The following is a 140857-nucleotide window of genomic DNA, read 5'->3' on the forward strand; positions in this document are numbered from 1 at the left end:
GAGGCACAGTTACAGACAGAGAGAGGGAGAGGCAGAGAGAGAGAGGTCTTCATCTGCTGGTTCATTCCCTCAATGGCCACAATGGCTAGAGATGGGCCCATCTGAAGCCAGGAGCCAGGAGCTTCTTCCAGGTCTCCCACATGGGTGCAGGGGCCCAAGCACTTGGGCCATCTTCCACTGCTTTCCCAGGCCACAGCAGAGAGCTGGATGGGAAGAGGAGCAGCTGGGACACAAACTGGTGCCCACATGGGATGCTGGCGCTCAGACAGAGGTTTAGCCTACTATGCCATTGCACCAGCAATAATTACCAACTATGCTGTTATTCTTGTGAGTCTAAATAATTTGGTGTTTTGATCATGATTTGTATGGCATTGCTTTGCCAGCACTAACTGTATCTTGTAACAGGAGCTGCAGCTGAGCCCCGTTGCTGGCTGGTAACAGGGAGGCCGGCCACCTGACTGTGGCTGGCTGATGGCCACATTGAGAACTGTGTGTCCACATGCAGAAGGGGCAGTTTGGGTCAGGACTTCTCTCTTCAAAGTGATCTGGAAGCCAAGGCAATGCACCCCGTGGGGCAGGAAGTAGTAGTGCCTCCAGACGACTCCCATCGCGACTCCTCTCACCTCCACCTCCTGCCAGAATCCACCCAGAGAAGGGGACAGCCAGCCGAGGCCTCCTGCGGTGAAAATACCTTTGTTTCACTTCTGAAGCTTGGCAGCGTCCGTCCGGAACCCTTGGGAATCGCCTCCAGGGGCAATTCTCCTGGACCATTTGGAGAATTTCCTCCCTGGACACACAGCGTCTGCTCTGTTCCCAGCACTCGATGCTTGAGAGCTTGCCTTATTTTCATCTACTTTTTCTTGCGTTCCTTTTGCATATTTTTGCCTATTCCGCTTTTGTGCGCATTGCAATAATCCCGTTAATTCAGGAGCTATCTTTGCCTCACTTGGTTTGTTATTTGATTAAAGGATAAAAGGACCTGGCCCCCTTGCAGGTGAAATTATTCCCAAGTCCTGAGAAAATGGTCCCCCCGGCTGGTCCAGTGGACAGGACCTGCCTGGTCATTGCCCCAGGGAGGTGCCGGCATGGTCTCACATTCTCACGCCAGCCACCTTCTCCGGGACGGAGTCTCCCTGTTGGTGCTGTCCTGCTGCTTTGGGTCCAGTGATACGGACAAGGGTGAATTTTTTTCCATTTAAAGTAGATGGAGAAAAAAGCAAAAACCAACCAACTAACCAAACAGAAAAACCCTTTGTGTGTCGCAGGGAGACATGGACAAGTGTCCTCACAGAAACAACCCAGGTGCCCATCAGTGGCACTACAATGCGTACATTATGGGATAACTGCACCACAGAACATGAAACAGGACCAAACACGTAAGAAACAGAGCAACAGTGGAGCTGATAGCCAGTGTGGCTGATCTTTGAAACCTAGCGGTGTTAGGCCAAAAAAAGTTATAGAAAAATACACACTGAGTGATTCCATTTACCTAGTGTTTAAAAAGCATACAGGGGCCGGTGTTGTAATACAGCGTGTTGAGCCACCACCTAAAATGTGGCATCCACATAAGGACAGTAAGAGTCCCAGCTGCTCTGCTTCCAGTCCAGCTCCCTGCCAATGTGCCTGGGGAAAGCAGTGGAGGATGACTCGAGTGCATAAGCCCCTGTCACACATGTGAGAGACCCAGATGCCGTTCTGGGACCCTGGATCTGGCCTGGCCCAGCCCTGGTGGCGGTGGCCCTTTGGGGAGTGAACCAGTAGATGGAAGCTTGCTCTCTCTGTCTGTCTGCCTTTCTCTCTCTAATTATTCCTGTCTAATAAAATAAATCTTTGCTAAAAAGAAGCATGTAAAGCAATGCATTTTGGAGACATACGTGTACCCAGCAAAGCTATAAAGAAAAGTTAAAGGAGCACTAAGCGTGAGTTCAGGGGAGTGACAGATTCGGGGGAGGAGGTGGGGGGGAGATTGGGAAGGAGCTGCTGCTCTTTTGTGCTTAGACCTTAGATGCAAACTGTAAGTCGTATATTTTCATTATATCAAATATTTCATAATATTTTAACAAGCCCATTTCACATCCTCATTTTTCTGATTTTTCAATGGACTGTTGGAAGTGTCTTCTGGTCTTTGAGCCAGCATGTGTAGCCTGTGCCCCGGCTCAGCATGGTGGTGCAGGATCACAAGCCCCCTCCTGGCCTTGGCCCCGCATTTCAGTCCTGTTTACACGGGTCATTTGTCCTGCTCGTCTTGAGAGTCTGCGTGGACCTGTTGCCCTGGCCCAGTTACAGTGCAGTCAGAAGGGGCCTGGTTTGAAAGACAGATTGCAGGAGTTCGGCTGATGTGCGTGCGACCCCTTCATGCTCAGGAGTGCAGAGTGCCCGAAGAACTCACAGACCCCCTCCGTTACAGACTGCGGGAACACGCTCAGGAAGACCAGGGACTGAACTGCTCCTGCGGCTGGGATCAGGGTGTGCTGGACCCTCTGAGGGCTCTGCTGCCGGGCTGCCTCGGCCTTAACCGAGTGTGGGAGTGCACCAGAAAGTGCTGATCCCACAGGCAGGAGAGCTTGATTAGCACCATCGATTGCCGTGTCTGCAGGAAGATTTAGGGAGATGGTGTTTGAGAGTGCACGGCAGGTTGCGAGGAAGCTGGCAGCACTTCAACAAGACAAGCGTGGCCGGGTTTTGATTTGTGACATCCCTGGGCTATAATTCATAGAATGATGTCTGTGGCCTATGAACCATATGCAAGAAATATCACCTGCCATGGCGAGCTAAATAAAAAACCCACCAAAGTGCAGTAAATGGGCCTTTGACCACCTCCCTCAATATTCCATCCCTGGCAGCCATCCCAGACACGGAGGGACCCTTGTCCTGCACATCACAGGAAGGGAGATGAGGGTGGAAGGGGCGATGGTCCCGATCCCGTTAGAGACCAGTAATGCGCTACTGCAGGGCCCGGCGTCCTAACAGTTTCAGACTGCATGTAGATGTTTCTCTTGGTGAACTGTCAGCTGTTTAACACACAGCAATTCCTTTGTTTGTCCAAAGAGTCACCTGGTAGGACTTTCATTTATCTCTTCATTTTGCGATGTTGCTGGAATACAGTTGATTGATGATAAACTGCATACACTGAACGTGCAGTCTGTTGGGTTTTGACATCAGCACAGTTCGGAAAGTGAACTTACACATCACTCTAAAAAGTTTCAGTGCCCGCTCCGGACCCAACCCTGTGCCCAAGCGGCCTGCGCTCAGCTTCCCGTCACTGCTTACGGTTGCCTTCTCTAGACTTCAACGCAGATGGAAGCGTACAGTATATTTGCCTCTCTGGGTGTAGCTTCTGGGACTCAGCCTAAGTAGTTGGAGATCCAACACGTTGCGGCCATCAGTGGTTCATTCCTACTGGTTTCTGAGTAGTGTTCGCTTTGTAGATAGACACCATTTTTTCATTCACCTGTTGATGAGCCTTAGGGTTGTTGTTAGTCTTTGGCTACAACAGCTGGAGCTGCTAAGAACATTCATGTACAAATCTATGCACAGGGAGGCTTTGATTTTTCCAGCATAAAAACTCAGGAGTGGAATGTCTGGGTCACGTGATAGATGTATGTTTAAAGTTTTTAGGGAATGGCCAGATTTTCCCAAGTGGTTAAACTCTTCTCATCAGCACTGTGAGAGATTTCAGCTTTCCCGTATTCTCCCTGACACCTCACTTGGTCAGTCTTTCTTATTGTCACCTTGCAGGTGTTGTGCAGAAGTATCGCACTACAATTTGAAATTGTGTCTTCCTGGGGCTGGCGCTGTGGCACAGCAGAGTAAAGCCCTGGCCTGAAGTGCCAGCATCCCATATGGGCACCGGTTCTAGTCCCGGCTGCTCCTCTTCCGATCCAGCTCTCTGCTGTGGCCTGGGAAAGCAGTAGAAGACGGACCAAGTCCTTGGACCCCATCACCCATGTGGGAGACCTGGAAGAAGCTCCTGGCTCCTGGCTTCGGATCGGCGCAGTTCCGGCCATTGCAGCCATCTGGGGAGTGAACCAGCAGACGGAAGACCTCTCTGTCTCTACCTCTACCTCTCTGTAACTCTGTCTTTCAAATAAATAAAATAAATCTTAAAAAAAAAATCAGAAATTGTGTCTTCCTAGTGACTAATGATGCTGATAATAACTTCTTATTTTTCAAATTTATTTATTTGAAAGGGAGAGAGAGAGAAATGTCTGCCATCTTCTGGTTCACTCCCCAAACGCTCACAACAGCCAGAACTGAGCCAGAATACGGCCAAGACTAGGAACTCGGTCTGAGTCTCCCACAGGAGCGGCAGGGACCCAGCGCCTGAGCCACCACGGCTGCCTCCCACGGTGCGCGTCAACAGGAAGCTGCAACGGGAGTGGAGCTGGAAGGGAAACCCAGCAGTCCGGTGTGCGCTGTGGTGCCCCGGGCAGCAGCTTAACCCCTGCACCTGGCCTCCCCTTGATCATCTTTCCCTGCGCTGTTTTCTTTTGTATATTTTTTGTGTGCAAAATGTCCATTTTCAAACTGGATGCTTGACTTTTTGTTACTGAGTTTTAAGAGTTTTATAATATATGTTTTCCCGATTGGTATCTTACCGTTTTCATTTGAATAGCAGTATCTTAAGAGATCAAATTTAATTTTGCGAAAATCCACTTTCTTGTTTTTTTCTTTAACAGTTTTTATTTGTATCATCCAAAGTTACTAAAAATTTCTCCCAAGTTTTCTTCCGAAGACTGTATGGTTTTACTTTTTACATTTTAAGTCTTTGATTCATTCTGGATTAATTTTTGTATGTGGTGTGAAGTAAGAGTCAAGGTTCTTAGTTTAATTGTCCAGCTCTTCCAGCATCATTTGTTGAAAAGAGTATCCTTTCTCCACCAAAATACTTGCGTATTTGTTGAAAATCAACTGACTTTACATGCATAAATTATTCTCTTCCATTGATCCTATGTGTGGTATACCAGTATCCTAATTCTTTACTTTTAATTTTGTTTAATTACTTTGTAATATTTTAGAATCATTTCCTCGAAATATTTGTGTATGAGGCCTATCAAATTCCTTTAGAGCTTTACAAACTTTGGTCAAAACCCCATCTACCTGTTTCTCTATCGGATGAGAATTTTAATTTTTTTATTTTTAAATATTAATTTATTTATTTGAAAGACAGAGTTGCAGAAGAGGTAGAGACAGAGAGAGAGGTCTTCCATCCGTTGGTTCACTCCTCAGATGGCCGCAATGGCCAGAGCTGCACAGATCCAAAGCCAGGAGCCAGGAGCCAGTTCTAGGTCTCCCACGTGGGTGCAGGGGCCCAAGGACTTGGGCCATCTTCTACTGCTTTCCCAGGCCATAGCAGAGAGCTGGATCGGAAGTAGAGCAGCCGGGACTAGAACTGGCACCCATATGGGGTGCCAACACTTCAGGCCAGGGCTTTAACCCACTGTGCCACAGCACTGGCCCCGAAAATTTCAATTTTTATGTATTATCTCCATATCCAGAAAGTTGATGATAAGTGGCTCTCTATTCCATTTCTTCTACTCCTGGTGTACCTTCTTTGAATGCAAAATATCTACGCATCTATATATGTAAAGCACAATAGTGTGGGGAGCAACTGAGACTAGACTAAGTTACTGGAATTTAGACTTATTCTATGCATGTGCTCTCCCACAATATGGCGCTGGGGAGGAGTAAACAACTATGCAGCTGCCTCATCAGTTTGACTGATAAGCTGCAGGAGCTGATCCTGCTCCTGATTGGAGGAGAGCAGCGTACTCGGCGTGTGGGTAGCAGAGTTGGGATTGGTGGAAGAGGACTATAAAGGAGGAGAGAGACAACATGCACAGGGAACATCTAAGGGGAACATCCGGAGAACATCTGAGCAGCCCCCGAGAGAGCCGGCCGGCGGTGTGCCGCTCCTCCGCGGAAGCGGGGAAAGCGGCCGGGGGTGCTGCCCCTCCACGGAGGTGGAGGGGCCGGCAGGTAACCCGGGACGGCGTCATTCCTCCGCGAGTGAGGGACCAGCAGCTAACCCGGGAAGGGCTGGGCAGAAAGAACAGCTCAGGGTCCAGTGTCGTTCCTCCGCGAATGGGGGAGAAACACAATAGTTGGCACATGAGTAGGCATAATAAAGAACAGATTCTCTTTCTCTCTGTTGTTATATTCTTTTTTTTTTATCTTTTATTTAATGAATATAAATTTCCAAAGTACGACTCATGGGTTACAATGGCTTCCCCCCCCATACCGTCCCTCCCACCCACAGCCCTCCCCTTTCCCACTCCCTCTCCCCTTCCATTCACATCAGGATTCATTTTCGATTATCTTAATATACAGAAGATCAGCTTAGTATACCTTAAGTAAGTATTTCAACAGTTTGCTCCCACACAGAAACATAAAGTGAAAAATAATAGATGATTTTTTTTAAATGATGATGAAATCAGATCAAACCTATTGTCATGTTTGATCCCAGTGAGAGTCAAGTTGGGAATTGAAAATTTCTTTCTTTTTGTTGTTATATTCTTTTTATCATTATCACTCATGCAAATACACTTTGGTTTCCAGATTCTTCCAAAATACACAGTAACCCACCCTAGTTCAGGCCCCAGCAATTGACCCGGATACATTTCTTCAAAATAACTTAAGGTGACTCCCGAGTTTCATAATAGCTGTTCTAGCAGGTAGGTGCATTGAAGTATTGCATTGCGATTTTTTAAAAGAATTATTTTATTTATTTGAAAGAGTTACAGAGAGAGGTAGAGACAGAGAGAGAGGTCTTCTATCTGCTGGTTCAGTCCTCAAATGACTGCAATGGCCAGAGCTTAGCTGATCGAAAGCCAGGAGCTTCTTCCAGGTCTCCCACGCAGGTACAGGGGTCCAAGGAGTTGAGCCATCTTCCACTGCTATCCCAGGCCATAGCAGAGAGCTGGATTGGAAGTGGAGCAGCTGGGACTCGAACCAGCACCCATATGGGATGCCAGTGCTACAGGCTGGGGCTTTAACAGCGCCACAGCGCTGGCCCCACATTTAGATTTTAATTTACACTTTAATTTATATTTCCATAATAATTAATTCTGTTGATCTCAGTGGAGATGCCTGGACCGCTTCCTTTCCCTTTGTTTTCTGTCTAAAACTAATCCTGAGCCAGGATCCTTAAAAATGCAAGTCTGAAAAGTGGTGTGCGTGTGCGTGTGTGTGTGCGTGTGCGTGTGTGTGTGAGAGAGAGAGAGTCAAAGGCTTGGGAACACGCAAATCACCAACTCTGCAACACCAGGCTTGCAGCGCTGCCTCCTGTGCCCGATGAGGCCAGTCACACTTTGGCTCAAGATTCGGCAGAATCCCGCTCTCAGCACTGTCGCGACTTTCGGTGGGGGAACCTCCTTCAGCTCTCGCGGCATTCTGGAGGCAAAGGCGGGGAGGCTGACAGGCAGAGCTGTTAAATGTGAGCCCCAAAGCTGAAAAGTCAGCTAATGCAAAGTGACTCAGACTCCTAGTGGGAGGCTCCGAGGGCCTTCTGGGAAAGAAGGGGGAATGGCAAGCCAGAGCCGCGGAGGGGAAAGTCGCGCCGAGCGGGAGGGGCCTCTCTTCCAAGCTGCCCTGTTTTAAATTAGGGTGAGGAAGATAGATGGGCGCGGGTCCGGGAGCAGGCGAGTGCTGGCTGAGCGAGCCCGTGGGGGCATAGTGGGGGGGGGGTCCCACCTCATGCTAAGGATCTGAGAACGGGGCGAGAAGCTGCCTGCAGCGGGAATATGAATTAAGAAGGGAGACCTTACAGAAATCAAAAAGATTGGGGGCTGGCATGGTGGTGTAGCGGGTAAAGCCACAGCCCGTAGTGCCAGCATCCCTTGTAGATGCCAGTTCAAGTCCTGGCTGCTCCATTTCTGATCCAGCTCTCTGCCGTGGCCTGGGAAAGCAGTGGAAGATGGCCTAGATGCTTGGGCCCCTGTGCCCACGTGGGAGACCTGGAAGAAGCTCCTGGCTTCAGATCTGCCCAGTTCTGGCCATGCCACTGCAGCCGTATGGGGAGTGAACCAGTGGATGGAAGACTCTCTGTCTCTCTCTTTCTCTCTAACTCCACCTTATAAATGAATGGATGAATGAAATAGAAAAGATGACCTCTCTGATATCTAAAGATAAATGGTGAGGATACCAATTACTCAGAAAATAAAGATCGCTGCAGATTGGGGTCTGAAAAGACCGGGCTCATGGCTGACGGCACTCATTGTGGCTGGGCCAGCAGCCGAGGCGGATGCACCGTGGTCTCCCGCACAGTGCAACGCGCTTTCTGGAACACAAGGTGCCCCCGCCTCAGAGAGGATGTTCACCCCAGAACAGCCCTTCGACCGCGTGACTTCACTCGGCACCCTCAGCCTAACAGTCGTGAGACTGTTTTCCGTGTTATTTCTAATTCTTTTAAAAGAATATTATGTTGTATTTGATGCTTCAGAGTTCTGTGCATGTTAATCTAAAAGAGTAAACTGAATGTTTGCCACTCAAGTTCAGTGCTGTTCACCAGAGGCAGGGGGAGGCAGGGGGAGGCAGGGCGAGGCAGGGCGAGGCAGGGGGAGGCAGGGGGAGGCAGGGGAGGCAGGGGGAGGCAGGGGGAGGCAGGGGGAGGCAGGGGAGGCAGGGGGAGGCAGGGCGAGGCAGGGGGAGGCAGGGCGAGGCAGGGGGAGGCAGGGTGAGGCAGCCACAGTCTTTTCCCCACCACCTCTTCCCCTGTCTGGGCGCAACGCAGCCTCCCGCGAGAGTTGTCAGCTGCTCTTCTTGCTGCCCGCCTGGCCCTTCGCCCAGCCCTCTCTCGGCACCAGCCGTCAGAGTGACCTTTCTGAAATGCCATTCCCGTCACTCACTCCACTGTGCTGCGCTCTCTACGCCACACCTCACTGACCACAGCAAAGCGCAAGACCCCTTGCGCTCTCATTCCTCTCCCAGCACCAGCCACGCCTGCCCTCGTGGGCCTGTCCTTGGGAGCTGTGCCAACAGATTCCTTCTGCCCCCACGTCCTTCTCCCCTTCCTCCTTCTCCCTGCGACTGAGGACTCTCCGCTGGCCTGGCACTCCCAGTGCCGGCCAGCAGCCCCTCCATGAGGGCTCACTCCTTCCCCCCCTTCATCCTGACTCCCGCACTGCTTTGTTGCTTGTATTTGTATTCAGATCTATGATAGAGAGGCGGCGGTTTTCAAACTTTAATGCGCTTGGGGTGATCTAGACCCATCCAGGGAGTTTTGTTAAGAAAGCAGGATCCAGTGGCTGCATCTCCCATTGCGGAGCCCAGAGAACACACACCTGCCCGAGGCACTGGTTTGCCAAGGCCAAGGGCAGAGGGCGGGGTGGTCCCAGGGTTTCTCCCCAGTTGCTGACTCACAAGGACATCAGTTTATGAAGTCTCTCCACCCCTTGCCTCCCCTCCCACTCTTCTGGGGTGAAATATGCGAACCTCATTTATATTCCTGCAAGTAGGTGAGAACAACATTCCAGGCCATCACCCATCACCGCTCAATAATGGGAGCTGTGTGCACGGTAGTGACAGGTGAGAGGAATGATTTCGTTTTTCACTTTGACAATCGGGTGAAGCCAGCTCCTGGCAGTTCTGCCAAGGTCTGTGCCCACACAGTTACCCAGGGGACCTGCTTAGCAACCAAGAGAGGCTGCACGGGGAGGAAGAGGCAGCCGCTGCTCTCAGAGGCGTCTTGGTGCGAGATGCTGAGTACCGGCAGGAGGGTGGGCAGCGCCCAGGTGGACGTCTGGCCAGCTCTCTGGGCTCCAACAGGCTGGGCTGTGTCGGGGGTCCCTCCCCCACCCCGGGAGCCCCCCACACCCGAGCATGGTTCCCCCGCAGGGCTGGGCTGTCTTCACGGCATGGCGTCTCTGTGCCACTGTTGCTTTGTGACCACAAGGTACAGCCCGTGTGCTGAAGGAGGCTACTCACAGCCTCTTCCAGGCCTGGGTTTGTTCTGAGAAGGAAGAAGCAGGGTAGGGAGCTGGCGAATCCCTGATGCCTGCCCCTGGGGAAGCTGAGTCTGCTGGAGGCAGCTTACATCTGCAGGCCTGGGGGGGGGGTCCTCATTTTGAACCCCAGAACTGAACCTGACCCCTCTAAACAACAAGTCTCCCCTCCTCCCACAGGACAGGGCCCTTAGCTGTAATCCTGCCAGGTGCTAGGTCAGCCAGGAGGCCTTGCTCTGGCCGTGGGCTGATTCGCTGGCAGAAGGGGAACGGCAGGGGCTGGACAGTCCCGGGTCCCTTCTAAACCCTTCTCCGGTTCCAGGAGTGCCCTGACACGCACCCTGCGTGTGGTCTCAACCTCCCTATCTTCCTGGTCCAGCACAGTCCAGAGTGTCCTGGGGGATAAGCAGCAAGCGCAGGGCGATACAGTACACCTGCCTGCTGCTCAGTGCTGCAGACCCTGGCCACCACGCACTCCAAACCCCTGTGGGTCAGGCTGCTCTCTGTGGACAGGAGTCTCACCCTGGTGAGGGGTCAGCCTGCATGGCCTGCATCCAAAACCAGCGAAGCAGCAGCCACAACCTCCCTCTACCTCATCTGGAGGGAGCCCTGCTTAGCAGGTGGTGGGCAGCCTGTTGGCCTGGATGCCCAGTGCGTGTGGGGGCTGCTTCCTGACTGCACCTGCTCTTTTACTGCCCCAGGGTTCAGGACGGGAGGCCAAGGGTCCTTGCTGGTGTGGGAGCCGTACTACGTCTCAGTCTCCCTCAAGCCCACCCAGAGGCACAGGGGAGCATGTAGGCCTGAGGCCAAGGGAGGCCGCACACCACATTTGATCGGCTCTGGTGGCAGGAAGGGCAGGGTTCATTGCTGTAGGGAAGACGGGACCCTGGCTCTGTGGATTCCATCCCCTGCTGAGCCTGCCCACTCCTCGGGTACAGCCAGGGGCCTTTTGCGTCACAGAGCCACAGGCAGAAGCAGCCAGGACTGTGGCAAACGCAAACTGGATGTGTTTCCTGGAAAAGAAAAGCTTTTCCCAGCTCTTGGCTCCTGGAGAATAATTTCCTTAAGCAACATGCCCGAAGACTCTCCCAGCAGCGTGGCTCCCACCCAGGTGAGAGAGAACTCGGGGGACTAAGGATGCCTGTCGTGCACCTGCTTCTCCCTGGGGTACAGACTCCCACCTGAGACGTCTCACCTCATCTGTGGCCTGGGCCCCTCAAGCCACGGCTGTTTGTGCTGGATCGTGACTCTGTTTCTGGAATGGAGCTGGGACGCTGTACTCGGGCAGAGCTCCCACCTGGACCTCACCGGGACGGAGAATTTGCGCAGCTTGAATGGCCAGACTCTTGGTCAGGAAGGTCAGAGGAAGGGACCCTTCCCAGGTCAGGCAGGCATGCTGAGAGCTGGGTGGTGCGACAGAGGGGTGGAAGCCCCAGGCCCCTCCTGGGGAAGGCAGCCGCCTGTGGGGCTTCCCCACGAGGGCTCAGAGGAGGCTGGGAGAGAAGTCACCCGCAGGGAGCACCAGGGCAGGTAGTCAGCACTTGGCTCGCCCCAGAGGCCGTCCTGTTCTCCGGTGGCAGGGTGGGGAAGGGCGGCCGCGTTAAGTGAGACACAGTCCCACAGCGCCAACAGGCTCAGTGCACAGAGACACAGAGGGAGGCTGGGGGCTCCGCCTGTCCCAGGAGGCTCACTGCTGCGGGAGCACAGGGGGCTCCACCCAGGCTCCCTCCAGGAAGCCGGGAGAGTGTGTTTGTCCAACAGCTCTTCTCTGGGTCGGGGGACCCCACAGGGCAGCTGGCGGGAAGGGGACCTTCAGCCTGTCCAGACGGGGCCATTCCCAGCATGCGAAAGAGGAGTAATGCAAAACAAAGAACTGGAAGGCAATAAAGACAATAGTGAAGACTGCTGAAAAATTACCATGGGCTTACAGGCAAATATTTTAAGCCAGAAGAGACATTTAGAAATAAGCTCAGATGAAGCAATGAACCCAGCTTTATCAGGGTGCCTGGGAGTCCTGCTGCCCGGCGGCCGATATGGCTCCTTGCTAATGTGCCTGGGCAGCAGTGGATGCTGGTGAGTGCTGGGACTCCGTCTCGCATCACAGTGCCTGGTCCATTCCTGACCCTGGCTCCGAACTCCAGCTCCCTGCTGATGGACACCCTGGGAGGTAGCAGCACTGGCTTGAGTCACTGAATCTCCACCACAGGAGTTCTTGTCTCCTGGCTTCATCCTGGCCCAGTTCTGATCACTGGAGGTATTTGGGGAGTGAACCAGTGAATAGGAGCTCTCTCTCTCATTCAGATAAATAACATAATTCTTAGAAAGCTTAAAAATAAGTAACTTCATTTAAAATTTCAATATAAATAAAGGAAGAAAAAATAACTAAATGAACATCTTTTCAAATGAAGGAAATAAAAGGCCTTAAATTTAAAAAACAAAATCGAAGAAATTTTATATCTACAAAGGTGAAAGAAAAGTCACAGTTCCAATAAGAGTGTTGTTGTTACTTTAAAGACAAGATGCAACTGGAGGAGCTTAAAATGAGTGAGAGGCTGAACTCCAGGGGAGGTCGAAGCCCCAGGAATGCAGCTGCAGGTACTTAAAACCAAGGCAGGGCGCCAGGGGTGGGTGCGAAGGACAAGGCAATGACACAGGAACCAGACACGCTGTAAGACAGAGGAGGGGGCTGGCCTTGTGGTGCAGTAGGTGAAACAGGTGGCAGCTGTGCCAGCATCCTGTATCAGAGAGCCGGTTCAGGTCCCGGCTGCTCCACTTCTGATCCAGCTCCCTGTCCCGGCTGCTCCACTTCTGATCCAGCTCCCTGCTAATGCACCTGGAAAGCAGTGGACGATGGCTCAAGTGCTTGGGCCGCCGGCACTCTCATGGGAGACCTGGATGGAATTCTGGGCTCCTGGTTTTGGCCATTGCAGCCATCTAGGGAGTGAATCAGCAGAGGGAAGAGTCAAGTACACAATCTTAAACAGAGAAGACATGGAGCACAAAATGAAAGTGGGGAGTTGAGATGAGACAGGTGAAGGCAGAGGCTGGGAGCAGACCCGGCAGCATCAGTCCCTGTGGCGTCAACTCTGCAGGCAGTGGCCTCTGGCTCAAGGGGCACCACTTATTTTTAGGGGGGACCTTCCTTGTTGGAGCCCGCACCCCCACTGGCTCACAGCATGGTCTGACCCTGACTTCTCCCTCCTCTTGGCCCCCAAGGCTCTGTGGAGAGGGGTTGTGCAGAGCCCTTGCACCCTCAGGCAGGGCAGGCAGCCCTGGGTCCTGGCATCTGAGCCGCCCTGCAGAGGAGGAAGAAGACGTGGAAATGGTGGAGAGAGTCAGATGTGGATTGAGGGTGAAGTTTCTGGAACTGTGAACCGTTCATGAACACCTCCTTTTTGCGTCTTCTGCATGGGAACATAAATACCAGTGGCAGGAAGCTCATCGTCTTAAGTCGCTAAAACTTACCCCGTATGTAATTATATCTTCTCACTGTATTGGCGCAAAATTGTGCAGAATAAAGTGTAACCTAAAGAGGAACCGAAAATAGTTCCTTGGTTTGCTTTGCCAAATTTTCTTGAAAAATGTGAATGCCTGAGAATTCGAAATTCCGTCTCAGCTGGCAAGACCTTGCTGAGCATCCTGTACCAGGAGCCTGGCCATCCCGCTGGGACCCATGAGGACAGACTTCCTGGCTGCAGCCGGGCCTGGGAGTCCCACAGATGTGCCAGGCTGGCATTTATCATGGGCCCTACTCTTCACCAGGTTGAAATCCAGACCACCAATTCAGGAGTCGCTTGCTCCTCCAGGACCTCACATGTCGCTCTCTGCTCGTGGAGACAGTGGGCTGAGTCCTTCCCGGAGCTCTTCTCCATAAAGACGTGGATGAAGAACCATGGGCTTAGCTCCCAGGCAGTGTGATGTGGATACTATGTTCCCCTCTCCCCTCACAGATCATCTCCTAGCAGACCCTTCTGCCTCCCCGATCAAATGCCATCCCTGATGCTGGATCCTACCTTAGCCTCAACCTGAGATTCCTGCTCCAAGCAGAAACTGAATCCCAAGATTGTGAGCAAGTGACATGTCCGTAATAATTATCCCATGATCTCCTGTCTGGCCCCGAACCACGACAAGCCAGAAGTGGAGGTCTTTGAAGTCTTTTGGCTCAAAGGGGCAAACTGTGGGCAGGATGGTTTGCTTTGCCCTAATTTAATCTCTTGGAAGATCAAACTTTCTATGAATTACTTACATATTTTAGTAGTATCTCTCCAAGAGACTTGTAGATGTCATAGGTACTGGAGGTGAAGTGTGGTAGGCAGGCATTTGTGGGGGGGAAGAGAGAAAAAAACAAAAACAAAAAGTCTGGGCCCAGCAGCACCTGCCTAGAGTAGATCTGGTAAGTCATGTTTTAAATGAGCTCAGTAGTTTGTGAGACAAAGCTACAGGATTGGCCAAGGGACTGGCAAAGACAAAACTAGAGCTACTCTTCTATGCCTGCAGCCATGGCAGACATTACTAGTGGATTGTGGCACACTTCCTATCTGAGCTGAAAACTGACCTCCCCTGGTTTACAGGGTGATAAAGGAGCTGGATGGGAGATAGTTTCCTAGACAAAGCTCATGTGTTTATGCTGAGAGACTTGAAGGTTATCGTTGGGCCAGGAGAGCCCAGCAAGAGCAGTACCGAGAAGCTGTAAAGAACCCTCCGGGGCCACCGGCTGGAGCGTCCTGCTGCATGCACTGTTCAGGCAACGGGTGGTGGTTTGCAGAAATCCATGGACCAAGAGGGGCCAAGAGAGGAGTGGGAGGGGGTCAGAGCTGCCTCTCTGTTGCATCCTAGTTCTGCTTACTCACCCTGAAGACTCCCCCAACACACACGTGTGCACACAGTTAACCCTTAAGCTGTCACATACTCAAATACTTGGCAGTTTCGGTTTAGATAAATTGAAATGAGATATGCTGTAAAACTGAGTTCCGCAGTTGCCCCATTCCCTTTCCCTGTGGTGGGGGCTGGTGTGGAGGATGGCATAGGTTGGGTGGACCTTCCTCACGATCTGCACAACAGCCTGGCGTGCAGGCTCTGCCCCTTCAGAGGGTTTGAGGCCCACAGACCTGTTACTGGAACTCACTTCTAACTCACTGCCTCAGAGAAGCAGACTGGGATGCGGCTGGGGGAAAGAAAAGGAGAAAACACATGGTTTCAAAAATCAAATGATTTTTCTTCAGTGCAGAAGTTACAGGAAGAACAGATGGCACTTTTTAAAAAATGGGAAACTGGGGTTAAAGAAGAGGAAAGAGCCAAGAATGAGCCTCAGGCTGCTGTGGCTCTTTCCTGACCACCCAGTGAACTCTGCACAGTGACACACACACACGTGTTCTTCGTGTGAAGGTTTGGGCACACAGAGTGCTCCCACGTTCACATTCAGCCAGAGAGCAGGTGCGCGATTTGGCCCCACCTCTTGTTCTTGGGTTCCCTCCTGCTGCTGTCTGGTACAGAGGCAGAACAGACAGCTCTGACCCTGGGGCAGCTCCCGGGGTTTCGGTGACAGCTTCTCAGCAGGAAGCTCTTTGCTCATTTGTTTCTAGACTTTTCTATTTCAAGAGAAAAGTGTGGCCGATTTGACCCGGGGAGAAGACAGATTAGGCGGAACCTGCCTCTGGGGCACTCACTCCACCTTCCCTGAACTGGCCCCAGCAGGGCGCTGGCAGCGGCAGAGCAGGCCAGGCCGGGGGCATGAAGAGAGGTCTCGTTTTGGAGCAGGGGCCTGCTGAGGACCAAGAAAGTCAGCAGCGGCCGAGCCGAGTGCTCCCAGTGTGTGCCCGGGCCTGGCAGGGGCCAGTCCTCCAGCAGCCGGGTTAAGGATGGGTCCTGTCCCTGACTGGCTCAGAGAAGGAGGGGGTTCCACATGCAACAAAGCAGAAGGAATTCCAGTATCATCCTCCCGGGTCCCTCCCTGAGCAGCAGAAGGCCAGGAATGACCCATGGTCCTGTGACACACAGCCCTGGGAGCCCCGCATGATCACCCACGCTAAAGAGCGCCTCCAGTGACCCAACCTCAGGGAAGTCAGGGGCGCACTTAGCTAGCCAGTGGCTTCCGAGACGGACCGCAAAGCCCTCGATGGTTCTTCAAGGCTACAGAAGTGGTGGAGAAAAAAAACAGGGGAAGGCCCAAGTGTACAACGTGCAGTCCCGCACCCCTGCTTTGCCTGATAACAGGGTGTGGCAGCAGATGCCTGCTGAGCCCCCTTGCTAAGCGCAGTCCCTGGGCACCTCCCTAGTCAGTGCGGTAGCTCCCTGGAGGTGCCCCCTACTTCACACACGAGGAGAGCGAGACCCAGAGGAGAAGCAGCTTGTCTGCAGTCGCACGGCTGCTCGGTGGCACAGCTGGCTTCACTAACCTTGAAGATGTCTGATGCTCTTAGGTATCTGTAGTATTAAATCCACAAAAGCGTGAAAACACATCTCTGTCTCTGCATTTTATACAAGAATCGAAGGCCCAGAGATGAAATAGCTTGTGACCACCAAGTCACGAAAGGAGCACAAATGTCAGGATCTGGCCCAGGTGAGGTCATTGCCTCCCTCAAGAGAGGCTAACTGGGCTGTGACCCGAGACAGCAGTGTGTGCCGGGCCACGTGTCGGTGACACCCCGCCCGCAGGCTGAAGGCCCCTTCCTGGTTTCCTAGGGCTGGCAGACGCCGTCTCTGAGGGTGTGGCCCCTGCTGAGGGCTGGACCTGGGACCAGGGATGCTGAGCCAAAGGAGGAAGCAAAGGTCACTGTGCACGGTGAGTGAGTTCTTCCCTCCCCTCGTGGAGGAGCGGGAGGCTGTGACTCGTTTGTCATCTCGCCCTGGGCCCCTTGACAGCAACCTGACCCTGCCACAGCCCTGCTAGAATTCTCATCTGCGTGGCCCGGCCTTGTTGGAAGGGTGGAACGTTTTCTTCCAGAGGTGGCTACGTTTCAGGTGCTGGTGCCACGTCTTTCTTCTCTGGGACCGGCTCATCAATCACTCGGAGGTGTTTTGCAACCGAAGGGCAAATGCATTTCTCAGAGGTGCGGCCTCCGCCCTGGGCTCCCGGGCCAAGGCCAGGCCAGGAAAGGGCTTAGGGAGCAGCCAGCCTGTCTTCCAGCAGTGGCTGTCCTGGAAGTGAACGTGTTCGCCCTCTGCCCCACGGGAGATGCAGGCACTGCGCCACGCCTGTGAGGCCTGCTGCTGGAGCAGGTGGGCTCCTGTCGGCCTGCTGGCCCTCCGAGGGGAGAAGCAGAGTTTTCAGTGAGTGTCCAGCCCCAGTGTTGTCCAGGCCACTGTTGCAGCTGTCTTTCCGTGCTGAGAAATCGATTATCTTGAGCTGTCTGAGTGGATTCATGCATGCGTGTTAGAGAGAGGCCTTCGCCCTGTTCTTCTTGGCTGATGTGCCTCTGGACACAGATCTCTCTCGGGTGAGCAGCTGGGGGCTTACTTTAGATGGGGGCACCTTTCTTGACTCCTTATATGGGATCCTGGTCCTTTAGGTTTCCAAAGATTGATTGATTTGAAAGGCAGAGTGATGGGGGGGGGGTGCGCTCTCACTCCCTGGTTTGCGCCGTAGATGGCTGCAGCAGCAGGGACTGGACCAGGCTGAAGCCAGGAGCCAGAAACTTTGTCCAGGCCTCCCATGCCGGTGGCAGCGATCAAAGCACTTGGACCATCTTCTACTGCTTTTCCCAGGCCATCAGCAGGCAGCTGGATGGGCAGTGGCACAGAAGTGACACAGTGCCCACGGGGCATTGTCCTAGGTGGGGGCTTCACTTGGTGCAGCACAAAGCCGTCCACAACCACCTCTCATAGGAGCTACATCGCCGGTGTGTCCCAGCACGAAGTCCCACGGTGAACACACCTGACCCAGGAAGTCCAAACCTGACAGACAGAGACGGACGAGCCAGTAACACAAGGGAGGTGGCCATGACTCCTCCCTCACCCGCCGTGACTCCTCCCTCAGCCGCCGCGACTCCTCCCTCAGCCCTGTGACTCCTCCCTCAGCCGCCGCGACTCCTCCCTCAGCCCCGTGACTCCTCCCTCAGCCGCCGCGACTCCTCCCTCAGCCCCGTGACTCCTCCCTCAGCCGCCGCGACACCTCCCTCACCCCTCGTGATTCCTCCCTCAGCCACCCTGTCCCCTCCCTCACCCGATGCATTTCCTCCCTCGGCCGCTGTGACTCCTCCCTTACCCACTCTGACTCCTCCCTCACCCACTCTGACTCCTCCCTCCCCCGCCGTGACTCCTCCCCTTACCCTCACACTCCTCCTCCCGCGGGGAGCCCCTGATGGGCCTGCTCCGTCCACCGCGGTCTGGAGCTCCAGTGCAGGTGTCTCAGTGCCAGCCTGGCTGGAGAGCTGGGTGAGGCGAGGAGAGGGGCAGGGGGGAGGTGAGGGAGCTAGGGTGCAGCTGCTCAGGGCGGGGTGCAGGGACCCAGGCGGGAGGGCCTGGTCCAGGGGCTGGGCATGAGACGCGCTGCGGGGTGGAGTCCCCAGTTAGCCGTCCACACCCTCGGTTCAGAAGAGCTCCCGGCAGTGTCGGGTCCCACCCTGAGTCTCACCAGTGGGCAGTGGCATCTTACTGCCTCTCCGAGCACACCCGCGACACAGACAGCCGGGTGCAGCCGGGCGGGCGCATGGCTGGAGAGCGTCCCGGCGCCCTCCCTCGTGCCCCTGCGGCCTCGGCTGCCCTGCATGCAGAGGTTAGGCTGAAGCTGGAGTGGGGCACAGATGTCCATCTGTCGCCCGATCTAGTCCTGCCGAGGTCCGCACGCCTACGGGGCAGCTCTGGAGGGCAGCTTCGGGTTCCCAAGCTCCCCTTTAGGGCCGTCTCTGGACAGCTGGGGAAGGGCCTCCCATAGGAGGTGGTGTCCCCAGAGGCTGCGTCTTCGTCGTCTCACACAGCTCTTGAGTTCGGGCAGCCCCCGGCCTCGCCGGGTTTCCTGGCCTCAGAGACTCCTGCCCGGGCACTCTGCTGGACGCTGCGGCTGCTGAGCTGGGGGCAACAGATGCCTGTGGAGCTGCACCCGATAGGGACACACGGGGCGGTCACTTCCAGTGCTCTGCTCCGCATCGGCGTGGCAGGCAGGGCGAAGCGATGGGCACTCGGGCGGTTTTTCTCAGCTCCACAGAGTGGTCTGTGTGAACGGGGCGTCCTGAGTTTCTCTGATTGGCTGGGCCCATGATTTCTCTAGCACTAAGCTTAGGCGAAATTTCAAGTGACGCCTGATGAACAAATTAAGGATTTTTATTTTACTCATTCTGTATTTTTAAATATTTATTTACTCAAAAGGCAAAGAGAGAGACAGTCAGATAACTGCCATGTGTATTATCTGGTGCCTGTGGGCTACCTTGGGACAGCCTGGCACTACAGCAGGTGGGGTGGGGCCTCTGAAAGCCCCCCGGGACCTCACTCTTCCTTCCCACTCACCTGGCAGCCGACCTTCTAGAACTCATTTCCCAGGATAGAGGCCCTCAACTGGGGAGAAGGGGCTCTGGGCTCTACGCCAAGCAGCTGCACAGAGAAGCCAAGGCGACGTCCACAGACAGCGAGCCACACCTGACGTGGACTGTTGTTCCATGGGCAGCCCCCCATGTGGACGTTAGTTCCAGGGCCCGCCATGCCGTGGACCACTGCTCCCTGCTGCTTTTCTCTGGCCCAGCTCCTTCCTCGCCGATGTTTTCCCCGAGAGCCACCTCGAGGCCAGGGTGGTCTGTGCTGGTGGATTTGAGAACTCAGTGGGATTCTGAGCTGGTTTTGTGGCATCACCTACAGTTGTCAGGGAGGGAAACCTTCCAGCAAAAGGCGCAGTGCGCTTGACTTTTTCTGTTTTGCGATCTGTTCTGTGTGATTGGAGTTGGAAGGCTAACGGAGGAGCACAGTGGGTGGAAATCCCTAAAGCAGACTAGCAACAGCGGGGAAGGCACGGCCGTGCGAAGCCCTGGAGGAGCCCTGCAGCCCCGCGAGGGCGTCTTTCCATGGGAGCTCGGACTTGCCCGTGATCACACTGACGGCGGAGCTGAAGGGAGCGTGCTGGCGGTGGTGATGTTGCTTAAAGGCTTGGCCAAGCGCCGTGCACGTGTGGAGGAGGCCACTGACACCCTGGCACTGCGAGTGTCCAACAGGTTCACAGGGGTTGGCATCTTGGATTGGGAGCAGCCGTTTAGCTGCGTGGAAGATTCCGGAACTGCATCAGCCGGGGGTAGCAGACATGGCCAAGGAAGGAGGCATGGAGCCAGGACCTCTGGTGCTTACCATCCATGCATGTACCGTCCACGCAGCTTACAAGATCTGCCGCGTCTCCCCTCTCTGCCTGAGGAGCTGCCACCTCAGCGGCTGTGTCTGGGCTGGCTTCTTTCAGAGCACAATGCAGTCTGTCCCCTCCCTGTGCTGCTCTCCTGTCATCACGAGGCACCCTGCCTTCACGGACCGTGTTTCTCTAACACGCCCAGAGGGCTACTACAGAGACCTTTCTTAGGGTCCCCGTATGTTCCTGCGCCCACCTTCCTCCCTGCTTCCTGTGGGTGCACGGTGAGTTTTCCAGTGACAGGACTGATGTCATGATGATCGCCAGTGGGTTGCCAGAGACGACACCTACTTCCTGAGTAACATCCGTGAGAACCTAGCCCAGGACCACAGCTGAGTCGCTCTCCCTGCGGACCTGAGTTGCAGATGTCGGGATGCAGGCCCAGCATGGCTTCCTTTGGAAACGCATCTATCAGACGGCTGCTGCCAGCCAGCGCGATGAGTGGCAGGATGACCTTACGGGGAAAGGAAGCGCCTCCTATGGACTGGTGAGACTCCTGCTGGCGTGGGCGCGGGCCAGCCTGCCCAGTGGGAGCTCAGAGAATCAGCACTCTGTATTTCTTCCAAGGAAATATTTGAAATCACAGAGCACCCCATTAAAAGGCGTTAGAATGTGCATCTGTCATCACACTATAGTCACAAATACTGCCTTTATGCTCACCCTAACTCAAGGATGTGAAGGGCTATGAAGACGCTACCCCCACCTTGCGATCGACACGAGGAAGGAGGGTGGTGACGTCATGCCTCCCCCACGCCTGACCCATGAATGGTTGAGGCAGGACGCAGGCCTCTGGTGATTCCTCCAGACAGACTTGTCCCGCCTCCTCCTGCTTTGCCGACTGGAGACGGCCTCCACAGTTAGGCAGCAATGCATTTATTGTTCTTTCAGAGACAAATGCATCTTTAAAAGAAAGAGAATGAAAAATTGTATCACATAAACATGAAAAAATACAGCATTTTAATTCTATTTTATCATGCATTGAAAGATATTTTAAGGTAGAAAAACTAAGGCATGGGCAAGTAGAGACCAAAAGGAATGGAAAAAAGATACATCCGGAGGGCCGCACGTGTCTCAGATTTGCATAGAATAATAGCCCCAAACTGGGACTGTTTACAACATAAAAGTGCTTGTGTTACAACTGTAAGCAAAAAGGTGGCAGAACTTCCCTAGGACCTGGTGACTTTTTTTTTTCTTTGAAGATTTACTTGTTTATTTTAAAAGGCAGAGTGAGAGAGGAATGCAGAGATAAAAAGAGCTGCTTCACTCCCCCGATGTCAGCAACAGCCTGAGCGAGGAGCTTCATCTAGATCTCTCACAAAACCGGGGCCATCTTCCGCTGCCTTCCTAGGTGCATTGACAGGGAGCTGGGCCGGAAGGGGAGAGGCCAGGGCTCAAACCAGGCATTCTGATCGGGGATGCTGGCGTTGTAAGAGACTTAACCTGCTGCTTCACAGCACTGGGGCCCTGGTGACTTTGAGGATAAAATGTGAGTCAGGAACTGAAGTCCCTTAGCATGGACCGAAAACGGGGAGAAATCCTGGTGAGGCTGTGCTGTTGGACTTCCCGGCTCCCGCTCTTTGAGAGCAGTAATGATTGGTGAGCCACTGAAGCTGATGAATAGAGGAAGCGCGATGAGAGGGAAGCCGGGGCACGTCGCTGCCTTGTCCAGCAGGTCCCAGATGTGCCCATGTCAGCTTTAAACACTGGGCCACCCCCAACCCAGGGGGACAAACCCAGAGGGCGGGACCCAGACGTGAGTGTGCAAAGCTCCCAGGATGGCTCCGATGGGCAGCTGGGTTAGAAGTCCTGGCGTGCCGGCGCCACGGCTCACTAGGCTAATCCTCCGCCTTGCGGCACCGGCACACCGGGTTCTAGTCCCGGTTGGGGCGCCGGATTCTGTCCCGGTTGCCCCTCTTCCAGGCCAGCTCTCTGCTGTGGCCCAGGAGTGCAGTGGAGGATGGCCCAGGTGCTTGGGCCCTGCACCCCATGGGAGACCAGGAGAAGCACCTGGCTCCTGCCATCGGATCAGCACAGTGTGCAGGCCGCAGCGCGCCGGCCGCGGCGGCCATTGGAGGGTGAACCAACGGCAAAGGAAGACCTTTCTCTCTGTCTCTCTCTCTCTCTCACTGTCCACTCTGCCTGTCAAAAAAAAAAAAAAAAAAGTCTTGGCGTGAGATATGTGTGCAGAAGGACTGACGGAAGAAAGGGAGATGTGTTAAACAAGCGAGGGCTGAGGGGAAACTGAGGAAGGGTCAAGAAATGCCTGCCTGGAACAGGGAGGAGACCAAAGCCTGGGAGGGTGTGGGAGCCAGGATGCAGGACACATGCAGCCTGAAGGTGGCCTCTTTCTGTTTGAACTTTGGGCCAAGACACAAAGGAGAACCAAGGGACTACCATGGGCACAGCTGGTGGAAGTACCTGCCCGTGTCTTTGACTAATCTTTATGCACAAGGAGAGGGCTTAGGCAAGAGTGTGAAATCTCCCCAGTTGATTCAGGTCTTGGCCTCTAGACATGCGCTTACTTAAGGCCTCTAGACATGTGCTGGGGGAGGGCTCCTGGCTTTAATTATTGGTCCAGCGCCAGCTGTTGCAGGCATTTAGGGAGTAAGCTAGTGGATGGCGTTCTCTCTGCCTCTGCCCATTGAATGAATAAAACTTAAAAACCATAGCCTTTGGACCCAGGAAGGCAGAGGGCAGAAGGGATGGCAGGGTCTGGTCTCACACTTGAGCCAGGGCAACACATCATGGAGGCAATGCAGAGACCACTGCCCTGGGGTCACTGCTTCCCAGGAAACGTGGCTTAGGATTCGGGGAGAAGATTTTGCAATGCTGCAGACTCTTCTGGAAGGCCTATACTACTCTGAAACTGGGTGTCCAAGTAGGCCCGAGGCCTGATTTTCTCCTGATGAGGACATTCTCAGCTCCTCTGCAACAGCAGGCCCTGAGTAAGCTTCTGGCACGCTGCGGAGCCCTGGAAAACATGGTGCCTTCTGAATACAACGTCCTGCTCACTCCTGGGAGCGCCTTGGCCGCTGTCGCCTCTGCTCAGAGACTGGCTTGTGGGGAGCAACCGGACTGGACTGAGTTACTGGAATTAAGACTTATTCTATGCATCTGCTCTCCCACAATATGGCGCTGGGAGAGAAGTAAACAGCTTCCGCACAGCTTCCTCCAGTTCAGCTAATAAACTGTAGGACTTGCTATTGATTGGAGGAGAGCAGCGTACTCGGCGTGTGGGCAGCCGAGTTAGGATTGGCGGAGGAGGACTATAAAGGAGGAGAGAGACGGCATGCACCACGAACATCTAAGGGGAACATCTAGCTGAAGGAACACCCGTGCAGCCCCCAAGACGAGCCGGCCGGCGGTGTGCCGCTCCCCTGCGGAAGTGGGGAATGTGGCCAGGGGGAACTGCCCTTCCACGGAGGTGGAAGGGATAGTAGCCAACCCGGGAAGAACCAGCAGCAAACCCGGGGAGGGCCGAGCAGACGAAAGAACAGCGCAGGGTCTTGTGTCGTTCCCCCACGAAGACGGGGAGCGACATGGCTTGCTTCTCCCTAGCAGGTGAGCCCTTCCCAGTGCGCGACCTCGCTCCTGCCCCGATGTTCCTGGGTGATCCCACTCTGAGGCAGAGCTTGGAGCCTGGCCTGAGCTTCCTGAGAGAGGAGGCAGATAGGATGATCAGGGCCATTACAGAGCTGGGACAGACAGGGCAGGCTTTGGCCACGGTGCTGGTGATGAGGTCAGAATGTATTGGCCTGGCTGCTGGGCTCCCTCGGACAAAAAGAAACAAAAGGCGACTTTGATCAAGGCCTAGCGGGAGCTCCCAGCCGGCAGCCTCGTCAGCACCCAAGAATGTCTGCTCTGGGTGCCGAGGTCCCATTTGCCTTGTGAGCCGCGATGCTGCACCTGCGCTGGCTGGGAGGCCGTCAAGAGAGGGCGCCTGGGAGGTGAAAATCGAGGTCAGCTGGGTGGCCTCCCGTGGCTTCTGAGTTTCTGAAGTGAAACGCTTCTGATTTGGCTCCAGGGCCGCCTGGAGGAACACAGGTGCCTTCAAGTAAGTCAAGTGGCCGCCTAGAAGCACCACAGATTTCAAAAAGTTCGTGGAAAGTGCATGTTGTGAAAAGCTGTGCATTGGCTTTAGAAAGATTTTTTGCGCCAAAATAAACTTATCTTTACTTCCCTTTCCCCATAAACCTTTGACCTCCCTCCGAGGACGGTTCGTCTGCAGGTTGACCATGGCTCTGTGAGCGCTCGGGCCCTGGCCTTCAGGGAGGACTGAGTGGAGAAACCTTCCCCGGGTGGCGAGCCCGAGGGGCTGCGAGTGCTGACTGGCCTGTGGTGTAGCCCTGAGGGCCCCTGGGTGTGTCTGCGATTGAACCCATCAGCACAGTGTACACCTTCTGGCTGGGGAAGCCTCGGAGGGCAAGCAGCTCCCTGTCTCTCAGGGGAGATAAGGCTTTGGCCAAAACTTGTGCAGTCTGATGGCACCTTGGAATGGTGTGGAGGGATGGTTAAAAGTGTGCATGGTGGGTCTCCCCAGACACCTCTCGGGCCATCACCGGGGTGGGGGTCAGGCCTCAGGATTGCTTTAAGGCCTTCCAGGTGACGTGAGGGAAGCACATGTGTGTGCGTGGGTCCTGTCTTGTGAGGGCATGTGTGTGTGGAGAGCTGCGTATAGGGGTCTTGGCGTGTTGGCGGCACGCACAGGCAGGCAATGTCCTCCCCTCAGAGACCGCAGAGACAGCGACTGCTGGCTAAAACCCTGGCAGTACCGGGGCCCTGGGAGGGGCTGGGCCAGCTGGACCTGTGCCATTCCACTCAGTACCGTTCTGGCTGCTTGAGGGGGTCGGGGCTGCAAACCGCCACACAAGGCCAGGGGCAAGGTTGCGTGTGTGTGTCTGTGTTGGTGTACATATGTGTGCTTGTGTATGGAGTCTGACACAGCAGAGGAACTTCATCCCGGGCCACCTGTCTGCCCGTCTCCTGAAGGGCTGGGCTGTGACCATGGCTTTGCCACCTGTCTCACTGGGAAGGGCCCTTGGCAGTGGTGTCCCACGTACCCCCTTCTGAGTCTGCAGTGTGGGTCTGAGCGTCTCGCGCTGATGCAGATGCTGTCACCAGAAAATGGAGAGGCCAGAGGAGAGTGACGGGAGCGGAGCTGGGGCGAGAGCGAAGCCCTCTTGGGAGTGTCTTGGTGAGGCAGCGCTGCTATCCCTTTCTTTCACTAAAGATGCAAAACAGAAGTGCGTTATTTCATAAAGCAGCCAGCGCAGACAGGAGGGGTTTGAATCAAGAATCTGAGAATCTGGCTGCACTCTCACCATCAAGTGCTTACAAAGAAAACCCAAAGCGGGTTTCTTGCCTGCCTCTCCTTTTCCTCTTCTCCTCCGCCCTCCCTTCCTTCCCCTAAACACTGATTAGCTAAGAAGAAAATGCCAGGCTCTCCACATTGCTCAGAGGGGTTGTGACTTCACAGGGCAGGAGGAATGGCAGTGGACGCCCTGGCACAGGTAGGGCGGGGGTGTGAGATGTGACTCGAAGGAGAGGACCTGGGAGAAGGGGGCAGCTTCTGTTCCCAGAGGGGTGAGAGGCCACACGAAGAAGCCCAGGGCCCGAGAGGACACCCAGAGTCCCCATGGGACCCTTCCCCAGTCAGAGGCTTTGTGGCTTTTCATGGGGTCTGGCAAGGGTCTTCCCATGGCCAGACAGGTCTGGCATCCCAAGACGAGTGTCAGGCAGTGTCCAGGACCTCGTTGGTTATGAGGCACAGAGGTCTCTGAGCGGCTCATGCAGCTGGACCGTCCAGGAGGAGGTCTGCCCGCAGACAAGGCTGGGAGTGGGGGGCGCCTCTGTACGCTTCTCTCTCTGCATCATGGCTTTGTTCTCAGTCAGGCCTCCCTGACCAAGCGAGAGGCTCCACCTGCCCAAAGCCCAGCACCAGGTGGAGGCCAGTCTCCTGCCCTCCGGACACTTGGGCCACTGTCGTGAGCTCAGTTCGAGTGGGGGCTGCCCCAAACTCATCTCTGAGTTCTGTGGCTGGAGCTATGGAAACACCTGCGCCATGAGCGTGGGGGAGGCCTTGATCCTCAAACAGCTCTGGGGCTAAGACCAGAGGTGGGGAGCTGTGGGTGGTGGGCAGTCAAAGAAAGGCAAGTCCACTGGAGAACAAAACCTGCACTTCTGTGTATCAGCCTGCGAGGGCAGTCACTCCCTCGGAAGCTCTGGACTTCACACTGAGCCTGAAGTCCACCCGAACTCCGTGCCACCTGCCCTCATCCCACAGCACCGACTCCACACGCTGAACCCTGTGGCTAAGCTTCTGGGTTGTGCCTTCCATTCTGCTTTTGCCTTTTTAGCCTGGGTGGTGGGGCAGTACTCCCCCCTGCCAACCCCATGCCAGCTCTCACTGCGGCTCAGAGGTTGTAGGCCCAAGGTGGTCTTCATGGGTGGGAAGGTGACCTGGCCACGCCAAGGGCTGCGACACACATGTGGAGCACTCCCGTTGGGTGGGCATCTGCTGACCAGAGCCCCACGTGCTGGGTCCTGCGCCGTCTGCTCCGACTCCTGTCTTGGTTGCTGCAGGGAAGGCGTGGCCTTTGCACCCAGTAGGTAGGGGTGGGATTTGATGCAGCCGGAAGTGGGTGGGGCTCCAGGTGTCAGAGCTTCACATATAAAGCAGGAGAAGGGAAGGCAGCCACTTAGTGAAAGCAGCCCTGGAGCCCGGGCACAGGCAGGGAAGAGACAGCGGCCAGGCTGGGCTTGACTGTCAGGGTGGGGGTTGCCTTCTGGGATCAGGGAGGAGCCCTTAACCCAGGGTGACTGCAGCAGAGGCCACGGGGCAGAACTGCCTGCAGGAGTAGGCTGGCTGCTGAGCTGCTGAGCGGGAGTCTGCACAAGGGGTTGCAGGCCAGGGTCAGGACACGGCGTGGTGTGGGTGGAGGCGAGAACAGGAGGGAAGTGGGAGGGTGTTCAGAGACAGCTCCAAGAGGCTTGGCACGTGTGTGTGTGTGTGTGTGTGTGTGCGCTGGGGGGAAGGGCAGGGGTAGCCAGAGGGGAGGGACAGTTAAGGTCACCCCAGGGGTGCAGCCTGGGGGAGAGCTGGGGACCCTCACCACCTGATCAAAATCAGGACAATCAGGGAGTGCAGCGGATCTGGAGAAGGAAACTGGGAAAGAATCACAGGCGAGTCAGACATAGCGGTTGGGTGCCAGGGGAGACTGGCAGGTGGCGAGTAAAGGGGGTGGGGCCTAAGTTGGAATTAGCGGTGAGAGTTTGGAGAACTGAAACTGCGGAACTGGTTGTGTCAGACGAGGACGAGGGTGTGGTTGGTGAGGGCTCTGGGTAGGTGGGGTGCAAGCTCACCAGCATTCGCACATGGGCGTTGCCATTCCTGGGGACTACATGTGCGGGATGGGGGGCTGACAAGACGCCAGTGATGGGGAAAGAGAATGGACAAGGAGAGCTGAGACTGTGCACCCTCAAAGCCGTTCAGGGCTCTCTGTACACGGTGGGTGATGGGGAACCCATCGAAACTGGTCTAACACAAGAGGGTGTATTGACTCACATAACTGGTGAGGCCAGGCTCAGATGTGTGCAGGGGCTCCAAGCTGCTGGGGCTGCCTTTGTTCCTGCTTTCCTGCCTGGCTCAGGAGTGGTCTCCGTGTGGGAATGAAGCAGCTGCCAGGAGCCCCGTCCCATCTTCTCCGGAAGGAAGTAGTTTTCCCCAACAGCTCCAGCGAGGGGCTCTGCCAGCCAACTGGAATTCAGTGCCATGATGTGCTTGTTTTTATCCAAGCTCCAGGCCAAGAAGTCGTTTGGCCTGATGCTTAGAGCTAAGTCAAGGCCCGTCTCTGGAGTTAGACGTGGGGAGAGCCACCCTCCCTCTCATGGGCTGAGACCAGGAGAGGGTGTTTCCTGAGAGTCAGATTGGGGTGCTGTGCCCAGCAGGAGGTGGAATGGGGGCAGCAGGAACAGTGGTCTTGCTGCAGGAGCCCAGGACAGATGGTCCGGGGGTGGCAGCCAGCAAGGTCGGATGAGCTGGAGAGGTGGACGGGCACAGACTGTGGCCGTGATGGCTGACTCCTTTGTTCCTTTAAAAGGTCAGAGCTAGGGAGGAAAGCAGATCCCAGAGTGTGAGGGGTGAGTGGGAGTAGAAGCGCCATAAAGGCGCTGTTTTAAAGGTCGTTCATGGAAGGAAGTGCCCCAGTTCTGCCTGCAGTTACCGAGCCAGGAGGTGAGCGAGGCCTGTGACCTCTGGGACACATGTTCCCATGCTGTGTCCTCAGGAGTCCCGGGGCTTGCACATGAAGAGAGAGAAGCAAGTGGGGGAGGGGACAAGAAACACGTAACCATGACGCGTGGTTTCAGGATGGGGAGGCGTCGCAGAGGAGAGAAGGGAAACCCATCCAGGGGTCCCGGGGCGTGCCTGGGCTGGGCCTTACAGGATGGTGGGATTTCATTCAAAACAGGAACAGAGGGGCAGTAGGGGAACAGGCTCCCCTCCGACGCCCGCCCTAGAGGGCTGGAGTGGGAAGGACCTGGGTGTGGGCAGGTGGAGAGTGACCCAGGAGGTGTGCAGGGCTGGGCTTTGTCCAGCACATGATGGCCGGGGCAGGGAAGGGTTTTAAGTCAGGGCCAGACAGAGCCAAAGCTAGCATCAGGAGACGCTTGGCTCAGAGTATGGACTGGGATGAGAGGCAGGGACAGGGAGGAAGGCCCGAGTTAAGTGGTGGGTGACCACTGGGTGGGGAGGGAGCATGCATTTGAAGACAGGTGAGGGAGGGAGGGAGGGAGGAAGTGAGCCCTGGAGTGAGAGACTGCGACAAAGGTGCAGGTGGGGAGGAGAGCGGTCCCCAGGAGGCCAGGGTGGTGGGCTCAGACGCAGAGGAGGTGGGATAGGCGGAGCATGGAGAGAGGAGGGAGGAGGGGGCTGTGGGCGAGGACCCGGGACGATGCTGAGGAGGGAGAAGGTGGTTGGAGTTTGGCTTCTTCCATTAAGAAGGCAGTGAGGACGCCTGTTGGGAGCGCGTGGGCTGCAGACTTCCCCGGGAGGAGGGGATCAGAACAGTCAACCCTTGGCTGAGTCACCCCAGCTCTACTTCCACCTGTCCCCTGCCCCCTCCTCTGCTGCCTGCCCGGCTGGGTCTGCATTCACACACCACAGGTCCCCAGGGTGGGTTGGGGTGCCCGTCACAGCCTCTCGATGCTAGGGGCTTGCCCTGGTACCTGATTGGGGGGGTCTGGAGGGGGAGCCCAGCACGTGAGCTTTCAGACCGTTCCATCCAGGAGATTCTGCACACATCAGCCCCCAGCCACAGCCAGAGTCTCTGCAGGGCCCGGGACCAAGTCCCAGAACTGGCGGCTGTGTGGGCGAGGAGGGGGTGCAAGAGACTGCAGAGCCTGGGTGGGTGTGAAGTGACTCAGGAGGGGCGACGGGCAGGCGGGGGAGGGCGGGGCTGCTGCTCGCAGCCACTCAGTGGCCAGACCAGGCCCCCACCCTCCCAGGCTGCTCTTTGACGCTTTCCCTTCATCTCATGGCCACCAGCCTGCATGTGCGGAGTGACGCCAGGCTATGCGTTCGCCGGCATCCACACAGGAGGCTCAGAACTGCCAAAACTGAGCACAGCGAGGGTAGCCAAGCTTTTCTGAAATGTCACAGCCAGTCTTCCAAAGGCGAGGAACGAAACGGGGAGAAGAAACAAAACTGTGGAGGATGGAAGGCTGTGGCAAGGTGGACAGCCGCCCTGCTCGTGTGCAGCTCGCCCTCTGCTGGTCGTTGGTGGGCCTGCAGCTGTAAGGCACAGTGCCCTGGACACCGGACTGGAGCAGGCAGGGGGCAGGTGCTCTGGGCCCCGGAGTGGGGGAGGTCAAGTCCCAAACCATCACGCGTCCACACGAAGCTGTACCCTCCAGCCTGAACCTTTGGACTTGGAGATTTTCTCATTCAAATAAAGATGCAAACTGTCCAGGAAAGACAGCAAGGCCCTCAGAAAGTTTCCACCAAAGATCTGTGATGTGCACAGTACAGCCAGTTACCTGGAGCTAAGTCATGGGGGTAGAAATGTTCCCTTCAATTAGTGAACCTTCAAAATTCTCTGATGATTTTGTGCTGTTAACAATGGCCAAGGGGCCGGTGCTGTGGCATAGCGGGTAAAGCCACCTCCTGCAGTGCCAGCATCCCATGTGGGCACCGGTTTGGGACTTGGCTGCCCAACTTCCAGTCCAGCTCTCTGCTGTGGCCTGGGAAAGCAGTAGAAGATGGCCCAAGTGCTTGGGCCCCTGCACCTGCATGGGAGACATGGAAGAAACTCCGGGCTCCTGGCTTCGGATTGGTGCAGCTCTGGCTGTTGCAGCCAATTAGGGAGTGAACCAGTGGGTGGCAGACCTCTCTCTTTGCCTCTCCTTCTCACTGTGTAACTCTGGCTTTCAAGTAAATAAAATGAATCTTTAAAAAACAATGGCCAAGGGGCTGGTGCTATGGAGTAGTAGGTTGAGCCTCTGCCTGCAGCACCAGCATCCCATATGGGCGCCAGTTTGAGTCCTAGTTGCTCCACTTCTGATCCAGCTCTCTGCTAATGGCCTGGGAAAGCAGTGGAAGATGGTCCAAGTGCTTGGGCCCCTGTACCTACATGGGAGACCCGGAAGAAACTCCTGGCTTTGAATTGGTCCAGCTCCGGCCATTGCTGCTGTAAGAGGAGTGAATCAGTGATGGAAGACCTCTCTGTCTCCCTCTCTCTATTTGTAACTGCCTCTCAAAAAAAATCTTCAAAAAAAAAAAAAGTCTTAAAAAAATTACCAAGAAGTACAGAACATTGATAGTCACTGGTCTGTGCATTCCATCTGTTGACTTGTACAGTAATCATTGACAGATGAGATCACTGATGTATAAAGAGCCCAAGTTTCAGGGTCAAGGTCACCGAGCCACGGCTGAAGAAGCAGTTATACCCAGAGCCACGAGGCAGCCTGCCAGTTAGGGCCATGCCAACCCCTCTGTCACATAGGCTGCTCCCCCCCCCCCCAATGTGTAACTGCTCCACCACAGGTGTCTATTCCATGCTCCTGCGAAGGTCCCAGGTGGGAGTTTCTAGGACTGCGAGTCAGGGACTCAGATCTCGCTTCCAACTCGTGGCCCCCCCATAATCTGGGTCTGCTCACTGGCTGCACATTTGTGCTGGCCAGAGGGATAGGAGGAGCAAGGAGAAGACCCTCCTCCTCCTTCAAGGCCAGGCTCACAGCACATGCCAATAACCAGTCCTTTGCAGGACATCTGAGAAACACAGCTGCTGGCTGGCCAGCCCCTGTCCAGCACGGACTCCATGCCAGGGAAGAGGGGCGGGCAGTGGTGGTCGGCGGCTGTCTCTGTCCTCTCTCTGGTGAGGATGGGTGGTCCCCAGAGGCCGTGTCCGTGGATTCCTGTGTAGTGGCACAGTGAGCTGCTGAGACAGGGTTCTTCCGCAGGAAGTCAAGGCAAGGAGCTTTTCCTGTGGCCAAGGCACTGTCGCACTTGCATTTAACTCTTCACACTGCTCTGATGTGAGAGCATCGTCTTGGCTTTACAGAGAAGGAAAACGAGGCAAGCAGCCAGGAAGTCTGCCCTGTCCCCAAGGCTGGGACCCAGCGCGTGTCTGGCTACAGAGGCTGCCCTGGAGCCAGGTGGGGCTTGACCGCTGTGCTGTATGTGGGGAGCGGGAAGGAGGCAGAGCTGTGGGCAGAAACAGGTGGCCTGAGGACGTGGCTCATTAAGTCTGGTGACTTTCTGATCAGTCTCTGCCAGGAATTCTGAGATTGGTAGACACTGGGGAGAAGAGTGGCAGTTGGATGTTGCTGGAGAGACAGCAAGGTCCTGGAAGCTCTTCCTTGTTTTCTCCCCCACTTAATGCCGGTGGAGCACACAGTTTCTCTCCTGGTGACCTGTGTTGCGGATCCGTCTGCTCTGACAGTGCTGTCATGGTCTCAGTTTCCCTTCTGAGAGGTAACGCGGCTCCTCATTCCCTTCCTTCTCACCCCTCCCCACTCTTAGCCTTACCTGAATCCCCATCATAATCTTGTGATGAGGGGGAGGGGGCCACATCATTTTAATTCTCACCAAGCTTTCATTTTGACATGTAAACTTTTATTTCATATTTTTATTATGAAATGTTTAAACAAGTTAGTAGAAAATGGAATGAGAGGATGTTTATTTTGGTACATAAATTTTTGGAAATCCATATATAGTTTTAAAAAAAATATGTGTTTGCCATGAAATTTTTAAGGACCTCTTATATACAGAAAAAGGAAAGTTATCTACTTAGACCACATAGGTACTCTCAACTAAATTTTTAAAAAATTAGCCAGCATTTTCCAAATATCTGTATGTTATTGATTGCTAAATTCCATAATATTTGGAGAATATATGTTGTTTGCCTTTGATTATTTTACTCGGGCTTAAGTTTAATTGTAGTGCAGAGTAGGGTGTGTCCTGGTGAATGTTCCATGCACATTCTGTTGTTGTGTGTAACATGTTCTGTCTAAACACCTGCAGGTCAAGTTGGTTGGTAGTTGTGGTTCACATCTTCTGTATCCTGGATGATTTTCTCTCTACTTGTTCTACTAATCGCTGAGAAAAAGTGTTTAACTCTCATGCTGCAATTGTTGATCTGATTGTTTCTCCAGTTTTTGCTTTACATATTTTGAAATTCTGTTGTTAAGTGCATATGTGTTTAACACTGTGGTATCTTTTTAATGAATGGAACCTTTTATTATTATGAAAGAGAAGAATTCTGAAACTGAAGAATTCCTTCCTCTAAACTCTACTATGTCTGACAGTAGCATAGCCACTCCAGGATGGTATATTTTTCGCACACTTTGATTTTAAACTTATCTCTGTCCACAAGACAATAGTGGCCTAATTTCCACTCTAATCTTTGTTCCTGTTTTTTATTTCATACTGTCTTTTGATTTATTTGAACCTTTACTATTTTAGTTTCTATTTGAATAATATTCTCATATTGATACATATAATATGATATTATATATAATAATCTTCTAAGGCTATATACTTTTAATTTAAAAAATTGGTACAATCCCAGGAGTTATAACAAACATACCTAAACTTCCATTTGTGACTTTTTTTTTGCCTCTTCCAGTAAAAACATAGAAGCTTAAAACCACATTGGTTCCTTTACCTTCTTTCCTAACTCTTGATGCATTGAAATCCTTACTCCACATTTTTTTATTTTGTTTTCAGCAGTCACATAAATTTATAGTAACTGAGGAAGAGAGAGATTCTTCTCATCAGCACAGATATGCACTAAATCTGCTCTTCCTTCATTGCTTGACTGGGTTCCAGGTTTTGCTCTGATGTCAGCTCTCTTCCGCCTGAGGACATCTTGAGTATTTCCTCTAGAGCTGGTCTGTGGTGATAAACTCTTCCTTTCCTCCATGGCTGGAGACCCCACGGGGACCATAGCTGGAACCACCCTTGGGTCCGAGGGACAAGAGAAGAGGAGGCAAGACACCTGACGGGCATCCCCAACACGGATTTTGTTTGCTTCCTCCTACTTTGGCCCCTTCTCTTGAGTAGACTGCTTTGCTTCGCTTCCCGCGGTCCTCAGGGAGCTGTCCTTTGCTTTCACCTATCACGTTTAGTTATAATCAGGGTGCTGGTCTGTGAGGGACTTGCTCCGTCTTGGCCCAAGCCTGTTTGCTCCTACCTTTGCTTTAATTTCCTTAATTTTTTTTTTCAAAAAATATTTGAGAGGTAGACAGATAGATAAAGTGAGCTCCAGTCTACTGGTTCTCTCCATAAATACCTGCAAGACGCTGCTGGGTGCAATGGCCAACAACAGGAACTCAACCCAGGTCTCCCACGTGGCTGGCAGGCGGCCAGGGTGTATGTTAGCAGGAAGCTGGAGTTGGGAGCACCGCCAGGACTGAAGCCAAGGCACTCCGTTCGGGGGTATGGGTATCCCAAGCAATATCTTAATCTCTGTGAGGAATGCTCACCCCAATTGTTAGATGTTAATTGACATAGTATTTATAAGCATATATGGGGTACATATGATAACAGGCATAGACTGTGCAATGAGCAAACCAGGGTGATTAGCACTTTCATCTCCTCAAACATTTCTCTGTGTGGGAAACTTCAGACCCTTCTCATTATTTTGAAATAAATCCCACATTGCTGTACATTATGGTCACTCTGCTGTGCTATACAACACTAGAACCAGCTCTTCCTGTCTAACCCTGTTTGGGTGCTCTGGCCATCTAATCTCTGTCTCTCTCCCCTTCTCTCTTCTGCTCTGAGATGAACTTTCTAAAGTTCCACAATGAGTGTGACTATGCAGTATTTGTCTTTCTGTGTCTACCTAATTTCACTTGGTATAATCTGCTCCAGTTCCACCCACATTGCTGCAAGTGACGAGATTCCATTCTTCTTTGTGGCTGAGTGATAGTCCAGGGTGCATCTCTGTCTTAATTTCTTTATATGGTCACACACTCCTAACTCCTGCGGTTGATTCCATGACGTGGCTGGTGTGAATAGTGCTGCCGTAAACATGACAGTGCAGGTATCCCTTTGAAATAATGATTTAATTTCCTCTGCACGTTTTTTTTAAGATTTTTTAATTTACTTGAAAGTCAGAGTTACACAGAGAGAGAAGGAGAGGCAGAGAGAGAGAGAGAGAGAGAGAGAGGTCTCCCATCCGTTGGTTCACTCCCCAATTGGCAGCAACGGCTGGAGCTGTGCCAATCCGAAGCCAGGAGCCAGGAGCTTCTTCCGGGTCTCCCACGCAGGTGCAGGGGCCATCTTCCACTGCTTTCCCAGGCCACAGCAGAGAGCTGGATCGGAAGTTGAATAGCCAGGACTTGAACCAGTGCCCATATGGGATGCCAGCACTGCAGGCGGCAGCGTTACTCGCTACGCCACAGCGCTGGACCCTCCTCTGCACATTTATGCAATAATTTAATTTTCTCTTCTTTATGTGCCTTCTTGCAAAGGGAGCGTCAATACAATCACCAATTTGAGACTTTTTTCTTTTCCGTCAAAGAGTCTGAAACAAAAAATATAAAGTTCCAAGATGTAAGTAGCTGATTTAAAGCTATAAATTTCTCTTCAGAGATATTCTAAAAATGCAACACATTAAAATTTGAATTATTCAGCTCAAAAATATTTTCTATTTTCTCATGTGATTTCTTCTTTAACCTATGATAGTTAGAAGTGCATTATTTTATTTTTAAATGTGTAGAGGCTGTCCAGATATTTTTTGCTAGTGATTTCCAATATGATTCTTATTTAATTCCTCTCTCCAAATAATGACTGCACTCCAGGGCGCTTTACTGCTCTTGCTCCCTCCGTTGTTTTCATTGTCTTTCTTGTACATTTTACTTCTGCATTTTCTGTCAATCCCGTATGCCCTGATACTATTTTTGCTTTAAACAATCAAGTGTATGTTTGAAGAGGTTGAAAATTAGAGATAAGTGTTTCACATTTGGTCACATATTTGCCGTTTCTGGTGTTCTTTGTTCCTTTGTACGGATCCTGATTTCTAGCTGGTGTTATCATTTTCAGTGTAAAAATATCCTCTTCTGTTTCTTGCAGTGCAAGTGTGCTGCCGGTGAATCGGCTCAGATTTTGTTTGCCTGAAAACGTTCTTCGTTTTTGTCTTTTTCTCGAGGGACATCTCTGCTGTATACAGGGTCTAGGTTAGCAGTCCTTCTTCTTCTTCTTCTTTTAGTGCTTTAAAGGTGTCATTCAGGTTTCTCTTGACGTTTATTGTTTGTAATAAGTCCCCTACGTGTGATGTGTGTGTTTTCTGGCTCTCTTTGAGATTTTGTCTTCATTATAATTTTTTTTGACAGGTAGAGTTAGAAACAGTGAGAGAGACAGACAGAGAGAAAGGTCTTCCTTCCATTGGTTCACCCCGCAAATGGCCGCCACAGCCGGTGCACCGCGCCAATCCAAAGCCAGGAGCCAGGTGCCTCCTCCTGGTCTCCCATGCAGGTGCAGGGCCCAAGCACTTGGGCCATCCTCCACTGCCCTCCCGGGCCACAGCAGAGAGCTGGCCTGGAAGAGGAGCAACTGGGACAGAATCCGGCGCCCCAACCGGGACTAGAACCCGGGGTGCCGGTGCTGCAGGCAGAGGATTAGCCTAGTGAGCGTGGTGCTGGCTGTCTTCATTATAATTTGATTATCATGCACTTTGCTGTGGTTTGTTTTAATTTTGCTTGGACACTGCTGAGCCTTTTGGATCTATGACAATAGAAATTTCATTAAATTTGGAAAATTTTTGGCCGTTATTGTTCAAACGGGAATGCTACTCCCTCCCCCACACTCTCACCATTTTTGGGCCTCCACTTAAAATTATTGTCCTAGTAATCACTGAGCCTCTTCATTTATTTACTTTTCAAGGTAGAGAGAGACACGCACAAAGAGACATAGAAACAGAGAGGTCTTCCGCTCACTGATTCACTACCCATATGCCTGCCACACCCAGGGCTGGGGCAGGCCAAGCTGGGAGTGCAGGTCTCCCATGTGGGTGGCAGGGCCCAAGGACTTGTGCCATCACCTGCTGCCTCCCTGGGTGCTCATTAGCTTGAATATGGAATTGGGGGGCGGCGCCGCGGCTCACTAGGTTAATCCTCCGCCTGCGGCGCCAGCATCCCGTATGGGCATCGGTTCTAATCCCGGTTGCTCCTCTTCCAGTCCAGCTCTCTGCTGTGGCCCAGGAGTGCAGTGGAGGATGGCCCAAGTGCTTGGGCCCTGCACCCCATGGGAGACCAGAAGGAAACTCCTGGCTCCTTCCTGGCTTCAGATCGGTGCAGCGCTGACCATTGTGGCCATTTGGAGAGTGAACCAACGGAAGGAAGACCTTTCTCTCTGTCTCTCTCTCTCTCACTGTCTCTAACTCTACCTGTCAAATAAATAAAAAATCTTAAAAAAAAAAAAAAAGAAATAGAATATGGAATTGGAAAAAGAGCCAGAATTTAAACCCATGTACTCTGAAATGGCGTGTGAGTGTCCTAAGCAGCATCCTAACCACTGTGCCAAATGCCTGCCTCTTTTTTTTTTTTTTTTTTTTTTTTTTTTTTTTTTGCAGGCCATAGCAGAGACGCATTGGAAGAGGAGCAGTCAGGACTCAAACTGGTTCCCGCATGGGATGCTGGTACCACAGGGAGAGGCTTAGCTTACTATGCCACAGCTCTAGCCTCTTCTGAATGATTTTAAATTCTGCTTTTCTCATCTACTAAATTCTTATAGGTGTTTGTGTTTGATATAGTTTCTGTTTAGTTCCATTGGCCTATTTCCGCTTTTGAGCTCTAGAATTGTATTTTTTATAGCTAGCCTGTGTTATTATCTGGTAGAGTTAGTTCTGTCTTAATGGTTTTGCTTTTCTGTCTGTTCTAGCTTATTTTTACAGATGAAGTCTAAAGTCAACTCGTCCAACTAAAAGAAAATTCTACTGACATTTTAAAAATTACACTTACAAGTTTACTTAGGGGTCCTTAACACTTTTCTCCTGTCATGTCTTCCTGTGCATAAATAGAGTTTGCCTTTTTCATGAGCTTCAAGTTTTCTTTTGCATCCCTAAATACCATTTTAAGGTTTTCTTTATATAGGTCTTAAATGTTTCTTGCTGTATTTATCTCTGGGTATTTTATATTTTTGTTGTATGTCATTATAATGGAGGTCTCTGTGTTATTGTATGTTCTAAATGTCTTTTATGTAGGGAGTGTCTTTTACGTAGGGTTAGTTGTAACCCAGCCACCTTCTGTGTTTTGTTATTGTTTCCAACTTGCTTGCTTATGTTTTTCAGGTATACACAGTAATATCCAAAAACAGTGTTTTCTTGAATTTGCATTTTCTCTTTCATAATGTCCTGATACTGCTTTATGTCTTTCACTTTACCCCTCTTGTTGGATATTTTAAACATATTCACGGAAAAAAAATTTCCCATTATTTCATTATTTGCAGTTATTGGATGTGCATTTTCCCTGCAGTCTCAAATGGCGACTGTATTCCACCGTCATTCCCTTCCTTGTGTGGTCAGACGTGTGTTCCGTGAGCTCACCCTCAGGAGGAACAGTGTCCTGTTAGCTTCTACAAGTCTGTGCTGTGCAGACAGCTGGACCATTTGGTTCACATGTGCCTTTGCTGGGCCCACCCTTAGACAGTTTCTCTGTTTATTTTTTGACTGTAACTTCTTCTAGTTATGGCTAGGACAATCTTGACGACGCCCACATGTGGGAGTTTTGGGAGTTCGATTTCTGGAGGTCTCCTCTTTCACCACTCAGGACGCTGGGCAGATGGTCAACTTCCTGCCCTATATCTGAGTTTTTACAGCCCTCCCTCCATGGAAGGAGCAGCCCCTCTGGCTTTGAGCTTCGTTCAGAGAGGTTGGTCCTGCTTCTTATCCCCTGCAGGCCTGACGCTCAGTGCTCTCTTCGTGTGGGTCTCAAGACCTGACGTCACGGCTGGCACCTGTTTCTCTGATATCCCTATCAATCTTTTGCTTTTAGCACCTGCTGGATTTTATGAGTTTGAGTTTCAAGTTCTTTCTTGGGAACTGGAAATTTTCCTGGCTTAGTTTTGAATTTGGTGATGAGGACAAGAATTGTTGTATTTCATCCAGAATCACATGGGCTTGCGACACCGTGGGAACGTCCCACTCGGTGCGGTCTGAGGAAGCCAGGGTTTCCTGATGGTCCTGTAAGTCCTTCTTTTTTTTTTTTTTTTTTTTTTTTGACAGGCAGAGTGGACAGTGAGAGAGAGAGACAGAGAGAAAGGTCTTCCTTTGCCGTTGGTTCACCCTCCAATGGCCGCCGCGGCCGGCGCGCTGCGGCCGGCGCACCGCGCTGATCCGATGGCAGGAGCCAGGAGCCAGGTGCTTTTCCTGGTCTCCCATGGGGTGCACGGCCCAAGCACCTGGGCCATCCTCCACTGCACTCCCTGGCCACAGCAGAGGGCTGGCCTGGAAGAGGGGCAACCGGGACAGAATCCGGCGCCCCGACCGGGACTAGAACCCGGTGTGCCGGCGCCGCTAGGCAGAGGATTAGCCTAGTGAGCCGCGGCGCCGGCCCTGTAAGTCCTTCTGACACGGGCCCTCTGCTGTCATGGTCAGGGACACTTACCCTCGGATGCTCCGGGCCCGGCTGGAGGAGGCCTCCAGTTGTTCCTGTTTGCTCGTTCACTCAGCAGCTTCTTCCACTTTTATATACACATGTTGATGGAGCGTCTATTTTGTGCCAGGAACTGAGCTTGTTATCTGGATATGGGACTTGGAAATGTGAGGTCACTTCCTCAGAGACATTGCTTTGCAAGGCCCAGGTCTGGGGGCAGTTCCACTCTGGTAAGGACCCAGAGTCGGGGCAGGGACCGTGAACTTGCAGGGCAGTGCAGTTAGCAAGCTGTGTGTGTGTGTGAAGCAGAGACCCCCGTGTGTCTGTATTTTTCTTTTGCACATCCTAGGGGCATGAGGAAGGAAGAGTGGGAAGATCGGCTGCAGGGGGTGGTGGAGAGAGCCTGACTCTGCGGCCCGCAGCCCTGCTTACTGGTGGTCGTGGCCCACCTGTCAGGGGCTCTAACCCCAGTCGCCCTTCAGAGCCCTGCCTGAGACCCTGCCCCAGCGGCTGGGGACGGAGTCCAGGCGTCTGGGGTTGGGCTTCTGGAGGCGACTTTCCTGTGCGGGCACAATCGGCCTGTTCACTACAAGCAGCACCCCGGTTTCTCACCAGCAGGGCCCTCACCCCCACTCTGGGAGTCCTTGTAATGCATGAAAGGTCAGCCTTCCCTGCTGCCCACGTCCCTACCGGAGGCACACTTTCCACCCAGCAGCTATGGGGTTGTAAGAGCAGGAGGAGTCTACAGTGGATGAGAAAAAACTCATGGGGCAGCCGGCGCCGTGGCTCATTAGGCTAATCCTCCGCCTAGCAGCGCTAGCACACCGGGTTCTAGTCCCGGTCGGGGCGCCGGATTCTGTCCCGGTTGCCCCTCTTCCAGGCCAGCTCTCTGCTGTGGCCAGGGAGTACAGTGGAGGATGGCCCAGGTGCTTGGGCCCTGCACCCCAGGGGAGACCAGGAGAAGCACCTGGCTCCTGGCTCCTGCCATCGGATCAGCGCGGTGCGCCGGCCGCAGCGCGGTGGCCATTGGAGGGTGAACCAACGGCAAAGGAAGACCTTTCTCTGTCTTTCTCTCTCACTGTCCACTCTGCCTGTCAAAAAAAAAAAAAAAAAAAACTCATGGGGCCACAGTGTTCCTTTCCTGGGGGTGCCTGAGAAGGTGCACAAACCTGGTGACGCAGGGCCACAGACACCCACGACCTCACCCTGTGACGGCCGGCAACCATGTGAGCTCTGATCACTTCTGTGCCTTGGGGTCCCCACAAAAACAAACCAGGTGATCTCCAGATCGGCAAGTCCAACAGCTGCCCAAGAGTGGAGTACTTTTGTGAGTGTTGTCATGAATTACAGACATGTCGCCTCACTGAGTTTAGAGCGTCAGGTAGTATTTTCCCAAGAGAAGAGCATCAGTAGATTCAAATGAGAAGCAGGCATGTGTTTCTGTCGTCTGATGTTGTAATTTGGCTTCCAAAAATTAAGAAGTGATGGTGATTGGTGTAGCAACCTGGCCAGCTGGGTGACCTACATCTACACGCAGTTTTGTAAGGAGGCAGAGTTTCACAACGTGTGGCATCTACCTCATCGACTTACAGTCGCTCCTCAGGGTGTGTGTTGGGGCGTAGGCACGAGACTGTGAACAGCAATGTAGAGCCCAGCTGGAGGAGGACAGAGAAGTGCTCGGAGGCCAAGGTTCCAAATGTTTCTCGTTAATTATCTCCAAGACAAGTTCCCAGCTAAAAGCCCCAATTAGGGAGCAGCACATGGCTTAGAGCACTGTGGTGGTAAATGTCCTGATGCACTGGTTTTCATTTTGGAAATGAGCGTAGCTCAATGGAAAAAATGTGGAGCCTGGAGCCAGCCAGACGGGGTTCAAGTTCTGGCTGTCCAGTTCTGCGACGCTGGACAAGTTACACAGCCACCATGAGCCTAGATGTGGTGAGAACGGCAGCCATGGCACCCAGCTCCCAAAGCGATTGTGCAGATTCCGGCAGTAGTACAGAGACAGCACGTGGGATTTCTAGACGTTGAGGAGTCTTAGGTGTCGTCATTTGCACCAAGAGGAAGATTTAATCCATAGGAACAAATGTAAGGGAAGTTGAGGCAGAGACAGCAGGTTTCTTGTGATGAAGGTGGGAGGTGGGGAATGGCGTCTGCCAAAGCCCCGCGCTGCTGGGTCCTGCTACATGGGAAGCTGGCCTTGCCTGGGGCACAGCCCCCCTCTGGGTGGTGGCTGACCAGGACAGCACTAAGGACCATACAGATAGTCTGCAGGGCCTGACCAGAGGACCTGGGGCCCCGGGGCCTGAACTGTGTCTGGCCCTTTGTCTCAGTCCCACCCATCCAAGGTGGGGCTTTTGTGCCCAGGTCCTCGTCTTCCTCCAAGGATATGGTGGGGACTTGGCCAGGAGGAGCCCCTGGGGCCCCAAACAGAAAGGCATCACCCTGGCTGCAAAGGGCCTGGTGGCCATGTGGGTCCCACTCTTCCCCTTGGCCACGTCTTTCCTCTCACCCATGTGTCCTGAGGGCAGCGTTGGGAACGGAGACAGGCCAAGCTGGTGTCACTGCTTGTTGACGGGGACTGAGGAGTCAAGTCCATTCTGGTTTAATTAAAAGAGAACAGGCAGACGGGGCACACTGCAGACGGAAGCAGGAGCAAAGGGAAGCAGCGAAGCCAGGGAACACCCTGTTTGGGGTGATCCTGAGCCGCTGCTGAGTCGCCTGGCGTCTCCCAGAGGAAGCGCACAGCCCAGCCCTGGAGGGCAGAGGGACGGGCCGTCCCCTCGATGACTTGTTCTCGGCTGCAGTTCCCGTGGGGCTGGGAAGCAGGGGATGTGGTGTCAGGGGCAGGAGACTCCTGGCTTCTCTGTTCATAGTGAGTATTGGGGATCCCTGAGAAGCAAACTCCTGTGCCACGTGGATCCCTGCTGTGGGGCTCACGTTCCACTCCGAGCCCGTGGCTGTCCTGGGGCAGCAGCGGGAGAAAGGTGAAGCTGATGGGGTGCTCCTGGAGCCATTGCATTCGTTTCCTGGGGCTGCACTGACAAAGCACCGTGGACCAGGAGGCCCAGAGCCGTGCAGTGCCCGTCTCAGCTCTGGAGGCTGGAAGGCCAAGACTGGGGTGTTGGCATGGCTGTGCCTCCTCTGTAGGTGCCAACAGGCTCAGGTTCTGGCGTTTCTCCTACTTCCAAGTGGTCCCAAGGCTTGTGGCAGTGTCACGCCTGTCTTCATGTGGCCATCTCCTTGTGTGCACATTTCCCTTCTTATAAGTTCATCAGAGGCCTGCCCTGCTCCAGTGTTCCCTTGACCTAACCAGTCCCATCCACAAGGAGTAAGGTCACGGTCTGAGACACCAGGGTTAGGACTTCAGTATAAGAATGGGGAAGGGGCTACAACTTGACCCCCACAGCCACAGCTATGTCCCACCGTGGAATCCACATTCAATTCCACCATGGGGGTCTTCTCTGTGCAGCCCATTCCGTGCCCCACACTCATGTGGCCAGGGGCCACGCGTTTGATGGGACCACCCTGACCACTGGTCCTCTGTGTGCTGGGAATGAGGTCGGAGGTGTGGGCAGGGGCTGCCTCGTGCAGAGCCCGTGTCTCCTCCTAAGAGCAGTGGAGAGCCCTGCATGTTTACCGCCGGGAGCAGGGTGATGGGGCTCTAGAAAGATTCTTCCAGATGCAGCCCTGAGGAATAGTGTGGGGGTGGGGGAGGCTGCTGTGGGTGTGTGAGCCGGTGATGGAGCTGGCCCGCACCTCAGTGGTGGTGGCAGGTGTGGGAAGGTGACTCGGAAGAGGGCTTATGACACATGTCAGGTGCCTGAGCGAAGAGGAGCGGCAAGGACGTGCTGTCCTAGCAAGGGAACTGCCGTGTGGGCGTTGTTGGCAGAGCGGTGTTGTTTGGCTTTCTAGGAATGGACACTTGAGTTTGGGAAGAAGTCCCCTTCTTCGCAAGGACGTTGCGAGGGTAAATAAGCCAGTCACCCCAGAGACAGTTAGGGCGATCTTGGAATAGATGGCGAAGGTCTCCCGCCCAGGTGGCAGCTGCAGAGTGGGAGGCGAGGGGTGAGAGCTGGAGCAGAGCGCACCTGAGGTGGGGATTTAGGTGCGCTGTGGCGTCCCCGGGGATCCGTCGCCATCGCTGCTGCGGGACACGCCCAGCCTTCCTCCTTGCTGCTGTTTCTTGTTGGGTAGATCAGGACTCGGGTGCAAACCCAAGTCAAGTTGGCCGGGTTGTGTCCCCTGGAGGCTACAAGACTCCTGCCTCTGCATCTAAGACCACCCACATCACCTGGCTCATGGCCCCTCCCTCCCTCCTTAGAGCCAGCTATGGGGCCTGTCTCTGGTCATGAAGAGGTGGGGCAGGAGGTGGGGCAGGAGGCAGAGGTGGGGCAGGAGGTGGGGCAGGAGGTGGGGCAGGAGGTGGAGGAGGGGCAGGAGGTGAGGCAGAAGGTGGGGCAGGAGGTGGGGCAGGAGGTGGGGCAGGAGGTGGAGGTGGGGCAGGAGGTGGAGGGGGGACAGGAGGTGGGGCAGGAGGTGGGGCAGGAGGTGGAGGTGGGGCAGGAGGTGGGGCAGGAGGTGGAGGGGGGGCAGGAGGTGGGGCAGGAGGTGGAGGGGGGCAGGAGGTGAGGCAGAAGGTGGGGCAGGAGGTGGGGCAGGAGGTGGAGGGGGGGCAGGAGGTGGGGCAGGAGGTGGAGGGGGGCAGGAGGTGGGGCAGGAGGTGGGGCAGGAGGTGGGGCAGGAGGTGGAGGTGGTGCAGGAGGTGGAGGTGGGGCAGGAGGTGGAGGTGGGGCAGGAGGTGGAGGTGGGACAGGAGGTGGAGGGGGGCAGGAGGTGGGGCAGGAGGTGGGGCAGGAGGTGGAGGTGGGGCAGGAGGTGGAGGTGGGACAGGAGGTGGGGCAGGAGGTGGAGGTGGGACAGGAGGTGGGGCAGGAGGTGGAGGTGGGGCAGGAGGTGGAGGTGAGGCAGGAGGTGGAGGTGGTGCAGGAGGTGGAGGTGGGGCAGGAGGTGGAGGTGGGGAAGGAGGTGGAGGTGGGACAGGAGGTGGGGCAGGAGGTGGGGCAGGAGGTGGGGCAGGAGGTGGAGGTGGGACAGGAGGCGGGGCAGGAGGTGGAGGTGGGGCAGGAGGTGGGGCAGGAAGTGGAGGTGGGACAGGAGGTGGGGCAGGAGGTGGAGGTGGGGCAGGAGGCGGGGCAGGAGGTGGAGGTGGGGCAGGAGGTGGGGCAGGAGGTGGAGGTGGGCAGGAGGTGGGGCAGGAGGTGGAGGTGGGCAGGAGGTGGAGGTGGGGCAGGAGGTGGAGGTGGGGCAGGAGGTGGAGGTGGGGCAGGAGGTGGGGCAGGAGGTGGAGGTGGGGCAGGAGGTGGAGGTGGGGCAGGAGGTGGGCAGGAGGTGGGGCAGGAGGTGGTGCAGGAGGTGAGGCAGGAGGTGGAGGTGAGGCAGGAGGTGGAGGTGGGACAGGAGGTGGAGGTGGGGCAGGAGGTGGAGGTGGGGCAGGAGGTGGAGGGGGGGCAGGAGGTGGGACAGGAGGTGGAGGTGGGGCAGGAGGTGAGGCAGGAGGTGGGGCAGGAGGTGGGCAGGAGGTGGGACAGGAGGTGGGGCAGGAGGTGGAGGTGGGACAGGAGGTGGGGCAGGAGGTAGAGGTGGGACAGGAGGTGAGGCAGGAGGTGGGGCAGGAGGTAGGGCAGGAGGTGGGGCAGGAGGTAGAGGTGGGGCAGGAGGTGAGGCAGGAGGTGGGGCAGGAGGTGGAGGTGGGGCAGGAGGTGGGCAGGAGGTGGGACAGGAGGTGAGGCAGGAGGTGGGGCAGGAGGTGGGACAGGAGGTGGGGCAGGAGGTGGAGGTGGGGCAGGAGGTGGGGCAGGAGGTGGAGGTGGGGCAGGAGGTGGAGGTGGGGCAGGAGGTGGGGCAGGAGGTGGAGGTGGGACAGGAGGTGGAGGTGGGGCAGGAGGTGGGGCAGGAGGTGGAGGTGGGCAGGAGGTGGGGCAGGAGGTGGAGGTGGGCAGGAGGTGGGGCAGGAGGTGGAGGTGGGCAGGAGGTGGGGCAGGAGGTGGAGGTGGGCAGGAGGTGGGGCAGGAGGTGGGGCAGGAGGTGGAGGTGGGGCAGGAGGTGGAGGTGGGGCAGGAGGTGGGGCAGGAGGTGGAGGTGGGACAGGAGGTGGAGGTGGGGCAGGAGGTGGGGCAGGAGGTGGAGGTGGGCAGGAGGTGGGGCAGGAGGTGGAGGTGGGCAGGAGGTGGGACAGGAGGTGGAGGTGGGCAGGAGGTGGGGCAGGAGGTGGAGGTGGGCAGGAGGTGGGGCAGGAGGTGGAGGTGGGCAGGAGGTGGGGCAGGAGGTGGGGCAGGAGGTGGAGGTGGGGCAGGAGGTGGAGGTGGGGCAGGAGGTGGGGCAGGAGGTGGAGGTGGGCAGGAGGTGGGGCAGGAGGTGGAGGTGGGACAGGAGGTGAGGCAGGAGGTGGGACAGGAGGTGGAGGTGGGACAGGAGGTGAGGCAGGAGGTGGGGCAGGAGGTGGAGGTGGGCAGGAGGTGGAGGTGGGGCAGGAGGTGGAGGTGGGACAGGAGGTGAGGCAGGAGGTGGAGGTGGGGCAGGAGGTGGTGCAGGAGGTGAGGCAGGAGGTGGAGGTGAGGCAGGAGGTGGGACAGGAGGTGGAGGTGGGCAGGAGGTGGGGCAGGAGGTGGAGGTGGTACAGGAGGTGAGGCAGGAGGTGGAGGTGGGGCAGGAGGTGAGGCAGGAGGTGGAGGTGGGGCAGGAGGTGAGGCAGGAGGTGGAGGTGGGGCAGGAGGTGGGGCAGGAGGTGGGGCAGGAGGTGGAGCAGGAGGCGGGGCAGGAAGTGGGGCAGGGGGCCGAGGTGGGCCTGCCCAGCCTTGCTCAGGACCGGTGGCTTTGCCTTTCTCTCTTCTGTATCCACTAAGCTCTGTGCTGTGCACCTCTCCCATGGGGAGCCGACTGGACCTTGTCCTCCAGAAATAATCCAGACCCCAGCGAGACTCGCTGGAAACCACCAGGGCCCAGAGAGGTGGGAGAGATGGTGGGGGGCTTGGCCACAATGGCTGGGGCTGGGCCAGGCCAAAGCTGAGAGCCAGGAGCTTCATCCAGGTCTCCCATGGAGGTAGGGGGCCCGAGCACTTTTTCTCTAGGCCATTAGCAGGGAGCTATGTCGGAAGTGAGCAGCCGGGACACAGGTTGGCTCCCATATGGGATGCCAGTGTCGTGGGTGGGGGCTTTACTTGCGGTGCCACAACACAGGCCGCAGGACCAGGCCATTTTCTTTGGAGCAGGGAGAGAACATAGCATAAGGGATGCAATAGTTGTACAATGGGTCCTTTAAGAGTTCATGGAAAACATGTATTATCAAAAACCTAGCATGGATTTTAAAATTTTTTGCCTCAAAATAAGCTTATTTTTAAAAAAAAGATTTATTTATTTATTTGACAGCAGAGATACGAAGTGGGGGGAGATCTTCCATCTGCTGGTTCACTCCCCAAATGGCCACAAAGGCAGGAGCTGGCCCAATCTGAAGCCAGGAGCTTCTTCAGGGTCTCCCACATGGGTGCAGGGGCCCAAGCGCTTAGGCCGTCTTTTGCTGCTTTGCCAGGCTCATTAACTGGATTGGAAGTGGAGCAGCCATTTGGGATGCTGGCATTGCAGGCGAAGGCTTAACCTTCTATGCCACAGTGCCGACCCTATAAGCTTACCTTTTAATTTCATTTTCCATGAGCTCTTTGAAGTACTATTGTGAATGGGATATGATATTTGTGTGTATGCGATGTCCATATGTAACTGCTATACATGTAATGGTGCAAAATCAAGAGGTGAGACAGCCACATTGTCAAAGCCTCTCTGTGTCCTTGCTCCATGGGCACCCACCTTGCTCCCTAGAGGCAGCGTACGTGAAGAAACGTTTCCCAAATGCAGAGAACCCAGCCATGGCTGGAGGGCTGAGTCACCGTCTGAGAGTGGCCAACTGAGCATGGGTGTTTCTGGCGTGTTCCCTGCCATACACTCTGTGGGCCACCACTCACCACCACCAAAGCCTCTCACGACTTCCTTCAGATGCCACTTGTAGGGACCCAGTTCCTGTCTCAGGATGCAGAAAATTTGAGAGCCCAGAGGTAATTAGAGGTCAGCCTCCCCTCCACACCCCACCCTACCCAGGAATCCACAAGACTCGCAGGAGGATATGGGCTCCCACAGGGCAGGAGCTGTGGGTATGAGCCGAGAGAATGGGGATCCAAGAAACTGGGGGCCGTAGCTCACAGAGAGGCCTCCAGGAGTTTGGCCTGCGTGGGGACCGAGGCAGCCTGGGAGGAGGCTTTGTGTGAAGGGGGTGCCCAGGGGCCACCGGAGCAGTGCTTCCACTGGGCCTGGACAGGAGCAGGGCTCACAGACCATAAGAAAGCACACACAGGGCTGGGTGCCTACGCCGCCATCCCATATCAGAGTGCAAGCTCAAGTTCTGGGTCCTCTCCTTCCCGGCCAGTTTCCTGCTGATGCAGCAGATGATGGCTCAAGTACTTGGGACTCTACTAGCCACGTGAGAGACCCAGATGGGGTTCCTCAGGCTCCCGGGCTTTGACCTGGCTCAGTCCCAGCTGTGGTGGGCGTTTGGGGAGTGATCTAGCAGATGGAAGATCCCTCTCCGTCTCTGCATCACTTTGCCTTTCAAATCAACACATCTTTCTTTTAAAAAAGAACCAAACACAGGGGGATCCAGCTCCACCCAGATGCATTTCCTGGCTGGAGAAGGTCTCATCAAAAGGTTATGTGGGAGGACTCCCATCCCTCTGCCCTGCTGTGAAATCAATTAAGAGCAGGACGGACATAAAATGCTCCTGCGACCTCGTCCACCTCTGGCTCCCTTTCTTCCTGGGGCTGGGCCAGCCCAGAGTCAGGAGACTGGAGTCTCATGGTCTGAAAATGCTGCAGCGGTTGGAATAGCTGAGACCTATTGCTCCAGCCCTTCCCTGGGGGACCTGTGGCTGCAGGTCTCCCTGGAAGACGGATGGAGGCGAACCCGTGGAGAAGGGGGTGGGGGCGGCCCCAGCCTCAGCTGCAGCAGCTTCGGAACTGCTCTAACCTGGGCAAGCAAGCTGGGATGAGAAGAGGATTCATTTCCCACACATCAGTACAGATGGCTGCTTACGCTTATCCACGCTGGGTTACACGAACCAACTCCAATTTTCATTGCTGCTTTGGGCTACAAAAAATGGTGATAGATAACTTTCATTGAGTGCTACTTTGTGCCAGGCATAGACTTAGGCACATTCCTTAAAGGAACTCTAATTCTTACTACATCACTGAAGATTCAGTAGTATTTCCTTCCATTTAAAATTAGGAAAAATGAGGCTCAGATGGTTAGCAAGTGGCAAAACCAGGTCCAAACCCAAGTCTATTTTCGCTCCCTAAGTTAAAACAGCCACAACAGCTCTCACTAATGGGGCTCTCGCTTTGTGCCCAATGTTGACGCACAGCGGCTGAATTCCTAGCGCACCACGAGACAAGTTCCTCACACTACACTTTACACATGGAAAAATCCTAGTCCTGGCAGTGATCCAAGGTCACAGAGCTGACTTGCTGAGGGCTAGCCTTGAACACAGGTCTCCTTGGGCTGGTCGATGCTGGCATTCATTCCCAGGAAGCCACAGACGTTGAGGGACCCAGGCAGGTGCTCCAGTCTCCAGGTACTTCCAGGGTGCACGCTGGGGCCAGAGAGGGGCCCCTGCTGTTGGTCCCAAGTGAGCGGAGCAGGGCTGCACAGCAATGGCTCTGTGACACAGGCCCTCCTGGCAACGCGTGATGTCCCCTAGGGCCTTGGCTGTCAGCGGAGGCCTTTTAGACATCCCAAGCGACACTGTTCTGAGCGTCTTGGCTGGACTGACGGACTTCTCTGTCAAGTTGTCTGCTTCCTTCCATGGAGCTGCCCACATTTTTTTCTGCTGGAGAGGATCAGCTGGAGCTAACTGGGTGCCGCGCAGGGCCCTGGTGTGAGCTCTCGTGGCTGACAGGTCCTCCTCGGGCCAGACAGCTCTGCGTGGCTCTCAGGCCCCCTTGTCTGCCCTGAGTATTATGTGCTATTTCCCAAGGCCCAGCCTTCCCCAGAACTCTTGGGGAGTCTTGACACCCCAGCGCGCGTCTTGTCTTCCCTTCTCTCACTTGCCTCTGAATTCCCTCACCCAGAATCCAGAGTCCACAAACAGTAGCGACGACAGACACCCCACGTCAGGCTGCCATCCAGACCTGGGCTTAGTATCCTCCTATCTGCTGTATGGGGGTTCCTACCAAGAAGTGTGCTGGCTGGTTTCAGAGAAGTGTAAGGCCTGAATGGTGTCCAGAGGAGGCCTAAAATGGTTGACACTGGGATCCTCGCTCTGTCTCTCTCTAGGCCCTATTCCAAGGCCAAGTTAGGAAAACAGTCCCTGTGACTCAGAAGTAATGCGGGGGCTCGAAGTGTCTCCCTACAGGGGTCATTATGTTTTTCTGAAGGGGGCAGGCACTGTAGTGCATGGGTTAAGCCACTGCCTGCGACTCCTGCTAACTCTGGCTACTCTGCCTTGCATTCAGCTCCCTGCCAGTGCACTTGGGAAAGCAGCAAGTGTGTGGGCCCTGTAACCCTCGTGGGAGACCTGGATGAAGCTCCTGGCTCCTGGCTTCATCCTGCCCCAGGCCTGGCTGTTGCAGCCATTTGGGGAGTGAACCAGGGGATGGAAGACCCTCTCTCTTTTCTCCTCTGTCCCCATCACTCTGTCTTTCAGGTAAATAAATGAATAAATCTTCCAAATTTTGTTCCAAAAACAACGTGAGCTGTCTGACTGGCACCAGTGACTGGCATTGATTCATTCAACAAACACTTAACGCCTCTCAGGGACTGGGTGTTCTAAGCTCTGTACCTGGTGGGATCAGCACAGGCAGCCCCGGCGCCCTGGAGCTCAGGAAGCACTGTGGGGTGTGTGTGTGTGGGGGGGTGATGGGGGCAGGCGATATAACAGGGGCTCGCTGCAGGCTGAGCTGCAGAGGGAGGGCAGGGCAGCCTCTCCCACATCAGGGCTGGGGAAGCCACATGTCAACTAAGACTTGGAGGGCAGGAGGTGGGGGCAGGGGGTGAGGTGAGCCACAGTCGGGGCCTCCAGGGTCGGGATCTTGACTGACCAAGGGCTGCCCTGTGCACTCTGAACTCCGGTCGTGCTTCCCAGAAGCTGCCAGGCAGCGAGACAGCAGCGTGGCCTGTGCAGGCCAGGACTCCTCTGGGCTCCGGGGCCAGCTCTGGCCCGAGGACCCCCCCCGCCCAGCTTGCTCCCTTTGCCTGTAGCCCTCCGACGTCTCCCCCCCCCCCCCTTCACTTGGAGTCGCTGGGAGCGCTTTACCTGACCCCTCCATTCCACTGTCTGCCAGGGAGGGGGCACCATTGCCCCAGGAGGTGAGCAGCGGGGGGAGGAGAGGCCGGAGCCAGGACACGGAGGGTCAGCACCTGGGCCAGAGCCCGGCCGGCTCCGCTGTCCGAGTGCGGGCAGAAGCTGGATGCAAGGAGCCAGCAGGTGACCCCGGGATTGTGTGGGACTCACATTCTGTCCCTTCCTTAGAAGTCCAGCCTGGCTCTGGCCAGGCACCCCGTTCCAGGACACAGTCCCCGGGGGCTCTGAGGTGTAAGGGGAACGTTTCCTGGTGTTTTTGTCACAGTGTTAGAAGAAAGTGACGCTTGGGAGCCTCCCCACGGCAGGGTCGAGCCAGGCTGACCTTGCACTTGGCAGGGCTGGTCCAGGTGTGTCCTGTGGTGACAGACCCCCGAAGGCTCTCGGCACCTGGTGCATTCAGCATCTAGAACTTTCTCACGGGCTGGCTGGGGTTCCTGGTCCCATGGGTCAAGGTCCTGCCCTGGGAGCCTTGGCAGAGGGAGTTCTCCTTGCATATTGATACATTGATTTTCTTGTTCCATTTGGCAAAGGCACAGCGTGCAGATCACTTGTGATAGAGGAAGCAGCACAGCCTGGGTCTGGGGGGTGGGGTGGCAAGAGGGGGTGGAACCTGTGCTGAGCTGGGCATGCAGCCTTTCAAATCCGGCCTTGTCTGCAGGAGGCCTGGGGGTCCCATGGGAGGAACAAACCCCGTGGTACAAGAGGAGGAGTGTGGCCCTGCTGGCGACCATTTAAGGAGTATTTTAGGACACAGAAGGAAGTGCTGCCTGTAGCCTATAGCCTATAAATGGAAGCTTTTACCCCATAAGGTGTTCAGGATGAAAAGGAAAAAACGGGTTCCCGAGGAGGCCGGATAAATTCACAGGCGTTAGGTTCAGCGGCCGTTAGGGCTGACCTTGCAGACTACGTCAGCACAGAGATGTTCCTGGTGCCTCCTGGGGAGCCGTCCTGGTGCCTCCAGGTCCCCGTCCTGGCTGTGCCTCCAGCCTCCCCAGCCACTGTCCTCTAGGGCCAGCAAACCACCACTCGCTCTGATGGGGGCGAGGCCCTTGTCAGGCACAAAGAGGAGTGTGCTGAGTGCTGGCCCGTAAGGAAAATTCTATCCAGAAGGTGAGGAAGTGAACACGCACACACACGAGCACGGGTTGCCACCACAAATACCCACCAGGAGTGGGCAGTGGGCCAAAAGGTTGCCCGAAAGGAGGAAGGGTGGAGGAGAGGGACAGAAAAACTCCTGGCAGCCCTCCCAGCCGTGCTGTTCAGTGAGAGAGAGAGCGAGCGAGCGAGCGAGCGAGTCCCTCGTAGTTGTCTGTCTCTGTTATGAGGTGGGAGGGGATGCCTCCAGTTGGGAAGCACCTAGGAATTATATGGCACCTCCACCAGTTCCACAAGGAGCTTAACATCCACGTTTTCATGGTGTCCCCGCTTAGGTCCCGATGAAGCACATGCATCCCAGGAAAGGGGGCATTCTGATCGCCAAGTAGGAGGATAGAATTCCATGGGGGCTGTGACGTCCAGCGTAGCAGACCTAGTTAGCTGCTTGCCTATCCCATATCAACTTGCCAAGATCCACGTCCACAGATGCCTTTTCTGGAAGGCCACAGGACCCTACAGGACAGAGCAGCCACCTTCTCCTGTGTCCCCACAGAGCGCTGCACAAAGCACCCCCCCCCCATTGCACTGTACTTGGTCTGCCCAACCGGATGACCAACTGCAGGGCACCGTGTGCCTGATTTGCGTGGGACGAGCGCAGAGGCTGCCCCGTGCCCCCAAACAGAAATGTTTGTTGAATGAATGAATGAATGCTGAGCTGTACCAAGCAATGGTGTCTCTGCTTACAAAGCGTATGTGATGTTTTTCATGGTATCAGCTTTGCTTCTTTTTCTTTTTTCTTTTTTTAAGATTTATTTGAAAGTCAGAGTTACACAGAGAGAGAAGGAGAGGTGGGGGGGGGGGTCTTCCATCCGCTGGTTCACTCCCCAATTGGCTGCAATGACTGGAGCTGCGCTGATCCGAAGCCAGGAGCTTCTTCCGCGTCTCCCATGTGGGTGCAGGGGCCCAAAGACTTGGGCCATCTTGTGCTGCTTTCCCAGGCCATAGCAGAGAGCTGGATCAGAAGTGGGGCACCTGGGACTCGAACCGGCACCCATATGAGATACTGGCACTGCCGGTGGCAGCTTTACCCACTATGCCACAGCGCCGCCCCACCCCCACACTTTTTTTTAAAGATTTATTTATTTATTTGAAAGTCAGAGTTACACAGAGAGAGAAGGAGAGGCAGAGGGAGAGAGAGAGGGAGAGGGAGGGAGGTAGCTTTGTTCTAACATCACTTGGACACTGCTGTTCTTCCAGGACACAAGCCTGTTTATCTCAGTGAATATCAATGCTGGTCTCCAAAGCAGCTGTCTGTGTAGCTGAGGGGAAGCAGCCAGGAAGCTCACTGAGATCTCGATGTCTTTGACTTTAGCTGTGTCTCTCAGACAAGTGAGCCGGTTGCTCAGAAATCTGGTCTGGAAAAACTGCCAATGCGCATTCTTGTGAGTTTGGGATGTCAGGAAAACAGGCGGATCACCTTGCAGGCTGCAGTCACTGGGGACTGCGTTTTAAACCTGGCTTTCCTCCCGATCCTTAGGTTGTGAGTGACACACAGTCTTGGAAAATGGATGAGATCATCAAATGCTGGGGTCTGTTTCAAGAAGTGTCTCACCACAGATCAACCAGACGCGGCATTTGCATGTTTTAGGAGCAAACGCCCAGCAAGCAGAAGTCTGGTGGTCAGAACGCTGCCCGAGGCTAGCCGACAGGAGGGCTGCTTGGGCTCAGATGTGGAGACGGAGGAGAGGGTGAGTCGCAGGCAGAGAGCGGGGAGCAGAGCCCGGGAAATAGGGAACCTGAGGACCATTCCCAGGTCAAGAGAGCAACAGCCCCTCATCTCCTGGAGTTGAGAATCCTGCACTCCACCCCCAGTTTTTGCCTCCTTAGCAAATCATTTACACTTAACTTTCTGCAAAACGTCAGTAGTCCTCTGAAAAGCAGACATCTGCGGCCTCAGTTCCCCTGAAGGCCAATGTCAAGTGTTTTGAGGGCCCACGTACGTTCGTGCATCAAATCACTGTTGAGAAGCCAATGTGACCAGGGCGTCTGCTGGGCCCTGGGATGCACAAGGAACAGGTGTGAGGTTACTGCTGCCCTGGAGGAGCCGGCCTGGGGGACACTGTCACGGGGTGGCTGGGGACACACAGCGGGCCCTGCCAAGGCACAGCCAGCGACACAAGCTCTTGCAGGCCTGGGAGGCACCCCTTGAGCAAGCCGTGCTGCAGCTGCTGCTAGATTGAGGTCAGTGTTCAAGTGGACGTGGACTCTGACTCTCCCAGAAGTGCCAGAGCCCAGAGCGGGGGGAAGAAGGAGATGAGGAGGCTTGGGGGGCGGTAGCGACAGATGAAAACATTTCTCAGCCAAGACACGAGTATAAATGCAGAAGTCATTACATAAGCCCCACACCTTAAAAGGTGTTCCATTTTATTCTCTAAATAGGCTAAATTATAGACATTATTCAACCTTGTCCCTACTCAGAGATTTAAGTAATAGTACAGATTGTTCATAGATATGATTTTTTTCATTTGATGTACCTGCTGTTAGAGAAATGAAGCCCTTAAGTCATAATAAACCTTTTCCAGTGATTGTATCATGGAATGTCTGGACACTAAGTAGTATGTAGACTGAGGAGGATTCACTTAACTTTAAGAGCATTTTTCAAGATGCCTAATTTTCTCTCAGCATCTACTGGATGCACAGCAGTTGTGTTAACAAAATTTTTTACCCCTCATAATGCTGTCTTAGATTTTTATCAATTCAATATCTTTATATTGGCTGAGTCATGGAAACACGTTTATCAGAATAATGAAACTCAGTTTAACCTAATGCTTCTACTCCTGTTGTCAGTGAAGTAGTGGCTGATGGGCTGAGAATGTAGGCTCAGCCACTTGGGTTTTAAATAACCTCAGTGCACTTCAGTTTTCTTGTGCATAAAATGGAGATATGAGATCTATGTCCTCACCTGAAATAGTATACACTCAGAGTAACACAGAACTAGCACCACTTACCCGTCAACTCTCCCTTTAGAGATGAGCATTGGGTAGGGTTTAGCCAGGCCTTCGGATAAATGAAGCAGAAGTAGAACAGGGATGGCTTTCGCACTGGTCTCCACAGCATCCCTCCAGGTGCCTGTCTTTCTCAAGGGTGCCATCCTCCCTGGCACCTCACCAGCACCTGAAGGGGCTGTGTGAACACCTGCCCTTCTGTGCTCCCATGGCTCACTGCACACTCTGGGAACCCACATACAACAGAGGTGATGTCCCCTTGTATGTCCAGGTATGAGCAGCTCTGAGACATAGTCTTGGAGGGCCTTGGGGTACTGGTCCCTCCGCCAGGGGAGCCCCACTCCCTTGCCACGTGGATTGGGAACGTGCTGCTTAGGAGTCTTTTCAGGGACCAGGCTGGTGTGCTGTGCAGCGCCAGGCCTCTAGTCAACAGCCCTGGGATGAACCGACTCTCCCAATAGCCAAGCCTTGGAGTCCATCCTCAGGGGAAACTGACTGGCACGGGTGCCCACCAGTCAGAACATACCCAGCATCAACTCTTGAGTTGATGGGTAGTGGTGGAGGGAGTTCTAAAGTGTGGGAGAATGTCAGTATTGCGGTAGCCACTGAAACCACCCCCACAGATGTAAGTTGAATGTTGGCCCTGGTAGCCATAGTAATGGCAGGACTGAGCGTATGGAGAGACACAAAGACTTTAAGAGATTTGAGGTATGCTTTTAACAAAGCTTTCTAAGTGCATCATGGACTTGAGGGAAAGCAACACACGAGGCAATGAGACCAGCTGTGATGCCCTTCCAGGGGTCCAGGTGGGCCATGAGAGACATTTTTTATGTGCAGCCCTGAAGTCCTTGTGCCTAATTAGATGGGGAGTCAAGGGAAGGAGGAGTCAGGGGAGACCCCTGGGTTTCTTGCATGGAAAATGAGGCAGATGATGGTCACCATCACCTTATCCCTAAATGGAAATCAGGTCAGGGAGGGGGTGTGAACTGTCTGATTTTGGATAGGACCATAGGAAGAGATCCAGCAGACAGTGGGAGATAAGGGTACAGTGTGGAGATAGGCCTGGTGGAGATGGAAGTCTTGGAGTCCTTCCTGCTAGGGTTGGATGTGGTTTGTGACCTAAAGGTGGTTCCCAGGACAGCAGTGCTGTCATGAGACCTTTAAGAGATGGTCCTGTGGAGAGGCAATTAGGTCATGGGCAACGCCCCAGAAAAGATCCACGCCTGGGTCGTGGAAGTGGGCTGGCTCTTGTGTGGCTAGATCAGTTCTCACGAGAGCAGGTTGTTACAGAACGAGACTGCCACGTGTGTGGCCCCTTCCCCACGTGGCCAGTCCCATTCTGCTCCTACCACGTGTTGTGATGCACTTGGGGGCCCTCGCCAGAATGCCAAGGCCACATTGTTAGGATCTTCCAGCTGCCAGAACCATGAGCCAAGTAAACCTATTCATTTTGGATGTTACTCAGACTTGAGGATTTTGTTACAGCAACACGCAAGATACACGGGACACTCAAGATACACGGGGACACTCAAGATACATGGAGACACTCAAGCACTGAGTGCAGGGAATTGCCCAGACAGAATTCGGAATGGCTAGCGATAGATCTGAGTGTAGACTAAGAGCAACACATAAGGAACAGGTAGGAGATGAGGTACCACAGGGTTAGCCGCAGGCAAGAAAGTTGTGTTGGTGCAGTCACAGGCACTCGACATCTGTTCTGTGCTGTCTGTGTTGTCTCCCAGATTCCCTTGCGGTCAGAGGATGGGATACAAACTGGTTTCCACCAATTACACGCATCACACAAGGTTTAGGAGGTGAAACGGAGCAGAGGCTGCCACCCGGCTTCCTTGTGCTGTTTCCTGTTGGTATGTATGGTCCTGAAGCTATGGAGCTTCCGGTGTGCGGTCAGTGGCTGCGTGGCCGCTTAGTTGCCATGATGGCGGTAGCTGCTTTTTAACTCCTAGATGGTAGCAGCAGTGGTTGCTATGGTTTAGGTGTTAGTTTGGGTGTCCCTGCCAAAGGCCCAAGTGCTAAAGGCTTGATACACAGGGTGGTGTTAGTGGAAGGTCGTGGACCCTTGAGGAGGTAGGACAAGTGGAAGGTCTTCAGGTCACTGAAGGAATGCCCTAGGATATACTTTTTCTGTGACCTCTTGAGTTCTCATGAGAGGTTTGTTAGAGAAGCTGAGTTTGGCCCCGCAGCCCTCTCTGCTTCCTGGCTCGCCACGTGACTGTCCTCTGCACGTCCACACCGCCCTCACAGAGGCCAGCCCAGTGGGGCTGCCCAGGCTTCAACGAGAACCTCCCACACTGAGCTGCGAAACATGTTTCTCTTTGTAAATTTGGTTGCCTCCAGTATTTCACTGTAGGACTGAAAGCTGCTAACTCGGTATTCTGTTCTGATTCCTCTGTGTACCTGCCGGACCTGGGCAAAGGCACCAGCTCCTTGGCAGGCCACGGTCAAGGAGCACTGCTGGAGATCCAGCTACAGCCCAGACCTGACTCCTGTGTTAAGTCCTTTATGCTTAAAATATTGATAGTGGTATTTCTTTCTTTTTGAATTCTGACTGACATGGAAGATTTCTGGGAGGAAATGGTTGATTATATTAAATACTGCCACGCGAACAGGGAATGTAAGAACTTAAGAAGTCCAGTGTTTGTGGTCACTTAGCTCGTTGGTCATCTTGTTGGTAGATGTCCACGTAGACCCACTGAAGCTGAGGGGCATGCACACAGCACCCAGGCTGTCTCTTCCCTGCAGACAGGGCCTCAGAGCGCTCGCAGGTTAGAGCGATGCTGTCTGGGGGAAGGGCTCTGGAGCTGGGAACCTCACCACCTACCCATCGCCGGATCCAGGTGTCCGTGCAGACTCAGGCCTCAGCGTCCTTGCTGTCTCGAGTCCTTTCTCCTCCCTGACTCTTGACATAGCTTCCTGGCCTCTCTGACACCCAGAAATAGCAGGTGGTGGATTTGAGGACACTCTGAGGGTCGCGGAGGAGAATCACAAGGCAGTAGTGGTGGAGGTAGAAGGGGATAGCAGATGACACTGCTGGAGGAGTCGTCTGGGTCTAGACTCCCGAGCCTCATGTTCCCCAGGAAAAAGGACGAAATCCTGCCCCAGCACTGCGTCAGCTTTTGAAGGATAATGAACTCTGTAGCAACATCTTGCCCATGCTGTAGGCAACTAAATCCCATTTGTTAGAGCCATTTCCTTCTCCATTACATCCATCTTGCTATTCTAAAAAAGGCCTTTAAAGAAAAATGGTCTTGCAGTCATCAGACTCCTGGAAAGATTTGGCTCCTGCAACACGCCCAAAGCTGTCTTCCCCAGAATCTGAGTTCTCCCTCCCCTAGAGGGGCAGGCACAGACTACAAGCAGATGTTTAGGTTACTGTTTCCCCACTGCAAGGGAGTGTAATGATCCCGCATGACAGCCTCGCTGGGGTCAGGTTGTAAGAATCAGAACAGAACATGCGATCAGACTGCAAAGAAAAAAGTCAATCACCAAGGCCCATAAAATTGGAACAAATAGATACGTAAGGTTTATAGTTAACAGTGTTATACCCATGTCAACGTCCTGTTTCTGATTTTTACTAAATCTACATGTGATGTCACCATACGGGGACCCTGGGCAAAGGAGTGAAGCAAGGGACCTTCAGGTACTATTTTTATAACTTATTGCAAGTATCTAAGCATTTCAAAATATAAAGTTTAAAAGTGAGTTAGAGGAAGACAACCTAAATTCTGGGTCCCTGATGTGATGATAATCTATAGAAATCAACAGCCAAGTGTTCTTTCAAACAAAATTCATGATGTGATTCTTTTTGAGCCTTTTGACTTAATGTCCAGCTTACAGGAAATACTGGAAAAAAGGAAGAGGAAAACAGCTAAACAAATCAAGATGTGAGATATTCTTTAAAAAAAATATTTGAGAGGCAGAGTTACAGACAGAGGGAGGGAGAGACAGAGTGAAAGGTCTTCCATCTGCTGGACTACTCTCCAAATGGCTGCAATGACTGAAACTGGGCCCATCCGAAGCCAGGAGACAAGAGCTGCTTCTAGGTCTCCCACATGGATGCAGGGACCCAAGCTTTGGGCCATCCTCTACTGCTTTCCCAGACCATTAGCAGAGAGCTGGATCAGAAGTAGAGCAGCCAGGGCTTAAATTTAATGCTATAACTAGTACTCAAACAGTATTTTTCACTTTATGTTTCTGTGTGGGTGCAAACTGTTGAAATCTTCACTTAATATATGCTAAACTGATCTTCTGTATATAAAGAGAATTGAAAATGAATCTTGATGTGAATGGAAGGGGAGAGGGAGTGGGAAAGGGGAGGGTTGCGGGTGGGAGGGAAGTTATGGGGGGGGGAGCCATTGTAATCCATAAGCTGTACTTTGGAAATTTATATTCATCAAATAAAAGTTAAAAAAAAAAAAAAACTGTGCTTATATGGGATGCCAACACCTCAGGCAGAAGCTTAGCTTACTATGCCACAGGGCCGGCCCCAAGCTGTGAGATATTTTACAAGGGGCCTTCAAAAGTCCTCTTCAAAAGATAAATGGGAGAGAAAACAAAAAACAAACTGTATAGGGATAAGGGGACTATTGTAAATTAAAAGAGGTTGAATACAGCAATCAAATGCAGGGAATTCATTGGTTACTAATTTTTAAATTACTTATAAGTTGTGTTAAAATACACATACATTTACCATTTTAATCATTGTTGAGTGTTTGAGTCAGCAGCTTGTTGTATTAAACCTCTGTTAGTATTTAATGGCTGTAATCTTTTTATTTACAGTCAATTTCATATGATATTAGAATAGTTTTCTCTTCTCTCTTAGGGTTGCTATTTTCATGAAATACCACCTTCCATTCTTTCACTTTCAACCTATTTGTGTCTTTGGATCTGAAGTGAGTCTTTTAGATAGCAATTAGTTGGATTATTTTTTTTATTTGACAGGTAGAGTTATAGACAGTGAGAGAGAGAGACATAGAAAGGTCTTCCTTCTGTTGGTTCACTCCCCAAATGGCCGCTATGGCCGGCGCTGTGCCAATCCAAAGCCAGGAGCCAGGTGCTTCTCCTGGTCTCCCATGTGGGTGCAGGGCCCAAGCACCCGGGCCATCCTCCACTGCCTTCCCGGGCCACAGCAGAGAGCTGGACTGGAAGAGGAGCAAAACCAGGACAGTACCCGGCGCCCATATGGGATGCCAGTGCCACAGGCGGAGGATTAACCAAGTGAGCCATGGTGCCGGCCCCAATTGGGTTATTTTTAAAAATCTTCTTCTCATTGGACAGTTTAATCCATTTATATTTAGAGTAATTACTGATAAGGAGGAACTAACCCTGTCATTTCTCTCTTTGTTTTCTATGCCTTACAGGGTTTTGTTGGCCCTTCATGTCTTGCATGACTGTCTTCTTTGTGTTCAGTGTATTTTTCTTTATTTTATGATTTTTAAAAGCATTTTCCCAGGTTTGCTTCAGATGTAGATGTTATATACATACACATTTATACTGCTTTTTACAGTGACACATTTTAAATTTCCTTCTCATTTTCTTATTGGTGTATTCTCTAGCTCTCTTTTGTGGCCCTGGGGAGATAGTGTTTAATCCCCTAACACTGCTATAACACAAACTTGAATTTACCCCCATTTAGCATCAGTGATGTGAAAGCACTGGCCTCCTATCTAGCTCCATCCCCACCCTTTTCAATTACTGGTCACAGAATTGCATCTTCATACAATGCATGTCCAAAAACATAGATTAATAATTATGTATAGTACCTTGGTCTCTTAAATCCTGCAGAAAAAAGCAGGAGTGCAGAGTTACAGTAAACTGGCTTTTCAAAGGGGCCACGTGTTGGCTTCACCGGAGATCTTTGCTCCCTCATGCAGCTCTGATCACTATGTGGTGGCCTTGCGTTTTAACCTGAGGGGTCCCTGTAACTCTTGACGCAGACCAGGTCTAGGAATGAAGTCCCTTGGTTTTCCTAAGTATCACCCTTATTTTCAAAAGCTGGTTTTCTCAGATCTAGGCTCCTGGTTCATGGTTTCTATTATTGTTATTGTTTTTATTTCTTTGAAGCCCCCAGAATGTGTCAACCCACCGTTTCTGGCCTCCCAGTTGCTGATGAGAAAGGTGCTGGTCACCTCGGCGGAGACGCCTTGTGTGACACGTCACTTTTCCATGCCGTGTCCGAGATGGCCTCCCTGCTTTGGCTGTCAGCATTTCATTACACTGTCTTCGGTGCGGGACTCTGCGAGCTCATCCTGCTTGGAGTTTATTGGGTTTCTTGGATTTTTATATTCATGCATTTCCTCAAATGTGGAAAGTTTTCAAGGATTCCTCTTCCAAACGCTCCCCTTTGATCTTCTCTGCCTCTTTTCTTTCTGGGCTTTCCATTAGCGCAAGTTGGTCCACTTGATGGTGTCCACAGATTTCCTTCTTCCTCAACCTTTTGTCTTTAAGTTTATTGGATGAAAATCTCTCTCTCTTTTATTTTTTAGCATTTTATTTCCAAATAGTTTCAAATTTAAAAAGCAAAAATTGTGAGGTAGTAATATAGAGTTCCCATATACCTTCACCTTATTTCCCCATTAACATCTCATAGTAGAATCTTTGTCACTATCAATGAACCACACCCAGCTTTCCTTGTTTTTTAATAAAAACACACCCCCCCCCCCACATTCTATCTTCACATTCACTGAATTTTTCTTCTGTCTGCTCACATCTTCTTTTGAAACTCTAGAAAATTGGACAGCTCTGGAATTTCATTTCCTTTTTATATTTTCTCCCTGTTGATACTCCCATTTTCTTATATATTGATTTTGACTTTGGCTGTGTCTGCTTTTAGTTCTCTGAGCATCTTTACAATAGTTCTTTCAGCACTTTTGTGAAGAAGTTCACCATCTGGCTTTCTCAGAGGCAGTTTCTGTTGATTTGTGCTTGCTTGTGAACAGGGTAAGCTTTCCTTGCAATTTTTTTTTGTTGTTAATAAGAGTACCATATGACTGGCTATCTGGAACTCTTCCTCTCCCCGGGTTTGCTGGATTTTTATTTCTTGTTTCCTGCTGATTTGTTTCTCATTGTTCTAGGGTGCAACTGCACCAGGACCAGCCCGGAGCACGCACCTCGCCCTTCTTGGGTACTGTCAGGGAGTCTATACCTTTCCCTGGGCGTGCACAGGGAGTTCCTATATTTTCTTATACATGTAATTGCACTTGAATATCCTGGTCCCTCTGTGTCTGGCTTCCAAAAGAAGAAAAAGTTAAAAGTGAAGGAGGGGGACCGGTGCTGTGGTGTAGCAGGTAAAGCCACACTGCCTGCAGTGCTGGCATCCCTGTGGACGCCGGTTCGAGTCCTGGCTTCTCCACTGCCAATCCAGCTCTCTGCTATGCCTGGGAAAGCAGTGGAAGCAAGTGGACTTGGGCCCCTGTACCCACTGGGAGGCCCGGAGGAAGCTCCTGGCTTTGGATTGGCGCAGCTCTGGCCGTTGTGGCCATTTGGGGAGTGAACCAGCAGATGGAAGACCTCTCCCTCTCCCTCTCTCTCACTCTCTCTCCCTCTCCCTCCCTCTCTCTCCTTCTCTCTGCCTCTGCCTCTCTGTAACTCTGCTTTACAAATAAATAAATACATATTAAAAAAAGTGAAGGAGGTGGGAGGAGGGCACCAGCCCGTCAAACCCCTGGGAAGGTGCTTTAGTCAGAGGAGGCTAGGCAGTAACCATGGCAGTGAGAGTCGCACCAAGCCTGCCCTCCTGTCCGTCTCCAGCTCCACAGCCGGCAACAGCACTCAGAGCATGCGTCCTTGCTGTCTGGGGGACAGGGTCCTTGCAGCTCACCCTGGCTCCCCAAGGCTGCACAAGCTATGCCTGGGACCATGTGCACTGTCACCTGCCATGGAACTGGGGGTGCGATGGGGGTTCACACTGAGAGCTAAGGTTGACAGAACCAACCACAATTTACTAGACTAACCACAGTTATCCTCCTGAATGTTGCAAATCTCTAGGCATAGAGAGGGCCCCTGCTGCCTGCTCTGCAACCTTTCTAGAATCTTCTCCCATATTCATGGGCTTTTGGGAAACACGAAAGACCTTTTGGAAAGTGAATCATATCTCAACAAAACTCATATTAAACAGATATTGGGGGCGACAACTGGAACATTTTTTATATGGACCAGGCAAGAGATGATAGCAAGAACTTGTTTATTTTCTTAGGGGCTCTAGCCATTGTGTGGTTATGCAGGAGAACACCCTGGTTCCTTAGAAATGAATGCTGAAATATTAAGGCATGAAAAGTGATGGCATCCACGTGTTCTCTCAAATGGCTCAGCAAAGAAGAAAGCGTTCAGTATAGAAAGAAAAGATGGGACAATGATCACTTTTGGAACCCGTGTGGTACATCTATGGGTGTTCATTGCTCTGTTTTCCAACTTTGGCATCTGTTTCAGATTTTTTGTAATGAAAAGTTGTGGCCAGGAGACAGAAGATGCAGAGAACGTGGTTTCCTGTTTGAGGGCCTGTTTCACGCCAGATGGACAGCACACAGAAAGAGGCCATGATTTTGCTCCTGCCTGAGTGAAGCATGTGAGATGTGGGTGTGACCCCGCCCACCTGGAGGGCAAGCCTTCAGGGCCCGTGATGTCACAGGACACTGTTTCTGTTCATCTGTGAGCAAAGGAAGCCCACAAATAGCTTTCAACAGAAGAGTGGGGGAGAAGGACATTTGTCCATTTTGGAAATATCAGGTTGAGGGGAGTGGTTGGAAGGTAGGAAGGGGGGATAGGCTGCCACGGGCAGACGATGATGGGACCGCAAGTAGGCCAGTGACAGTGGCAGTGTTGAGAAAGAGGACAGATGCCAGAGAATTTCAGAAACAGGGGATGAAGGGCTCTAAGTCTCTCATTTCTATTAACCTCAGTTAAAATTGGAGACTTCTGTCATCACAGAAAAGAAGAAATCGTGTGGTCGACGCACTACTTCAAGATTGCGTGCTGTGTTAGTCGTGGCCCTTCTCAGCAAAATGAGGAAGGCAAAAGCTTGTAGACTGTTTATGGTCCAGCAGCAACAAGAATATAATGAAAAAATAATCCAAGTGGGACAAAAGACGCGGGGAGAGCTAAAATGTGTGTGCTCTGAATCCTGAGTCGTAACTCCAGTTCCTCTCTGTGGTTAGGATTTTCAGTGAGAACGGATCAGGGGTTCATTGAGATAGTACAAGTGTTTTTAGTTGACTATAAATTTAATGTCTCAGAAACATAACCTTTGAAGGTTTCTGATCATCTCCGAGGGAGGGTAGGACTTGCATTCTTTCAACAAATTGTTGACTTAAGTTGTAAATGTGTTTGTTATGGGAATGTGAATTTGCTTGTGTAGTTGATGGGTGAACTCAGCAGCCATATTAACTAATGCACCACTCAGTGTATTTTGTTAGAACGCACCTGACTGCTTAGTGTAGTTTTTCTGCCTGCAAAGTGCTTGAAATCATAGCATGCCTTTAAGCTATTCTGATCTACACACAGGGCAAAGCTCTTTTCTTCTGTGTGTGCTAGAACAGTCAGGGTTTGGTGATTGGTGTGGAAGACTGAGCTTTGAAGAACGGAGGCGCCGGCGCTGTGGCATAGCCAGTTAAGCTGCCATCTGCAGTGCCGTCATCCTACGTGGGCACTGATTCCAGTCCTGGCTGCCCCGCTTCCTATCCAGCCCCCTGCTAATGTGTGTGGGAAAGCAGTAGAAGATGGCCCAAGTGCTTGGGCCCCTGCGCCCATGTGGAAGACCCAGAAGAAACTCCTGGTTCCTGGCTTTGGCCTGGCCCAGCCCGGGCCGTTGCAGCCATTTGGGGAGTGAGCCAACAGATGGAAGATCTTACTCTCTCTCTCTGTCTCTCCATCTCTCTCTGTTACTCTTTCAAATAATAAATAAATAAATCTTTTAAAAGAAGAAGAATCGAGCTGGTGCCCAGTTGCTGGCTTGGGGAAGCAGGAGAGGGTGAATCTGCTTTCTGAGGTAGGAGATCGAGGAGAAGGGGAGCAGCTTCCCGGGGAGGACAGTGAGCGGGACTGGAACCAGAGGAATCCGAGAGGCCTGCAGAACACCCGAGTGCTGGGACTCAGAGGAAAGATGCGGAGCTTAAATCTGGAGCTAACCACATTGATTCAGGTAGAGGCATTCTCAGCTTGGCTTGGGACCCTCGTAATAGAATCTGACCCAGAAAGATTCAAATGTTTCTTTCTTTTTGTTGTTTTTTAAAGATTTATTTATTTATTTGAAAGGCAGAGTTATAGGGACTCACACAACACACACAGAGTGAGAGTGAGAGTGAGAGTGAGAGAGAGAGCGAGCATGTGTGCAGAGGGTTCACTCCCCACGTGGCCACGATGGCTGAAGCTGGGCTGGTTCAAAGCCCAGAGCCAGGAGCTTCTCCCAGATCTTCCAAATGGGTGCAGGAGCCCAAGGATTTCAGCCATCTTCCACTGCCTTCCCAGACGAATTAGCAGGGAGCTGGACTGGAAGTGGAGCAGCCAGGACTTAAACCGGCAGGCAGCAGCTTTACCCACTACGCCGCAACGCTGGTCCTCAAATGTTTCTTAAAATTTTAATACTTCCCTCATTGAGAGTAGACCATATCAATTTTTTAAGATTTATTTATTTATTTGAAAGTCAGAGTTACACAGAGAGAGAAAGAGAGGCAGAGAGAGAGAGGAGGTCTTCCATCCGATGGTTCATTCTCCAATTGGCCACAACAGCTGGAGCTGTGCCAATCTGAAACCAGAAGCCAGGAGCTTCTTCCAGGTCTCCCACATGGATACAGGAGACCAACGACTTGTGCCATCTTGTGCTGCTTTCCCAGGCCATAGCAGAGAGCTGGATCGGAAGTGGTGCAGCCAGGCCTTAATCTGGCGCCCATATGGGATGCCGGCGCTTCAGGCCAGGGCTTTAACCCACTGCGCCACAATGCCAGCCCTGACCATGTCAATTTTGATAGAAAATCAATTTTCACCATGGTGAATATTATCTGTGCATAAATTTTAAAAAAAGAATTCTTATTTAAGAGGCAGAGAGAGAGAGAGAGAGAGATGGCAGATAGATAAGTAGACAGATGACAGAGCTCCCATCTATTGTTTTGCTCTCCCAAATGCCCACACTGGCTGGGGCTGAAGTGGGGAGCCAGGAACTCAGTCCAGGTCTCTCGCATGCGCTGCAGGGACCCAGCTGTTTGACCGCTGTCCCGAGGGCTGATTTAGCAGAGCTAGGACTCAAGCCCAGGTCTCCGTAAGAGACGCAGAGGTCTTAACGGCTCAGCAGAGGCTGGCGCGCCACACTGCGGTGCAGCTGGGGTATGCGGTCAACGGGAAATGCTAGCCACTCTAGCTCCTAGCTCTGCCGTGTTCCCAGAGCCCTGGGGTCCTGTCTTTACAACAGGGGGAGAGGGGCATGACCAGATTTCTCCTCCCTATCCTCCAAGTCCTGGCATAGCCACCTCCTGAGCTGGACCTAGCACCCTCTGGCAAGGCAGATCCCAGAGACGTGAGGCCATCTCACGCAAGCTGCTGGTTACAGCCCACGCAGCCAGCCTTCATTTACACAGGGGGCGAGCATTGGTGGTGAAGAGAAGCACTCCAAAGGCAACCTCAGAAACAGGCGCTTAGAGACGCAAGCAGAGCTCCTCTCTCGGAAGCTAGAGCACTGTGCGTGTGTGTGTGTGTGTGTGCATGTGTGTGTGTCAGGTGTGCACTTCTCAGCAACACCTGCTCTCCCAAGAGCGGAGTTTGTTTGCTGAAACCTGTCTGAGTGGTCTGGTTTGGTCTTCCTGTTTGCGTCCTCGGCTCTGGGGTTGGTTTTGCTTTGTGGGGCTCTCAGGGACAGGTGCGTCCCGTCTGCTGACTCACTATTGGCTCTTGTAGGACAGCTCCTGCTCAAATATTGTGTCTTCTGGGTTTCAGCGTCTGCATCATTCTCTGCTCCAGCTTTCTGTCCCTCTGCTGGTCCCAAAGGACTCATGTTGCTTGACGCTCGGCTCTCAGCTCTCCACCTGCAGTTCATCAGTATGGAGTGAGCCTGGGAAAGCCAACAGCTCCATTTTCCACTGGAAAATACCCAGGGGCTGGCTCACAACAGACATGCTCACAGGGAAGGAAATTAAGTCTGATGAAATTGCATAGAGTGGCACAGGGAAGCTCAACCAACAGGAAGTCCCTTACCTGCCGCTTAGGCCGTGGTCTATTCTGTATCAAAGCAAGATCTGACATGTGGACTCACTCTTTTTTTTTTTTTTTTTTTTTAAAGATTGATTTATTTGAAAGGCAGAGTTGCAGAGGCAGAGAAAGAGAGAGAGGTCTTCCATTTGCTGATTCACTCCCCAAATGGCAGCAATGACTAGAACTGGGCCAAGCTGAAGCCAGGAGCCTGGAGCTTCCTCCAGGTCTCCCACGTGGGTTCAGGGGCCCCGGGACTTGAGGGCTGTGGGGAGCAAACCGGACTAGACTGTTACTGGAATTAAGACTTATTCTATGCATCTGCTCTCCCACAATATGGCGCTGGGAGAGAAGTAAACAGCTTCCGCACAGCTGCCTCCAGTTCAACTAATAAACTGTAGGACTTGCTCCTGATTGGAGAGCAGCGTGCTCGGCGTGTGGGCAGCCGAGTTGGGATTGGCGGAGGAGGACTATAAAGGAGGAGAGAGACGGCATGCACCAGGAACATCTATGGGGAACATCTAAGGGAACCCGTGCAGCCCCCGAGAAAGCCGGCCGGCGGTGTGCCGCTCCCCTGCGGAAGTGGGGAATGTGGCCAGGGGGAACTGCCCTTCCACGGAGGTGGAAGGGATAGTAGCCAACCCGGGAAGAACCAGCAGCAAACCCGGGGAGGGCCGAGCAGACGAAAGAACAGCGCAGGGTCCTGTGTCGTTCCTCCACGAAGAGGGGGAGCGACAGAGGGCCATGTTCCTCTGCTTTCCCAAGCCATAACAGAGAGCTGGATCAGAAGTGGAGCAGCCAGAACTCGAACTGGTACCCATATGGGATGCCGCACTGCAGCCGGTGGCTTTATCCTCTGCACCACAGTGCTGGCCCCTCACTCATACTGAGTCCCTTCTCATGTTCTCTTTATTTATTTATTTATTTATTTTTGACAGGCAGAGTGGAGAGTGAGAGAGAGAGAGAGACAGAGAGAAAGGTCTTCCTTTGCCATTGGTTCACCCTCCAATGGCCGCTGCGGCCGGCGCACCGCGCTGATCCGATGGCAGGAGCCAGGTGCTTCTCCTGGTCTCCCATGGGGTGCAGGACCCAAGCACTTGGGCCATCCTCCACTGCACTCCCGGGCCACAGCAGAGAGCTGGCCTGGAAGAGGGGCAACCGGGACAGAATCTGGCACCCCGACCGGGACTAGAACCTGGTGTGCCGGCGCCACAAGGCGGAGGATTAGCCTAGTGAGCTGTGGCGCCGGCCTCTCATGTTCTCTTAAAATATTTGTGTTTGGCTGGTTTAGAGCATTTTGTTTCTGAAGTGGGAGGAGAGGACCGTGCTAGAAATGTTATCATCATCATCACAGTCTCGTCATAGTTGTATAATAGAAGCCTTTGTCCCTGGTCCGCAGGCTGTAACTTCTAAAGTTGTGGGATTTCCTGAGTGACAGGAGCGTCCTTGTTATTCCTGGAAGGCTCCATTCTTGAGTTTAAGCTCCTGAGAGGACTCAGGCTGGGGACCCGCTCGGCTGGAAAGGCCAAGTAATCAGCGATGAGCCCGGCCTTCCAGGCGGCAGGGGAGCTGGAGTGCTAGGGCGTCACCAGTCATCGGTCACGGCTGTGTTGTAAACCTCAGAAAAACTCCAGGGACCCAGGCTCCATGGAGCTTCTGGATTGGTGGAAGAGGGACATGTTGAGGGCAACGCGTGCTAATGTGGAAGCTGCGTGCACCCTTTATAACAAGACTGCCGTCCTCAGCATGATCTGCCACTCACTCAGTGACGTCTCCAACCTGAGAGGGAGGTGGGAACTTCTGAAGTCATAGCCACTCGGTCCGCCGTGCAAGTGGCCTGGAAACACTGGCACCTACAGCTGAGGCCTGAGGTCAGTGGGGTCTGTCTCGTGGGTCTGTGCCTTTAAACCTGTGCAGTCTGTGCTGGCTCCAGGAAGGTAACCTCAGAAGTGCATTGCAGGCTCACTACGCTAATCCTCCGCCTGCGGCGCCAGCACCCAGGGTTCTAGTCCCGGTCGGGGCACCAGATTCTGTCCCGGTTGCCCCTCTTTCAGTCCAGCTCTCTGCTGTGGCCCGGGAGGGCAGTGGAGGATGGCCCAAGTGCTTGGGCCCTGCACCTGCATGGGAGACCAGGAGGAAGCCCCTGGCTCCTGGCTTCGGATCGGCGCAGTGTGCTGGCTGTAGTGGCCATTTGGGGGTGGTGAACCAATGGAAGGAAGACATTTCTCTCTGTCTCTCTCTCTCACTCTCTAACTCTGCCTGTCAAAAAAAAAAAAAAAAGTGCATTGCAATCATCGTCATCATCGCCATCATCGTCTGCATTACCGTCATCATCATCACCATCACCGCCGTCCCTGTCGCCATCATCATCTCCACCATCCTCACCATCATCATTGCCTTGTTTTATTGAGTTCTTACCAAATATTTAGCATGTGTAATTGCACCCCCAGATGTATACTGAAATATACAAAGAAGTGTTGTTCTCCGTGGATTGTGTTTGCCTAACCATCTCTAGTCCCCTCATTGAATAAGGTGAGGAAAATAAACAGAATTTAGACTTGATTCTTATGGTGTCAGAGTCTCTCAGATTAGACTGTCTTAGGACTTTCTCCTTAGAAAACACACTCAATCTTCCAAACTCCTCTTCCCACCTCACTAATATTTTTGATTATATATTATATATATATAATTTGCCTATATTGAATTAGATAAAATACGTTATTGAAATCAACATCATTTCTTTCTGGCTATTCTTCCAGGCCTTCTGTGGTTTTGTTTGTCCTGATTTTCTTTCTAGGTAATGAATGTAGAAACTGTCTCAGGGCTATACCCTTGAGTCAATTAAGAGAGAAAAACTGGTAACTCTTTGTAAATAGGAAAATGCCCAGTTGACCTGGCTCCGCGACAGCCCCCAGCCAGAGTCAGGGTAGCCATGGTGCCCTCACCTCCTCCGGAGCCTCCCTCACTGGCAGCCGTCCACACTCGGACACTGCAGGAGGACAAGGGTCCCATGTGGACTCTCAGGACATGCAGGCTTGGTGAGCTCTGGCTCTGCCCGAGGGATGCGAGAGAAGTGGGAGCTTTCTATGGGACACGGAACCATCATTCAAGAGAAGTGTGTGACTGATAGAAGACAAAGGAACCAAACACCAACATGATGGAGGTCCCTTCAACAAGAGTCGCATGGGCCCTCGGTATCCAGTTGTCCCAGGTACCTGCGGTCAGAGTGGGGAGGTGACCAAGGACCACTGACTCAGGCTGTGTTGTGGCAGATTTTTTTTTTTTTATGGTGAAATGAACACTGGTTTTTTTTCTCCTTGAGTAACCTGGTTTCTATTCCAGCATGCTGAGAAGGTGAATAACTTTCTCTCTCTTTCTCTCCTCTCTCTGTCTTATTTTTTAAAGTTTTATTTATTTGTTTGAAAGTCAGAATTTTAGCAAGGGAGTGGCAGAGGCAGAGAGAAAGAGAGAAAGGAAGAGATCTTCCATCCGCTGGTTTATTCCCAAAGTGGCTGCAATGGCCAGGCCTGGGCCAGGCTGAAGCCAGGAGCTTCATCCGAGTCTGCCACATGGGTGCAGGGGCCCGAGCACTTGGGCCACCCTCGGTTGCTTCCCCAAACACTTTAGCAGGGAGCTAGGTCAGAGGTGGAGCAGCTGGAACTGGAACCAGTGCTCATATGGGATGCCGGTGCTGCAGGCAGTGGCTTTACCCACTCGGAGCCCATTCAGCACTGAACTTGGACGTCCTTGTTGGTGAAGTCCTGCACCCTCCCCTGCCCAGAGGAAGTTCACTCACATTGTGCTGACAGCCCCCTTCCCGTCTCACTCGCCCCTTCCCTCCACCAGCTCTAGTGTGACCTCTCGTGGTTCCTTGGTCAGTGGAGCAGCGCTGCACGCTTTGTCTCATGAGACCAGCAACGCATCTACCCGCTTTCCCAGGCAGGTGTGTTCCCGGACAAGCTCACGGCGCTCTCCTTAGCCAGCTCCTGCTCTCCCTCCCAGCAAAACGACGCTAAGTGCCGGAGCACCCAGGACAGCAGCGACTCAGCCCTCAGAGGACGGCCCGCGCCGTGTTCCTGGAGCACCGTCTGCACGCTCGGCGCAGGGGACCCAGTGTGGGGTCAGGACATCTGGGAAATACACTCCTTCCTTTCATGTGGTGAGGGGCAGCTCAGTTCTTCTTGAAAAATAAACAACCAGGGACTTCTGTTTTATGAAGACAACCAAGTCGTTTGAACCGGCGCTTCACCTGAGGGCAAACAGAAATGCTGCACGTACTCTAGTTATGCCACCTGCGAACACCAGGGCGCTGATGCGCTGGTTGAGAAACCGGGAGCATGGGGGGCTGAGCCTGGCACTCACGGCTCTTTCTATCACAGGTGTCCAACAATTGCTGAGTCGACTGCTGAAAGGCAGGGCTGTTTGGAGCAGCTTTGAGGGCTGCCTGATCAAAGTGGGGTTCCAGGGCCCCGAGGTAGCCTAGTCCCACACTTTAGAATGGGACCCACAGGTCTGCATTCCAGGAGCAAGCATAAATCAGAAACACAAGCTGTATTTGCGGCCCGTGTTCAGGCATCTCAGTGGCCCTGAGAGACATCCAAGTTCTGGACTGAATGTGACTTAGTGCCCCAGGCTCCTGAGCGAAGCAGACAGAATGCCTCCTGCAGGAAAGCAATGTGGTCTGGACTTTAAAGCATCCACATAAACAAACTCTCAAATGTCTTGCCCAGTGCACAAAGATTAAAAGCTTATAAGAGGACAAGAACCAGAAAAATAAAAAATTTAAAAGATTTATGAATTTATTTGAAAGGCACAGTGACAAGTGGTGGGGAGAGACCTTCCATCTCCTGGTTCACTATCCAAGCTGAGCCAGGCTGAAACCAGGAGCCAGGAACTCCATCCAGGTCTCCCACATGTGTGGTAGGAGCCCGAGGACTTAGGCTATCATCTGCTGCCTCCCTGTATGAGCAGAAAGCTGGATGGGAAATGTAGAGTAGCTGGAACTCAAATCAGGCATCCCAACAGGGGATATAGGTGTCCCACGCAGAGACTTAACCCACTGCAGCACAGTGCCCACTCCTGGAAAAAAATTATCAATAGCAGAAGTAGACCATTAGGAACCTAAGAGAGACCATAAGGCAGTTAATGATGCTTCCTATGATTAAGAAGATAAAATACAAGTTTGAAATTTCAGCAAGAGAATTAAAGGTATTTTAAAAAGTGATACAGTAGATATAAAAGATGCTAAAATGATAAGGCAAAAAAATAAAAATTAAGCTGACAAGGGAGGAGGACAGGGAGGAGCAGCTGCAGCTGAAGATAGACTTAGTGAACTGGAGAGAGGTGGAAAACCATGAAGTACAGAAAAAAGAGGAGAGGAAGGGAGGGAGGAAGGGGAAAGGAGAAGGAGACAGGGAGGAGGGAGGGAAGGAGACAGCACAAGGTGGTAAGTCACGCACTGAACTAGGGTTCCAAAGGGAAAGAGAAAGAGGCAGGAAAATACAAACAGCCTAAGAACTTTCTAAGAATCACTCCACGCATCAAGCCACAGATTTAAGAAGCACCATGAATCTGAAGAAAGCTAAATACAAAGAAAACCAGCTTTAGACGCATCATAGCGGAACTGCAGCAAACCAAAGATAAAGTCACACAAACAGTTCAAAGAATAAAAAGGAATATTTTTAAACGAGAAATGAGTAGGTGGTAATGGATATCCTGGGAGGCGGCAGATGATGGGTTATGTACTCGGGTACCTGCCACCCGTGCATATCAGTTTCAGGAGGTCGAAACGAAACAGATATCGCACACTGATCAAGTTACTGAATGTGAAAGAATCTTCAAACATTCCTAGAGAAAGGGAAAAATCAGGAGACCACCCCCCTCCCCGGTTCTGCACAGACAGCTTTGCCACAATAGAAGCGATAAAGCACTATTTGGATGACAATAGAGAATTTAAATGTAGAAGACAATGGAGCAAAATATAGAAACTTCTGAGGTTCAAGTATGACTCAAGCCGACTTAGCAAAACCAAAATTGTCCGTCGCACGTAAAGGCAGCAGACATTCATTTTCAAATACAAACAACCCTGAAGTCCTTCTTGGAAAATGAATTCAACAACAAACCAGCCAACAACAGCAACAACAAAGAATAAAAATAAGCCACTGGGAAACAGAGAATTCATGGAAAAAGGATTGTTGTAAACAATTTATCCAACAGAGAACAAAACTAAACATCTGGGGAAATTTGGTTGCAAGATAGAATTTAATGTCAGGAACTTGAGGGAAGTCTCCTGTAACCTACAACAATAGAGACGTGGGGAAAGAGGTGAGAAGAGACAGGTGCCAGCCGGCCTGAGCCCCTTCATCATCGGGAGCCAGCCAGTGCCGTCTGCACCTGGGAGAAGAGGGTTTTCATGACCAGTCGTGTGGTTTGTAAAGTCTGTCTTCTTAACCTTTCACAAATTTTATAGGAGTTACTATTTCTTGTAGCAGGAGAGTGTCGATCTAGAATAGCTGTTTTTCAGCATTTCATTAGCATATTTTTCTTCTGTTGAATTTAAAGAGGGGCAGATGTTGGTCACAGTGATTCAGTCAGTACACATTATGTACGTGTATTGAAATGTTGCACTGTACCCATAAAAATGTACAACTATTGAAAATTTTCAAATAAATAAAAATGCTTTTTAAAGCAAATTAGATTTTTAATTATAACACATAAAACCACGTGCATGAAAATAACAGCCTCACATCGTACCAGGGACCAGACACAAGTAGCAGACATTTAGCCCAGCAGCTAAGACGCCTGTGTTTCATGCCGGAGTCCCTGGGTTCAATTCCGGGCCCTGGCTTCTGACTCCGGCTTTCACGTTCGTACACCTGCAGCAGGTCTGCCACCCTTGGCACAATCTCCAGTTCCACCCTCACGCCCACAGTTCCTCAGTGTGGTCCATCCAGATGCCTGCCTTGTTCCGCTTCCTCCCCAGGACACAGCTCCATCCAGTCTGCTTGACCGTCACCGCTGACCCCTGTGGCCGCCACCTCTCAGTCACAGTGTGACCCCTTCAGAGCTTGCGCTGCTTACTTTGAACTCACCAGTGAGAGTCCCTGTGAGAGACCTGTTTGGATCTGACCCTGGACGCCAGTAAAGGCATTGGTTCCTGCGTCTCTCTGTCCTCCACTGTCGCAGCCTGCACCCCTGATCTCCACGTGTATGTGGTTGGGGGCCGTGTACCCTCCAGGTCTGTAAGTAATGAGATCTTCCTTCCCATCTGTGTCCCTTCTAATTGTTAGAGAATGTTCTCCAGCCTAAAGATTCCAAACTGGAACAGTGTAAGCTCTTAAAAATTCAAATTAAATTAAATATAGTTTTCATTTGAACTAGCATAGATAGTAAAGCTTAATTTTAAAATTTTGTTTATTTGACAGGTAGAAAGAGAGTCAGAGACAGACAGTCAGACAGACAGAGATCTTCCACCTGCTGGTTCACTCCCCAAATGCAAGCCTGGGCCTGGCAGAAGCCAGGAGCCTGGATCTCTGTCTGTCTCCCACGTGGGTGGCAGCAAGGACTCAAGCACTTGAGCCATCACCTGCTACCTCTCAGGCTGCTCATTGGTAGGAAGCTGGATTAGAAGCAGAGCTGGGTTTCGAACCCAGGAACTGATGTGGGATGAGGGTATCCCAAGTGGGTATTAGTAACTGTACCAAATGCCCAGCCCATAAATCTTAATTTTTAAGAAACAGTTTAGCCAGTGATGCAGTTGTATTGAGCCACAGCTTGCAATGCCAGTGTGTCAGCAGGTCTGAGTCCCAGCTGCTCTGCTTCTGATCCAGCTCCCTGCTAACGTACCCGGGAAGGGAACTGAAGATGACCCAAAGTGCTTGGGCTCCTGTCACCACATGGGAGACCCAGATGAAGTTCCGGGCTCCTGGCTTTGGCCTGGCCCAGCTCTGGTGGTTGTGGCATTTGGGAATAAACCAGAAGATAGAAGATTCTCCCTCTTCCTCTTCCTCTTTTTATTTCTGTTTCTGTTTCTCTTGTTCTCTTTCTTCTTTTTCTCTTTCTTACTTTCTCTCTCATTCTTCCAAATAAATAAATAAATATTTTTAAAAGGCATTTTAATTTGTCTATTTATTTTTTTATCTCTGTATATCTAGAGAGATAGCTGATTAAATACCATCAAGTGACAGCAGTCGGAGATTTCAGGAGGAAGAGATTTCGGTAGTTTACTGCTTGATTTGTAGTACTTTTCTATGTTGCTTAGATTTTTATAATGAGGATAGATAACTTAGTGAACAATAAAATTATTTTTAAGTGATAATTTAGGTCAATATTTGTGGACCCCAAAATGCTTTAGACATTTTTTTTTTTTTTTTGGACAGGCAGAGTGAAAGAGAGACAGAGAGAAAGGTCTTCCTTTGCCGTTGGTTCACCTTCCAATGGCTGCTGCAGCCGGCGCACCGTGCTGATCTGAAGGCCGGCGCCAGGTGCTTCTCCTGGTCTCCCATGGGGTGCAGGGCCCAAGCACTTGGGCCATCCTCCACTGCACTCCCTGGCCACAGCAGAGAGCTGGCCTGGAAGAGGGGCAACCGGGACAGAATCTGGCGCCCCGACCGGGACTAGAACCCGGTGTGCCGGCGCTGCAAGGCGGAGGATTAGCCTAGTGAGCCGCGGCGCTGGCCTAGACATTTTTTTGAAAGATTTATTTGTTAATTTGAAAGGCAGAGAGAGAGAGAGAAACAGCTGTTCCATCGACTGGTTCACTCCCCAGATGGCTGCAAAGGCCATAAGTGGGCCTATCTGAAGCCAGGACCCAGAAGCTTCCTTGGATCTCCCACGTGGGTTCTGGGACCCAAGGACTTGGGCCATCTTCTACTGCTTTCCCAGGCCCTAGCAGAGAGCTGGATTGGAAGTGGAGCAGCCAGGACTCAAACTGGCACCCATATGGGATGCTGGCACTACAGGTGCTGCCTTTACCTGCTATGCCACAGCGCCAGCCCCAGACATTTATTTCTAACTAAAACAGGAATTGTATAATATTATGATTCGATTTCATTCAGACAGACGTGCAGACACACTTGTGTCTGTGTGTGTTTCCTAACGTCTAGAATCTTGGACAGCAAAACCACCAGGAGATCCCAGCAGAACCGTTTATTGGTGCAATGATCTCTGGGTGGTGAAATTACAGAGAATTTTTTTCTTTTATCTTTGTATTTCTTTATGTTACATGATTTTAAAAACTTTTATGCATTATGTAAAGTTCTATAATAAGGAAGCATTGCTGTGCAGTTAAAAAAATATTGCTCTTTTTATTGAAATAGGGGGAGGAGGAAGAATGGAGGAACAGCCCATTAGAAATGTGAGCCCGGAGCGCCCTGGGGAGGAAGGAAGTGGCTGGACTCCGGGAGCCGCTGGGACAGCCAAGCACCGGGGGACCTACGAAGACTCTGTGTGGATTCGGCTCATGTGACAGCAGACGTGATGCAGGTAAAGGGCGCATCTCCATGCGTGGCCAGGGCACGTCCTGACGTCACAATGTGGAAGAACAATCATCGGGCCAGTGTTTCTGTCTCTTTTTAAAGACTGATTTATTTATTTGAGTTTTACTGCTTACTCATCCATGTGTTGTAGTCACAAATAACACACCTACACATTAACTGTTACTCCATACGTGGGGATATGTCATCACCCGTCTCCAGAGTCTATTGCTGAAGATTTATTTATTTATTTGAAAGGCAGAGGTACAGAGAGAAGGAAAGACAGAGAGAAAAAGAGGTTTTCCATCCTCTGGTTTACTTCCCAAGTAGCTGCTTGGGCAAGTAGCTCCTGGCTTGGCCAGGCGGAAGCCAGGAGCCAGGAACTCCATCCAGGGCTCTCATGTGGGTGGCAGGGACACAAGTGCTTGGGCCACTGCTGCTGTCCTGGGTGCCTTAGCAGGGAGCTGGATCAGAAGCTGAGCAGCCAAGACTGGAACTGGAACTCACGTGGGATGGCAGTATTGCAGGCAGCAGCCTAACCTGTAGACCACACAATGCTGGTCCAGGCCAGTGCTTCTGCACACGCTGGGGAATGAAATTTGTTTTCAGAGGAGTATTAAATCTAGAACTCGTTGTTTTATACCAGAGGTTCAAGGTCATCGATTCCTACATATCGTCACGTAACCCCTCAGGATGGAAGGAAACACACAGATGCAGAGCACAGTGCTATTCACTGACAGAAACACAGTCAGGGCAGTGAGCAAACATTCCCAGAGCCTGCGTAGAACATTCCAGAACTGCACACACCTGGTGGTGAAAGGCTGCATTATAGACTAGCTTTGTGCAACTATGTTACCTGGGATCTGTGTGCATTACGGAGAGCAACAAGTAAACATCCGCAACGTACAGAGTTCTAGAAATCAAGAAGAAAAGGTGGATGCCCTACAGACAGGATGGAGCACACAGACGGGTGACATAGCATTGTAACAAATAGTCAAGGAAAAGTGGAAATGCAGTCACCACTTCTAGAAATCAAAAATGCAAATAAAAATGATGAGATGAGCTTTCTCCGCCAATTACAGATGTGGAAGACGGGCAGTGCCCAGTGTTGGAGAACTGACATGATCACGGTTCACGTAAGTTGGAGCCACCTTCTGGATGGAACCTTGGCACTGAGGATCAAGGTGTTACACAGGCATTTCCTTCAACCCATGAGTTCTCTTTCTAGGGATTTGGAAGATGGTGGTAACTGGACAGGCACAGAGAGTCTTCATGTTACAAACCCAAACGCAGTGCACCTGCTCATAGCCTGTTGGGTCACGTGTTGTGGCACAGCAGGTCAAGCCTCTCCCTGTGCTGGCTTGAGTCCTGGCTGCTCTGCTCCCAAGCCAGCTTCCTGTTCATGAGCCTGGGAAAGCAGCAGATGATGGGCCAAGTACTTGGGTCCCTGCCACCCACGTTGGGGACTAATATGGAGCTCCTGGCTCCTGGCTCCTGGCTTTGGCCTGGCCCAGCCCTGGCTGTTGCAGCCATCTGGGGAGTGAACCAGCAGATGGAAAATCTCTTTCTCATTTGTCTCTCCCTCTCTCTCTGTAACTCTGCCTTTCAAATAAATAAATAACTAAATCTTCATTAATACAATGGTGAGGCAGTTGATGACATATTCCCACAAATGAAATAGTAAGCAAGTAGATCTGTGTTATTTGTGACTACAACACACAAATGAATAAAAGAGCAAGTAGCAAAAAACATGCACAACACATTCTCATTTTAATTTTACATATGTGTCTGTGCGTGTGTGCCTCTCTATCTGTACCTGTAAACACACTGACTTGTCAGGAAAGACAGCCTGGGTGGGTATCTGGCCAACTTCACCAGCTGTTCTACTTCTAGGTGGAGTTACAGGTGATTTTCCTGTTTTGTTTTTATTTACAATGAGTAGACTTCCTTAATAATCAGAGTAGTAGTTTATTTGACTTTGGAGTTGAAAAGATTATAAACCTTAAGAAATTTCAGAGGAGACTCTACAATTATAAGCATTATAAAGTGATGATTATAAGTATTCTTACATAAAAATCCCCCAATTCAATTCCCTGTAACATGCACAGAAAATGGGCAGATGTCCAAAGGCCCAGTGAGTGAGCCAGAGCATGGTGAAAACCTACATGAGAACAGCGCATCCTTCCCTAACCACAGCCAAGGATTTCACCATCTCCTCGTTTAAAGGGATAATTGAGGTTAACCTCAAAATCAGCCTGTAGCTGTTTGTGGTGGGTGACAAGGACAGCCGCCCTCCACTTCCAGGGCGTTCCACATCTGTGGATTCAACCAACCACAGGTCAAAAATAATCAGAAGAAAAAATCGTGCTTGCACCAAAAATGAACATTGCTTATTTTTTTCTCCTCATTTTCCCTAAACAATACAGGCTGACAGCTATTTGCATGGTGCTTACATTGCATGGGGATGTAGAACTCCAGGGATGATTTGAAGTGTGTCAGGGGATGTGCCCAGGTTCTACGCAAATACTACACCGTCTTACATAAGGGGCTAACAGTACCCGGGGGAGGTCGTGGAGCCAGTTCCTGCGGATACCAGGGGTGATGGTGTGGCTGCTTCAGTTAATTCTGAAAATACTCAGAGTCAGAGTGACTCTCAGATAGTGGAGCAAACTTTCAATACCTGCTCTTCCATACAAGCGAGGAAACTTCTGACCAAAATTAGCAAAGAACTCTGAAAATCATTATCTGGTTTGCAGTAACTTGCAAAGCTAAGGAGCATATGTATCCTGAAATTTTTTTTTTTTTTGACAGGCAGAATTAGAGAGAGAGAGACAGAGAGAGAGAAAGATCTTCCTTTTTCCATTGGTTCCCTCCCCCAAGTGGCCACTACAGCTGGTGCGTTGCGGCTGGTGTGCTGCGCCTATCTGAAGCCAGGAGCCAGGTGCTTCTCCTGGTCTCCCATGTGGGTGCAGGGCCCAGGGACCTGGGCCATCCTCCACTGCACTCCCGGGCCACAATGGAGAGCTGGACTGGAAGAGGGGCAACTGGGACAGAATCCGGCACCCAAACCAGGACTAGAACCTGGGGACCTGGCAGGCAGAGGACTAGCCTAGTGAGCTGCGGCACCGGCCTATGTATCCTGATTTTAAAACTTACTACAAAGCTAAAAGTGATCCCGACGCTGTGGTGTTGGCATCAGGATGGACGAGCAGAGGATGTGATAGAGCTGGGCCCTGGGATTTATGGTCAGTTGATGTTGCCGGAGGGCCTGCTGGGATCAGCACGTCTCAGTCCTCCAACCTCAGGGCCGAGGCAGGAGTGAGGAGGGCGGTCCTCAGGAGGTGGTGGAGTCCCTTGGCCGCTCTCCTGCCTGGGACTCGATGCCTCCTTGATTTCAGGTCTTCTTTCCGACTGGAATCCCGTGTTTAGGGACGTGGGGGGACACAGATGACAGTCGGGGCAGCACGCCTGTCTCCTGGGCCTCTCTGCTGTGTTTCGGGCTGGTGGCCTCCACCTCCAGTGTACCCCTGCCAGCCTGGGCCTGTGTCACCGCCATCCTCAAGATCCTGTGTCTCTCGCCCAGGCTGGAGTTTGAATTTCCTTTACACCAAGTCTTACTCTTGCTAAGTTTGATCCTTTTTTTGGGATAGCACATCTTCTGGTAGATTCCCCCAAAAATACATAGAAGGTAGATTCAGTCTTTCTTTTTATTTCTTCTTCCTTTTTCTTTATTTATGTCAACTATTTATTTATTTATTTGAAAGGTAAGTTTACAGAGGGACAGAGGGAGAAAAAGAGAGATCGTCCTTCCATTCACTGGTTGACTTCCCAAATGGCCACAGCATCTGGGGCTGGGCCACGCCTACACCAGGAGCCAGGAATTCCATTCACATCTCTCACATGGGTGCAGGGGCCTGAATACTTGGGCCGTCTTCCACTGCTTTCCCTGGTACATTAGCAGTGGCCTGGTATTGGAAGTGGAGCAGCTGGGACTGAAACCAGCATTCTGATGTAAGTGGTAGCTTAACCTGCTACAACATGACGCTGGCCCCTGGGAGATTTTCTTTATTTATTCTTTTTTAAGATTTTATTTATTTATTCAAGAGGCAGAGTTACAGGGAGAGGGAGGGGGAGACAGAGAGAAAGGTCTTCCTCCTGCTGGTCTACTCCCCAAGTGGCCGCAACAGCTGGAGCTGGGCTGATCCGAAGCCAGGAGCAAGGAGCTTCTTCTGGGTCTCCCATGTCGGTGCAGGGGCCCAAGGACTTGGGGCATCCTCTACTGCTTTCCCAGGTCATAGCATAGAGCTGGATCAGAAGAAATGCAGCCAGGACTCGAACTGGTGCCCATGTGGGATGCAGTGCCACAGGCAGAGGCTTAGCCTACTATGCCACAGCACCTGCCTCTGGGAGATTTTTTTTTTTTTTTTTTTTTTGACAGGCAGAGTGGACAGTGAGAGAGAGAGACAGAGAGAAAGGTCTTCCTTTGCCGTTGGTTCACCCTCCAATGGCCGCCGCTGCCAGTGCGCTGCGGCCGGCGCACCATGCTGATCCGAAGGCAGGAGCCAGGTGCTTCTCCTGGTCTCCCATGGGGTGCAGGCCCAAGCACATGGGCCATCCTCCACTGCACTCCCGGGCCACAGCAGAGAGCTGGCCTAGAAGAGGGGCAATCGGGACAGAATCTGGCACCCCGACCGGGACTAGAACCCGGTGTGCCGGCACCGCAAGGCAGAGGATTAGCCTAGTGAGCCACGGTGCTGGCCTTTTTTTTTTTTTTTAATTTTTTTTTTTTTTGACAGGCAGAGTGGACAGTGAGAGAGAGAGAGACAGAGAGAAAGGGGGAGATTTTCTTGAATCCTCTCACTTAAGTTTCCTTCCTTCTGTTTTGTCTATTTTTTTTTCTTTCTCGAATTTCTATTGTTTGGCCTTTGGGGACCCCCAACCTAAATAAATCCTTTTACTTCCTCCCCGACCCCGACGTGTGTTTCTTTACCTTCTCCGGGCAGGTGTTCGACATGAGCCTCCATCCCTCCTAACGACGTTGTCTTTGTTGTGCTGTCACATCCGTCACTTCCAGTCACTCCTTTCCCCTCTGAATGCCCCCATGTGTGTCTCTGTGCACGTGTGCAAGCGTGTTGGGGGGGCATGTAGCATCCGGTCCTTAATTCATGGATGCAGGGTCTTCGCTCAGCTTTCGGATGACATTACGCAGACTTGTGTGTTTCTTCAGTGTTCTTTTCCCGACTTCCTCCACGTTGCTTTTCCTTGTTTGCATCTCCATCTTCCATATTGAAGACTGCTCAGGTGTGTGGTCTGAGCAGTCCAACTGACTGCTCGTGACTGAGGGTGGAGGGCTGAGGGGCCATTTGGAGCTTGGAATAGCAGCCTGGCTTGCGGGCCTCCACAGGGCTGTGGGGCGGGCTGGGTGGCCACTGCCGGGAAGACCTTGCTCCTGGACTTTCCTCTGCACAGACCAAATAGCCCAAGCTTTGCTTCCCTTTGCCTTCGGAGGGGGTGCAGTTCTGAGTGCCCGCACTCCGGTTCTGAATGTGGGAGGGGCTGGGAGTCTCCGTAGTCAGCCTTCAGAAAACAGACAGGTACTCAGTTCCCTGGCTCTGGGTGTTCACTGGGCCTGTCGCTCCATCAACACGCCCAGTTCCAGTAGAATCCCTAGAGGTTTGGTTGAGTTCTTGGCCTTCCCCAGCCTGGTTGAGAACTGTTCTTCCCTGGGTCCAGGAAAGAAGGGTTATGAAGGCAGAAGCGCCAAGAACAAGAATCCAATCTTAGCTTTGACATTTCAACAGTCTGAGTCCTGAAGGACTCAGGACAGAAAAAAACCTGCGTCCTTTGCAGGAAAACCCATCTACATCTTGGAAGTAAGGCAAAGACCATGGCTGTGTGACCTTTCTGCAGCCTGTGAGGGGTCAGCTGACTCACTCAGGAAATGTGCCCTTGACCATCATCCAGACCTGTCAGAACCCTGGAAATTTAGAGACGAACTTGCAGCAAAACAGGGTGTGATGGTTTGGCAGAGGCAGGGGGCTTGGTAGAGCAGAGACCCCAGTGCTGAGGTCACCCCCGCTTCCTCCAGCACTGATAGTCCTGTGTCTGTTTGCAGTCTCACTCCAGCATCGTTCTCTCCACTAACTTCAGATCTCTGCTCCTCAAGTTTTTCAAACTCCCTCTTGCTTGCTGCTTCTTCTTCCATTAACCATTTTATAAAACAGTGGCATGAGCTTGCCATCTACACAGATGGGAACCCTATCTATTTAACAGTTTGAGAAAGATCTAGAATTCTGTGCAATGAAAAGTTGTTTTTCCAGACCCTCTTCCCAGATTAGATCAGGTTTCCCTCAGGTGGGAGAGAGAAGGGTCAGAGGCACACACAGTCGTGTCCACAAAAGGCTCTGCCCCATCCACCTCCAGAAAGGGCCTCAAGGAAGACAGCATAACGAGGCCGCCTGGTAGGTTTGGGAGGGTGAGAGAGACCTGGTGTCTCTTCCTCATGTGCCCTCTGGTGCCACAGAGGCTGGGAGGCACGGCTTTCTCACCTGGAAATGGGTCCAACGCAGCACCCCAAGCTCCTGTGCAGCCCACCTTGGTGAAGGGGCAAGTTGGGCACATCCCATGTGTGAAAGGAACCAAGGATGCTGGACTTCAGGTCCCCTGTGGCTGCCATGAAGAAGATGGCCGGTGTGGACCCAACGACCAAGACAAACCAGCAGAAGCCTGTGCAGCCGAAGACAAGAAACCAGATGTCTCCCGCCTGGCCTTGTGCCACTATGACTGCTAAGCCTCTGGGAACCTGGAGCCAGATCCCTGCAGAGAAGGCATCACAAATAGACTGCCTCCCTCTGCAGAGTGGGGGCTGGAAATAGAAGCTGGCTATGGAATAGAAATGGCTTACTTCTTAGAAAAAGTCATTTATGTTGTATGTATTACTTCACACTCCACTCAACAAAGACCATGAACATGTCCATAGGTCAGCAAACACAACAGCATTTCCGTTGTTGCATGGCTGTGTTAACCTTTCTGTCATCGTCACAGGTACTGGAGAGGAGCTGCCGATGAAGGAAGCTTTGTTTTGGCTCACAGTTGTGGAGGTTCCCAGTCTGAAATTGGTCCATGGCCTTTGAAGGTGGAGGATGGTGGAACATGTGATCACGTGGTGAACCAGAAGTGGAGGGAGGCGGGGCAGCCTCGCCCTCCATGTGAGTGGTCCTTTACAGAGCCACTAGGGTTTTACTCTGGGGCCGCCACCTCAGCAACCTAATTCAATCCAGGCATCCCAAAGGTCCCACCTTTGGCCACCACAAGTGGATTAAACTTCCACCCTTAATCTGTTAGCCATTAACAGGAGACTTGAAGACCCATTCTCCAACATACATGCCTTTGGGGAAAAGCCAAACTAGTATCCAAACTGTAACAGCAGCATCGCACCATAGAAACCTCTATAATGGTGTGGGAAAATTGCACATTTCTCCTTCCAACGGGAAGGCAATGGATCCCACAGTCTCCATGATTCTGCTTTTTACGTCCTGAGTACTTGTTAGAAAGAATTCTACATGGGTAGACCCCATCCAATAATTATAGTTAAGGATCTGCTGACCAGAGTTTGCAAAACCAAGTTAACTTCTTTTTCAGAAAACCAGTAATGAAGTCGGTCTTGCTTAACCTTGGCAATCCTACATGAGCATCGCTGACTCCACTCCTTACCGGGAGGGGTCTGGGAGCAGAGAATCCTTGTTCTGGGAGCCTCCCTAAGGTGTGTCTTAAGTAACAGCAAAGCCCAGCTATCTGCCAGCTCCAACGTGCGTGTCCGTGCAGCCAGTGACGGGGAGGGGAGGCAGGGGTGTGCCTGCTGGACAGTTAGCCTGTAACACAAGGTGATGCATGGCCTTGCTCCACAAGGCGTGGGGGAGACTACTGTGAGCTCCAGGAGTTGAAGGAAGGAGTCCTCTTGTGATGTGAACAGAGACAGCAGTGGCCAAAGAGCCGCAGCGCCCTGGGCAGCTAGTAAGTGGAGGTCTAGGAGTTATCAGTTACCTGTCAGTCACCCCAGATGCTGGTTTTAATCATCTAATTATTTTGGTTGCTTGTATTTACCACAAATCAAAGTTCTTCCAATTGAGTTCTTCCAACCCTGTGCTAGGATTTCATTATTATTTTCTCGTGCTCATCATCATTTGCTTGCTTGCGTTCATGCCTGTAGCTATGACTAAGAAAAGAGTGCGTTTTGATTAAGCAGCAGCATTTTAATCAATATGATTTGGTTGAAACGTATTTCTAATTGTTCTTTCTCTTTTGTACATCTTCTAAAAATTAAAGACACATAATCGATTTAACAAGGTCACAAGAAACTTTTTAAAAGTTTATTTCATCATATAAATTCTTTCTTTTTATGAGAAATAAATGTCATTTTCTTCACAAGTGTTAACAGAAAAAAAATTTGCAGTATGAATTCTGTTACTAAATCAATTATAGGGAAAACTATGACCATTGCCTTGCTGTTTTAATAGTGTTGTGTTATATTTCATACATATTATCTTCATTAGTTGGAAGGACAAAATTAGAATCATATGCAGACTTTCTCAGTCATTCGTTTAATTTCCTGTTTTCTGTCTTTTTGGTGACTTCTGTAGAAGGGCTATTTAGAAGTTTTCCTTTTGAAAATGGCCCAAAGAGCAAAGGAAACTTGTATTTTAATGCTTTGTGAGTCTGTAAAAGGAATGCACATCACCAAGTCCAACTTCCATCCAGCGACTGGACCAAGCGAGAGGAGCGAGAGAACGGAGCTCGGGCAGGGTGTGGGTGTGGAGAGCGGAGGGGAGGGTCCCATCTGCTGCAGAGAGCACAGTGATAATGTGTTTTCCACGTGCTGAGGCTTGGAGGAGTGACGCGAAGCCTGCTTGCCTTAACTGGGTCAGAAAAATAATACTGACTTCAGAAACAAAGCAATTAACGTGGTAACTTAAGGAAAAATGACCACGCCAGGAAGGGGTCCAGATAATGAGATGGCTCTTCTGCTTGAAAAAGGAAACTCGGGTGGCCAAGGCAGCAGGCCCACCCTTTGGTCCTTCCCTGCACCCCTCCCATGCCCACACAGGGACCCCCACTGGCGCTGAGGGTGCGGGGCCCACAGGTGGTTGGAGTGAGCCCTGCCGCCTCTTCCTGGCTTCCTAGACACCTGTGTGAGGCGTTCCCAGAAGCACCAGGCTCCCCTGGCTGCAGGACTCACCCCTGTCCTGTACTTTCCTGCAGGCCGGAGGAGATCCAGAAAGAGGACCGTGGCTGCTGTGAGCTCTGCTTCTCCACTCCCACGGCAGAGACCCTTCCCAGGTGGGCTCCGGGGACCCTGCTGTGGATGCACTTAACCTCCTGAGACAGAGTGGTCCTATCTTGGTCTGAGGTACCCACGTCCTTGACCCCAAGGGGACTGGCATTGTTGCTTGGACTGGAGTGAGGAGAACGAGCCGCCTCCCATCCTTAACTCCAGCCCCTTAGAAGAGAACTGTAGCGCAGCTAAAGGGCATATGCCTTAGAAGCTGATTTGGAAAATACATGGTGAAAACGTTATCCTCACAAAAAGAAAATGTTCTGTTTTTCCCATTATAAGCGCTTTGCTTCCTGCCAAACCTCTTCCTACCCCAAATGTCTTGGAATATCTTGGAGTAACATAGCACCAACAGGGCAGCACAAGCCCTGAGTTACAATTTAACTCAACCTACGCTTGGGTATGCTGAGAACAGCTCCCTGAAACCTCGCCCCCTGCCCCCATTAACGGATCCCTCTTCATGATCCAAGTTTTAGAAATTCTCCCTTTGTTTAATTTGGACTTTGCCACAGGCGTGTGGGGCTAGGAGTGGAGAATGGGGCCAGATTCTCAAGGCCCCATCCTGGGCCTGACAGTGGTATCAGGGACCATGCCGAAGACTGGACTGACCACCTGACTTCCTGGGGCCTGGTGGGCACGGGAGACCTCGAGGGCAGGGCCTGTGAGGGTCTCAGAGTGGGCAGCTGCTAAATCCTAAGGCTGAGATCCACAACCTGGGGTCTGCAGTCGCAAGGTCTGAATTCTTAGTGCTGCTTTGTGGACTACAAAGGTGGACTTGTGGGGGCTTGTGGAGCTGCCGGCCAAAGGCTGCAACGTTTCATTAGGGAGGAACGTGCCCAAGACATCCAGGACACCACGTTGGCCATGTCATAACAACACACACATTGTGCACCTGAAGATCGCTGAGAGGAGAGCTTTTTTAAATTTCAATATACTTTATTTTTTTAAGAAACCTTTTATTTAATGAGTACAAATTTCCTAACTACAACTTTAGGCATATAGTGGTTCTTCCCCCCATACCAGCCCTCCCACCTTCTCTTCCCTCTCCCAAAAGAACGGTAAGTATGTGAGGTGATAAACATCAGCATGACTGATCCATCCACAGTGTATACCTGTATATCAAAACATCCTGGGGCTGGCACTGTGGTGTCCGTAGTGGGTAAAGCCACCACCTGCAGTGCTGGCATCCCGTATGGGCACCGGTTCAAGTCCTGGTTGCCCCACTTCCTATTCTGCTCTCTGCTATGGCCTGGGAAAGCAGTGAAAGATGGCCCAGTCCCTGAGCCCCTGTGCCTGCATGGGAGACTGGGAAGAAGCTCCTGGCTCCTGGCGTTGGATCAGCGCAACTCTGGTCATTATGGTTCTCTGGGGAGTGAACCAGCAGATGGAAGACCTCTTTCTCCCTCTGCTTCTGCCTCTCTGTAATTCTGTCTTTCAAATAAATAAATCTTAAAAAATAAATAAATCTTAAAAATCATATTATATACCATAAATGTATACAATTTTTATCTGTCAACTAAACGAAAGAAGAAAAGACGTGTCACTTGGCTCAGAGTAGTCCGAGCTGGGCTCCTCCACGTGGAGGAAGTTGAGCTGACCAGAGCTCGTTCTTTGTAGTGCTCAGTCCTTCTCTTGGGCTGCTCTGCCTCGTGTCCTTGGGTGGCTTCGGTTCCTTCTTGCATGGTCTTAACCATTTGAGCTCAAGAACGAGGCTCCTCTTTCTTCGCGCCTCTGCAACAGGTTGTATCCCATACCCTGCTTTGCAAGGCCCTTGTCTGCCATCCACACGGTCAATGTCTCATCCAAACCCGCTCGGGCTTCTCCATGCCAGCTCATGCCCACGGTGCTGCTTTTTACTGCTCTAGTCCCAGCACTCGAGGGAATTCTGCGTTTTCACCCAAACCAATTATTTTAAAGATTTATTTATTTATTTGAAAGGCAGAGGGAGAGAGAGAGGTCTTCCATCCGCTGGTTCACTCCCCAGTTGGCTGCAATGGCCAGAGCTGTGCCAATCTGAAGCCAGGAGCCAGGAGCTTCCTCCTGGTCTCCCATGGGGGTGCAGGGACCCAAGGACCTGGGCCATCCTCCACTGCTTTCCCAGGCCACAGCAGAGAGCTGGACTGGACGTGGAGCAATCGGGACTTGAACTGGAGCCCATGTGGATGCCAGCACTGCAGGTGGCAGCTTTACCCGCTATGCCACAGCGCTGGCCCCCAGATTGTGTCTTCAAAGCCACCAAGGCCCAAAGAAATCACGTGCAGGCTGAATTCAACCCAGAGCATACGAGCTCACCAGCACTCATTAGTCTCAAGTTCCTCACTGTGTAGCAGGCAATGAAGACAGAATGCAGGTTTTGCTCAAGGTCACACACAAGCAACTGCTTAGTGAAAACCAGGAGAAGCCTGGCCTTGGGTTTCTCGCTCCAAGCTCAGCGCCCTGTCCTTTGCCGCATGCTGGCTCTGTAATATACAGAGGACCCCACCTAACTGCTGTCGATGGACACACTCACCTGTCACTCTAAATTAAATGCGGCCTTACTTCTTTCTGCAGGTTTCCTCTAACGACAAACTCTGAAAAGTGTCAGGGCATGGGTAAGGTGGTCCCCAGCCCAGGCAGAAGGCAGGCTGGGCTATTTTAATGAAACACCTGCAGGTCTTGACATTGGGCACTGCTCAGGTTTCCCCACCTCAGCCATGAACCCAAACAATAGTGCAGACAGCCAGTAAATCACATCCGGGCAGCACCAGCTGGCAAGGTCAGGGTTTCACCCTTGGAGCACCCCGAGAAACAAGTCTGTCCCACTTGGGAATCACTTCTGACCCCCTGGGGCCTGTGCATGGCCTCTCCGTGGTCTGGAGGGAGCTGGCTTTGCGGGAAGGAGTGTGGCGTGGTGGCAAGGACATCTCTTGGAACAACACAGAGCCACCTCTAGCACCCTCTCCACTGCTTCCTGCCTTCAGCGGGTCAGCAAACGCCCTGAGGCGCACCGGGCAGGGGCTCTGTTCCAGGTCCCAAGGAAACAATGGTGAGTATACACGTCCCTGCCATCACCAAGCAGGACAGGACACACGCATGCTGATAAAATCCAGGAGGGGTGGAGACTGAGAGCTGCAATGGAGATGGGGCCTTCAGCGGAGGCGTCCGAGCGCAGCCTGCGGGAGCTGAGGGAGGGAACTGCAGGCCGTTCAGGGTGGTTCCAGAACAGCCAGGGGCCTTGCTCTGGAGGGAGCGAGCCTGGCAGTGCAGGGCTGTGTGGCTGGGGGCGTGAGGGTGACGCCGAGGTCGTGGCCGGCAGGCTCTAGCTTAAGCAGCTGGAAGAATGGAGGAGCCCTTCCCTGGGACAGGAAGGCAGGCGAGGCTGGGAGCTCGTTCTGGGAAGGCTCGGGGAAGATGATGGATGAAGACTGCATGTGAGTCTGGAGCATGCAGGACGGGCGGAGGCTGCGGCTATAAATCTCGGTCACCCAGACAGCGTGTCCAGCTGTGAGCTGCAGTGATGTCACAGCAAGGGATGGGAGACAGGAAGAGAGGCGGCTCAGGGCCCCACCCGGGACACCTGCTGCTGACCTTAACCCGGCTCCCCCCCCCCCCCACCAGACCTGCTCCATTTGGGACACAAAATCCAACCCCCTGCCTCAGTTCAGAGGAACTTTGACCCCCCCCCCCCCCCCCGCCACTTGCCTGTCCAACTCCTCCCTGCCTGGCCCTGCTGTTCCATTCCGCCCCGGGGTTGGTTTTTAGGGCACCTCTGTGCACATCTCTACCTTGGCCGCTTCCCCGGGAACCTGCCCTAGCACAGCGGCCTCAGGGCCCAGCACTCCTTTCCCATTTGTTGTATAGTCACGTCCACAGGGCTGGGAGCCCCGGACGCAAAGGCCCTGGAGCAATGCCTGGTGCATGATGGTGGGCACCCGAACCGGCAGCTCTTCTTGGAGAGTCAGAAGTTCGTGATTCCATCTTCTCCAGCTGGAGAGATTACAGAAGACTCCCAGGAGGGCGGCCCCTGCCCCCTGGACCCTGAGCCTGCATCTGATGCTCCTTGCGTGCGCTCTGGGCACACCTCTGCTTCTCATGTCATCATTACAGGTGCACATGTTGTTCCTCCCACCCTTTGTCCTGTGTGCTCCACGTCTCTTAGTCATGGCTCTGTCTCACATGAGAGGCCTCCCAAAGATACTTATTTATTTTTAACTAATTAGAAAGGCAAAAATACTGAATATTAGACAGAGCTCCCATCTGCTGGTTCACTCTGCAAATGCCTGAAATAGGTGGGGCCAGGTGGAAGCCAGGAGCAAGGAACTCAATCCAGGTCTCCCAGTTAATTAAGCCATCTCTGCTTCCCAGGGTGTGCACTAGCAGGAAGCCAAATCTGGGGTCAGAGTCTGGAATGAAACCCAGGCACTCTGATGTGGGATGTAGGCATCTTAATCGCCAGGCCAAAAGTCCACCCCCATAGATATTTATTAAATTGACATTTGTGGCCGGCGCCGTGGCTCACTAGGCTAATCCTCCGCCTGAGGCTCCGGCACACTGGGTTCTAGTCCCTGTTGGGGCACCAGATTCTGTCCCGGTTGCCCCTCTTCCAGTCCAGCTCTCTGCTGTGGCCCGGGAAGGCAGTGGAGGATGGCCCAAGTGCTTGGGCCCTGCACCCGCATGGGAGACCAGGAGAAGCACCTGGCTCCTGGCTTCGGATCAGCGCGGTGCACCGGCCGCAGCGGCCATTGCAGGGTGAACCAACAGAAGAAGGAAGACATTTCTCTCTGTCTCTCTCTCTGTTTCTCTCTCTCTCTCTCTCTGTCCACTCTGCCTGTCAAAAAATTGCCATTTGCCTGAGTTTTTTTCTTTCTTTTTTTTTTTAACTAAGTCTGGGTTCAGTTTGGTTCCACTCTGGGAATTAGTGACTTTTCTGCAGACTTTGGTCCAGTCCTCGAAGCCCGAATCCATCCCCTTGTCTGTTACATGTTCCTGGAGCAAGACCTGGGGCCAGGCACTGGAAACACAGCGGTGGGCAGGATCATACAGTCAGGCTGCGAGATAAATAATGAGCACTAAAGCACATAACTAGGCAACCATGAGACTGCCGCTGGGGGTGCAGGGAGTAGTGAGCAGAGACTCAGGGACCCGAGGGAATGAGCAGGAGCCTCCTGCAGCCAGGTGGGAAGGCTTTAGACCAGGAAAGATCCCGGAGGTGCGGGAGGTCTGAGTGCGGGGGAGCAGAGGAGGCGCGGAGTTGGAGGCTCTTCTTGGCTCCGTCTAAAAGATGGGTGTGCAGTCAGCCAGAGGTGCAGCGGAGCGGGTGACCGTGCATAGGAGGGGAGGGCACCCTCTTCCACGTCTGTGTTGAAGGGAGCCATGCCAGGACCCACTCCAGTGGGGAACAAAGAATCAAGAGAGGCTCCCGTTTGGGGCAGATCTGCTGTGTGGACGGTGATGTGAGTGCAAGGATGTGGAGGAGGGTGGGATGGGAGGATAAGGCAGGGTTTTGGGAGAACCAAGAATCCTTCTATAAATGTTACATCCTGGAAACTCAAGGGCCTGCCCTGGGGCAGCCGGCCCTGGTCATCCCCTTTCTGGGACCTGGCTCTGATGAGAACACAGTCCATACGCTACTGGGATTTCCTGAAGTTCTGGGGCCCCAGTAACTATGGGAAGGAAGCGCCCGCCGGTGAGCGAGCCCGGAGGGAACAAACAGAAGATGGCCGGGCCCCGAAGAGCCCCACACTCTGTGTTCTTGGAACCCAGATGCAGGAGCTGGAGTGTGTGCAGCCAACAGCCAGGAGGCGAGGTGTCAGCCGCCAGGAGAAAACCGCTCGCCTCCAGCTCCCGGCACGCCGCCCGCAGCTCCGTGAAGGGTCTCTCGGCCCACGCGCCTCTGGAATGGAAAACAGATTGGAAGGCAGGCGCAGGCTGCCAGCTGGGTGCTGTTCAGACATCTGCTGGCCATCAGGAGCCACCTCGTGTTCCCGGTCCTCTCGCAGCTCGCTGCACGAGAACAGGAGCGAGTTTCTCCAGGGACCACGGGCCTGTGAGTGCACAGAGTGTGCTGAGCGGCTTGCTGTGGGAGGCCTGGCTCAGCCTCGGGGGACAGGAGGGCACTCAGCCCACGGACCCCTTTTTTCAGGCAAGTGTCCAGTGCAACTCAAATCCTAACGCACCCTAATGCGCCCCGCGGAAATCCAGCCGCTGCTCAGCCGGGGGTCACAGAGCTCCCGTGTCTGAGCTCTGGGGACTTCGCTGGCTGCCGCTGTGTTCTGGCCCCTCCCCCCCGTGGCCCGAGAAATCGTTTTCTCTGTCCGTCAGGCATGGATGACCTCTCTGTGCTTCCACTGGTCCAAGCTGGTGAGGGGTTTCAAACGCTACCCATGCTGCCATCTCTGGCTGTCCTTGTCGGCCAAGAAAATTCCGTACGAAAGGGACTTCGAGAGCTCATGAAAATGAGATTAGAAGGTAAGCTGACTTTGGGGCTGTTTTTGCATGGTATGCCCGTCCCATGGATGTTTTGAAGATACCTGGTTTGCAAAGAGGGGGTGGACAACGGCCAGGCCTCGTGAACACAGAACTGTGTCCTGCAGCTGGCGGCTTCCCGTCCAGGAAGCCAGCCCCTCACCTGCACACCCCACCCCGCAGACAGCCTGCTGTCCATCAGCTCCCAAGTGACAACTCAGGAAGCAAGATGGCAGCTTCTCTAACATGGCCAGGACCTGTTTAATAACCGCTTTCCTCATTGTTGTCCCTCTGGGTGCCTGCACACAGGGAGAGCCCTGGGAGGCTGCTGGCCTGGAGACAGCTGCTGCAGCAGCTGGCCGCCGCCCTGTGCCTTTGGCCTGCTCCTCGGAGCACATGTCTTGTGGCTCCCTCTGACCTGCACGGGTTGATTGCCTGCCTCCACTGGGTCCTGATGCTGATTTTTCAGCCATTCTGGGCACTCAGAGGCTCAGGGCCTGCAGGTGTGCCCAGCAGTGGGACTCATTTCCAACATGAGAGTGGGGCAGCTTCCAAGGAGGGGGCTGTGAGAAAAAGTGCACGGGAAATGCAAATTAGGAAAATGCGAAGCAAGGATTTCAAACTTTCTGCACCAAAGTAAATTCACCTTTTAAGTCTGCTTTTGCATGGACGTTTTGAAGGCCCTGTGGGGAGGGGCAGGACAGGAGGCTCCCTGGGTGGAGGGCGGTGATCCAGCTCGGCCTTCAACCCAGAGCCCCTGCTCAGGCAAACAGACCAGACTCACTTGAAAAGGCCCCCACCGCAGCCCCAGCACCTCCCTCAAGGGGAGCGTACCCAGTGCATCCTTCCACCCTTCCAGAAAGTCCTGGAAAGCATGCAGTCCTCCATCCTATTCCATTTCCAGGAAGTTTAGCACGCCTCGCAGAGCGCAGCCGGGCCCTAACGGCTCTGCCTCCCTGTGGCTGGTCTGGGAACTGGGGGTGGAAGTTACCTGGCTGCCTCTTTACCTTTAAGTGATGCCATTATTCAAGTCCCAACACCTCCAGTTGTCTCCTCCATCAGCCCGTCCAGCTCCCTGGTCTGCTACTAAGAGGGGCGCCGTGAGAAGGGCGGCCATCCCTTCCCAGTGGAGTGGCGGCGCAGTGGCCAGCAGCCCGGGACTCTGACTGCTACACCGCAAAGCCCGAAAGATGAAGAGAGACCGCTTCGCAGGCACAGACGACGCTGGGCTCTGCCTTCCCTGCAAACCCACGAGGCGGCTTTCACGCCTGACTTTCGAACGCCTCGACTGAGAGGGAGCAGGATCTGTGATGACTCAGCACTTTTGTTCTAAGTACTGCTGGGGGGGGCAGACTCTGTGGATGACTGAGCACCTTCGATGTAAGTACTGCTCTGTCATCAGTGTGCTCGCGGGAGCAGGGAGAAGGGGGCAGGTGGATAACAAAACTGGGGAGCAGGTAGGAGGGAGAGGGTCACGTGGGCTGTCTCAAAGGGGACAGGGTGTGTGGTGCCCTGCTGAGGTGAGTGGAGGGCCAGCGTCCCCACGCAGGGTGCCACCTTCCTCTGGGGCAGAGCGGTGCTGTCTTCCGGCTCTTGCAGAGATTATCCACCTTTGATGCCGGTGCCGCAGGAGTGTGAGCTGTGCCAAGAGGGTGGCGGGGCAGCGACTGCCTCCTGCTGAGTTTGCTCGGGTCTGCTGTGGTGGGAAAGCAAGAGTAATGACTTACAGGTGATGGGTGGGTGGATGGATGGATGGGTGGCGGTGCAAGACTTTTAACTCACTTCCAGAGAAAAACTGTTACATCGAGATTGGGTTCCTACCACTTTGCTGGGCTCCGCAATCCTGTTAGGATAAAGCAGTCGCCGAAGATGGGGTCTTAGTTACACTGACATTGTAACAGTGTAGGTTGACTGCCCTGCCGCTCCCTAGCACCACCACACACACTTTTGTTTAAACTTTTACTCATTTGGCTTGGAGCCACCACTGCTCTGCAGTTGCATTTCCCGAGGGGCTCTGCGGGCTCCACGGGCTGGAGCCCCGTCCTGGCTTCGAACCCCTACACACCCAGTCCGCCTGCTCGCCTGCCTCGTGCTGTTTTCTGAGTGAGGGCGGCCACTTAGCCTTCTATGGAAGTGGGCAGACCTCAACCACAAGCCCCACGGAAGGCCTCTGCTGCACACAGCGTCCAAGACAGCAGGACCCAGCAGCTCCCCTGTCCCATGTCGCAACGGGAGGCCAGGGTCACAGGGCGGGGGTGCCTGGCAGCCAGGCGCAGGGCGATGTCAACAAGACCGGGGTCGGCTCCTGCCCTCCCCAAATGCGAGGCAGCAGGTTCCCAGCGGGCACTGCTCTGCTCTCACTGATCCCAGACACACGAGGTTGGCAGGCGCTGCCACAAAGCACCAGGCTGTGCTGTGCTTCAAGGCCAAGTGGCTGCCTCCCCTTCCGCCCAGGCCTCGGGAACCCGCTCACGCTCACCTGGGCTCCTCCCCCAGGCAGAGACGGGGCAGCCTCTGCCCCCGCGTCCCTCGCAGGGACCGGCTGACGGATGTGGCTCCCAGCACAGCTCCTCCTGCACCTGCTGTGAAGCCAGCCCCCGTCTCTGCAGCTTCACTAACAACCCCGACGTCCTCGCTAAGCGGCTCGGTAGGTGCTGAGATTGCTACTCTGCGACCACCACAGGTTAAACGTTTTCCTTTACTTTTTTTTTTTTTAAGATTTATTTATTTATTTCAAAGGCAGAGTTAGAGGCAGAGGTGTGGGGAGGAGGTCTTCTATCAGTGGTTTATTCCCTATATGGCCACAACAGCCAGAGCTGCACCGATCCAGAGCCAGGAGCCAGGCGCTTCTTCCAGGTCTCCCATGCAGGGGCTCAAGCACTTGGTCCATCTTCTACTGCTTTCCCAGGCCATAGCAGGGAGCTGGATCGGAAGTAAAGCAGCCAGGACTTGAACTGGCACCCATATGGGATGCTGGCACTGCAGGTGACGGCTTTAGTGACGGCTTTACCCGCTACTCCGCAGCACCGGTCCCTGCTTTATTAGCTGTTGTCCTCGTTATTTTAATCCAACAACACTTATTTATCTGATTCCCACGCTGGGCAGCTTGAGCTATTTTAAAAATCAAGTAGAGACTCCTCCAAGGAGGGCATCACAGTGGCCTAGTCAGATACGGCAGCGTGCCCCCTTACCTGTGATTTTTATTTTCTATGGTTTAAATTACCCACAGTCAACTGAGGTCTGAAAATATTAAATGGAAAATTCCAGAAATAAAAAATTCACAAGCTTTAAATAAATTTTATTGTAATATATTGTTAAAATTTTTCTATTTTATGACTAGTTGTTAATCTCTTATCATAAGTGTGTATATGTAGGGAAAAATGTAGCATATAGAGTTTCATACCTCTGCATGGCAGGCACCTGTGGAACATTCTAGAATGCATCCTCCACACTAAGAGGGTCTGGTGTATACTCTGTGTCATATAAATCTAGTGCCACAATAGTAAGTGCACAACACCCAAGCACAACGCCTCTGTGGGCTCACAACAGAAGGGTGCACTTACTTTACGAGTCGGGTCTGTGGGCAGGTGGCTTTGGCTGGGCTCCATGGGCCGCTCTGGTCTCCGCCAAGCTTGCTCCTGTGGCTCTCACAGTGGTGACCCAGCTGTGTGGTCTTCCTCCTTAAGGCTCATATGGGCCCATTCTCCCAGTGCCTGCCGGGTCAGGAGTCAGGTGGAGGGACACAGCCTCCCACTGCAGCAGCTGGCCGGGTCAGCTGGCCCAGGGAGCGCGCACCAGATCGCCTGGAGAAGGGTGTGGCTGCAGGGTGGGAGGAGAACCGAGGCGATGCTGGTCCCCTTTGTCTGTGGAGGACATGGCCTAAGGCCCCCAGTGGACACCTGAACCCGTGGACTGGCCCTAACCCTGTAAAACACCATGCTTTTTCCTAGACACACATACCTGTAATGACGTGTAATTTATAAGCTAGGCACAGTGAGGGAGTAACGACAGTAATAGATCAGTTGTAACAATCCACTGGAATAAAAGACATAACAGAATAGCATGCACCTTAAAACAGGAGCTGTTGGCTTCTGGAATTTTCCATTTCAAATCTCCAGGTGGGGACTGACCATGGGAAGGGACACCGCGGGTGGGGGAGGGGTGACTGACCACTCCGCCCTGTTGGCTTTCTACTGGGAATGACTCCGCGGAGGGCAGGCGGTCGGAAAAGCAGTTTCCCCTTCGACGTCTCCCTCCCGCACACGTGCGCTCCCCGCAGCCGGCTGCGCAGAAGGCGCGGCTGTGTCTGTGAACGTGACTCTAGTGTTGGAGAGGAGCCGGGCGGCGCGGCACCCAGTGCGGCTCCTCACCACCCGAGCCGCCGGGAGCGGCCCCCACGCGGCTGCTGAGGGCCCCGGTGTCTCCACGGGAGCAGAACCCGAGCCGCCTCCGCGGGGCCCGCGGCTTAGCCAGCGCAGCCCGGGACGCAGCCTCCAGAGGAAGCGGAGAGACCCCCGGGCAGCGGGGTCAGTGCGGCCTCCCCGCCTGCGACCCCCGGGCAGCCGGGTCAGTGCGGCCTCCCCCTCCACCTGGCGCCTGTCTGCTCTTCCTGCACCCGCCGCTGTCTTCCTCGCTGGCGGCTCTGGGGTGGGGGAGAGCGTCAGAGAACCGGCTTTCCTGTCCGGCCTCTGAGTCTGGGGGCGAGGTCATCGCTGCTTGGCCGGGGCGCCTGCGAAGCAATGGCGGTGGTGGCTTTCCCCTCTGGGTCGCTGTGCAAGCTGAGTCGTGTTAATGAAATTGGACAGAATAATGACCCAGTACTTAAAAAAGGGGGGTGGAAGCGGAAGTCAAAGAGAAGTTGATTTTGGTGCAGAAAATGTTTGAAATCTACCTAGTTTTCTCCTAATAGGCATTTTCCGTGACTCCTGGGCGGTGAGGATGGAGAGGCGGGAGCACCTGCAGGAGGAGCCCGGCACAGGCGGGAGCACCTGCAGGAGAAGGCCGGCACGCTGCTGCGCCCTGAGATGATGTTTACTCCTGGCGTTGCCAGACAGCAAGTGCCTGCCCCACACTGCGGGGACAACCTAGTTAGCTTCCATTTTCGGTCACAGAACATTCTATTGTGACCATTCGACTCGTAATATAGAATAATATATGATTAAGTAGTGTGTTGTTATATTTGATAACAAGTCAAAGTATTCCCCAGTATCTCTTGTCCCACCCAGAAAGAAAACAACACCACATTGCTATAGTTAGACCCCCACCCTCGTTGCTGGTTTGGATGTCACCACACACATGCTCTTAAACACTTACACACACACGCACACACACACACACACGGACTCAGGACTGGCATTTGCTTGCAAAATGGAGTCACATGATGGGCATTTTGCACCTGCTTTTCATCAGCTCTTCCCGTGTCGGCGTATGTAGGACCCGGTCCGCTGGAAGCGCCACTCAGCATTCCCTTGCCTTTCTGTACCCCCAAAGTATCTATTGTTGGAGAGCTTGAGTCAGAAACAAAATGTGTTTTTTAGACCTTTTATCCCTTCTCTCAGAACATCCCAGAAGCCTTGGAAAAGACAGAAGTGGCTGGAAACCCACACAAAGGCAAAGGGAAAAGCAAACACCGCTCCTGGCTGGGAGGCGAGCCGAGCCGCCTGGGAATGTCCGGCCCCGTGGGGTGCTGGTCGACCCTGTGAGATCTCAGGGCTCGGGGAGTTCTGGTTGAAAATAGAACGGCTTCCGCTTTATCTTCAGATATCAGACCTAGAATGGTGTCAAGACGTGGCTGCAGACACACTTCAGATGGCAAGCCCGGAGGTGTCCACATGCTGTGACAGCTCTATTCTGGTGCCGTGCACGCATCCCAGACAGACACCATGGGGCCAACAGCGGCAGAACGGGGGGGCGGAGTGGTGACTGGGTTTCCTTCTGGCGCCTTGTCCTTATCAGACCGAGATTACAGAAGAGTTCTTTGATAGGGCAGAGGGACAGTGACGTGCTAACGTCCTAGCCACCCTGTCAGGTGAAAAGAGAAGCAGCAGGGCCACACTTGGCACCGTGGCTGCGTCCCCCTAGGGATGACTGCATCCTGTGTGCAGTACCTGGGGTCCAGTCCTGGTTCCACTTCAAATCCAGCTTCCCGCTGATGGGCACCCTGGGAGGCTGCAGGTGACGGCGCAGGTCCTGTGGCCCTGCCAGACATGGGAGACCTGGACTGAATTCCAGAGCCCTGGCTTTGACCTAGCCTCGACCCAGTGGTGGGCATTTGGGAAGTGAACCAGCAGATGGGTGTCCCTCATTCCCTCCTTCCCTCCTTCCCTCCTTCCCTCCTTCCTTCCTTCCCTCCCTCCTCCCTCCCTCCCTGCCTCCCTCCCTGCCTCCCTCCCTCCTTCCTTCCTTCCCTCCCTCCCTGCCTCCCTCCCTCCTTCCTTCCTTCCCTTCTTCCTTCCTTCCCTCCCTCCCTCCTTTCCTTCCTTCCTCCCTTCCTCCCTTCCTCCCTTCCTCCTCCCTCCTCTCCTTCCCTTCTTCCTTCCTTCCCTCCCTCCCTCCTTTCCTTCCTTCCTCCCTTCCTCCCTTCCTCCCTTCCTCCTCCCTCCTCTCCTTCCCTCCTTCCTTCCTTCCCTCCCTCCCTCCCTCCCTCCCTCCCTTCCTTCCCTCCCTCCCTTCCTCCCTCCCTCCTCTCCTTCCCTCCTTCCCTCCTTCCCTCCTTCCTTCCTTCCCTCCCTCCCTCCCTCTCTCCCTCCCTCCCTCCCTTCCCTCCCTCCCTCCCTTCCTTCCTTCCCTCCCTCCCTTCCTTCCTTCCCTCCCTCTCTCCTTCCCTCCCTCCCTTCCTTCCTTCCTTCCTTCCTTCCCTCCCTCCTCCCTCCCTCCCTGCCTCCCTCCCTCCTTCCTTCCTTCCCTCCCTCCCTGCCTCCCTCCCTCCTTCCTTCCTTCCCTCCTTCCTTCTTTCCCTCCCTCCCTCCCTCCCTCCCTCCCTCCCTTCCTTCCTCCCTTCCTCCCTTCCTCCCTTCCTCCTCTCCTTCCCTCCCTTCCCTCCCTTCCCTCCCTTCCCTCCTTCCCTCCTTCCCTCCTTCCCTCCTTCCCACCTTCCCACCTTCCTTCCTTCCTTCCTTCCTTCCTTCCTTCCTTCCTTCCTTCCTTCCTTCCTTCCTTCCTTCCTTCCTTCCTCTGTAAAGAGAAGCATCACCCGTCCTCCAGCCAGTTGGTGCTGACTGTCTGTCCACCACACCCTGCTCCGGGCCTGGAGCCTGGGCTCTTGCAGGCCAGCAGATGGAAGGAGACAAGTACATTACAGAGTGCGTTTGAAGTGACGACTTTTCTAGTGAAGTAAACAAGCAGTGGGGGCTGGGGGCTCTGAGGCAGGGTTTTCTAGATGAGCATCCACTGTGCGTCAGGGTTTCAGGGCCGCACTCGCCCCAGAAGCTCCTGGGGAGAGTAAAACTCCCACTCCTCTAGCTCCCAGTGCTGTAGCCCTCCTTGGCCTTCCTTGGCTTGTGACAGCATGACTCCAACCTCTGCTCCTCTCTGTGTCTCTGTCCAAGCCACCCCTTTTTTATGAGGCTACCAGGCATTGTGTTTAGAGCCTGCCTAATGCAGTATGACAGAACCTTAGCTCGATTGCATCTGCAGAGACCCTGTTTCCATATGAGGTTGCATGCGTGGGTACTGGGTGTTAGGATGAGATGTGTTTTTGGGGACACGTTCAGCCCAGAAGGGCAGCAGGACTACCTCGCTAAGAGGGCGACATCTGATCAGAGCTGCAAGAAATGAGGGCGTGGGGTGTGCAGGGGCCTGGGAGGAGGAATCACAGGCCGAGGGGCAGCTGTGGGAAGGCATGGAGGTGAGTGAGGGCCGGGATGGCCCAGGAGCAGCAGCTGGCCGCAGTGCACAGCAGCGTGGACAAGGGCGAGGTGAGCAGGTGGAGAGGTTGGAGAGGCAGCTGGCGGGCTGGGTGGTTCTGACTGCGTCTGGCTTGTGTCTCAGAGGCCGTCACACCATTGTGCTAAGAATAACTGACGAGGAGGGAGGGGACGCTGGGGACTGTAACTGGCAAGACTGGTTAGCCTCTGGTTGTTGAGCTTGAAGGCATGTGACACTAAAACCACTCTCCTCTTCTCCATTGAGGGAAAAACAAACCAACAGTTGGAAGGGACCTGTGGAGTGGGATCCTGGGTTGAAGGGAGAAGGGGCCACGGGTGGCAGCAGGGAGGCAGACAGGAAAGGCCAGTGGGCAAGGTGCAAGTGTCCCGCTGAGAGACCGATTCCAAGTCACGAGGCAAGAAGAGAAAGACTCAGCCTGAATGCCGGCTCCACAGGGCGGGGACCTTGGCTTTGCTTTGTCCAGACCCAGAGCAAAGTCCCTGACACAGAGTAGGCATTTCACAGGTATTTGTTGACTGGCCAGCTGAATGACTAATGAATGAACAACCGAGAGGGAAGGAGTTCTTCACTCCCATCCATGTTGTCCGTAGTGCTTGACTGTCTGGTGGGAAGGTCTCTGTCATGGAGTGGACAGTGGAAGATAACTTGCAGAGACAAAGCCCGCCACCATTAATAAAACGCCACGCTCCAGCCAAACTTACTCCCAGCAAGAGTTGATTTTTCTTTTTTTTTTTTAGATTTTTAAAAAGATTTATTTATTTATTTGAAAGGCAGAATTAGGCAGAGAGAGAGAGAGAGAGGTCTTCCATCCACTGGTTCACTCCCCAGGTGGCTGCAACAGCCAGAGCTGGGCTGATCTGAAGTCAGGAGCTTCTTCCAGGCCTCCCACGTCAGCAGGGGCCTAAGCACTTAGGCCATCTGCTGCTGCTTTTACAGGTCATAGCAGAGAGCTGGGTCGGAAGTGGAGCAGCCAGGACTCGAACTTGCACCCTTATGGGATGCCAGCACTTCAGGCCACAGCTTTACCACTACACCACAGTGCCGGCTCCAAGAGCTGATTTTTCTAATGAGCTAGCAAGGGAACGATTGATGCTGCCTGCTGAAGTTGGCTTCAGTACACTTGAGGGACAAGGACAAGGGTATGACAGACCCTAACAGTCTGCCTGGGGCTCTACTGCCTGTGCACCGCTCGGCTCACAGGCTGAGAGAGAATGCCCAAGTGTAGTGCCCCCAGGTGCGTTTGAGCCAATAGAAGCTAATACCTAGAGAACACGGTAGATCAGTTTGGTTCCATTTTAAAGAAAAAACACAAAAGACACATCAACAGAGCAAAGCCAGAGGAAAGATGTTTTGAAATTCATATAGATGACAAAGGGTTAATACCAAGGACAGAAAGAACCTCTGTGGCCTTTCCCTCTCAAAATGAACACACAATTTACATAGCAAACAAAAATAACCTTAAGAAAATTTTCATCTCATCAGTGAAAAATTAATAATATGCATACTAATCAAATGGCACTAATTTAGAAATGTGATACTATTCGGATTTGCCTGGGGTGTGGGAGACAGGTGTGCTGACGTAAGCCCAGTGCAGACACAGAGACCAGCGTGGTCCCTTGGGAAGCAGTGAAGTCACATCTTGGGAACTAGAAACTCCGGTTTCCTCTGCTGTGTGTGTTCCCTCCCTAGCTTCCAGGGAGGCTGACAGGGGGCATGGGAGGGTGGAAATGTGATCCCACTGAGCGGTGTGCAGGGGCCTTGGGAGGGGAGTGGGACCAGACAAGGGCAGCAGAGCGGGGCCCCCTAGGTTGAATAATGAATGGTGGCTTTACAGAGACGGGGACAGAGAGGTGGGCCTGTGGCACAGCAGGCTCGGCTGCTACCTGTGAGATACCCGCATCTCATACTGGAATTCCTGGGGTCAAGTTCTGCCTCTGCTTCCAGTCCAGCTCCCTGCCAGTGCCCATGGCAGGCAATGGTGATGGCACAGTGCTTGGGTCCCTGCCACCCAAGTGGGAGACCTGGACTGAGTTCCTGGCACCTGCCTATGGCTTGTTCTGGCCCCAGCTGTTGCGGGCATTAGGGTAGTGAACCAATGGATGGAAGATTCTCTCTCTCTCTCTCTTTCTTTCTCTTTCTCCCCTCCTCCTCTGTCTGCCACTGTGCCTTTCAAATAAGTGTTTTTAAAAAACAAAATGAAGAAGAGGGCCAGAGAGCGGAGGATGCCAACAGCGTGCTCCCTGTCTCAGCCCCCGTCCCCTCAGGACGGAGCCATTGAGAAGGCCGTCACCAGATGCCGCCCCTCGACCTTGGACCGGAACCATCAGCACAATCAGCCTCTTTAAAACATACACTGTCTGTGGTGTTGTTAGCAACAGAAAACAGACATCAGGGGACCCAGCAGTTTCCCTTCTCGGGACTCGCCCTCCGGAAGCACTCCTCCCTGTGGACAAGACGCTGCTGTTTGTCACAGCCAGAGGGGGGAGGCCTGTGAGGACCAGTGACCGGGATTGCCACACACACACACACACACACACACACACACACCCTGGAGCGTACCATGCCAGTGGCTGGAGCTTCAAGATACGACCTTGAGCAACACAGGAAGTTACCAAGCCTGAAAACGTGGTGCCGTTTATGAAAATGGAAAAGAACACGCGACTCAGTAGTGTCTGTGGGGGCACGGGGTCTGTGCACAGCAGGAGGATCTGGAAGGACACCACCAGCTGACAGCAGTGACTTAACTCTGGGGGGGGGGGGGGCAACGTACCAGGGAGAATTGATTCACGGTGTTGCCCGAGTTCTTGGGAACAAATTGTTCACACAAACTAAGGTCTGCTGGAAAATAAGAGACTGAGCGTTTCCCCTGAGCAAGCTGCCAGGCTTCCAGAGGGGCTGCGGCACCAGGGGGCTTGTGAGGAGACCCTGCAGGGGGTGGGGGCCTGCAGGCAGCGTCTCCGGGGCACGGGCTGCCTTGAGCAGGGGGTGTGTGTGGAGAAACGCTTTCTCGCCTGACCTCTCTGAAAACAACTGTGACTTCTGTGTGTGGGGTGACAACCTGAGCTGAAACATGCTTGCTACCCTTGTCCGAGTGTGCAGTGGTCACAGAGATAAGGGAGAAACAAATCTCACCCGCTAGTCCACATCACAGAGGCATGGCCAGGGGCAGGGCTCCGGGATGCACCTGTGCCATGGGCTTGTGGTCCAGGTGGAGGCAGAGCCCATCTCATCCACAGCCCAGCAAGGAAGGAGCTGCCTGCAGAGTCGCAGGGCTGGAGGTACCAGTGAGGTGGGCACAGGGATCTTCCGGAGAGGGGCGATTTCCTTTTGTAAAAGCGTGGGGAAAATGCCAGTTTCTCAACCGCCTCTTAGCCCTGCAGGTGTCCAGCTGGGTCCTCAGCAGAGGCGGAGGACAGCTCCTCGAATGTCCACATGTGGGCGCCACCTCCGGACTTGATCTCCGGGCTGAGTTTGAAGTGCTGGGTGCAAAGAGCCTTTGTCCTGCTGCTAACTCCGGAGCCCCTCCCACCACACACCTGTCAACACGGGATCAATGTGCGTGTCGGTTCAGGTGGGCACGTGGCGGCCACTGCAGCAGTTCTGGGGTTAGGGCAGCCCATGAGGAGAGCAGAAACCATCTTCTTCCTTAGAAGGACCAGAGACCGCCTGGGTGGCCAGCGGCCACATCGGTGAGCTGGGTCCATTCACAGCAGGAGGCCCTCAGGGCTGTCCTGGCTCCTGTTTCAGAACACCCCGTCGCCTGTCAGCAGCCCCTTGTTCTCGCTGATTTGCATCAAACACAATCATAAGGCCGGCGCCTGACGGTGTAGCAAGGGTTGTGCTGGGGTCCCGGGGGCCAAGGTGAATGAGACACCACCCCTGGCCACAAGGTACTTATCTGGTGACGCTGACACAATGAAGTGACGGTGACAGAAGCAAGCTGTAGCTAAATGCAAGGGGAAAGGAAAGGACAGCCTGCCTGTGTGCCCAGGGCTTCCGCCTGAACACACGTAGCAGAGCCAACGTAGGGACCGGCTGGCAGTCTGGGGCCTCTGACAGGCACGGCACGGGGCTCAGCCACTACATCCAGCATTTTCCCGGCCTCTCCTTTCCTCTGCACCGGGTGCCAAGGCCTGCCTGTGTGAGTCTCCCACGGTGGCATCCCTGGGTGCTGGGTGATGAGGTAGCATCTGTTGACCGCGTTGGCTCGTGTTCTGGGGGAAAGTGTGCATTGGGGGTGTCGCCTTAGGGTGGAGAAGGCCTCCTGTTGCCTGGCGACAAGGACATGAACTGAACCTTTCTGCTGAGGGACCCCTGCTGTGAGCTCAGTGGGCAGCCCAGCCCTTGGCCCCTCTTGGCTAGTCACACTCGGGTCACTGCCCTCCTCTCTGTCCCTCCCCTGTGTTTTCGGATCCGTCCCTTTGCTGGAGTCTGCTTGTGGTTTTACGGAGCCCTGGGCAGCTGTATCCTTAGATTTCCATTCAGAAACAGGGTTGAGGGAGCGGTTGCTCAGCCCAGCTGTGGAGATGGCCGTGTCCCACGTCGAAGCGCCTGAGTTAGAGTCCTGGCTCCACTTCTGATTGCAGCTTCCTGCTGACGCCCACCCTGGGAGGCAGCGGCGATGGCACAAGTGGTTAAGTCCCTGCCACCCACAGGGGAGGCCTGGCTTCACCCTGATTCAGCCCCAGACATCACAACCACTTGGGCAATAAACCGGTAGATAAAAGATTCTTTCTCTCTCTTTCTATCAGAAATTAAAAAATAAATTAAAAAATAACAAAAATAAAATTTTAAATAGAACAAAGCAGAGTTGAATAGGACTCGGGTTATGGTGCTGCCCTCCTTATGTCCTTGGTCTGGGGCTGGGCCTGAGCTGGAATCAGACAGCAGCAGAACCCTCTCCACGGCCCTGTCATGCTGGACCAGAGCCTGTTCTGGTCCTGGGCTTGGAGCTCCTTGGACAATCCACAAGGATCCGTCTGCTCCCTGGGATCAATCCCTGGTTTCACGGTTGTCCTCACAAGAGCCAAGCTTCTAATTGTTGATGCGTAGTGGGTTCCAATTTCAGTTATAAAAAAAAATAGTTTTCCAGAATTTTAAAGTATTTTCTGGGGGCTGCTCCTCCAGGGCCCTCTGAGAATACTGGTGCTGGCCCCCAGTGCCTTCCCCACGTGCCACGGGGCCGTGATGTGACACAGTCAGAGGGCTCGGGCGGATGCCAGCACTGTGCTCTTTTTTATTATTATTATTTATTTATTTGACAGGTAGAGTTACAGATAGAGAGACAGAGAGAAAGGTCTTCCTTCCATTGGTTCACTCCCCAAATGGCCGCCAAAGCCGGCACAGCGCGCCAATCCAAAGCCAGGAGGCAGGTGCTTCCTCCTGGTCTCCCCTGTGGGTGCAGGGCCCAAGCACCTGGGCCATCCTCCACTGCCTTCCCGGGCCACAGCAGAGAGCTGGACTGGAAGAGGAGCAGCCGGGACTAGAACCGGCACCCATATGGGATGCTGGCGCCTCAGGCGGAGGATTAACCAAGTGAGCCACGGCGCCGGCCCAGCGCTGTGCTCTTGACATCCTGGCCTGCAGAAATGTGAAATAAGTGAACCTCTATTTTTATAAATGTCCCACTCTCAGGAATTTTGTGAGAGCAGCAGAAAATGGAGCAAGACACCAGGTTTGAAGCTGAGGGGAAGACTGGGGAGCCCCTGCCACTGGACCCTGCCCTGGCTGCTGTCCTCCCTTCCATCGTCACCTCTGTGTCCCACCCACAGGGTCTGTGTTGGATTCCTCCATTCTGCAGTGGTTGGTGCAGAGAGAACAGCAGGTGTCTCAGCCTGGACTGGTGCCAGCTCCCCATTCCCTTCTGCCCCCAGTGTCAATTTTTCTCATTTTCTACCAGGAAACACCAGCTCTCCTCTGCCCCCAATTCCTCCTGCCCCAAGGACTTAAACATCGCCTGCTGCCAGCTTAGCCAAAGCACAGCACGTTGTCTCCGTCGCATCCTAGAAGAGCGTCACGGTGGAAGCCACTAGGTTGCCCTCTGGATCCTCGTCCTTTCTGTCATTCCCCCACAGTGACGACATTCCTGAGCCTGCTGTTGGCATATATCACGTGCATTTATCCTGCACGTGTCCAGGGCCATTGAGCTGACTCCTGGAAGAGGCCCGCTGCTTCAGGACATGAATACAAGGCGGGCATTTTTAACTTTGCAAGTCAGAAACTCCAGGGCCCTGACTAAAGTGGCACTCAAGTCTGCTTTTGGCTTAGCAGTTAGGATGCCACATTCCCATCTCAGAATAGCTGGGTTTGACTCCTGGCTGTGGCTCCTGACTCCAGCTTCCTGCCAGTGCAGGGCTTGGGAGGCAGCACTGATGGCTCAGGTACTTGGATTCTTTTCACCCATGTGAGAGACTTGGGTTTCTCCTCTCTCTCTCTCCCTCTCTCTCTGCTTTTCAAATAAAAAAAAAAATGCAGAGGGCCCATGGTTCAAGAACTCCATCGTCCAGGTTTCCCAACTCTGTAGGCTTGTGGAGACCACAGAGCTCCAGGTGTGTGACCTCAGGAGGACAGGGCAGACCTGGGGAGAAGACCCCCTCGCTCCTCACAGCCTTGGAGGTGAACCAGCGAGGGGTCATCACAGCCGGCTCTCCTCCCACTGCCCGGCCCAGCACCCATATCTTTAGTCCATAGCATAGTGAATTGCATTAGTGTATTTTCTAATGTTGTGTAAATAGTGTGCTATTATTGAACATGTCATTCTGCAACTTTTTGTTTTTTCCCCTCACGTTTGTTATGAAAGTTAATAACATTTTTTCTAATTTTATTGGAGAAACAGAGCCTCCCATCTACTGAATCACTCCCCTTATGCCTACAACATTCAGGGCTGGCCCAGGCTGAAGCCAGGAGCCTGGAACTCCATCTGGGTCTCCCTTGCGGGTGGCAGGGGCTCAAGGACTTGAGCCATAACCTGCTGCCTCCCAGGGTGAGCATTAGCAGGGAGCTGGAGCCAGCAGGGTAGCCAGGACTCAAACCCAGGCCCTCCAATGTAGGATGCTGGGGTCCCACATGGCAAATTAGCCATTAGGCAGGCACCTGCTTGTGTAGCACCTTTAAATCTCCCTAAAATATTCCAGTGTTTGTACATAGAAAAATGTACACTCCTCCCTAGCGAAACCAACCTGCTGTTCATACCCTGGTGACAATGGGTGGCTGTGCCTGCCTGCGTCTGGTGCTGGATGGGTGAGTACTTCTTTTTTTTTTTTTTTTGACAGGCAGAGTGGACAGTGAGAGAGAGAGACAGAGAGAAAGGTCTTCCTTTGCCGTTGGTTCACCCTCCAATGGCCGCCGCGGCCGGCGCACCGCGCTGATCCGAAGGCAGGAGCCCGGTGCTTTTCCTGGTCTCCCATGGGGTGCAGGGCCCAAGCACCTGGGCCATCCTCCACTGCACTCCCTGGCCACAGCAGAGAGCTGATTTATTTATTTGAAAGTCAGAGTTACGCAGAGAGAGAAAGGTCTTCCTTCCGCTGGTTCACTCTCAAGTTGGCCTCAATGGCCAAAGCTGCACCGATTCAAAGCCAGAAGCTTCCTCCGGGTCTCCCACACAGGTGCAGGGGCCCAAGCACTTGGGCCATCTTCTACTGCTTTTCCAGGCCACAGCAGAGAGCTGGATCAGAAATGGAGCAGCCGGGACTCAAACTGGCGCCCATGTGAGATGCCAGCACCGCAGGCGGTGGCTTTGCCCGCTACGCCGCAGCGCCGGCCCCATGTGTGAGTGCTTCTTGCTGCTCTCCCCTATGCTCTGTGCCTGCCTGTCTGGTGGGGTGTCCTGTGGCTGTGACTGGCATGGTATCATGACTAAGAGGGGTGGTTGACCACACAGGCCCTGTGGCCATCCTCAAGGGGTCCTCATTGCTGAGATAAAGCCACCACGGGGGGTGCATATGCTGTGGGCCTACGCCAGTGAGACGTGGTTTACCGAGCTGGGCAGCCGGCCAGTGGGCTGTACTGTGCAACCCTCGTTCAGGACAGACAATGTCTGTGAGATACACACAACCATCTGGTGAAGTCGCTGCTGAGGGACAGGGCGGGTTTCCGGTCATCCTTCCAGGTTAGATGTCTTCTTCAGGAGGGGCAACGGGCCAGGGGGACTCGGAGATTCCCACAGGCCTTCTGAGGGGCCGGCTGTCGCACCGTTCCTCCCTCGTTCTTTGTCAAGGGGCGTTCGCCGTTGGCAAAGCCCTGCTGCTCTCAAGTGTGAGCAGGGGACGCCGCCAGCTGCAGAGGTTGTGCAACGCACGTCTCCCGCGGTTATTCCCGGCCCGGGAAGGCACAGGGACGACCTGGCAGCAGGTGACGGCCAGGGCAGCCTGGGCGTGGTCCCGTGGGCGCCCCCACCAGGAGGGCCCCAGTTATGCTGGGCTGATGTAGAGAAGGACCCCAGGGAACTGGGCTTTCGGCACCGGCCCGTCTCACCAGCTATGACAGAAAAGCTGCCCAGTGCGTCCAGCAGCTCTGAGCTGGGGCACACGGCAGGTGCTGTGGGTCACATCCAACTTGAGCACATAGGATGTGAACACAGGTCACCCCTCCTCCCCCAAAGAACCCCAAAGCCTATTCCACCCCCAGAAACGCCCCCTGTGAGTGATGTTCCCGTCCTCACCCATTCCCTTACTGCCGCCAAGCACAGGGGCAGAGTGCCTAGAGCACCACCCCAGAGGCCTTGGGGGCACCTCCGGCTGGCCCAGGCCTGTGCTCCCTGTTACTCAAATGCAGATCCTTCGGGAGCTCCTCCAGGCCGGTGGGCCTGCTCTGGCACACTGTCTACAGGAACCAGCTCAGTGCTCCGAGGAAGGCAGTGGAGGCCACACTGGACCCACAGCGAGTTCTCAGCAAGTGGCTTGCCCCAGAGCTGCCCCTCTTAAAGCTCACGTGTCCCGAGTTGTGTCCCAGGTCCCCAGGGAATGCTGACACAGCAGCACCAGCTTGGTCACGCCAGTTCCTGCCATTTTTACAGCTGCTCGCGGGGGTCCATGAGCAGTCCTGGCCTGGTGCCTTCCCCGGTGACTTGCTTAGGTTCTAGAACAATCCTCCACTATTGGAGTGACGTCCTGTCTTCCAGACACCGCCGTTCCTTCTGGGGCAGTGATGGTGTGCTCTGCCCAGATGCGCGGTCATTCACAGCCTGCCAGGGCCCAGGGGCAGGAGCAGCCGTCAGCCCATTCCCTGCCTGTCTCACTTTCTGGCTTGTGCTCAAGGAACAGAGCGTGCGAGACTGGGCGTTCGTGTCCTCCACATCCAGCCCCACACCCGCACCCTGAAGCCTGAAGCCCAGGAGGTCGGGACTTGGGTGATTAGGTCAGGAGGAAGCGGCCCTTGCATGGGGACCCTGAGGGGCCTCTGCTCTCCCCCACGAGAGGATACAAGAGGTGGCCTTCTCAGCCACAGAGCGGGACTCCCCCAGACACAGGTCTGCCGGCACCTCTGTCTCGGCCTGCCCAGCCTTCAGAGCCATGAGAAGGACGTTTCTGACAGCCCCCCAGTCCATGGCCTCCTGGTACTGTCCCCAGGGACCCCAAGTTCACACCACTCCCACACCTCGCTTTTGGTTCTCCCCCCGGAAGAGCCCTGGGAGTGAATGCTGTGGCAAAAAGCCTTCCCTGACACGTGCGAGAAGCTGGGAGGTGGTGAGCGGTGGTTCTCAGAATTGCGGTCTCCAGGCCGGCGCCACGGCTCACTAGGCTAATCTTCCACCTTGTGGCGCTGGCACACCGGGTTCTAGTCCTGGTCGGGGCGCCGGATTCTGTCCCGGTTGCCCCTCTTCCAGGCCAGCTCTCTGCTGTGGCCCGGGAGTGCAGTGGAGGATGGCCCAAGTGTCTGGGTCCTGCACCCCATGGGAGACCAGGAGAAGCACCTGGCTCCTGCCATCGGATCAGTGCAGTGCGCCAGCCGCGGCGGCCATTGGAGGGTGAACCAACGGCAAAGGAAGACCTTTCTCTCTGTCTCTCTCTCACTGTCCACTCTGCCTGTCAAAAAAAAAAAAAAATTAAAAAAAAAAAAAAAGAATTGCGGTCTCCAAAACTGTGAACGTCTGTCTGGGTCAGGATTGCCATTATGCTACTTTTACAAAAAATTTTAAAAAATATATGAAGACTATCAGCAGCGAAAGTCACTTCCAGAATAAAGGGAGGCTCTTCAAGGCCGGTGCACTTGGCTCCGCACATGCATTCTGCAGTAAAGCTAAAAGCCGAGTTCCATTTTAGACCAGTGAGACCTTGGCCAGTGACAAGACTGACATGGGTACTGGGCTTCAGGAGCCAGCCACAAAGATGCCCAAGTCCCCAGAGCTGGTGGGAAGGTCGCCGCTTGTCCCCGGGCCCCGATACCCTGCAGGCCCTGGCAGCTGTGACCACTGTGAAGACCGTGGAGCCGTGCTGCTGCCCTGGGCCCAGACCTGTATTTTGCTTTTCTGAGTGAAACAGACAGGTGGTGGCTTGCTGCAGCCGGAGTCGCAGGACTGTCAGGGACTTCAGACGAAGTGCAGGTTCCGTGAGCGTCTGGGAGCTGACCTGGGAGTTTGACCACTACTTGTTCCATTGTTGTGCTCTGCAACCAAACGATGTGGAAGTGGGGTTTGAAGCAGGATCCGTGTGGGGAGGGGAGGCAGCCCATGCCCCTGAGCCCTTCAGATTCAGTACGCAGAGGTGGCCTTGTGCCTAACCACCACCACCACCCCCCCCGCCCCCTGTTCTTTAATGAGCCTAGAGCAGTTGGTGGAAACCTGTGCTCTTGCCCTCTCTGGACGTCTGCCCGGAGGGTGGAAAGAGAGCCCAGGGCTCAGTCTCTCAAGCTGCCCCGGGCAGGGGGACAGGCTGCGCCAAACCCCTGTGTCCTCCTGAGCCCGCGCTCTGACACCTGGGCTTTAGTGGTGAGGGGTTCAGGGGGTGACGGGATCTTTCTGTGGCTCCCTTTCCTGGTCAAAAATGCAGTGAGAATGGTCTAGCCACTTCCTTAGGATGTCGTTATTTTTATGACTTTTCCAGCAAATCCCTCGCTTTCCTTGGTTGGCCTGGGTTTTGGGCCACAGATCTGGCCATTACGTCCTCACACGCTCTCGACAGAGGAAGCAGGAGGCAGGGGCTTTGCTAAGTTCTGTGACTTACGGTTCTTGCCGGGGTTTTGATTTGAGAAATCTGCCTCACCTCCGTGAGTTCCTGAGGCCTCTTTCCCCTGGATCTTTCCTGTGTCTTTAAAAACAATCCAAACAGTATGCTGTAGAACCGGCGGTCTCCTGGTCAGGAAGGTGGAAGGTCGTGGTGTCACCCTGGAGGGAGGCCTCTCTCAGGTGTTTCTGAGCTCACCGTGAGCTGCGCCTTCAACCAGGTGAAGGAACCTGTCCCTTGGAAAGCTGTCCCTGGCTCAAGTCCAGCGAGTGCCGTCCTCTGTGCAGACCCATTCCCAGAACCCCCAGAGAAATCACGGTGCCTGAGCATGGGATCTTGATGAGCAGATGGAGTGGCCCCTCGTCCAAGGTCTCAGCACAGCTGCCCACTGGGCCTGGGACCTCGCCCTCCGCTATAATTAGGCCCTTGTGGGCAGCCCTGGTGGCTTCCTGCCCTAGTCCCTCCCTGGTGGAAGGTGGGTGGTGATAGTGACAACAGCATCTCTCGTTTATTTGGTGCTTGGTACAGGGCAGCTAAGGCGCTAGGTGCTTCATGAAACTGTTAGGCTTGGTATGGATGGGGGAGAGGTGCAGTCACGTGATCTGCCCCAGAACTTCATAACCAACAATAACAGGTCTGCAACTGAAACCAAGGCCTGTGGGTGAAGGGGCCATCTTACTCCACTGCGAGCAGGGATTTGAATGTGGGTGGGGACAGATGGGGGTGGAGAGGGGTGGGGACCTGACCCACTCCTTCTCACTGACAGTCCTCCAGGGCTCCGAAACAGCTCAGCTGTCCCCAGATCTGCTGATGTCACAGCCACCTCCCCCGTCCTTCCTCCCTCACTCTGGAACTCCACACCTCTTCCCCCTGACTGTCCTGTGCGTCTCTGGCGGTGGGAACTGACCGCCCGTGGAACCCGAGTCATACTTGCCCTTCCCTTGTCCCCATCTGCTGTCTTTCTTCAGCCGTGTGACTCTGTCTGTGGCTTTAATGACCTGCCATAGCTCTGGGGGAGGGAACACGAAGCCACCATGACCTCAAGGATCTTGGGCCAGACCCCGCTCTTCTGCTGTGGCTTTCGCAGCTGATCTCTCTGGCTGGAGGGGAAAGGACTCCTCCTGTGTCCCCCTCTTCGCTGCTTTGTTTTTCCGTGTAGGGCTGGCTGGGCAGGTGTTGAGCTGCAGCCTTTCCAGGCTCACTCTGGGGTTGTGTCCCTTCCGCCGCCCTGTGCAGTCTGGGTCAGAGTGGCCGCCCTGGTGTGCTCTGCCCACACTCTTGGCTTCTTTGTGGTCCTGTAGCCGAGTGCACGCCCCTGGGCCACCTTGCCATCACAGGGAGGTGTGCCTCCCAGGACTCTGGTCCTGCTCTGTCATTTGGTGCACATGTCTGTGTGTAAACCCACAGTCCCGTGGGCCCATGAGAATTAGGAGGTGGCAGAGGGGGAGGGGTGGCGTTTCCTAGCAGACTCAGGGTGCCCAAGCTAAGGTGCAGGGCACGCGTGTCATGCTGGTGGCATCTGAGGCTACAGTGACTTTACTCTGGGATCCCCATCTGCCTGTCTCTCTGCCGTGCCCTGGCCCCATCCAAGCGGTTAACAGCTGCCTGCACTCCTGCCTTGTAGGTGGCTCAAGACACAGCTTTGGAAACAAAAGCCTAAGCCTGTAGAGGACTTTTAGAACCACAAGACAGACAGACTGTCCTGAGGGAGTCTGGAAGGAAGGAAGCAGTTCCCCACTCTAGGAAGCTTCTGTTTGGAGGAGGAGGTGGAGGGACAAGGGGCATCTGGCTCTGAGGCTCCAGGAGCACAGGACCAAGCCCTGCCCCCCAGGAGAGCGAGAGCAGCAGGACCCGAAGTTGCTGGGGGTGCCTGGGATGCAGCTCAGAGCGGCGGGGCTGGGGTAGGGAAACACAGGGCCCAGCCGGCTGGGCAAGGCTGTTTGAGACGCGCTGTGTGGAGAGAGGCGAGGACCCAGGGCCTGTGCCAAGGCCCTGGCACTTCACTAGCTCCAGAAACGCTGGCACTGGGAACCTCCGGAAGGGACTCGAGTGATGGCTGAGGGCGGGCAGCCATCGCCTGTGCCCAGAGAACCCAGCGTCGGAAATAAGCGTTTCTCCAAGAAACGAAGACTGGTGTTGTTAGGCTCTTTTCTGTGGACCGAACTCACGCACCCGTCACAACCTCACGCTGCCTGAGTTAGCCCAGGACAGAGCTCTGAGTGCAGTCAGATGTGGGCGCCAGGGACGGGAGGCCTTGACCGCGAATGCCTTCCGATTGCGCCGACTTCATCTCAGTAATCACTTGATGAAGCAGCCTCAGATGGAGAGCATTCAGCAAACACCGGTCAGCTTCTCCAGGGTCTTGAACTTCAGTGGCAAAACCATCTTCAGAGAAGTCCCCAGCGCTTGTAGGGCTGAGACCACGCATCCTGGAGAAGGGCTCTTGCTGGATCCTACAGCCTGGGACCCTGGCACGTGGTGCAGCCCCTTTTGCAGCCACACCTTGTCTTTGCCGCAGCTCTGCCGAGAAGCCTGGCACTGCGTCCCTGACGCCGTGTGCCATGTGGACAAAGCTGATGAGACACACAGATGGCGGGGCACTCATCAGACCCCGGGGAGTCTGGGTGGCAGAGCCAACAGCAGGGCAGGGGCTCCACAGTGCCGCGGAGACACTGAGTCTCTGAGCCAGGCCCAGATCCAGGGCCAAACAGGCCCCTCTGTGCCCTGGAACTGTGGGAATCAGAATGGAAATGGTGACCCACTGGCGTCCGCCTCGGCCTGGATCCTCTTACGAACGCCCCCCTGTCCTGTCTGCTGGGGACGAGAAGGTTCTTGCTTGGCCTTCGGAAGCTGGACACTCTATGGGATGACAAACAGGCGAAATCTTTTTCCTCTGGCTCACACGGACGCCTCTGGCAGTGTCTGGCAGGCCATGAACACACATGAAGCTCTCAGCTTAGCGGGCTGTCCGGCGCTTCCTTAAAGCCGAAGCACGCTCTGAAGACAAGCTGCCTTCTGTCTCCTTTTCTCCCACAGTCTCTCACGTGTCCCTCATGCACCTGCGTGCAACGACGCTTGTAAACTGAACCCAGAGCCCTTCTGGGGGTGCCAGCCCAACACTGCCAGTCAGGCTGCCAGGAACGCTCGCGCTGACGTGGTAGAGACATGGCTGTGGGACAGGCTCTGCTGCAGCTGCCATCGGCGCCACCTTCCCGAAGAGCGTCCCGTGCCACGTGTGGTGCTCTCGGGACGCCCACCCGCTCCCTCTCGTGGGCTCTTCTCGCCTGCCCGCTGCTGGCCTCACTCCCACACTCCTGGGCGCTGTCGGCCCCAGGGCTATGGCTGAGGCTGTGTGCACAGTGCTGCCTCCAGCCCTGCCTCTCCCTGAGCTCCCTCCAGATCCTGCCTCAGTGGTGACGCCCCTCTACACTGCTGTCTAAAGCCAGATCCTGGCCATCCTCCTTCTCTGTCTCAAAGAAATATTTTTAAATTGTGTATTTTTATGAATTCATACAGCCTCCTCCCGTTAGTCCATTATAAAGAGGTACAACTACTTTCACTTGAATATGTCCGTAAAAGTTTCACATGTCAGCCCCTTACTCAATACTCGTCACTCATCTGTCTATCCATCCATTCACAAATTTTCTCAAATAATTCTGTGCTGGAGTAGAGAGTAGAATATGAAGTGAAATCCCTGTTCTCATGGTACATGCTTTATTTTTTTAAGATTTATTTATTTATTTATTTGAAAGCGTTAGGGAGAGACAGGTTTTCCATGCATTGGTTCACTCCACAAATGGCCGCATGGCCAGTGCTAGGCCGATCTGAATCCGGAAGCCAGAAGCCGGGAGCTTCTTCCAGGAATCCCACGTGGTTGCAGGGGCCCAAGCACTTGGGCCATCTTCTACTGCTCTCCCAGTCACATTAGCAGGAATGCTGGATCAGAAGGGGAGCAGCTGGGACTCGAACCAATGCCCCATGGGATGCCTGTGCCATAGGTGGTGGCTTTACCTGCTGTGCCACAGCACCGGCCTGGTGCTTGTTTTGTGCGGTAAGGACACACACACACACACACACACACACATGTTGTCGTCATGGTGGGATGGAATCTGCAGCAAGAGAAAGGGTGCTGTGAGGAGGAGTGAGAAGGGGGTGGGGCTCAGGCACAGGAGCCGGGGAGCCTTCCCAGGAGGAGGGTCACAGCTGGGCTAAGACCTGGCTTTGTGGGAAGAGGAGCTGGGACTGGGACACCCTGTGAGTTACGTGGTCGCCCCAGGAGAGCGCTAGGGTGGTGGCGTCCAGGAGGTTTGGGGGGGACTGGCTGCGCCCTTCTCAGCTGTGTGTGGGGTGAGTGAAGGCGACGCCAGGGCTGCAGCAGGGAGGTGGCGGGCAGGTGAACTCTGGACTGTCTGAGCTTAAGTCCCAGTTCCGTCAGGGAGCCCTGTGATCTCAGGCACATCACTCCCTGTCACTATTCTCAGTCCCCTTACCCACAGTGGGTGACAGCGATGGAGGCTCCTACAGGAGTTCATCTGGACTGGACAAGTCATCAAGGGAGTGGCCTTCAAAAAGTTCATGGAAAACTCAGATTATGGGGGAAAATAAACCACATGCAGAGAGAGAGAGAGAGAGAGAATCTTCCATCTCCAGATGGCTGCAATGGCCAGGGCTAGGCCAGGCTGAAGCCAGGAGCAGCTTCTGGGTCTTCCACGCGGGCTCAGGGGGCCAGACTTACTGCTTTGCCGGGCGTATTAGCAGGCGACTGGGTTGGAAGTGGAGCAGCCGGGGCTCCACGTAGAAAACACCTCATGAGTGGTTTGCCTCCCCCACCATCTGCTGCACTAAGAGATGAGGGGACTTCAGAGAGATCATGGAAAACAGAGATAGGAGTTTTCTTTCTTAGTCTGACTCTCAAGGCAATTTTTCAAGGTATGAGTTTGGGGCTGGTGTTGTGGAGTAGCAGGCGAAGCCCCTGCCTGTAACGCCAGTGTCGCTTGTGGGGTTGGGTTCAAGTCCCAGCTGCTCCTCTTTCAGTCCAGCTCCCTGCTACCGGCCTGGAACAGCAGAAAATGGCCCAGGTGCGTGGGCCCCTGCCACCCTGGTCTGTGTTCAGCACTGGCACTCGGGGGTGCTGGTACTAAGCAGCCACAAGATCACTCCTGCACAACCTCCGGCACTTTGCATCGCCTGGCCTGCTCCCAGCTGGAGCTCACGGACCTCCTCACTTTGGCTCTCCCCGTCACCTGCTTTGCTCCAGAGGGCCCGGTCTCGCCCCTGCGTCTCAGACGCGCCACACACGCCTCACCTTAGCGCCATGGCTCTGCCTGTGCCCTCTGCCTTTCAGGCTCTGTGTCAGAACCAGGAAGGCTGACCCCTGCGTCTTGCAAGTCTCTGTGATGATGCTGTCCTGCAACGTGTCACCCGCTGTGGCCCTCCCAGCCCCTCAGGCTGCCTCACAGCAGCTCCTCACTCTCTGCACGCTGCTGAGTTCATTGCTGTCTCCCCCCGCTGGAGTTAAGTTCCCCCAGGGCAGAGGTCTTTGCCTGGTTCACTGGGCACCTTGAACAGTGCCTGAACACAGAGGCACTCAGCAAACACTTTTGAACGGATGCATGAGGTCTTTGAAGCTCCAGCCACAGGAGCTGCAGTCATGAGGTTAAGTGTCACTGGAACTGGTGACACATTCAGCGTCAGGCTTCTGGTCTGCACCACCGACTACCATACAAGCTGGAACTGGGCCCAGACATGGCTTTGCTGCATCTCTTTCTAGCTCACTCCCACATTTCCGCCCTGCTGGTCTCCTGGTCTCCTTGGGGTGGGCAATGGATGCCGTCCATAGTGGCTGCACCTGGTCTTCCTTCTCCTCATTGCCACAAGGCCCTCACAGTGACCTAATTCCCCAAGCCCTGGAACTGGAAAAAATGAGTGGTGGCTTCATTAAAAAAAAAAAAAAAAAAGTGATTTCTAAATCAACGCAATACCACCAATAAATCTGATGTTTGATATCCAGAGGAAGCACAAGTCAGCAGGCCCCTGTAGCAGGAGAGAAGGACCAGGAGCAGCAGGAATGAGCAGCGGGCCGGGATGGGAGTTCTGGTCTGGAGGTTAACACGAGGGCAGTGGAGAGGGAAGGGGGCCATGGCTGGAGGAGCAGCTGGTGCCTGGGCAGCCGCCGTGAGCGGTGTGTGTTTGCCTACGCGGGAGGGTAAGCCCTGTGGGCCCCTCATGCTGGAGCATCCACGCCTGCCTGGTGGAAGTGCTGTGGGGGTGGGCAGGCGCTCGCCCCAAGTGAGGGATGCCTGGGCAGGTGCAAGGCGAGCGGTCTCCACGTGGAGCTCTGCTGGAGGCCCCTGGCTGCTTCCTGCCGCTCTGCCTGCTGGCTTCACTCCAGGCCGTTAGCACCGACTAGCGGGAGGGCAGGCGAGCTTTGGGTTCATTGAGTTCCTGTGCTTAATTAACCCTCAAAAAAAAAAAAAAATTCTGTTTCTGACCCAGCACTGACATGCTCCACCTTGGCGGAAGTCACCCTGGAGAGGACGGGGCGCGTGGTGGGCGCGCAGCCGCTGCTGCCGCTGCTGCTGCCTCGCCCTGGTTCCCCTGCGCCGTGGCTGCCTTCCGACTTGGTCTCTTTCGTGGCGTCTCTGCGTTTCTTCTCACTTGGCCCCAGATGTCAGATTGGCTTGCATTGCTCCAGGCTGAATCATCCGATTTCCTGTCCATGTTCCTAACCTTTCCAGACCCTCTTGTATCATTCCTCAGTCATTCCCGCTGTTTACAGTGCCTCTCCATCGAGAGCCATCTGCAGACCTCATTAACAAGCCGCTCGCTCCCTCCCGCCACCACCACAGAACACGCTGAGTAAAACAAGACCTGGCCCAGTGCTCCCCTCCCCACGGAGACGCGCCTCTGGGACTGCTGACCATTGTGCAGCCTCGCATTGTCACTGCACACGCGCTTGCAGGGCCAGGTAAATCTAACGTGTGGAGACCAAGATCGATCACTTTTTATTTTTATTTTATTTTATGTTTTTACAGGCAGAGTTAGAGAGACAGAGAGAAAGGTTTTCCTTCCGTTGGTTCGCCCCCCAATTGGCTGCTACGGCCAGTGCTGCGCTGATCCGAAGCCAGGAGCCAGGTGCTTCTCCTGGTCTCCCATGGGGTGCAGGGCCCAAGGACTTGGGCCATCCTTCACTGCACTCCCAGGCCACAGCAGAGAGCTGGACTGGAATTGGAGTAACCAGGATAGAACCAGCGCCCCGACCGGGACTAGAACCCGGTGTGCCGGCGCTGCAGGTGGAGGATTAGCCTAGTGAGCCGCGGCGCTGGCCAGATTAATCACTTTTTAAAAGTAAGTTGTTATTTGTTTTGAAAATAATCATTCTTTTAACCAGTCACCTTTTTGCAGGAGCGAGTTTTCTGGGTTCTTTTCCTCAGCTCAGTATAGAAATAAGAAGGAAACAATTTGCAAAGAAGTAGATACTTTCGGCCGGCGCCGCGGCTCACTAGGCTAATTCTCCGCCTGAGGTGCCAGCACCCCAGGTTCTAGTCCCGGTCGGGGCGCCGGATTCTGTCCCGGTTGCCCCTCTTCCAGGCCAGCTCTCTGCTGTGGCCCGGGAGTGCAGTAGAGGATGGCCCAAGTGCTTGGGCCCTGCACCCCATGGGAGACCAGGAGGAAGCACCTGGCTCCTGGCTTTGGATCAGCACAGCACACCAGCCATAGCGGCCATTTGGGGGAGTGAACCAATGGAAGGAAGACCTTTCTCTCTGTCTCTCTCTCACTGTCTATAACTCTCTGTCTAACTCTGCCTGTCCAAAAAAAAAAAAAAAAAAAAAAAAAAAGTGGATACTTCCATTTGATTGGCAAGTGACAGGAAAGCATCTGGTCCAGGAAGAGACCAGGCGGAAGGTCCAAACTGGGCACTGGCTTTGAGGAAGTGCCCAGGATTTTAAGGCATTTTATCTGTTCATTGGGTCATTCTACTGGGGGTGTCCGTTGGACGACGGTTTCACATATGTATGCTGATTGGCTTGGGGCTCATGGAGACAGCAGGGGTTTCCTGGAGATGGCCTGACTCTGCCCGGGGGCTCAGCCCTTCCTCTGCCAGCCCTGGGTGAAATACTGCAGACACCCTGGAGGTGTGACTTAAAGCCACGAGGTCATGGATGCAACACAAAAAGCTGTTAGTGGGGGAGAAGCGGGGTCTGGAGACAAGCTTTTCAGTCACAGCTGGCGGCCTGCTTGTAAAGGACATTCTACCTACATCTGAGGGACCCACAGACCCTCGGCCCCACTGATGGCCTCAGTCCAGGAGAATCTAAAAGTGAAAAACAAGATGGATCAGTTTTTAAAAATAAGTTATTGGCCGGCGCCGCAGCTCACTAGGCTAATCCTCCACCTTGCGGCGCCGGCACACCGGGTTCTAGTCCCGGTCCCAAAGCCGCATTCTGTCCCGGTTGCCCCTCTTCCAGGCCAGCTCTCTGCTGTGGCCCGGGAGTGCAGTGGAAGATGGCCCAAGTGCTTGGGCCCTGCACCCCATGGGAGACCAGGAGAAGCACCTGGCTCCTGCCTTCGGATCAGCGCGGTGCGCCGGCTGCAGCTGCCATTGGGGGTGAACCAACGGCAAAGGAAGACCTTTCTCTCTGTCTCTCTCTCTCACTGTCCACTCTGCCTGTCAAAAAAAAAAATAAGTTATTTGTTTTGAAAAATAATCATTCCTGTGACCAGTCACCTTTCTGTGCCCACCAGTCCCCCCCCCCCTTCCCAAGGCTAGTGGCAGCCTCGGACAGGGTGTCGCGGGTCCTCCAGCAGCTTCCGTCTGCAGGAACAGTGTGTCAGTACAGCTTGAGAACAAGACCAGAGTCTTCTGTGCCAGCAGGAGGCATCTGAGGAGCCCACCAGATTTCCTACTGCTGACTCACTGGCTCTTGGCTTCAACTCTCTTTCCTGATGCACGCAAAATGTTTTCCAATCCTCTCCTTCCTTCTCAAAACCTTGAATCCGTCTACACCCCCAGCACTGCGTAAAGTGTCGGGGTCCCACAAAGGAAGGGGCTGTCCTTGAGGAGCTCACCATGGAGGCAGGAATGTCGGGGAGGGGGAAGGAAGTGGTGCCACCTCCACATGCTCCCTCCCCAGGTGTGATCCCAGGCACACGCCACTGAAGCCCCGTCTCACAGCTGAGAGAACAGGTACAGAAAAGTATTTTTGATACAGAATATGAATAGACAATTTAAAGCTGTACGAATGGACAGCAGGCAAACGAGGAAAAAACTCAACTTTCCCTGTTATCAAGGAATATATTGTTAATAAATGAAAAGCTGCTTTTTACCCATGAAATTGGTAAAGAGAAAATAACTTTGTAAGATTGATTTATTTGGAAGGCAGAGCAACAGAGAGCAACACACAGACACAGACACACACAGGGAAAATCTCCCCACTGGTTCACTCCCCGGCTCCATCTGGGGCTCCCACAAGGGTGGGAGGGACTCAAGCATTTGGGCCACCTTCTGCTGCCTTCTTGGGAGAATTAGCAGGGAGCTAGATCAGAAGTGGAGCAGCTGGCACTTGACCTGGCACTAGTATGGGAGGCAGGGGTCGCCACCAGCAGCTTAATGGGCTATACCCTGAGGGTGGCCCCAAGAAAAATAACCCTTGAAGTTGTTGGGGTTTCTGAGGAATGCAGGGAGTACAACGTGGCGTTGGTATTCCTGAGAAACAGCTCAAAAATGTGAAACAAGGCCATTGCCAGAGCAACCAGCCACAAAGTGTCCATCACCAGAGAGCACGGTAAACAGTGCTACATCACGCAAGAAGTTGCACACAGCCAGGGGGAGCCATGCAGAATATGCAGTAGTCTACGAAGGCTTTCTGATATTAAGTGCTATGGCGTGATGTGGTTTGGCCCGTGGGGTCCATGTGTTTGGAGGCTTGGTGATCTTGAGGGGGGAGCCTTTGAGAGGTGGGGCCTATTGGAAGCTCCATAGGTGGCCGAGGGCACTGATGTGGAAGGGAGTACTGGTTTCCCAGGGTGAGTTCACCTGAGCCTGCCCTCAGTCTCTCTGACTTCCTGTTCGGTGATGTGGTTGTCTACTTCCACGTGTTCCCACCGCTGCCCTCCATCAGGATGGGACGCAGCTGAGGGGCCTCCCCAGAGCTGAGCCTGTGCAGGTGTCATGCCCTTGATCCTCCAAAGCTCTGAGCTACACAAACCTGTTTTCTGCTTGAATAATTTTCCCTGGATATTTCATTGTAGTAGTGCCAAACAGGCTGATAGATTATAAACGTGAAAAGGCACATTACAGGATTATAATATATACAGAGTTGTGTGTATGTATAGAAATTAATGACTGGGAAAATAGATGTCACTGCTCACAGAGGTCACTCATAGCAAGTGAAATGGGACTCCTTCTATTGGCATTTCCTAAGTTTTGATCATTTTTAAAAAAACACAAACATGTTTTTCCATTCAGATCCAGGAGAGAGCCATGCAGACTGAGTCCAGAAACTTGGTCAAACCACCACTGTGACACATCGTGTTGAGCCGAGCCTTCAGCTCCAAGACCCATCTTCAGCCTCCAGCCCTGATGACATCACATGGCAAGCAAGCCTTGATGGCCTGTCCCGCGTCAACCTCTGCTTTTTGTCAAGTGTGGCTTCTCCCCACGAGATGGCTCGCTCTTCGCACATCTCCGGCCTGGCACTCTCCCTGCATTGCGCAGCTCTGTGTGAAGCCTGCAGGCAAGCCATCCCAGTCTTCCCCGTCTGCCTCTGTGCCACCAGAGCTTCTGCGGGCTCTGGCCTCTCTCAGCATCCGAAGGTCGGTATTTGGGCTTGGACAACTGGTTGTGAGGCAGATGCGTCAGGGCTTCACAACAAAAGCATGCTAAGGTCAAGGGGCAGCCGGAAGCCACCTGATGGTGGTGCCACCCTACTCCCTCCTAGCCTTGCTGCTAGTGCTTCCTCCAAGCTCCCGGAGGCAGGGATTTCGGTGGGGCGCGGACGTTGCTTCTGTCACATGTACAACCACCCTTGTGTTAAATTCCCTCCCTTTGGATATTGATCAGTTCTTGATTCCCTTGTAGTTCCATGCAGCCTCCCTCAGTGATAGACAAACCAAGCAGTGAAACCCATAACTGGTTCACCGTGCTCCGGCTGAAAACCTCTACTACGAGACCTCAGGGTTTTGCAGTCTGAGCTCAGAACTACGTCTGCACTTTGCATTGCCTTCCGTGTTTTGGGAAAGTGTGAACTCTGTTGAGCAGAGGGGAGACCGGGTGCCACGTCACTGTCTCTGGCTGTGCTTTCCACATGTCCCCTATTGTGCATGTGTGGGGGACTCACTTCCCAAAGCAGTGGTGTGCACAGGTGGCACCCTGAGGAGGTGATTAGGCTGTGAGGGCATCACTCAGGCGGTGGTGCCATTATTGCAAGAGTGGTTCCTGACAGAAGGGATGAGTCTAGCTCCCTTCTCCTGCCCTTCTGCTTCCACCATGGGGCCACACCATGGGATGGCGAGGCCTTTGGCAGACTTGAGCCCCTCAAACTTGGACTTCCCCGCCTCCAACACAAACGCAGACTCAGGGCCATATTGACTTATGCACATCTCTCCCATACACTGCTCCTTGAGGGCAGGCATTGTAACTTTCTCTTCATGTTTCTCCCACACGTGCAGCACCCCACAACAGCCCTTCCTTAAGCAGAGTAGGAACGTGGTGGTCCAGCCACACGGATGTCGATGATGGAGTGATGGATGCTGAGCTGGGTGGGAGTGTGGCCGAGACTGCTCCAAACCACAGGGCAGACACATCCTCAGTGATTGGATTTTCTGTACATTTTCTAACTAGTATGTATATGCATGTGCACTACATATAGTCTTTAATTGTTCCTTTTGATTTTTAAAAAATGTTTATTTGAAAGAATGACAGGGAGTCACACACAGAGAGCCAGCAAGAGAGACCTTCTGTCTGCTGGTTTACTCCCCAGATGACTGCAGCAGGCAGGGACAGATGAGGAGGAAGCCAGGAGTCTGGAACTTCACCTGGAGCCCCCACATGGGTGGCAGGAACCCAGGTACCTGGGCCATCGTCTGCCAGCTCCCAGGTGCACTAGCAGGAAGTTGGATTGGAAGTGGAGCAGCCAGGACTCAGGCCAGACACTCGGATATGGGATGTGTGTCCCCAGCCGCAGTTTTTAGTCCACTGCACCACAATGCATGCCCATTTCCTTTGTTTCTTTTTCCTGTTAATTTCTACATCTATCAGATCTGGCAGACCCCCCTCCCCCTGCGTAAGCCATCTTAGCAGTATGTGAATCTCATGTCACACAGAATGTAATCATGTCCATCAGGTGGGAAGGCCGTGTCTCCCCTGTGGAAAAACCCAGGTCAACACCTGCCAGGATGGCACGACCTGACCATCTTCAAACACGTCCATTTTCTTCTTGTATTTAAAATAGAAGAGAAGTGTGTCTGGTCTGAGTTGTGTTTGAAAGGTCTCACGCTGCACCAAGACTCCCTGACTTTTCCGAGATGTGAATTCTTGAGAGGATCACCTTCCCCATGCCAGTATCCGACAAAGCAACCCCCCACGTATGCTCACGGTGCTACAGTCCCGTCCTGCCCACTCTCAGAGAGGGTAGATACCATCACTGCTGTCCCACCCAGGGAAACATCACATCTGGAGCCTCAAGGGGCATGGCTCACGGGGCCAGGGTGCTGCTGGGGGCTGGGGCACCTACAGGAAGGGACGGCCCCTTCTGTCTCCCACAACTGCTGTCAGGTCAGGAAGACACTGGCCTCTGCCCAGCCCTTGCCCACCCGAGGCTCTTGGGCAGACAGACCCCTCCCTTCTCCACTGAAGTCTCTCCCTGTTCTCTCGCACACAGGGCAGCCCTGCATGACCTGGCCTGCTCTGGGCTGGCCCATCCTTCTCCCGTGGAGATGCACATAAGACAAGGGCCCAGTGTGATGAAACGGGGCCCCTCTGTGGCCTACCAGCCGCCGCAGCACCTCATCCTCAACAGGTGTCCAGGGACTTCCGGGCACCAAGCAGTCCCAGCGCAAAGCCAAGCCTTGGGGGCGGGCAGCTAAGCACTGAAAGAGCTGCCTGTCTCGGCGCTGGCAGTGACTCAGTAGCTGTCCCTCCCCGAGGACTCCACGAGCGCGTCCTCGGCAGCAGCTCTCCTGTCCTCTGCAGAAACCGGGTGTTCCCAGGACTGCCTGCCCCAGGGGCCTTCCTGCTGCAGCCAGCGCTCAGCCACAGGACGATCTGTGCCGGGGACCGGCGCCTCGTGTGCGTGCGAGGAGCACCTACCTGAGCAGGCCGACTTGAAGGTAATGCACGTCACCACGCGTCACTCAGACCTGTTTCAAAACATTCCTCAGACGGGACACCCACTTCTCAGGGACCTGCCCCTGTTTAACTCACGCGTGTCAGTGACAGAGCTCGCTATACCCCCCCAGTGTGAAGTGTTAACAAGCGCTACCCACCCGCCTGCCTTCCCTGCTATCTAACGCTGGGGTCTTCTTCTCAGCATGTCTTCCTTTTAATGAAATGGAACATCCCTAGACTGGGTGGGCAAAGGGGGCGTCTGCCAGACACCGACAGAAGAGAACCCCACAGTCCTCCCTGCGTGTGTCTGAGGTGCTCCTTTGTGTGGGGTGGAAGGAGCGCAGCAGTGTGAGAACTCCCAGGCCAGCGCCGCCTCAGCCCTGGGTAACCATCGTCAACAGCAAGATGCAATCCACTGAAGACTTTCACCGCGGAATGAAGAAACAGTAAACATGCAGGCGGTTTGACGTTTTATTGAGAAAATAACTTCTGACATCATATCCATTTATCAGAAAAATGTTTACAACAGTGATCACCATCACCACCTCTGGGTGTTTATGCATTGTCTCTGAGTAAAATACATTCACACTAGGCAAGGCTAGCTTACTGGAATTTTGGCCAATGCTGCTTACGCGGAGATTATAACAAAACTATAATATTTGCACACTAGTTTACCATTCAGAGATAAGCATGGTGCAACAACCATTATGCATATGCATGTGTATTTCTTATTTGTTGTCTCGACTGTCAGTCTTGCCGAAGGCCCGTTACCTTACAGATGCCCACTCTGAGATGAACAGAAACAGGAGGACGTCACTTCCTGTTTCACAGAATACAAACGAGAGGCAGATGAGGAGGAAAGCTCGCCCCTCTGTCTGTGAAGGCTGAGCGCACCTGCCCCTCTCCACAGGACCAGGAGGCCCTCGCTGAAGGAGACGCAGCCAGCACGGCCGCTCCAGGGCACAGCCCCCGGAAGGCTGCCGTGGTCCCTGGCAGGCCGCGTTTTGTGATTTCCAAGGGCGTAGGCCATGTAAACGCAATGATTAAAGGCATTTCTCGGACTGAAAGGGCAACACTCAGGGATCTGAGCAGAGAGCCAACTGCTCTGAGTGCGGCTGGACGGTCCTCATGACACAGGGACGCAAAACCAAAGAAGCTCAGACCCAGTGAGGCCCAGCAGGAGGACTGCAAACCCACAGCCGCGTACACTGCAACAGGCAGCAACAGCCCCGTTCCCGTGCAGTGATCGGCTGTCCGTATTTCGTTAACCTTCTCACTTTTGGAGGCCTGTTGAGATCTACATTTTTTAGGGCAGAATCTGCTGCGAATGTAATGAAAACCACAAGCCCCGCCCCAGAGAACGCAGGTGTACATGCATGCACACGCACACACGTGCCCATGCGCACAGTCCTTGTTTGGCCACCCCCTCCCGGGACAGAATGAAACATGAAACACTGAGCGGCCTTTACTCTGCCCCTGAAGCAACCCCAGACTTCTCATGACATGCACGGCAGAACTGGCTTAAATGTGACTTTCCTGCTACCCAAACCCACCGCCTTCCTGGCACTTTAAAAGCAATCATGAAAGAATGGGAAAACTGTTCTGGAATTACAAACCGCTTCCTTCTGTCTCAGGACACCCAGGGCCCTGCCAGTCCTCTGAGCACACCAGCTCTGACGGCTGTTCCCCGCACACCGGGGTTGGGCCCCCACTGTGGCCTGCCAGTGCCTCAATAACTGGGCTGTCTGCCGCCTCAGCTCCACGTGGGGATGGCCTGGCCTGTCTCTTCCCACTCCAGCATGCTCAGCAGGGGGCCTCGGAGTAAGAAAGCTTCCAGCCAGCACAGACAAGCACAAACACTGCAGGCAAGCATGTCCCCCAGCGGAGGCTCAGAACACAAGCCACCTACTTGAAGTCCACAAGAAGGAGGGCCTACCTCACCAGCCATGGAAGCTAACCTGCCGTGGAAGCCCATCCAGCTACCCTGCCATCTGCCAAGACACACCTTGAGCAACGGCTTCTTGGGGAATTCAGAAGATGTTTTAAAAGATCTTACAGTCTAATTCCAGAGGAGTGATAAGGAGGCTCTAAAAGGACTTGTTTTGCTGTTTTGCTCTGGGTAATCTTCTCTCACAACGTCACCCTCTACTCTCTCAACCCAAAGTCACTCTTCGTAGTAGCACTGCTCGAGAACGGGAATTCTCACCAGCAATCCATGGCGCCCGTCCTGGACAAAACCCTTCTGTGAGTGCCTGTCTGCCTCCCTCACCAGGGCTGCAAGAGCAGGGCCGGTGGCCAGGCCTCCGACATGCACTGCATCCCAATAGACAAGAGCTTGGGGTTAAATTAATTTCGCAAGCCCTTAAATATCAACAAGCAAAAATTTCATCCTTATAGCGTTTTGAACATCGGCATTTTGAAGGTCTAACAAAATTTCAGGTAAACCTTTGAGGAAAACCAGATTATGGATCTGTCCTCTGATTTCATGTAATAACAAATTTCTTTAAAAATCTGCTTAAGAAATGTGAAAACACTGAAAAGTAAACACATCCCACCAAGCTGAAAAACAGCAAAAAAGAGACAAAAACCAATTCTTAATGCCAAGAACACATCCAAAGACCACCGTCACACTGCAGATTACTTCTGTGGCTCCACTCAGGACTTCAGTAAACAAGACAACCACACCAAGACAAATCCCTTGGAGCGTCAAACAAAAGGCATCGTACACGTCGCGGCCTCTGCACCCGAGTGTGGCCCGGCTGACTCGGGCAAGGGGCGAGCAACACGTTTGACCCTCAGAGGTCAGCCCAGGGGGAAGAGACTCAGAAACAGGAGATCCCAGGCTTTTGCTACCCCCAGGGAAAGGAGTTCCTGGTGTTGGGCCGTTTGTCTAGTAAGGCCAAAAAGGTCTGTGGAGAAGCATCTGTTATAAACCTGAGGATTTCTTGTTTTGTTTTTTCATTCAAACTCAAGAATGAAACAAATTTAACTCAATTTGTTATAATTTATTCATCTGAAACTAGATAGTATGGAGCATTAAATCTCAAATCATAGTTATGTAGATAATGGTAGGCTTACTCTACTGAATTTATTTTTTAAGAAAACTTTGTTTTAAATAATGATAGACTCCCAGCAAATAACAAAAATAGCATAGCAACCTTGGTGCACTCCCTACCCAGCCTCCTGTCTTTATATTTACAGTGGGATTTTAAAATATTAATGTTTTTGAGTTTATGAAAAGCCGCATATTTTTGCAGGAAGTGCTGAGGGAACCCATTAGCAAACTCAGATACCATTTTTATCACACAAAACTACTATAACAAATAGCTTTTCTAATTTGTGCCCTTTTTTGATGTTCAGCTTTTTCCATTTTTACAGACTTGTGAAGATTTTAATATAGCTCTGATTGAAACAGCCTTCGCCACCCCTTCACGTTAATACAACCAGCAATATTAAATGAATAGAAATTACAAATGGAAATTAAATGCTTGCTCCTATGAAGTCTCTAATCCTCCAGTACCCCAACAAATGTACTAACACCTAAGTTGAAATTTGATTTGCTAATGCCAAATGTCTGAAAGGCAGACAGAAAGAGCTCTCCTCTCTGCTGGCTCACTCCCCAGATGCCTCCAATGGCCAAGGCCGGGCCAGGCTGAAACTCTGAGTTGGAAATTAACCCAGGTCTCTCATATGGCCGGCAGACACACACCGGGCAGCAGGCCATCACCTGCCGCCTCCCAGGGTGTATGTTAGTGGGAAGTTGGAACAACAAATAGAGTCAGGACTCAAACCCAAGCACTCCAACAGGGGAGGCAGGTGTCCCTGTGCCAAAGGCCCGCTCCCTGCCCCCGTCACACACCATCAGAAAGAATGGTTAAATGACCATCCTCATTGTTCTTTACAGCTTCTTTGGTGCTATTTAAACCATCTATTTTTCCGATGATTGATAGGTGAGTTTGTTGACAGAACATATGCATCACAGAGGAATTACCTGACCCTTTTTTCCAACCTTTCTCTGTCAACAAGAACCACCACCAGCACATTCCCTTTTATCCTATTATTCTCCACCATCACCTCTGAAAGACGGCGGTGCACAATGCTGTGTGTAAGAGTGTAGACCATTTAGCTCAGCATACTCGACTCCCTCCAGGCCGTCACAAGCCTTCTGGTCAGCCTGAAAAATTCTTCCTTTCAACAGCTTCCTAAAGCTGGTCTCTGACGTATTTTGTGCTCAGTTATAACATCTCTTATCTCATTTGCTTCCATAACAAAAGCGCAACTAAGTAGCCCCACATAAAAATCCATACCTCTATCACATTTGTTTCCTAGCAAAAGGAGTCTTAAAGCTTCATGGACTATGTAATATAAGGCCAAAGGCAGCTGAAAACAAGGATGACCAAAAAGCCAATCAGTCATATTTATAGTCATCCCTTCCACTGAAAAGGATAAATACTTGCTATTATAAAATGACCTCATTTGGTTAAAATTTCAGGACAGGAAACATTACATTTCTGGTTGAAGCCTGCACGCCATAAGAACAAGATCTCTCACATTCTTCAAATATGCAGATAGCTTTTTCTCTGTCATGGACATATGCAGTTTTATTGAAAGAAAAAACTCCACAGCCCAGCATTATCTTCTGACTTGGAGCTACATTCGCCATTCAATTCTAGAATCTGTAATGCTGCCATAGTTCTTTCTCCTACAACTTTTTAATTTTTTTCCAGAAACTAATTATAATTCTCCTGTTTTACATATGTTTTACAATTATAAGCCACTCCAAATGCTTTTTGGAAGGCATACTATAAATCATAATTGAAAATGACTAATCCTGAGTAAAGCATAAACAGATGTCTGATTAGTGTGTTAACCACGTTTCTCCAATACACATCAATCCTAGAGAACGAGAGAGTCTCATGGTCATGATTTTCAGTATAAAATATCTTCACAGATTTCAGATTGCTGGACTCTAATAACCTGCCTTAGAAGACAAAGGGCACACACACACACACACACACGTGAATGCAACCGCCGTAGAAGTAATGCGAGGTTCATTAGGTACTTTCCCTAAATGCACCCAAACAGATGAGGCAGATTTTGAAGACTACCTGCTTCTCATTTGATTTAAACCCCTCAAGAAGAAATATTTACAAGGCTGGAAGACTCCTGTATAAAGAGGGTGGAGGCCAAACACGGGCGCGCACTCGGCCACGTTAGCAGACTCCTCACTACAGAGCTTGCTTTCCTGACGGCGTGGCCGAGGGACTGGGTGAGACCGGCCGCGCATCGTGGTCATCTTCTAATGCACTCAGCAAAACGCGCGCAGGCATTTTAAAAACCCCAAAGTGGTTGCAGGACAGCAGAAGCACCTCGACCACTAAAATAAGCAAGTTTCTGTTACAGGCAAAACTGCCACACAGCCAATCCTTCAACAGCTCAACAACCATTAAATAGAAATATTCTTAAAAATGTGCCAGTTCGGATATTCCTTCGGATCCCTCAACTGCAGCTAGAGTATATGGAAAATCATTGGTGTCAGGGGCTTTCTGACCGTGTGAGCTGCGCCCTAGGAAACAATGAGGCCCGAGCCCCACACAGGGGCCAGGGGCCTGGGGCCAGGTGCAGGCGGTGTCTCTGCTCTCCTGCCAACCCACTGCGCGAGCGCCCGGATTTTGCAGCCTAGCAAAGTGACGATGCTCAACCACATCCAGTTTTCCTGGAGTCAAGACAGGAAAGAGATGAGCGGGTGAGAGATGCAATGCAAATACACGGGTCTAAAGTCGCCATGTTGGCCCAGGAAGCTGAGAGCCCTTGCTGATCTCTACTGGACACGCCAGCAGACACCGCTGTTGCAGCGAAGGGCACCTCGTCAGAAGTATGCTGTCCTCGGCCGCCGTCAACAGTGACAGATGTGGTACTGGACCCAGACTTAGGAGAGCACACTTAGGAGAGCATAATGAAAAAGCGTATTCCTCCTTTTTCAGTTAAACACAGGCTTTTCTACTGAAGTAACTTACATTTTTCCTGTTCTAACAGGCATCAGATTTCTGAACTGAAGGGAAAAACGCCTCAGCCAAACAGCCACATATTAGAATTCAGCCTTGTCTAAGAAAATCAAGTTAATAAACTGAACAAATGAGCTGGGATAAGTGAGGAGTACACATTCAGCTTTTGGTCAGCAACACGTGGCCCGCAGGCAAAGCGGGCTTTTATGTACAGTACAAAGTGCTCTTCCCCGCCCACCAAACTTGTTCAGCATTCACCTGCATTATGGAAAACGCACGGCCAAGCCAGAACACAGGCGTCCTAACTTTAAAAAGTCAGAAAAGGTTCCTTTTGTTCTTCTCTACACCCACAAGAGGTGTTTTCTCTCTGCCTCGACACCTCTAGTGTGCATCACCACCACCACCACCATCTGACTTGGCGCGCAAAGCGTGACGGCCATCAGGGCGACAGCCGCTGGAAGGAGTTACTTTCTTCCTCTGCCGGAGTCAGCCTCAGTGTCGGCAGTTTCCGAGGAGGCAGCTGAGGGCTCTGGCGGAGCTTGTCATCCATCTGCAGAAAGTACAAAAGGGTCGTCTGACTCACGCCTGGCACTGCTCACGTGGCCCGCAGCGCCCCATGCGCACTGCCGTCCAGGACAGTACGGAACCAGGTGCTCCGAGGACGGCTACAGGAACCTCTCCTCCGAGTAAGCTCCGACCATCTGAAAGTCATACCTCAAACACCAGCGACTCAGTATCTGGAAAAAGCAATGCGGCTCAGCCTCGATACCCTCACAAAATAGTGAGTCCATAAGACGACACTTCCACTGGACTTGGCCACGGCATGGCTCGGTTGAAGGGGACTTCAACAATAAGAGGCAAAGCAATCCTGCAACACTGAGCGCCATAGTTTACAAAGCAGCGCGCGTACCTCACTCCTTCCCCCACACGCTGGGGAGAACAGGCAGCCAGAGCCCCTCTCTGCACTGCACACAAGCCCAGCAAGACTGGGAACTAGCAGTGATCTGCCCAGGTCACGACGCTGGCTTCAGAGCCGAGACTGTAACCTGAACCCAGGCCTTCCTACTGCAGCACCATCCTTCTCTCGAGTGCCCCCGTGCCTCTGTGACAATGACCGCATCCACTCAGAGAGCAGCTCTTCAACGCCTGCAGTCCGTGGACAAATGAAGCAAGGAAAAGAGGCAGACGGGATTCAGACGTCACCCAGCGGCCTCCAAACTCGACAAATCCCAGGCCTGCTGGGAGAAACCAACTAACTTGGGCACATTAAGACGATGCCCACGAGTGTTGGCTTGCCCAGAGAGCAACGCTTTGCATCCTGGGAAACACGGAGGCAGGGAGGATCTGGCACTCAGGCCGTGAGAAACCACTTCTAACCGGGGCACATCGGAAAGCAGCGTCATGTTACCTGCCTGGGGGCAGGTGTTTTGCTGGGCCTTGCCGGCTTGCAGAACAGTGACCCTCTGCCTCATCCTCTCAGGATGTGCCTACAAAGCATGCAGGGAACATTTCAGCGGAGGGACACAGGATTCGTGGGAAAGGAGCGGGAATAAAAGACGAACCTTTCATCTTCCAAGAGAAAAGTACTACCAAGGAGCTATTTAAATTAACTGACTGAAGATGTCTTTTCCTTCCAGTGAGAACTAACATCCTCGAACAAATCCTCTATAGCAGCGGCCAGTAGGATTTGTTGCTCCTGTGTCTGGTGGCCAACAGGAGACCCCACACTTCCCACGGCAGATCAAGTGTGAGCAAAAGGGTGTCTGGGAAGGAAGAGTGACTGAGATGGGCCAGGACGCTTCCACTGCTGAGGGCCCGAGACGGGGGCGCACAAAGTGGTGCTCTGGCCTCCCCCTGCACACGCAGGGGCTGCACAGCTCTCTTCCCCTGTCATGAACCTGCACAGGGAAAAAACGGAAACGGTACTGGACAGCCCTCACCTAACAGGTGGGTGAGCTTGAATTCCGCACACTCCGCGTTCAATGTATTTTCTCACATGACACTTATGGACGGAGCTAACAATTCAGACAGACTGGGCTTACCAAAACTTCAATAACGTGACCTCACACAATCTTGCCACCCAGTGTTACTTACCTCTCAAACTGGAACAATTTGCGCAACACTACAGAAAGTACCAGAAGGTCATCGGGAGAACGAGAGCTGGAGACCTGCCTCGGAGCACTCCTGGAGTGGACACTCCAGGGAACTGGATGGTGGGTGGGCTGCCAGAGAGCAGAGCCCAGTGGAGAGCACAGCTGAGCCCAGAGCTAGGGACCATGCTAGGTGACAGAGACTGCAAAGCTTCAGGACCCCCGTGGGGACATGGCCATGATCACAGGTGAGCCTGCACAGAGCTGCATGAGGGCAGCGCATAGCTGGGTGATGCTCAGCTAACATGAGGCCTGTCACGGCCAGCCTGGGTTATCTGGCCACGTCACCCCACTTGTTTACTGAGAAATGTGCAGATCTCCCCTGTGTTTTCCCAATGAGAACCACATCTCCACTCCTGGCTGTCAGCCCTACCAGTCCTTCAACATCTCACTCACAAAGAAGACACCGCCTCAAGTGTCAAGATACCCACCTGGTGGGAAAAGCACAGGGCACGTTTTCAAGCGGAGAGGACAGAAGGAACAAAACAGGTCTCCTGGAACACAGACAGACACTGAGGCGCGACACTAGGAGCACATCGGCACAGGCAGCTGCCCTCAGACGTCAGCCCAGACCAGCAAGCAGGATGGGTTTTTGTTCTGGTTTTCTAACGCCAACATTTTGTATTCCCAGCTTGAAAAGGACTAACTGTGAGGCAAAAGTAAACTCTATCTGATCTCCCAAAGTGATCAGACCACTGTTGGCTTTGACACAACATTATATGCAACTTAGTAAACGTCCACTTAAATAGCTTTCTGGAAAGTAAACTAAAAACTGAGAGGGTTGGGCAGTGAATACGTGGCCTGAATGATAATATTAATGGCAGAAAGAAAAAACGCTATACTAGGAAACAATGAGTGATGGAAACGTGACCTTTTCAATCAAGTTGGACTCCTTATTGACCAGCTGCGTGAGCTTCCGCAGATTGGCGTCTACCGATTCAGGCCCAGCTGGAGGGGTGCCTAAAAAGCCAGGACGGAAACCAGAGGACAGGAGACAAGAAAGCCTTTAGAGCTGCTCAGCCGGGAAGATCTGGGGTCCACCCACTCTGCCACTTGCCCCGCCCTCCCCCAGGATGCAGAGAAAAACCATTCTGGGTTCAAAGGCACAGTTACAAAGGTCAGGAAAGCTCGGAAACCAAATATTAACAAAAGGATAAAGCGTGTCTGCAAAGCAGACCATGTCGGGTGACATGCAGGGAGCCAAGCAGTCCTCGGGCCCGCCCCTCCCCACACTTCAGTTAGGTCCTTGGACAGCTTTCTAAGACGGTCACCCCCAGATAGCTACCCAGCAGGCATGCGAAGTATCAGGGACTTAAAAACTCCAATTCCTGAGGTCTATCCCCGAGAGGCCATGTTAGTAAATCTGGAATAGGACCCAAGATTTTCTGTCATGTAGGCAGGTTTGCTAACCACTGCTCAAAGTAACAAGGTTAAGTGTTATTTAATTGTATGACTCCCAAATTATTAACCCCTCCCTTTATACAAATCACAAAACCCACTCAAAATATATGTGTGTGTGCATGTGCCTATGGTCCCACCTAACCCAGTTATCTTTATCACTTTTGTTTCTTAAAAAGACAGCTTCAGCCATCTTTCCCAATACAAATTTAGTATGCCAGTGACTTAAGCACAAGGCCCCACACTGTCAAGTATCCTATCCAAAGTGACAGGTGCCCTCTATTTACGATACCTCCAGTCTGATGCAATCGGTTTTCAGGGAGTAGAATCAGGGGAGTGTACCTCACCAAAATCAATCTGCTGCTGATTTCTGTTCATGCAGGAAAACACTAGAAGCAGCGGGTAAGAATCATTTAGAGGAATTACCCATTAGGATAAATACCATTTTTTTTAAAGCAGGGACTCAGTACCTATGGTTTTATCTTTTGGAAGAAAATGACCTATGTCAGAGGAGCAATATTTCACGGACAAAAAGGAAAAAGTGTGTGAGACTCAGAGCACTAGATAAAAGGCAATGACCCATTCCTCTCTTTAAACCAAGCTGGAGGGTTCTCCGACCAGCAGTTCAGGCCCACACACACACACTTTCTTCTTCATTCAAGGAAGTGATGCTCTTAGAAGCATTTGCAAATACTCCGCACACAGACCCTGGTTGAGGAGAGCGGCTCACCTCCGAGAGTGAGCCTGAAGTAGCTGTGGAGGATGTCGTCACAGAAGCGACACAGGTTGGAGAGCTGCTTCAGGTGCTCCTGCAGCTGGACTTTAGGAAACCGAACTTTGTACAGCGGTGCGAGGAAGCCAAAAACGTAGGCATCCAAGGTGCAGGGCCTAGGCACACAGAAAGGACCTCTTTCTAAAGCACATTGGAAAATGCTGACTTGGGATGGTGTTTACAGTTTTCTTCATAAATGTCTGTCAATTCTTAAGGATACTGTAGTCTTTCTTAAACGTTTGAAGATTTTACAATATAGTCTTTTAAACCTTTTAGTTTATAAAAAATAATGTAACTAGGATTTTACTCATGAAGCACTTTTTAAAAATACTCATTTACTTTAGAAGAAAATGAGGTTGTAATTAGCGATTCATTTTTACTCACAAGTGTTGAATTGGAGGCAGGGCAAGAACATTCTCAGGTATTTTAAAGTTGCAGCTTGGGGATTCAATGTTAGATTGCCTCTTTAGTGAAAAACTCATCTTTCCACGGTACAAGGGGCTTGCTTTAAGAAAGTGCGCAGTGAACAACTGCACAGCACAGCACGTTGGCATCTAAGGGCAAGTACTCACGTGTCTCCAAAGAAAAACTGAGACGTCCCCAGTCTGTATGACAGAAGGTTGAGGCACTCCTTGGCATCTCTGTAGATCTAGGAAGAACAAATCTCGTCTCAGAGGCGGCACGGTGCTGGACGGTACTTGGGAGGCAGGCCTCTCTCAGTGGCTCACCTGGGCGCGTTCTCGCCCCTTCTCGGAGAGCAATGCGGACCATACCTGTGCTTCCACCTCTTGGAGCTGGTAGAGGGGGGGCGCTCCCCTGGTCAGGAGAATCCTGTTCAGCGCCCCCCGAGACATTCTTCCGGGCAGGATCAAACTCAAGGGGAAAGGAATCCGAGAGGCAAACCACGGCTTTGTCACAGTAAAGTAATTGTCACTCTCAACCCAGAATGTGTGAAGCTATGAAGAGACGGAAAAAACATTACAGGTGTGTTCCTTTACTAAAAGATCACTCAATCAACGTGAAAGTTTTTCGTAACTATCTTTGTATAAAGTGATATTTGTATAAACTGACCACATGTTCCAGTTAGAATGACTCAGGATAAGACAAAATTATTTTAAATGTGCGAGTTTTGTTGATGTATTGCACAGCCCTGGAAGAAGGTCTGGCACACAACAGGTACTCAGTAAGTTTTTTGCTGATAAAAAATTATGGCCCACCCAACTCTACAGGGAGTCAAGCATTTATCTCCCACAAAAAAAAAATTATTTGCAAAATGACATCATTTTTCACGTTCATATTTGGCACACCACTTGAATGTCTAAAGGAATCCAACGGCACAGAAATATGAGAGAAGCAAGGTTACTGTGTGAGCGGAATTTCCTATTGTAAGCCCTTTTCTTGGTTTTTCTTCTCACACACTAAGAACGTTTGCAGCCAGGTCACTAAGGTCCCGTGCCGCTCAGAACTCTCACCGCGGCAGGCAGGAGCTTCTCTTCCAGGAGAGCGACGTAAGCCAACGTGTCTGCACCTTGCTTTGCAGTCAGCTCATAGTCAGCGTTGTATTTCTGGGAAAAAAACAAACCCAAAGAACCTCAGAAGTCAAAGGGTACCCCACAGGCAGGCAGGCTAAGCTAGTGAGGACTCCTAGTCCTCCTCATGAATGGTAAACAGGACATGGAAAGCAGGAAAAAGACACAAACTTGGTCAAAACTGCTGCTTGCTGCACTGAAAGTTCTTAGCATGGCGTCAGGCAAAGAGGGAGGTAAATAAACGTGAATGGTGATTCTTTTATTAAATGCTATTATTTCAATGCTTGTTAATGACCTTGTTCAGTAAGGGCATGTAGCCCAAACTTAATAAATAAAAGCAACTATTATTTTTCACAAGAAGGCAAAAGTTCCAACTAGTTGCATTTTTTTCCAATTTAGAAAAGCCTCAAATTTTATTGACACAGTTTTTAAAAAGTATTGACAAAACCAGACATTTGCTTTTTTATATATCTTCACATGCTTAAACATTTTGGATGCATTATATAAATCTTCATATAGTCAAACATTTCAGATACATTATTTCACAGAACCTTTAACTAAGGCATCAGATAAGTGCTTTAAAAAAAAAAAAACAAAACAACAGTTGCTGGTTCCCAGGAGCTGCTGTCACATCCAGCACAAGATATACAGCAACTATGTGACTAAACAGTCTCATCAGTAACTTTAAGAGTGAAAATGGGTACACTCAGTTTTCTTATACATTTCAATGAAATCCAAGCAAAATGCATGAAAATTTGAGCATAATCAGTATGTGACTTTCCAATTAAACTAAAACTCATGCTTTACAGCAAAGACTCGTCTATTTTCTTTTTTTAATCAAACTTTAGGTATCTCAATTGTCTAATGAGTTGCAAAAAATTCTAAAAAAAAAAGAGAGACAATGTATTTTTTAAAAAGTAACATGCAGGGATCGACCATCTACATCTTCAAAAGGCAACACCCACCTGTCTCCTTAAAAAATTGAGGATTTTTGCAGGCTGACAAACAATGCTGTCTTCAGCTGTCAAAATTGGTACATCGCCTGCAAGCAAAAGACAGTTTACACACAGGGAGCGTGAACTCCTGGAGGAGCCTGCAGGCCCCTGAAAGCTACAGCAGTCCCACACGTGGAGGGGGGAGAGCGCGCACGCTCGTCTTCGGTTGTGCAATTTAACAAAGGGCCCTTCTAGAGAAGGTTCTCACGTCTCACAGTTCCCACTGCTGGCTCCACTCCGAGTCATCACTCAGAGGGACCGAACCCTGAGCAGCACAGCCGAGGTCGGGGGAGCGGCCCGGCCTCCCACGGAGCAGGACGCAACGCGGAGCAGGGGAGTCTCAAAGCTGTACCTCTCGAACCTCGCCAGGTGTTATCTACGACGTGGACTTGCAAGGGCGCACCACAAAACTTGGCATAAGCCTGAAACAGAGTTTGCAAGAAACCATTTTAGACCGGGGCCGTCCCGCCCACCGCAGAGCAGCTTCCCGGGACAGCCCGGGCCCCGGCGGCACAGGCGCCCCACCTGCGGCCGGCTCCCGCGGACCTGGTGCCCGAGAGCATCCCGCGGGGCCGGGCAGCTCCGCAAGCCTGGGGGACTCGGGAGCCCGGCGGGGGAGCCACGGCGGGGCCCGGGCCAGCTTGGGGCTGGAAGGCCGAGGGGAGCCCAGGGAGGTCCCGCGAGCCGCACCGCGGCACCCCGAGTCCGGCGGCCTCGCCCCTCCGGCCCCGCCCCTTCTCCCCGCGCCCCGGCCCGCGAGGCGGCCTCACCAGCACCACCAGGGACTCGCTGTGCACCGAGGGCAGACCCCAGCCGCCTCCCCAACAAGTGAGCTCCAAGGGGGCCGCCATGTTGCCGGGGCCGACCTTCGCTGCCCCGGAAGTACTTTTGCCGCGCCAGCTTCCGGCAGGTGGAAAGGCGGGGGCGGGGCGAGGGACTGGCAGGACCCTGTGGCCTCCTGAGCGAGGAGGACCCTCGAGGGGTCAGCCGAGCGCGCAGGAACCGCGCGCGGGCGTTGAGGCCAGGGCCTGAGTCAGCACTCCTCAAATACTTAATTGGATGCCTACTGTGTACCAAGTCTTGTGAGTGCTAGTGCGGCAGGCCTGTTTGTAAGAGTGACAGTCCATGCACAAGGTTGTCTAAATGATGACGCGGGGTAAGAACACGGTGCACAGTGAGCGCTCAGTGGTCGTTCCAGCCCCTCCCCTTTGCAGTGTGCGTGTCGCGGATTCGCGCCACCCTGCCGCCCTGCCTCGGAGAACCCTGTTCCTGGCGTTTGGCGTTGGTTTCTGCTTCCCTTAGTGCTGCTCCTGGACCTGGAATGGCTGTCCCCCCCTGGCTAGTGCTCCCTCAAAATCAGCTAAGTGGAGACTTTGCAGCGGTAGGGGCCTTGTAAGCCTCTGGGGTCCTAGAGCCCCGTGGCGCTTCCTGGGTAATGGACCTCCCGGCTCCCACCGTGCAGGAGCGCTTGGAAGGCAGAACGGGACCGGCCCTTCCTCGCGTGGAACCCGTGCAGCCCCGCAGGCGTCTGTGCTCCGAGTCCCTCCCAGCGGATGTTCTGCCGCACCCGTCTTGAGTTCTTCATAGTTACTGAGCCAGCAGCCTGGCGTTTTTCTGCGACTAAGGCCTACGAATCTTGTAGCTAGCCACACCTGTGGGCCAAATGGACATTGGCTGTTTCTTGAATAGAAAGCCCAACTCTTTCTTCTTATTATTTTTAATAAAAGAAGTATTTATTTGAAAGGCAGAGTTACACAGAGAGGGAGAGGGAGAAGGAGAGAGATCTTCTGAGTGCTGGTTAGCTCCTCAAAGGCTAGGTCTGTCATTTGGGTCTCCCATGTGGGTGGTAGGAGCCCACGTATTTGGGCCATCTTTTCCTGCTTTCCCAGGATCTGAGTCAGAAGTGGAGCAGCCAGGACTCAAACTGTTCCTCGTGTGGGATGCTGGTGGCACAGGTAGTGGCTGAACCCACTGTGTCACAACGCCAGCCCTGATTCTGACAATTTCTCAGAAAAGCCATTAAGGAGAAGCATAGGCCTGGGAAATGCCATGAACCAAACTCACCTGGAACCCAGAGTAAGGATGTGGCTGTTGGGTCTTTGATCTGGAAGTCCTGGTAGTCTTTCAGGGGTACCCCCCCAACACACACACACACACACGCTCATGTGCCTATCCCTGGTTCCCCTGGAATGATTGGATCCCCTTAAGCAACTGACAAACCCCAAGACATCCCTATTACTAATAACAACAGTGTGCTAGGCGTTCCCTGTTTACATGGCCATTTAAACTGCAGTGCCTGTCTGCCGCAGGCTTCTCATGTTTCTAAAAGCAACAGACAAGAGTCCATGAATAATACTTTACATACTTCATACCTGGGAGACGCTTAGCCCGTGTAGCGGTAAGACTGAACACCATAGCATGTACTGAGCAGCCGTTAGGCCCAAGACACTGCAACAGATACGTGAGACGTGACTTCTCTTCACAGGAGTTTTTGGTCCACAGATGAGGCGCACACAAAGCTCAGTGACTTGCTAGATTATCTTTCTTCTTGTCGTGAATACATTAGGGGTGCAAATAAAATCTGACCGCGCACAAAGACAGGATGCCACATCCTTTGCAGGGTCTGTGGATGGGGTCAGTGAAAAGGTATCTCAGCTTTGCAATTCAAGTCATGGGACCTCCCTGCTTTGAGGTTTAAATCCCCATCCATAAAGCTCGGTAACTGCGTAGTGCCGACAGGCATGGAAGGTAATCATACCCAGGGCATGTGCGTATTCCCAAGTGGTGTGAGAAGGAGAGCTGGTTGGGATGGAGAGCTCGAGGGAGAACATGCTTCGTGGACATCAAATGTAATTGCCCGGTGTGGCTCCCTCCCTTAGTGCCGCCTGCCGCCGGGATTTGCATCAAACAGACATTAAATCTCTCCCCTTGGTGTTGAGCTGAGAGAGAGAATCGTGTGCCATTGCGTCCGATGAGAGGATCCTTACACGTAGGTTGACTGTGCCCGGTTCCCGGCAGTCTTTGGTTGCCGGGATTCCTCTTGAGAGTCTGCCTCTGCTGGGTTGGATTTTAAGCCTTAGCTTAGCTGATTGCACAACCAGGCTGAGTATTGTTCTGGAGAACTGCGCCGAAACCTGAAACCTTCAGAAGCTGTGCCTGGGATGGGTGGCTGGCCCCTGTGCCTTTTCCTGGCTGCTGAAGAACATTGTTCAGAATTGACCGAAATCGTAATTTCAGATTCTTACCAGGAAGCACATTCTCTGCAAAACATCCATGTATGTGTGGGATGGCCTGAATCACAGCTTCGTAACGAGTGTTCCAGACAGTGTTTCCCTGAGAAAGAAA

General features: G+C 53.0%; 1 protein-coding gene and 2 long non-coding RNA genes across 10 annotated transcripts; 2 read left to right on the forward strand and 1 right to left on the reverse strand.

Annotated features, from left to right (window-relative positions):
* Nucleotides 1–22480: 22480 nt before the first annotated feature.
* LOC138845121 (uncharacterized) lies at nucleotides 22481–86791 on the forward strand. Its single transcript, XR_016220349.1, has 4 exons — nucleotides 22481–23820; nucleotides 74025–74279; nucleotides 76360–76525; nucleotides 85774–86791. It is a non-coding gene; the product is annotated as an uncharacterized LOC138845121 (long non-coding RNA).
* A 5355-nt stretch (nucleotides 86792–92146) lies between these two features.
* On the forward strand, nucleotides 92147–97452 carry LOC138845122 (uncharacterized). Its single transcript, XR_016220350.1, has 3 exons — nucleotides 92147–92293; nucleotides 93353–93670; nucleotides 97200–97452. It is a non-coding gene; the product is annotated as an uncharacterized LOC138845122 (long non-coding RNA).
* A 27668-nt stretch (nucleotides 97453–125120) lies between these two features.
* On the reverse strand, nucleotides 125121–138432 carry MTX3 (metaxin 3). 8 transcript variants are annotated; one of them, XR_016220353.1, is made up of 10 exons: nucleotides 138283–138432; nucleotides 137865–137934; nucleotides 137483–137559; nucleotides 136461–136553; nucleotides 135762–135944; nucleotides 135561–135637; nucleotides 134947–135104; nucleotides 134509–134605; nucleotides 133690–133778; nucleotides 127648–131218 (listed from the first exon to the last, which is right to left on the reverse strand). XR_016220353.1 is itself a non-coding variant. In XM_089312916.1 (9 exons), the coding sequence occupies exons 1-9, from the start codon at nucleotides 138361–138363 to the stop codon at nucleotides 131108–131110; spliced, it is 939 nt and encodes a 312-aa protein (XP_089169042.1). In that variant the 5' UTR covers nucleotides 138364–138432; the 3' UTR covers nucleotides 125121–131107. The 8 variants fall into 8 exon arrangements, 6 of the variants coding, with proteins under 6 accessions (XP_089169042.1, XP_051709610.1, XP_089169044.1 ...); XR_016220351.1 differs by having other exon boundaries at nucleotides 131137–131218; nucleotides 135717–135944; XM_089312916.1 differs by lacking the exon at nucleotides 134509–134605 and having other exon boundaries at nucleotides 125121–131218.
* Between the last annotated feature and the right edge of the window lie 2425 nt (nucleotides 138433–140857).

This window comes from Oryctolagus cuniculus, chromosome 14 (genome assembly GCF_051225735.1).
Source record: "Oryctolagus cuniculus isolate XC-2025 breed Fujian yellow rabbit chromosome 14, ASM5122573v1, whole genome shotgun sequence".
Taxonomy (NCBI): Eukaryota; Metazoa; Chordata; class Mammalia; order Lagomorpha; family Leporidae; genus Oryctolagus; species Oryctolagus cuniculus.

Bases quoted from the DNA above. Each gene is read 5' to 3' on its own strand.
- MTX3 (XM_051853650.3), bottom strand. From the start codon at position 138,363: ATGGCGGCCCCCTTGGAGCTCACTTGTTGGGGAGGCGGCTGGGGTCTG. The intron at 135,945-136,460 runs GTGAGAGTTCTG...GTCTCTTCATAG, and splicing joins AGAAGCTCCTGCCTGCCGCG to CTTCACACATTCTGGGTTGA. The intron at 135,105-135,560 runs GTGAGTACTTGC...CTGTGTGCCTAG, and splicing joins CAGTTTTTCTTTGGAGACAC to GCCCTGCACCTTGGATGCCT.